Here is a 131,920-nt window from a genome sequence, read left to right as displayed (position 1 = left end):
GCCTGGAGGTAGCCAGAGAAGATTTTAGTCATCAGAAGGGACAGTGGGCTGAGTCCAGCTCAGCCTACTAGAAGCTAGGCTTATGGAAGAAAGATACTGGCTGAAGAGGAGAGCCTGTTGAAGCTAGACATAGCAAGTGACAAACTATTTAATGGGAGCTTCAAGGGGCTTTTGGAGGGAAAGGTGACCCGATGTGGGTTTTAAGGTGACTATAAGTCATGTCTCTTTATATGTAAAAATAAAAACAAGATAAACTGAGGCACAAAGATATAATTTTGCTTTTATTTGCACATGTCCAGAATGATGGTAGGATAGCAGAGATCTCCCCAAGAAAGGAAGTGGCCAGGCCCTAGAACCAGGCAGAAACCTAGGGCAGGTACCGGCCTGGGTATTACATCAGTGTGCAGCAAACACCAAGTGTGGGTCAGAAAGTAGACTGCCCGGCAGGAGTTGGAGCAAAGGCTCCCCATCCAGTGGCACAATCAGCTGAATCTGTTGAATGGGGAGAATTTCTTTATAAGGACTTATAAGTAGGCTGTCCTTAAGAACTAACAGGTGACAGGAAGTCTCCTGTGATGAAGTCCACTAAGCCTGAGAAGGCTTTGTAGGAAAAAAGTCTAGGCACTGGCTTGCAGTGGACCAGGAATACAAAGCAGATCTTTGATCCAAGGCTTTAAGACCGTGGAATTTAACTAGACATTGTATAAGAAATCATTGCCACTTGAACAGGTGAGGGACATGATGTCAGCGGACAACACAGAGCAGATTGGATGGGGGAGGGGGTGTCAGATAGCTGGGAGAGCCAGCTGAGTACCATAGGAAGGGGTTACAAGTGGCAGAAGTGGGTGAGGGGTCAAAGGAGAGCAGAGGAAATAGTTCCTCTGGACACCAGGCTATCTGAAGCTCCAAAGAGAGACTAAGGTCTCTTGGAGGTGTTTGATAGTCACCTAAGATCTTTATTTATCTAAGTGTAGACTGTGCATGAAGTTCAATGTAGAATCCAAGTTAAGAGCATTCTTTTCATAACCACAAAGTTACTGAAACATACAGCAAGTAGAAAGGAGGTTTAAGAGTCTTCCTTCTGAGGAAACTTAGTTTTGGGGGGTTTTGTTTGTTTTGTTTTGTTTTTAAGGAGTTCAACCAAATCCTGTCAAAGCCTAGGGCTTTTCACCTTAGTTAACATCCATTTCCTTATCTGTTAAATTAAGTCAAGGTCAAGTTACATCGTCCTGAGGCTTAAATAACAAAGAAAGAAAAATACCTAGTGCAGACTTTGTGGTCTTACTAAGAACTCAAAAGCTTACTGATTCGTTCATCTTAACTTAAGCAAAGGTGTTGTAACTTGGTAAAGCTGGGAGACGGAGGTTGGCTTGGTAAAGAGCAAAGGTCATCAGGCCTGTGCTGTCTCACACTGAGAAGGGAATTCTGTGTTTTGAAAGGAGAGTCATGGCAGTTTTAGAGAAGTCAGTTCCTGAGGCAAGAAGGCCTGTGGGGAAATCGCTTGCTGAGGCAGAACACTTTCACTTGTGAAGAGAGGACATTTAAGTCCAACCAAGCAGCTGCTTTGTGCTCCTGTTGTGACAGTAACAGTCAAAACTGGCCTCTCAGCCACATCTAGTTCCTGCGGGCTGAAGCCCACCTGTCTGAGTTTCCCAGAGCGAGCTTTTTCCATCCTGATTTCCTGGGATGCCCTTAATGTAATTAGCAAGACAGACTTTCAGATTTCTACGTTGCCTGGAGTTTTTGCCCCATGTGGATGGGTACCAGATAGAGAAACTCCCGCACTGTGACTTCAGGCTCTCAGGCTATGTTACATCCACTTGTTTTTTTTCCTTTATCTTTAGTGCAGGACTGTTTGCCTGCATGTATGTCTGTGTACCACATGAGAGTGTGAATCATCTGGGACTGGAGTACTGAAGGTTATAAGCCAGCATGTGGAAATCAAACAATGCTCATAACCACTGAGCTGTCTCTCCAGCCCACATCTACTGCAAATGAAGAATTTGAGGCGTAGAGAATTTTTGTAGCCCAGAGTCACAAGAAGGAAATGGGGAACCAGGATTCCAGGATTTTTTGGTTATTTTTCTGGTTTTAGTGTTTTGAAACAGGATCTTACTCTTAACCAGGCTTGTCACAAACTCATGACTCTGTGTGTGTGTGTGTGTGTGTGTGTGTGTGTGTGTGTGTGTGTGTGTGTGTGTGTGTGTATTTTCTTGGTTTGGTTTGGTTTTTGTTTGCCAGAGTGTCACTGTATAGCTCTGTCTGGTCTGGAACTTTGTGTGTAGGCCAGAGTGGCCTGGAACTGGTAGATATCCACCTGCCTCTGTCTTCCAGGTGCTGGGATTAAAGCCTGAACCACCCGTGCCTAGTTACAGTCCAGATGAACTCAAGTCTTAAGCCCCCAAACCCATGTTTGGTTGTGTTCTTTTCCTGGGATCCAGAGGTTGTTGGAAAGATAACTATCCCCGTTACCCCAGATATTTTTTAACTGAAAATGAAATTGAGGGAAAGGGAATCCATTAGGGGGATAGGCTGCATGTATCAGGATGCTGAGTGTCCTGCGGACGGATCCACCCAGAAAACTCTCGAGGCAAGACAGCACTTCCTAGCAAGAGACATCAAGTAAGCAACCAAGGGGGTGTTCTTTCAGTCATCTGAGAGGCTGTGTAGGGAGCAGGGGGAGCATTTACAGCAGGGCTTGGGTTTGGGGCCTTTAAGGCTCTTGGATATACAGCATCATATAACTTACTATGTTGTGGGCTCCATAGGGAAATGAAACCAACTTGGAATCTGGGAGCAGATTTTGGGCTTCATTTCTCTAAGCTGAACCTTTGAGATCCAGAGAAGCCTGGACCTTCAGGGAGAACTTTTTACCCAGGTATCGCTGTCAAAAAAAAAAAAAAAAAAAAAAAAAAAAAGTCGTATCTTCGATTTTTCTCTTTTCTTCCAGAGAGCAGGTTTCAACAGCCAGGTGCCCAGGGAAGACCTTTCTTGCTGTGCCCTGTGGCAGCTCTTCAGATTAAGGGATCAGGGACTGAAACACTGTAGGCCCTCCTGTTACCAGGGCAACGCTGAGTCAGTCCCAGGCCTCTGCATCAGCCTTCTGGGAAATGATTTGGCTGCAGAATCATCTTGCTCCTCATGATGGGAGCCTTTAAATTAAAATTTCTTCAAAATCAATCTTGAATTGATCACTTCTAGTTGGATTCCTTGAAATGTTGTAGTAAACACATACATTTTAACTCTTTCTAACAAAGGAGACAGTTGCAGGCTCACAGAATCAAAAAAGAAAAGGAAGGAAGGAAGGGAGAAAGAAAAAGAATTTAACCTAATATTACTGATAGTGACCTTACATAAAAACTTCTGGTCTGAAATTATCACTCAGTGTTTTATCAAGGATGATGATAATAATGAGTAATTCATTGACTCTTACTATTACCAGGTATTGTGCAAAGCAGGCTTCTGTTTTATCCCATGACAAGCTATGAATTTGATATCCCTGTCCCTTCTACCAGATGAAGTTAAGCCATCAAACTCACATGGCCAAAATTTAATCTAAGTGGACCCAAAAAATTTCCTGTCATGCCTCCCCATTTCAATTCAGATGGTATTTAATTAAAGAAGGCAAAACTGCAGCTCTGACCCTCTCATGGACACCTCAGGTAAACGTGGACATCGTCCACCCCGTCACAACACTGGGACAGTCAGTGTGTTTCTCCCTAACCAAGATCTAGTAGGTGCTGCCCACTCACTGAAACAGGACTCTGAGAAGAGTGCCAGTTTGCATGTTTGACAAAATAATGGCTGTGGTGACGTGAGCTACACTGTGCACTGAGGTGATCGAGAGGCCACCTCCTGAGGTTCTGTCTGAGGTTGTCATCTAAAAAGCCCTTTGTGCAGTGATCAGATCAGCAGTAGGGAAAAAGGGGAAAAGGCACCTTGCCTGCTGCAGGGTCACTCACCTTGCCTGCTGCAGGGTCACTCACCTTGCCTGCTGCAGGAGAGTGCTACCATCCCTCCCAACATGAATAAGAACAGATACTAAACTAACACAACCAAACTTTGAAATTATGTCATTCCTGACAGCCTCCAGAGTAACTAGGATTACAGATGCCACTAGACCTGGATCAGAATCATTTTAAGGCCAACATTCAACCTGTTATTTATTGACAAGATATATAACTACTAAAACTATGCTCTCAAAGAATTAAAATTGACTGGATTTAAGCTAACTTTAAAAAAAGCAAACGAATCAGGTGGGAATAGTTCTCAACAGGAAGACTGACAACCAAACTCGAAGTACAAAACAAACCCTGCTCTAGAGGGCTGTCCTCTGTCCTCCACCATGGTGTACACACACACACACACACACACACTCACACACAACTGAAACTATGACATTGTTCCATGAAAGGCAATTCAAAATTACAGACTTCCATGATTTGATTTCCTGCACATAAACTATGTTTATAAATTCTAAAATCTAAGGGCTGGGGTCAGACCCAGATCCTTAGGCTAAGAAAATGTTCTCATTTTGCCACTGTCCAAGGGTCTCTGATGTGCTCAATGTGTCTGTGTGTGACAGGACCAAGTGGGCGTTCCTTACTGAGGAAACTTTTAAATGAGCAAACGACTTGTTTTCTGCTAATTAATTTCATCCCTAATCATGAAGAAGTGTGCACTAGCTACCATCTAGCATGAGGACTTGTAGCCATTCCATACCTGTGATGTCAGCATGAACTGTGTCACTAGGAAAAGCCTGTTGCCCCTGTCCCTTTTAAAGACAGGATCTCACGGACACAGGTCGGTGAAGAACTATGCATGGAAGGATAACCATCTGCCTCGTCCTCCAAGTGCTGGAACAACCAGTTTCAAGACACAAAGCTTTATCAACTACATGAAGATTAGCAAATCTGCAGCTCAAATTTTCCACACTCTGTCAGTATCCCAGAACTTTTGTTTTCAGCTCTAACTCCCTTGTTCAAATAGATTCATTTCCATGGCATCCTTCCTGCTGGCCACTGCTGCCTGGGCTTCTGTGAGGGGACTACTAAGGGAGAAGCTTGCTTCAAACCGAAGGTTCTGACCAAGTACTCGTGCCTTTCCTTAACATTTCCCAGTTTCAAAACAAGCTCCGGATGTTTAATTTATTCAGTGACACTTGCTATGGTTACCTCACTCTTGGATAGAGCGAAGTTTCTTAACTTCAATTTCCTTTACGGTTTCGTACACTTGGCAGATATTCTTATCGGGAGATGGTAAGTCCCTATGAACTCACCAGGAAAATCTCAGAAGCCAAAACTTACCAGGAATTCCTGGAAGGCTTTGGAAATGACAGCACAGATGTCCCTAAAGGATACATTATAATTACAGATGTCCTTAACGGGTACATTATAATCACAGCACATGCTTCCACTTCCCTTTTCCAGGGAAGATTCAGGGACCTTGCGTCATAACTTGTAAGCCTCCTGGAAGGGTTGTGCTGTCCTGGGATTGCTGGTACTTCCTGGGGGCAGCACTTCATGGCCATCGTGTGTTTAATTTCCCCACAAATGGGGTAGTTTTTACTTGTTTTGCACTTGCTCTGGAGTCTGACACCCAGCCTTATCAATCTCATGGATATATACGCTACAGGTCAACAATGATAAAAACTTGACCTTGCAGGAATATATACTACACACACACACACACACACACACACACAGAGAGAGAGAGAGAGAGAGAGAGAGAGAGAGAGAGAGAGAGAGAGAGAGAGAGAGACTAGGTAGCCCTGACTGGTCTGGAACTTGCTATGTAGACTAGGCTAGTCTCAAACTTACAGAACCCTGCCTCTTCCTCCTAAGTACTCAAGATCACCATTCGATACAACCTTCCCAGTCAGAAATACTTCCTTAATTATAGACAATCACAATTCAGAGCCATGTGTGGTGGTACAGTGATGTCAGTGTTCAGGAGGCTGAGGCCGGCATGCACTGTATAGGTGATTGGAGGCCAGCCAGGGCTATAGCAAAATTTTGCCTCAGTAAACAAAAAACAAAAAAACAAAAAACAAAACAAAAAAAACCTAAAACTTTTAAATGGAACTATCTTTTAATATGTATTCACTCTAATATTGCCTCTCATATTTAGCCCACATACTAGGTAGAGTCTCCAGGCCCCTGCTAAACCCTCCAAATGGATATGCCTGGTGTGTGAGAGAAAGGTAATTAGAGTCTGACAAGGAATCCAAAGGTAGGCAGGCTGAAAGCAAGACCCAAGGAAGATGGTGTGCTGTGTCTCCATACCCCAAGGACCCCACTCCACCTTTTTAACTGGGCATAAACTGTTGGAATCCAAAATACGCCAGGTTCTGGGGCCCTTGTTTTAGAAACCTGATTTAGCTGTCTGACCATTGTGGCGCGAACAGAAGCTCTGACCCTGGGCGAGATCTTCCATCCCCCTCATCTAACCCCTTCCAGAGGGGGCAAGCCCTCCAGAGTCCCGGAGAACCCCACCCCCAGGAGGGCCCATCACTTCTACCCCAAGGTTTCTTTTATAGAAACCTCTCAAATCCCGAACACAAGTGTGGCAGAGAGACAATGAACCAAGACTCCAGAAAGCCATCCTATTTTCTAATCCCCAAACAGAATTTTTAGGGTTCTATATTTTCAATAAATATAAATCGACATTTGTTTATACGTTTAAACCAATTTTAATGGTGTAAATTCCAAACATCCTTCCTTCCAGCATCTCCCTGGCCTCTGTAGACCAGGCACACTACATAAGTTCCTGCAGGCCCCGCCACGTCGGGCCGCGCTGGCCGTTGTGCTGCCCCCTGGCGGCCAGCACCGAAAAGGCCTCGGAGGCCGGCGCCCACCTGGCTGCTGGTGGCCGCTCTAGGAATGGGAAGGGGGGGGCCTCTCGGTGGTGGTGGCGCAGACTGTTTCCGCGCGCCGAGTCCCCCGCGCCACGCCCAAGGGTGGCTGGCCCCTGAAAGGCCAGTCCCAGCCTCGCCTGCCACGGCGTGCCCTTCCATTGCAGCGATTCCTCACCGTTCGCGTTCTCTTTGCCCTGCACCCTCGGGGCAGCATGGCCTTGTTCCCTGGGGCTTGTGCTGCGGGTTCTTTCTCCTAATCTCCAAGCAAATTGTTGTGCAAACACCAAGGCTTGGCCTCAGGGATTTGCAGGTGATAATAGATAAGAGACTCCCAACCCACTGCTCAAAGCAATTGCAGAGAAGAAAACCAAAAGTGAGGAGAAAGGAATGAATGAGTTTACGGTCCTTTAAGGTTTATGGTTTTTGGGTTTTTTGTTTTTTAATGTGTATGTGCCTCTGAGCATGGGTGTGTGCACATAAGTGCAGCTCCCAAGGCCAGAGACACCCGCTCCATTGTTGGTTGGAAGCTGCCTGATGTGAGTGCTGGGACCTGAGCTGCAGTTTGGTTTTGAATTTTTATTTTATTTTATGTGTATGAGTGTTTTACATGTTCACCACAAAGGTCAAAACAAGGCATGGGGTCCCTTGGAGCTGGAGTTATGGACGCACCTTATGAGACATGGTGTGGGGACTGGGAACTGAATCCTGGTCCTCTTAACCAGTCAGCCATCCTCCAGACTCTGTCTTTTGAGAAGAAGGCCTTACTATATGGCCCTGGCTGGTCTACAACTTACTATGCAGATGACCTCACATTTTCAACATCCTCCTGCCTCAGTCTTCCCAGTGCTGGATCACCACACTCACTGATTCTCTCACAATCATGGAGGAAAGTTTAAGTTCACTGTGGGACAGATAGGTCCTTCCTGGATGTGTTAGCCTGAGTACTGCCTCTGTGCCCAATTGAGCTTCCACTGTGCCCCATTCTTATCTTTGAAGACAGGATGCTTGTAAGCCAGAAATCTCTCCTTAGGTGAGCCATCAGGACCTACTATTTAAGATGCTTGACAGAATGACCACTAGACACCCTGTGACTTCATCATCAATCCCGTTTGCATGTTGAAGAACACACCACTGTTGCCATAACGATTAACAGTTTCCACAGCTATATCTAGAAAGAACCACCGAGAAGGATGAGGTGGGAGAGAGAGAGGCGTCAGAATTCTCTGTAAATTTCCCATTCTCAAAAAGTCTGCTCCTGCTCTCTTATATGAGTCCACCTGTCCCCATTTCCTTTACTTCGTAACTTCCTAGACACCAAGAGTTGACTATGGATTTTCCTCCCACGCCTCCTATTCTTGGATAATAACAAACGTCTCACTACTCAGTCTTTATATTGGCTCCACAATTCCTAGAAGGGAAAAGGACCCAGTTTAGGTACAGAGACCTTGGCAATGAATCTGCTCTCTGCCTGTCTCTTAACTTCTGATGGTTACTTGGCTTGTAGACCCACCAGCTTCACCAGGAGACACTGCGGGCAGGGAAATTATCACAGTGATGGTAAAAATCAAACACAGTTTAGCCTGATTCAAGTAGGTCAAGACTTCTTGGAGTCTGACATCAGCTCCTTTAATGTTGCTCTAAAGCATAGCACAATTTTGGGGAAAGTTTTCAGATATCAACTCAGCCCGGTGAGTACCACAATGCTTAAGACATATTTCAAGGAAGCTCTTTACAAAGTAGTTGTGGCTTTGTCCTTAAGATCCGTTCTTGTGGAAGCGATAAAACCCAAAGTAAGGGTCTAGGGTGAATTCTCTAAGGAGAATGACTGAGATGAATACAACCCCCGTGGAAATCAGAATTTGGCCCTAAGAGAGCATAGAAGTCACTTTAAAGTACAAATGACATCTCTCACAAGGGTGAGTTTTATGGCCTAGAAGTAATATTCAAGGTTTCAGGGAAAAGGGGTCTGGGAGAAGTAAAACATAAACTCTGGGAGATACGCACATGCAGAACCCGACTCACCAGATGGCAAAGGATCAACAGGCTATAAACTACATCCATTCTCAGCATTCCAGGAGGAAGACAGGTTAAACATCTCTTTCCTATGAAGGGGGCTGAGAGTTTAACTTTCCTGGCTCCTGTGCTTGTCTGTGTAGATCAGCACTCTTTGCCCTCTGCACTACTGTAGGAGCCTGAAGAGTAAGATAGAGCTGAGATCATTGACTTATGTCAAGAGCTGGTCCCAGAGGTGAAACCGGTAATCCAAGCTCTTGGGATATGGAGGCACCAGAATCAGGGGTTCAAAGTCATCCTCATCTGCATAGGTAGATGAAGGCCAACTTGTGTTTCATGAGACCCTGTCTCAGAACCAAAGAATCTCAGAAGAGGAAAATAATCTCAGGACAAATCAGGGTGAAGTAAGATCAGAGTTCTTGAAGAACAGGGTTTAATGTAATTTGAACACAGATGTTAACAGTAGGAGAGAGAGAAACTGGAGTGTACCCCATGCTTGTAATTCCAGCACTTGGTGGATCAGGAATTCAGATTCATCCTCAGCTACACAGCTAATTTGAGGTGAATCTGGGCAACATGAGACCCTGTCTCCACAAGCACCGCATGAACCAGGGCTGGAAACACATCTGGTGCTCTTCCAGAGGAATGGGGAGGTCCCCCAGAACTGGAGTTAAAGACAGCTCCTGAGCCTCTGTGTACTGACTCCAGGCCTCTACAAGAGCTCTCCCACCCCAAGGAATTCTAAATCATACCCGGGTCACAAGGAAGTCAGGATATAAACACACCTCATAACTTTGTTTATAAAATGTTCTCTTTAACCAGGTGTGTAGCTCATTCCGTTAATCCTAGCACTGTGGAGACAGAGGTAGGAAGGAGAATCTCTGTGAGGTCCAGGCTGTGACACGGGGAGTTCCAGGACTACACAGTAAGACTCTGTCGTGTGTGTGTGTGTGTGTGTGTGTGTGTGTGTGTGTGTGTGTGTGTGTGTGTGTGTGTAATTAAAATGTTTTTTGTACCCAGGGTGGTAGGGGTAACCTTAAATGTGATGGTCCTGCTTCAGCCTTCTAAGTGCTAGAATTACAGCACCTGTGAGATTCTTGTCACACTCAGCCACAGGGCCGGCAGGGCCCCCTTCCCCTTCCCACGTTGCTTCATTTTTTTTTTCTATCTTTCTATTCTACATCAGGCTTGTCTCACCTCATGTGGCTATTTCCTGACTCCAGTTCTCTCTCATTAGAAGGACAAGAGCCATAGTGAATTGAAGGCTCCTCTTTTACAGTATGGCCTCAGACTGCAGCCCCTCACCTCATCTCTGGAGGAGTCCTATGGTGTCACCCCAGTCTTCACCATCTCCATCCTTCTAATCACAGACATCTTTTTTTTTTTTTCCTTTTCTTTTTTTTCGGAGCTGGGGACTGAACCCAGGGCCTTGCGCTTGCTAGGCAAGCACTCTACCACTGAGCTAAATCCCCAACCCCAATCACAGACATCTTAATCAACTTATCTCCTGGTTAATTCCCCCATCCCACAGCTGCCACATTTTAGAAATGTCACTACCTCAGGGAATTCTTGGAACCACTCATTTGAGAGTAATGTCTTGGCCTTGTTCTGGGCTCACAACACCTACCACAGTTATAACTAAGGTGACGTCGAATGACTATGGTGTATTTACCTGTGCTTTCCCCACTAGAAGCCTCTCCTCAAGGGTGGGAACCAGGAAGACTGCATGAGGTTTATTGAATCAGTAACTCAACATGGCTGAGATGCATGAGGGCTGACATGGGAAGCCTGTTTCAATAGGACAGGACAGAGGTAATGAGTTTAGATGTGAAGCCCACTGCAGACACTCATCAGGGAGGTCTCAGAGGTACTGGCCCTGTCATCAGGAGGTCCTAATCTGACTGTCACCATCCCCCAGGGGTGGGGGAGGCAGTGCATGTGAACTGGAGCTCTCACCCTGACCAAAATGGCCTCACATAATCCTCTTAAGTGCTGATTGTGCTTTGAGGTTTTCACCTTAGACAAAAGGTGAGCTTGATGTCCTGAATAGATGCCTGTAACCAGTCTTTTGCTACTTTGTGGGTCCTTCTTTCTTCTACCCTTCTATACCCCTTTTCTTCCACCCTTTCAAACCCCTAACATTAGATAGGAGAGAAAAAAGGATAGAAGGGGAAGGGGGTGATGTCATTGTTAAACTACTTCCTTCTGTTTAGGGGCGTTGAGTTCCTTGGGGCAAGTTTGAGTCAATAAACTTCATGCAGTCTTCCTGGTTCCCACCCTTGAGGAGAGGCTTCTAGTGAACACACCATAGTCATTCAACGTCACCTTAGTTATAACTGTGGTAGGTGCTGTGAGTCCAGAACAAGGCCAAGACATTACTCTCAAATGAGTGGTTCCAAGAATTCCCTGAGGTAGTGACATTTCTAAAACGTGGCAGCTGTGGGATGGGGGAATTAACCAGGAGATAAGTTGATTAAGATGTCTGTGATTAGAAGGACGGAGAAGGTGAAGCATATGGTGAAGGCTGGGGTGACACCATAGGACTCCTCCAGAGACGAGGTGAGGGGCTGCAGTCTATGGCCATCAGGATGTCTAATTTCTTGTTTCTTGGTGCACAACTACTTAACAAACTGTAACCAACAACAACCTAGCTATCAGGGTTCTAACATTTATATACCCTTTGACAAGTTCCCAGAATTCCAAACTTCACACACTAGCAGGAACTATCTGCAGCTAGCAAAATCATGCCTCTGCCAGAGTATGAGGCGAATCATAGTCAGCTGCTGTGGACAGTCTGAAGCAGCCCCATATCCCACACCCGGAATTTAAATGAAAACGCATTATTATTTCTGTGTCTTCAAGGAAACCAACATTCTCATTACTGATGCCAGTGCAACCAACCTGACAGTATAACTGTCCCTGCTGCCACTGTGACTCGTGCTCCCCATAGGAGAAGAGGGCTGTGCAGCTCCTGAAGCTGCAGCACTTGCTAGTGACTCTCAGGAGAATGGACTTGCAGCTGGAATGGACGTAGAGCAGAGAGAAGCAGAGGCAAACCCCACTCCTGGGGGTCTGAGGCTTAGACTCCAGAAAAGCCAAATCTCCCATCCTTGAATGTCGCCACTGCCCCCATGGTGCCAGGCAACCTGGAGCCTCTTTCAGACAGAGCTCAAAGGAATTGTCTCTTCAGAGTTTATGAATACTCTTTTTTTCTCTTTCTTCTATGTCTTATATTTCTCTGTGCCTCTCTCTCTCTCTCTCTCTCTCTCTCTCTCTCTCTCTTTCTCTCTGTCTCTCTCTCTGTGTGTGTGGGGGGGGCATGCCTGTAACCCTACTTCTTTTATATGTATGTAGGTATCTGCCTACATGTATGTGAACCACATGCCTGTGTCAGATTTCAAGGGACTAGAGTCACAGACAGTTGTGAGCCACCACATGGGTGCTGGGAATTAAACCTGGGTTCTCTTAACTTTTGTTTTCAGGGTTGTTTGTTTGTATGTTTGCTTGCTTGCTTTTTGTTTGTTTTGTTTGAGACAGGCTGTCACGTAATCCAGGCTGACCTCAAATTCACTGTGCAGTTAGGGATGACTTTAAACTCCAGATGCTTCTGTTGCCACATTTCAAGTGCTGGGACTACAGGCATACAAACTACTCCAGCAATCCATCAGTCCTGCAGCGTTGATGATTTCCATGCAAGCATGCTGGGGATTGCTTGACTGGCCGCTTTATAATCAAGAGCTACTTATAGATACTCGGTGCTTTAGAGTGTCTGCGTGCTCGGCTTCACTCCAGGGTACTTTAACACCTGTGATAGCAGAAGGACAAGAGCTGGCTATATTGTTAGAGGAGTACTGGGGTCAATGGGGTGGTCATACGCTTGGCAGCCTCATAAGTATCTCGAGCACAGCCTGTCAGATCTAGCATAAACAGTGTCACCGAATGGCTGTTAACTTGAGAGTCTAGAGAGATATGATTCTGGTTTAATTTTGAGACAGATTATTGCACTATAGCTGGCCTCAAGCTTATGGTGATCCTCCCTGCCTCAGTCTTCTGAAGGCTGGGATTATAGGTGCAAATTACCACTTTCAGTTTCATTCGTATTTATTTCTAAAATTATTTTGCCTTAACAATGTATGAAATTTCCCTGGTGGTCTAGTGGTTAGGATTCAGCACTCTCACTGCTACTGCCTGGGTTCAATTCCCTGTCAGGGAAGTTAAGTTTGGGGCTGGAGAAATGGCTCAACAGTTAAGAGCACTGACTGCTCTTCCAGAGGTCCTGAGTTCAGTTCCCAGCAACCACATGGCTCACAACCATCTGTAATGAGAACTGATGCCCTCTTCTGGTGTGTCTGAAGACAGCTATAGTGTATTCATATACATAAAATAAATAAATCTTATATGAAATTTGAGGCGTGGGCATTTATGTCTCAGTCTATGTAGCTATTTGTATACAAGCCTCAGGATAAACTAAACCCTGGGAGGCTAAGGAAGCACTTCCTGTTCAAGGCTTAGGCTGTATAAGAAATGGGTAACGTGGAGACTACGTGACAGATTGGAGTCTTAAATTGCTGTGTGCCATTTCGTGCCTTTTCCATTTTCATCTGTGTGATACCACAGTTCATACAAGGACAAATTAGCTCACATGCCCTCAAAAAATAATGAAATAAAATAAAATAAAGAGCTCAGTTTAGCCAGGTTTCGTGGTGTAGCCTGTAATCCTAGCTCTGAGGTATAAAGACCAGTTCAAGGCAGGCATGGCCACACAGTGTGCTCCAGGATGCCAGTGCTGTATAGACCCTGTTTCGAAACAGCAAAAACCAACCAAACAATAAATTTCACATTAAACATCCATTGTCTGTTGAGCCCTCTCAAGGTACTAGGCTAGGTGGCATCTCTGATCCTCAGGCAACCTCTTCACAGAGGGAGGCACTGGTCAAAAACGGACAAGAAGGAAGCGTTAGTTGGTTGTGAAGCAGCAACAGGAAGGACAGCTGACCTCAGGATAATGCCACAACTGTTCAATTCTGACCCACTCTGGTCTTCACAGACTCTCCACACACTACCACACCCAGTACATATAAACTCATGCAGGGATAAATAAATCTATAAAATATCTTTTGTTGGGGTTGGGGATTTAGCTCAGTGGTAGAGCGCTTGCCTAGCAAGCGCAAGGCCCTGGGTTCGGTCCCCAGCTCTGAAAAAAAAAAAAAAAGGTGTACACACATAGACACACACAAAGCAAGAAAAGTCATAGGCATAGTCCTGCGTGTATCTTAGACATAGCTATTAAAGTGAGATGTGCTCAGGCAGTGGCTTTTCAGGTGCAGTTTAGGAGTAGATCATCTGAGGGCAGACATAAAGATCTATGGTTCAAATGTAAGTGTAGCCACCCCCTTAGTTAGCATAGGTGTTTCTGTGCCCTACTGGGTTCTCCAGTGATGTCCTCTCCCAGCAAAGCTCCTGAAACCGGGAGAAATGATGACATCTTTCTCTTTTGATAACATCAAGGCATTGGGAATTACATCCCTTATCTGGGGAGTGGGTGGTTGCTCACATACAGTACTGTTGAGATAAAATTAAATAGGATATGCTGGATGGTGGCACACAACTTTAATCCCAGGACTCAGGAGGCAGAGGCAGTTGGATCTCCAAGTTTGAGGCCATCCTGGTCCACAGAGTGAGTTCCAGGAGAGCCAGGTCTACACTTGAAAAAAACCTAAATTAATAATAAATTAAATTAGAAAGTAAGGAAATGCAGTACAGTCTGTGCATGTGTGCGTGCATGTGTGTGTGTGTGTCTGTGTCTGTGTGTGTGTGTTCTGACATTCATGCTTATGGAAAAGGGGGGATTGTTTGATAATAACCCACCTTTGGAAGAACACAAAGGAAGTTAACTTGCTGTTCTAGCTTCATTCCTGGGCAAAAAGAACAAAAGGGTTTGAAATTTTTATTTAAGCTCATAATTCTAGGTTACAGTTAGTCCATCATGGTGAGGAGCTTAAGACACATATTGACTGTGGCTGGCCTTTGCTACTTTATGGGTTCTTCATTTTCCCACCCTGTACCCTCGCACCTCCAGTTTCACCCCATATCATTAGATAGGAGAGAATGATAGAGGGGAGAGAAAGAGAGATCTCTGAATCTAATTTCTTTATGCTTATTTCTTCTTTGAACCCGACTACCAACAAACCAGAAACAACCTCCCACCACCTCTGGGGCCCTAGCATTCATATATACCCCCTGAAAAGTTCCCAGAATTCCAAACCTTGCACAATTACAGAAACTATCTACAGCTGGTGAAATCACTCCTCTGCTAGAGCATGAGGCAAAGCATACTCAGCTGCTGCCAGGCAGCCCCATCTCCCCATACCAGGGGTTAAAATGAAAACATATTCTTACATATGGGTTTTTTAAAGAAACGAAAATTCCAGAAATCTTACTGCAACTGACATCATGTTCTCAGTCAAGAACAGAGAAATGAAAGCTTGCTCTGTCTCTTGTTTGTTTGTGGTCAGCTCTACTCTTACACAGATCAGAACCACTGCCTAGGAATTGGCGCCGCCTCCAGTGGGCTGGATCTTCTCACATCAGTTAACTTGTAAGACACCCCCATAGACCTATATGTCAATCCAGTGAACAGTCCCTCATTGAGACTCTTCCTTGTGATCCAAAGTCGTAGCAAGTTAACAGTTTAAACTAACCATCACATGTGGGCTCAGAAACCAGGTTTATGAACCAACCAGAGGAGAATCTTTAGTGCTTGATATGTTTCTTTGGAATGTGAACTTTGTGAATCCAGTGTTTATGTTTTAAAAATACAACTTAGCTGGGCGTGGTGGCACACACCTTTAATCCCAGCACTCAGGAGGTAGAAGCAGACAGATCTCTATGAGTCGAGGCCAACCTGATCTACAGAACGAGGAGTTCCAGGACAGCCAGAACAGCACAATGAGACCTGTCTCAAAAAAATAAATGTTTTAAAAGGCACAATTTAAAGTTGGTTATGGGGCCAACAGAATGTTTTAGTGGGTACAGTGCTTGCCGCAACAAGCATAATACTGAGTTTGGCCCAGGAACTTGCAGAAGAAGAATAGAGCTAATGCCACAGTTGACCTATAACCTACGTATGCATGATGTCGCACATCCCTCTTCATCACACACTCAGAAATGATAATACTAAAAAATGTTAAGTGTTTAAAGCTGGGCATGGTGGTTCAGGCTAATTACACTGTTCAAACCCTGATTAGGCAACTTAGTGAGACTATAACAAGCCAAACCTTAGCACAACTGACTCCATAATAGAAGTGCCATTTGAGCTGTAAAATCAGCATGTCGACAATGCCACCTGCCAAAACTAAAACTAAAGCCTAATCCATCAAAGTCCTTAGTTCTGGGAAGTCCCTAACTGTGCTAACCTTGCTTGTTGGCTCCTGTAGTTCTGCCAACTGTTCTTGTTAACTGAAGTGTGTCAACCCAGGACGTGGTTTTTATGCTCAAAAGCTCACCCTGAAAAAGTGCTACACTGGGATCTCCAACACACGGTGTTGTAGGTGCTCAGCTAATAAAAGACTATTTGCTTAAACCCCTGTCTGAGCAGACTTCTCTGGTGGATACCCCACAACAAGATCCTGTCCCAAAGAACAAAGAAATCTGGGGATTAAGCTCAGTAGTAGTGTGCTGACGCAGCCCCTGTGTTTAATCCCCATTGCCTCGAACAATTTTCAAAATTTACAAATGTGCCACACACCTATAATCCCAGCCTTGCGAGCCTAAGGCAAGTGCCTCATGAGTTCATCACCTGCCTGAGCTACAAGGCAGAAATGTTTCCCAATTCTCGTTTAGATTTTAAATGGCCGATGCTCTTGGGTGTTTGTTTGTTTGTTTTAGATTTATTTATTATGTGTATGTAAGTTGAGCCTGCATGAGTTTGTGTGCACCACATGTGTGCAGGTACCAACAGAAGTCAGAGGGCGTTGGATCCCCTGGAATTGGAGTTACAGGTGTTTGTGAGCCTCTTGACGTAGGTGCTGAGAACTGGACTCAGACCCTCTGTGAGGGCAGTAAGTGCTCTCTGGCAGTAACTGCTGAGCAGACTTGCCAGCCCCTGTGATTAATTTTAATCGTCAACCTGACACACTTGAGTATCACATGGGTAGATACTATGGGATACTCTAGTAGCACAGATATGAGAGTTTCTCATCCTGACAATGAGATATTGTCTAAATCAAGGTTGGCCTGGGGGGGGGGGTATATCTATGAGGGATTATCTCGATTATGTTCATTGGTGTGGGAAGACACAGTCTGAAAGTGGGTGGCGCCATTTCCTCAGTTTGGAGTCTAAATTGTAGAGGAGTAGAGAAGTAAGCTGACCTCCTCCAAATGATGGGCCACAGTGTGGAATGTTAAGCTAAGTGAACCCTTTCCTGTTAATGTTTTATCCAAGTATTTTGTCATGAGGAAAGAAATAAAACTAGGGCCTACTCTCAGAACCTAAGGTAATCCTTAGGCACTTAGAGATAATTGTCAGCCTGAGAAAGTGAGACAGCCAGTGTGCAGGGTGTGCAGAAATGACCCAGGTATGTGCATCTGTGAGCAACCAAGGTGTTTAATTCAAATGGAACTCAATCTGCTTAGAGAAAGAAAGAAGATTGATTGGCAGTTCTCCCTATCCCCACTGAGAAGAGCCTATATGGGGCTTTTGTTTTGATTTGTTTTTATTGTTGTCATTTATCCCAGACTAGTCATGAATTCACAGGATGGCTGAGGATCACCTTGAATCCTCCTGCCCCTACCTCCCAAGAGCTGGGATTCCAGGCGTTAAGTATTATCTGCCTACAAGACCACAGGGAGGGTCTCTTTATAACCAGAGGGGATTTGTGTAAGGATAATGTTTTGTACAAGGTGTAAAGTTTAGCCTTCAGTTATTCGAATGCTGATTTCTCTGCTCTCAAATCTTGTTTCAATCTGAACACAGAATTTATACCAAGAATCTCCTGGCTCAAGTTTGTTTAAATAGTTCTTACAATTTATTCTCTGCCTTATCAATAAATGCTGATCACCCAATGGCTGGGCAGAATAGAGAATAAGGTGGGATGTCCACCAGACAGGAAAGAGAGGAGAGGGTAAGAGAGGGACAGAGGGACACAAGGAGAGAGGGACACAGGGAGATTCGGATGAGCTTGATGTTTGGAGGAATTGGAGCCATAAAGAATGAGCTTGAAGAACCAGATCAATAATAATATGCAAGCATCGTTGGATGGGGCTGGGGGGTAGCCAGATTAGCATAGGAGGTAAAGGTAGACCATTTAACTGCTCAGCTATTACGGTGCAGTTTTAAATAAATCTTAATTTTTCTGTGCAGTTATTGGAGAATTGCATAAGGTAAAGGAATTCAGCTGCCTGATTAATTCACTGTTTACATTATATTATTACATTATATTAAAAATTATTCATTAAGAGATTTACACTCAGGAATTCTCTCCTCCCACCTCCGCTACTGTGTATCAAACCCAGGACCTTGTGCATGCTAGGTGAAAGGCCTACCATGAGCTAAGTTCTGAGCCCCAGACTGTATTTTAGAAAGACTTTTTACAGTACAATCACAGATTTTGGTCCTAGTGTGAGACTTGATCCCTCTCAGCTGTAAGTTAGGAGCACAGCCATTCTCATGATGTGAAGACTAAGGGAGGCAATCCAATGAAACAGGCACATCCCAGTCCTTAAACCCTCACAGAAGCTGTGTGTGGAAGAATGGAGAGCAACCGGGTATGAGGGACAACAGAGGAGCTGGGAAGCTCGATCCTGCACTCAGACAGGGAGGGTGAGGTCAGGACCTTTCTGGCCCCTGTTTTGCCCCTAGGAAAAGAGAAAAAGAAAAAGGTTACAGTATAGAATCAGAGGTGTTCGTACTCCACACTCCACATCCCCTGACAGTACTGACGATTGAACCCAGGAACTCAGGAATGCTGGTCAAAGACATGCTCAGTGGTTAAGAGCCCTTGCTGCACTTGCAAAGGACCCAGGTTTGAAGTAGAAAATTCTGGTTTCTTTGGGGACTCAGTTATGTCGTATGATGTTTTGCTGAAGCAGACTCACGAGAGCACGTGTAATGTTTAGAAAGAATATAAATGTAACCCCGTGGGCAGTGGGAGGAGGCTCTGCCATTGGTCCGCACTGCTCTGCCTCGCTAGCCTTCACCAGTGGCGCTCTTATATTAGCTTACCTTGTTGTGACTTCATAGAGAGTAACTTGCCAGAGAACTTCTTGTGATATTCCAGTGGCTTCTTGCTGCTTCCACAGACTAGGGCAGATTGGCAGAGCCTCTCAGTTTCCTCTGGATCTAATTGAACTGCCATTAATGATTTGTAAATGCTGTTTGCTGAGTGGGCTGGACTGCTGACAATGAAGATTGGAATCATCCCAAAGAACTATTTCTAAACAGTCCACAACCCCATTTCCTATTAATCTTTCTTTTCCACTACCTCTGGTGGGTGGTGGACTACAAGGGAGGTTGAAACATTTAAGAACCCTTATTTGGGGCTGGAGAGATGGCTCAGTGTTCTTAAGAGCACTGACTGCTCTTCCAGAGATCCTGAGTTCAAATCCCAGCAACCACATGGTGGCTTACAACCGTCTGTAATGAGATCTGATGCCCTCTTCTGGTATGTCTGAAGACAGCTACAGTGTACTTACATATAATAAATAAATAAATCTTTAAAAAGAAGAACCCTTATGAAAGTAGTCTTTGAAAAATCTAAGCCTACACAAGTTCTATTCCCACACTCACAACCATCTGTAACTGCAGTTGTAGTGGTCTGATGTCCTCAGACACATCCTGCACATAGTTACACGGAGGCAAACCATCTACAAAGAATGCTAGCTAAGTATTCTATCACTGCCTTGCTCTCTCTTCTTTTCACTTTCTCCTCCTTTCCCCCTTCTCTCTCTTTTTTTTGTTGTTGTGTTTTATTTGTATGTTTCGTCTTTTTATTTATTTGCTGTTTGTGTTGTTGTTGCTGCTGCTGCTGCTGCTGCTGCTGCTGCTGCTGCTGTTGTTGTTCTGAGAATCTAAATCCCCCAGGCAATCCACTCTAGCCCTTGTAGGTCTTTGAATTTGTTTTCCTCACACCTCAGTTTTTATTGCTGTCATAAACCTGTACCACCAGGCCCCACCTAGTGCTTCACTTTTAAATTTTAGCAAGCTGAGTGTACTGCCTGGTTTTGTGTCAATTTGACACAAGCAAGAGTCAGCAGAGAGGAAGGAACCTCAGTCAAGAAAAAGCCTCCATGAGATCCAGCTGTAAGGCATTCTCAATTAGTAACCAAGGAGGGAGTTGCCACTCCTGGGCTGGTGGTCCTAAGTCTTATAAGAAAGCAGGCTGATCTGGGTAGTTGTGGCTCACGCCTTTAATCCCAGCCCTCTGGAGGCAGAGGCAGGCAGAACTCTGTGAGTTCTACACCAGGTTGGTCTACAGCGAGAGTTCCAAGACAGCCAGGGCTACACAGAGAAACCCTGTAGAGATACTCTCTTGTGCAGTGTGTAAAAGCATCCACCTGTCAATAAATCGCTGATTGGCCAATGAACTGAGGCAGGATTAGAAAGTGGGATAAAGTGGAATAAGGATTCTTTGGAAAGTCAGTTGTGTTGGATGGTGTTTTGCGGGGGCAAACACGTGAAGGAATGTTTTCCTGAAGTGGACACAGGAGAGAGGATGTTCTGCTAAAGCAATGTGTGAAAGGATACCTGATGAAGGTGCCTTTGCTAACAACACACATGTATTGGTCTGCCTTACATTGCATATTTGAGCTGCATTTGTTAGGACTCCATAGAGAGAAACTGCACCAAAAATCTTCTGGTGGTGTGCTGCCATTTCTTGCTGCTGAGGCTGATTGGCAGAGTGATGTCAGCTGAGACAGATGCAACTGCTGAGGCCTGACCTGTGGAGGACATGTGATGTTTGGAGGGTATACATAGGACTTGACAGTGACAGAGGCTGTGCTTGGCTTGCTTATAGAGCCAGCTGTGCAATGCTTGTCGGTCTCACGTCTTTACTGAGAGGGGCACAGCAGAGAACTTCTGGTGTTCCTGTTGGTCCCTCCTGCTGACCTGAGCTGAGGGTGAGGCCTGGCTGTCTCTGCTAGATCTTATCACCACTGTTGCTATCCTGACTCTACCGAACTGGACTGCTGGTGTATCTGTGAAGTGTTTGTGAGTGGATCAAGCTGCTGCTGCTGACCTGTGAACTGAACTGCTGATTTCCAGACAACACAGACGGGAGTTGCTCCACAGAACCTTTCTAAACAGGTCCCTTCCCCCCACCCCTGAGTCCCTTCTTTCCTACTGCCTCTGGTGGCTGGTGAGCTAAAAAGGAGGTTAAAACATTTAAAAACCATCATTAATTAAAAATAGTATTTGAAAAACTTAAAAGTTATACTGGGACATTCAGTGAGGAGAAGGGAATTCTGGCATTGAGTCAAGCACATGGAGATTTACCCTGACACAGAGGAAGATGGTTGCATGAAACTGAAGACTAGGTAAGCAGCCACATGGCATGACTTAGACTACTTGAAATGGGATAATTGAATCATGAACTAATCAGGGAACAGGCCAAAGCTATTGGTCTTGGCATTTATTCACATATATAAAGTCTCAAGAGTTGTTATTTTGGGGAACTTATGCCTGTGTGGGAAACCTCACAGTTACAAAACCCTGTTTCAAAAAAACAGAAAGAAAGAAAGAAAGAAAGAAAGAAAGAAAGAAAGAAAGAAAAAAAGAAAGAAAGAAAGGAAGGAAGAAAGAAAGAAAGAAAGAAAAAACGGGGGGGCTGAGCAAGCCATGGGCAACAAACCAGTAAGAACCCCCCACCCATCCCATGGTTTCTGGATCATCTTCAGTCTCCAGGATCCTGGACTGTTTAATTTCCTTTCCTGACTCCTTTGGTGATTGTTAAAGCCTAAGTGAAATACTAAGGCCTAGATGGAATGTTAAGGTCTAGGTAAAATGTTAAGGCCTGGGTAACAGTTACTTGGCTGCCTTTTTAAGGAAACTTTCTCGGATGTTTCTGCTGTTAGTAGGGAACTTTCTAATTCCAGGATTGGTTACATATTCTGTTTTGTTCTGTGTCCTTGGAAACCAATTACAATAAAAATCGATACAACTGTTTTGTATGGTTACCCACAACAAGCTTGGACAGAACTAACCACCCAACAGCATTTCCTACTTTTATGGTATTAGTTGCCCCTGGGATGGACCAAAATAAGAGACACTTGTACCAATTTAAGAAGCTATTTGGAGGGGTTGGGGATTTAGCTCAGTGGTAGAGCGCTTGCCTAGGAAGCGCAAGGCCCTGGGTTCGGTCCCCAGCTCTGAAAAAAAGAACCAAAAAAAAAAAAAAAAAGAAAGAAAAAAGAAAAAAAAGAAGCTATTTGGAATAAGACTTCCATTTCGAGTAGTGGTCCAGTAAAGTTTAAGTTCCCAAAACCTCCCTGGAAACTGACTTCCTAGTTGGCAAGTTAAGACATGAATATTACACAAGTCCCATCCTGGTAGACTTGAACATTAGAAGTTAGGACATGAACATTAGACAAGGCAAGTCCCCTGCCACAGTTGAATACCCCAACCAGGGCAGGATAAGTGTACAACAAAGACATGTTCCTAAGGAAATCCCCATCCCTAAATCCTGATTGGTAAAATAACTTGGCACAAATGTTTGTGGATCTGGGGCTTAAAAACACTGTAGGATCTTAACACAGGGCCATTTTCTGAAACTGGATGATGGCCCTGGTCAATCAGTCCTGGGTTGTATGCTAAATAAACTCTCCTTGTCTGACTGTCAGTGTTTTGAGTACTTTGTGAGGCGATTCCTGGACCCCAACAGTGATGAACAGCAATGTGGACGGGTCAGCCAAACATTTTTCCCCCAACTTGATTTTTGATCATGTTCTTTGCAGTAATAGACAGAAACCCTAAGACACTGCATGCTGGGGGATTCAGGAAATTGATGTTGAAATGAGAACAGCCAGTAGCAGAAACAACTGCACACAGCTAGACATTTTCAAGAATATAACGAAAAGACACTGAAAAGAACCTAAACGCAGGCAGGAGGAGACCAGAGGCACTCGTGTCCCTATGAGATTGAGAGAAGCTGGGAGACCAGAGCCCCATCACTACCTCACCACTATCATGCACAGAATGCCACTTCAGAATTTACAGACGTGAGAGAAGCGTGGGGAAATTCAGAATGAAGTTGCTAAGTTTGGACCATTCAGTTTCTGGTAAACCCAAACTTTAGATTAAGTTGTTTTATTTTTTATTCTTTTATCTGAGACAGGGTCTGACTGACTAAGTAGCCCTGTCTATCTTGGAACTCACTATGTAAACCAAGGAGGCTTACTCACTGACAGCCTCCTGCCTCTGCTCCCTAGTGCTCATGTGTGCCATCAAGCCTAGCTTCCGGTTGTTTCTACTATGAAAGAATAAAGTTATCCTCTTTATCCTCTATCCCTCACCTTGTGCCAGAAGATTTAGACCTGCAGAGCAGGTCACAGAACTGGGAAAGCAGGGTTGATCAACTGGGGGTTAGAATTTGTGTATGGGAGAAGGCACTGTGGCCTCTAGAGAGGGGCCGGTATTTTGCAACATGAATGGTTCATATTAATTTTCCACAGCCTGAGAAAATAGTCTCAAGAGCATTCAGTTCCATTTGCTCTGATGGCAGCCTCACTAAGCAACCTTCTGTTGGCTAATTTGGTTTCCCAGGTAACCTGAAGGGCATTCTGGCTTATTATGTATCAGTCTTTGAGAATGTAATTAAGGAGGTCTTGAGAATACAGTCAAATCGGGTTCCTGAACAAGTCAAGGGATCTGGCTGCAAATCCAAGGTTCCAAATCCACTCCCAGATGGCTGTGCGGAAGGTCTGCTAGGTCAGGATTTCTGGGTTTTTTTTCTAAGCTAATTGTTAGCACTCTCATGAGGACAAAGGGCAGAATGAATTCGAGAACCAGAAGACAATGGTGAGGGAGAAAGAGAACTACCAGGAACTCTCAAGAGTTTATCCTGAGACTTACTTGTACGACACATTAGTACGAGCAGCCTTGAACCCTGAAATTCTCACATTAAGAAATAAATCCTGAGCCAGGTGGTGGTAGCACACACCTTTGATCCCAGCACTCTGGAGGCAGAAGCAGGTATATCTCTGAGTTGTAGGCTATCCTGGTCTACAGAGGCAATTTCAGAACAGCCCAAGCTACACAGGGAAACCCTGTCTCAAAAGAACAAGAAAGGGAAAAAAGTCAATCTTTGGGATATAGTCTGATATAGGGAAAGATGTATTCAAAGTCATTAAAGTGATGGTCATAATATTGGAAAAATAATTCACTCGATATCACTCTTTGTGTATGTGTGTATGCATGTGAGTGCAGGTGACCATGGGGTGTGGACACCGGACTCACTGGTTCCCTTAGAGATGGAGTTATAGATGGTCATGAGCCACATGACTGGGTTCCAGGAATCGAACTCAGGACCTCTGCAAGAGCAAGATGTGTTCTTAGCCTCTGAGCCCTCTGCAGCCCTATACTTACTCTCGTTTTAATTATGTACCTGTCTGTGTGGGTTTGTGCACATACGTGCAGTACCCATGGAGGCCAGAAGAAGGCTCAGATCCCCAGGAGCTGGAGTCCCTGGTGGTTGTGAGGTGCCCCATGTCAGTGCTAGGAACTGAAGTTGAAGTGACCTTGGGTCCTCTGGGAAAGCAGGAAGCACTGTTACCCACCAACTCTTTAATCCCCTGTCATGACTCTTTGCTCTTCATTCCTTGCCTCTCTCTTCCTACTTGCCCTTGTAAGGCAAAACTCAACCTAGGATAAATGCAACACCTCACTTACCTAGAAGAATGCTCAATCATGGATATCCCTGCTGCTACAGGGGAAAAAATGTGGTTCCGGCACATTAGTTTCCCACGACTGCTAAAAGAAGGGTCCTGTCTTAGGGTTTCTACTGCTGTAAAGAGATACCATGACCATAGCAGTCCTTATAAAGGAAGGCAATTCAGAGGGCTGGCCCATTATTGGCATGGAGGGAAAGGAACTGGAAACTGAGGGCTCTTTGGAAAGTCAGTTGGATGGCGTTTTGCTGGGGCAAACACGTGAAGGAATGTGTAGTTAAGTGAACACAGGTGTGAAATCTGATTCAAGAAGGAACATTTCACTGAAGCAGACACAGGAGAGAGGGTGTTCTGCTAAAGCAAGCATGTGAAAGGACATGTGGTAAAAGATTCTTGGCCAATGACATGCATGTATTGGTCCACCTTACACTGTGTAGTTGAGCTGAATTGTCAGGACTCCATAGAGAGAAATGCACCAAAAATGTCTGCTGGTGTGCTGCAGCTTAAGGACTCTGGCTGATTGGGTGCATGTGGTGAGGTAAGCCCCATGCTGAGGCAAGGCACATGGAGGACACGTGATGTTTGGAGGACCCCACGGAGTGACAGAGGCAGAGCTTGACTTGCTGGTACAGCTAGCTGTGCAACACTTGTTGGTATCGTGTCTTTGCTGACCTTCACTTCCCTGAGAGAGGCACAGCAGAAAACTTCTGATGTTCCTGTTGGTCCCTCCTGCTGACTCAAGCCAAGGCTGAGGCCTGGCTGTCTCTTTAAGGTTGTGTCACAGCAGTTGATTACCTGACTCTACTGAACTGGACTGCTGGTGTATCCGTGAGGTGTTTGTGAGTAGAGCAAGCTGCCGCTGCTACCTGTAAACCAAACTGCTGATTTCCAGAAAACACAGATGGGAGCTACTCCAAAGAACCTTTCTAAACCGGTCTACTCCCCCCACTCCCATCTTTCTTTTCTACTACCTCTGGTGGGTGGTGGGCTACAAGGGAGGTTAAAATGTTTAAGAACCATCATTAAAAATAGGATTTGAAAAAATTAAAGTTACAGGGAAACTTGACAGCATGTAGACAGACTCGGTGCTGGGGAGGTAGCCGAGTCTATATCTGGATCAGCAGGCAGCAGGAAGAATGTGACACTGGACCTGACTCCAGCTTCTGAAACTTCAAAGCCCACCCCTAGTGGCATACTCCCTCCAACAAAGCCACAACTACTCCAACAAAGCCACACCTCCAGGAGCACCACTCCCTCTGGGTCTATGGGGGCCATCTTCATTCAGACCACCATCATCCCCAAACTGGGTGGTTTGAACAAGGGAGATATATTTTCTTTGAATTCAAAAAGCCTGAGGTCAGAAAAGGTATTTCACTGTGGTAACTTCTAACCAAGACTCCTGAAATGTTGTCTATTAGCTCATTGAGAATGTCAGCTCTTGTTTTTATGTACTTGTTAAACGGGTTAGTATTTTATTGTAAGCTCCAGATCCCATCTCCCTTAAAAGCAAGCTTGGTATCAACAAATAAAGTCAGGATAGTAATTATTAGACACAAGGAACACTGACAATGCCTGGGACGGATCTTCTCAAGTCCTTCAAAAAAATTACTGTGGTCAAAGTGGTAAGGGTGGAGCATGAGAATTGTCACAATAATAGCTCATCCTGTTAATCTTTGATGCTGGTTGAAGAATTTCACAAGTCAGTGTACCAGACAAAAAGGACTACACGGAGGAAAAGAAAAACAGGCCTACTGGATTTGACCAGAGGTCTCCTGATCTGTAGTCAGACTCTACCCCGCCCCCCCCGCCTGCCCGCCCCCTAGCTGTGGAATATTGTCTAGTAACACTGTCTTCAGGATCACTGACCTCTTCAGCAGAGCTTTAGGTTCATTATCCTCTAGGGACTACCCAAGATGTTCACACCTGTTGTGAGAATTCTAGAATTTTGGTTTCTTTTTTTTTTTTTTTTTCCAGAGCTGGGGACCGAACCCAGGGCCTTGCACTTGCTAGGCAAGCGCTCTACCGCTGAGCTAAATCCCCAACCCGGATTTTTGGTTTCTTAAAACAAAAACTATTCTAAGACTGTTTTTTGTTTTAATCCCAGGTGTAGGGATGTGGGCTCCTTCAGCCTGTTGGCAGCAGCTGATGGTGATTTACTTCCTGCTCTAGCAGAGGCTGGTTTGGCCTGCTGCTGATAGTTTCTACAATTGTGTAGCGTTTGGAATTTTGGATACTTTTCAGAGAGTCTATCAAGGCTAGCCCCAATAGGCAGGGGGTGTTGGTTGCTCAGGGGGGTTAGTTTCGCGCTCAAAGAAGAAACAAGAAGAAAGAAATTCAGGGATCTCTCTCCCGCACTATCCTTTCTCTCCTATCTAGGGATAAGGGGTGGATGGGGCAGAGACCGAGGAAACTTTCTTTTGCAACAAAGTAGCACAGATCAGCGTCACACCTCTACCAAGGTCAGATCTGTTTCCTTTCCTGAGTATTCCCACCCGCTACACACCCCTGCCTGCTTCTCACTCCCCCATTATCACCACTCCTGGATACAAAAAGATCTTTACTACACTTTTTACTTCTTTTGCATCTTTCTCTACCTCCCATTTGTTTCCATTTCCTTTCACAGGAGGCTGGGCCATAGAAAAGGCTGTCCTGGATGACAGGAGAGGCATCTATGTGGTCCATTAAGTTGTGGCTTCGTAGTTGAGGGAAAGGAGGGTATGTAAGAGTGGAGTGAGATGTTAGCAGAACTGGAGAACCTAGGAAGGTCACGGGGACTGCTTACTCAGGGTCTTGAAGACCATCTACTTTCACAAATGTTCCACTATAAAGCTAGGTGTACGACACTCTCCTCTAATCCAGTACAGGTAGAAACAGGAGTTCAAGGTCATCTTTGGCTTCTTGGTTAGGTTTTTAGGTTTGTTTGTTTACTCTTTTTTTTTTTTTTTTTTGTCAACTTGACACAAATTAGAGTATCTGCAAAGAGGACTTGCAACTGAGAAATGCTTCCTTAAGGCTGGCCTGTAAGCAAATGTGTAGGAATTTTCTTGACTGATGATTAATATGGGCGGGCTCCTCCCAATGTGGGTGGTGCTATAAGCAAATGGTCCTGAGGTGTATAAGAAAGCAAACTGGGCAAGTCAGTAAGCAGCCTTTGTTTCTTCATGACGTCTCCTTCAGTTTTTGCTTTCAGGTTCCTGCCTTGAGTTCCCTCAACAGAGTATATACCTCAGGATATGTAAGCAAATCAACCATTTACTCCCAAAGTTGGCTTCCTTTAGTGTTTTATCACAGCAATGGAAACCTAACCAAACCTCTTGACTCCCTAGGAAGATGGAGGCCAGCCTGAAGTATGTGACAGACTGTCTTATAAAAGAACAAAGAGTGGGGGAGCTCTGACTCAGCGGGTAGGAGCACTTGCTCCACTTGCAGACGAGTTCAGTTCCCCGCACTCTCATTAGGCTATGCACAGCCACCTGTAACACCAGCTCCAGGGGCTTCCAAAACACATATGTGCATATAAACACATAACCCAAAAAATGATTTATTGAGGCAGCTCTCACTATATAGCTCTGACTGGCCTGGCACTCACTATGTATACCAGGCTGGCTTCACACACAGAGATCCAGCTGTCTATACCTCCCCCCAAATGCTGCTCTCATGCTTGGCTAATCTTTTTTTTTTTTTTTTTTAAAGAAAAATCCTAAAAGGTAGCATCAGAAGAAAGTGGAATTTCTGCTAAGTCAGGTGAGCGGCTAGATGGTACCTGAGAGGCTGTGAAGGATGAAGACCTTGATTAGATGTGTAATGAGCAGGTGTCAAGGGCATGTCCCACTAAACTGACAGCAGAGTTCTTTGCAAAGTTGATTTTACAATGGTATGCACAGATGGGCCTGTCTGGCATTTGGGGCCCTGGGAAAGCTAGGACTGATGGGGTTGGTTGGTTTGTTTGTTTGTTTGCCCTAAGATGAGTGGTGAAAAATCTCTGGTCAGATGTTTCCCGCAGCAGTTATCAACGTCCTGCTTCTTGATTTAAAACACACCACTCACTGCTCTGAGAAGTACAGAGGGAGTGTACCTCTCTAATCAGTTAACATAATGTTATGCTCTGTCATAGAGCACAGGGGCCCCAGAGGAGGAAGAATCTAAATTCCTGATGGCTGTGCACTTTCTATGGCAGTGGTACTGGTGCTCAAGGTCTGAACCAGTTGTTAAAGACAATAAAAGTTCATTCAAACTACCATGGAGCAAGGAAAGCTTACAGCAAATCAGAAGACCAGACTAGAAACACCCTGCTAAGACTGTCAGCGAGCCACATGAGGGAGAGTGACCATGATCACCATTATTATTTGGGGTTTCCTTGGATGGAGACCAAGAGGAGGAGGAGTTGGCTGTGGTGGCACATGCCTTTAATATCAGCACAATAGTGGCAGAGGCAGGAGGATCTCTGTGTGTTGGAGGCCAGCCTAACCTTCATGGGGAGTTCCAGGCCAGCGAGGGTTACAGAATGAGACCTTGTCGTACAAAAGAAAAAGGAGTTGGTTTGCTAGGGTTTAGTTTGGTGGTTCTCTGTTTTGACTAACCCAAGCCCTTGCTTACTGCATATGTCCCATCCCACAATGCATCTGATTTTAACCTTGTACATGCCCACCTATGAATAGGCATCAGATGATAACTAGGGGATTCTTCCTAGGAGTTTGCAGTGTTAAGAGTATACCTCGAGTTCCAAGAAGTGTTTGAGGGGCTGGGGATTTAGCTCAGTGGTAGAGCGCTTACCTAGGAAGCGCAAGGCCCTGGGTTCGGTCCCCAGCTCCGGAAAAAAAAAAAAAAAGAACCAAAAAAAAAAAAAAAAAAAAAGAGCACTGACTAGGGCTGGAGAGATGGCTCAGCGGTTAAGAGCACCAACTGCTCTTCCAGAGGTCCTGAGTTCAAATCCCAGCAACCATGTGGTGGCTCACAACCATCTGTAATGAGATCTGATGCCTTCTTCTGGTGTGTCATAAGAGAGCTACAATGTACTTACATATAATAGATAAATAAAATTTAAAAAAAAAAGGAAGTGTTTGAATAGAGTGGGGTATTATCAAAGGGTGGATAGACTTTTTTGGCTTGTTTTTGTTGGGGGAGAAGGAGGGTTGGTTGGTTTTTGTAAACTTGACACAAGCTAGGGTCATCTGAGAAGAGGAAACCAATTGAGAAATGTCTCCATCAAATGGACCTTTGGGCAAACTTGTGGGCATTTTCTTGATTGATGATTATAGCTCCACAATGGAAGGGACCATCCCAGCGCAGGCGGCTCTGCGCAAGCTAAGAATCAGGTGTGGTGGTGCAAACCTCTAATCAGCCAACCTGGTCTGCATAGGTCCAGCAGCCAGAGCTATATGGTTAGACGAGTTAAGGGAGGGAAAGGAGAGAGAGAGAGAGAGAGAGAGAGAGAGAGAGAGAGAGAGAGAGAGAGAGAGAGAGAGAGAGAGAAAGAGAGAGAGAGAGAGAGAGAGAGAGAGACCTGAGCGAGCTAAGAAGAGCAAGTTAGTGTTCTCCATACCTTCTGCTTCAGTCCTTGCCCCCAAGTTCCTGCCTTGAGCTCCTGCTCTGACCTCCCTTCATGATGGACTTTAAACTGTAAGGGGACAAAAGCCCTTTCCTCCCTAACTTGCTTTCGGTTCCAGTCTTTATCAAAGCCATAGAAAGCAAACAAAGGTTCCTAAGGATCGAGAGTAATGTAGAAAGCAGAGGATTATGCTTCTTCATAGTTGGACATTTCTAACGCAGGTATACTGCAGCTCTGCACAAATTGAGGTCAGAGGCTGCTAACAGATTACTAGGTGCTTTATTCCAAGAGGGATGTGTGCATAGTCCAAACGGAATGGAGTCCGGGTTGCTAAGCGATTCTTTATTTGCCTACCTCAGCAGGTGGCAGCTGCCACAGCTTCTGCCTTGTGCAGTACTTCCAGTCAGCAACACCTAGCATCACGCACCAGCTTGGGCACCTCCTCATGGGAGACTTCTGACTGTCCTCAGGTCACTTCCTGGTACAGTTGCTGCTTTTATGGCTACAGCTGGGCAAGACTGTTAGTGACAATTCAGTACACACACACACACACACACACACACACACACACACACACACTCCCGAAGTCTACATAGCACCTTCTTGATCTTTGAGGAAGCTGTTAGTTCAATTCTCCGGCTTGATTTTTTTTTTTCTGTGTCCTGTGACCAAAGTCTGTGGGGACTGAGGTGGCTCAGCAGATAAAAGTGTTACCTTGAAAAGTCTGGACCTGAGTGCCACCCTCAGAATTCACAGTAAGAAAGAATTGACTCCCTAGAGTTGCCTCTGCCCTCCGGACATGTGCTGTGACATAGACACATGAACACATAATAGTCACACACACGATAATAAGAAAGTAAACAGTAAACCATAGTCAGGCATGGTGGCATACCCCTTTAATCCCAGTACTTAGAAGGCAGAAGCAGGCAGATTTCAGAATTTAGGGCCAGCCTGGTCTACATAGCAAGCAAGTTCCAGGACATATTGGGATACTCATACACCAGGGATACTCAAGAGAAACCCTGTCTCAAAAAACTGAAACAAACAAAAAGAAATCATTTTTTAAAAAAAATGAAAGTAGAAATGGGACCAGTTAGAAAGAAAAGGGATGTCAGTGGGAACAGAGGGACTGAGGATGCTGGCGAGGGGTGAATATGATCAAACAATATTACTATATATCTATGTGAACATGTCATCATGAAACTATCATTCTGTAATTATATACAACTAATATATGCCAATAATTACTAAGGGACCCCTAGTTCAAATCCAGATGCTACCTTTGAATGGATCTTTCTGGAGCCATTTTAGCCCCTGGAGCTAACACATCAGGCTAGGAAGCTCAGCTCAAAGTCCATTTGGGAAAGATCAGTGAGATCCACCTTATACTCCTGTGACTTTGCACTAACTGTGGTGGCTTTAAAGTACACTTTGATATGTCCTTTTGAAGACTATGAAGCTCAATTAACCTCCTTTTGAATGTAAGCTGCCTTGGTAACACCATTCTAATGACTAGGATGTAACAGAAGTGAAACTGTCACTTCTGAACCTGGTCACTGAACACACTGGTGACAGCTTCCTTGGGTCTCTGAGAAGTCAAGTGAGGGCCTGGGGAACATCAAGCTGTTCTGTGAAGAGCCCCACTTAGCAAGAAGGGAGATCTCCTTCCAACAGACATACCAGAGGGAGCTTAGAAGGGCTCCTCCTGCAACAGCTGACTGTTTGTCTGCATCCTCATGAGAACCCAGAGCCACCAAGGTAAGCCTGCCCCCCTTCCGAGCCATTGGAATCTTAGACACAGAACATGCCCTGGGATGTCCAACTGGTAACCAAGGCTCAGAGCCTGCTTTGTCAGAATATACCACAGGAAAGCTAAAATAAAATATTTTAATTTATTATTAAAATTCTGAAATTCCAAGTGGAATCTGTGGTTCCCTGTTCTGCTTTGCTCTGGGGTGTGGGAACTCCACCAGGCAGATGACTCAAGAAAGCTAGATTGCATTTACCCTGTACCGCTATCACCCTGTGCTGCCATTGGATACCCTGTGCTGCCATGAGGTGCTGGGCTTGTGGGAAGCACCACTCAGTGGGTGGGAATATGTAGCCTAAGATGTGGATCTCAGCCTGGATGAGAAATGGCACAGGTTGAGGCCGAAGCTGGGGTTCCCTGAACTCACAGAGATCTACCTGCCTCTGCTCCTGAGTGCTGGAATATATATATAATATATCCAATAACAATATAAATATTATATATATAAAATATTTTTAAACGAACCTTAGAATTAAGTTTGATTTCCCTTACCCCAAGCAAAGTCTGTCGGTAATTCGGTTGGAATTCAAAGAATCTTTTAATTCTGTGAGATTTAAGGCATTTTATAAATGGAATACAGAGTGCTTTATTTCATCTATTCAATATCCCCCAAGGTTTTATACTTTCCCAGGTGGAGGAAATTCTGTCAGTATTTTGATTGAGTTACTTCTAATGCTTCATGTTTTATTCTATAATGAATGTAATTTTATACAATTTATGTTTTCTATTGTGCCTGAAATATAGATATACAGATGAGATCTTCCTCGATTGTCATTACTGTGGTAAAATTCTCAGAACATATAATTTACCATCCTTACCAAATGTAAGTGCACAGTTCAGGGATATTTTTAAAAACTTCACAATGTTGGCGCAGAGGTGAAATGGTCAGGAGCACTTCCTACGCTTGCAGAGGAACCAGGCTCAGTTCCCAGAACCCACATATGTGTGGCTCACAGGCACTAATAACTATGGTTCCACGACCTCCGAGGGCATCATGAACACACTTGTTACACATATGCATATACAAACATTCATACACATAGACTAAAAATACACTTTTAAAAATAAAAGTATAATGTGACCTGGAGCACACACATAAGTAAAAACAATAACAATTTTGAAAATCCAGAATGTTCTGTAGCTGTTAGCACCATCATCACATCTCCTTTCATAACTCATCCTGCAAAATTGAGACATTATTAACCAGCAACTCTCCAGCCTCCCTCTTCCCCTGCTCCTCAGAGCCAGCGTTATACTTTGTCTCATGATTTTGGTGACTTTAAGTACTTCATATAAATAGAACCATGCAGTTTGCGTGTGCACTGCATTGTACACCTTTTATTTTCTCACTTATTGGTGTGTGTGTGTGTGCGTGCGCAACAGTCACAGCATACACATGGAGACCAGAAGACAACTTAAATGGGAGTCAGTTCTTACCTAGCTTTTAATTTTGTTTGTATTTATTTATTTATATTTTTGAAACAGGGTTCTCTGTGTAGACTTGACTATCCTTCCTAGAACTTGTTCTGTAGACCAGGCTAGCCTTGAACTCACAGAGATCCGCCTGTCTCTGCCTCCTGAGGGCTGAGATTAAAGGTGTGTGCCCCACTACCACCTGGCCTTTTCTCCCTTAATGTGGTGCAGAGGTTTGAATTCAGTGCTTATAGCACTTTACCAACTGGGCAGTCTTCCTAGCACCCACACTAGTCATTGTGCCATTAAATTTTCTTCACTTAGCACAATGCCCTTTCTGGGGCATGTATTTGAATGTCCTCCTTTATATTGCTGTTTTGAACAGGGCCTCACTGTGTAGTCTTGGCTGGCCTAGAACTCCCCAGGTTGATCAGGCTGGCTTTGAACTCACAGAGATCTACCTGCCTCTGCTCCTGAGTGCTAAAATTAAAGGTGTGTATCACAAAGTGTCTTCACTAGGTTTCTATTGCTGTAATGAAACACTGTGATAACAAGCAATTTGAGGAAGAAGGGTTTATTTCACTCACACTTCCACATATGAGTTCATCATCAATAGCAGTAGAAAAGGAACTCAAACAGTGCTGGAACCTAGAGGCAAGAGCTGATGCAGAGGCCATCAAGGAGTGCTGCTTACTGATTTGCTTACAGTTTCAGAGGGTTAGAGTCCCTGATCATCATGGTGGGGAACATGGCAGCAGGCAGGCAGGCAGGCATAATGCTGGAGCTTACACACACACACACACACACACACACACACACACACACACACACACACACGGGGGGGGGGGGGCTCTTTGTAGCTCTGGCTGTCCTAGGACTCTATGCAGTCCAGGATGGCCTAGAACTCTGAACTTGCAGAAATTTGCCTGCTTCTACCACTGCTGGGATTAAAGGCCCACTAAGAGCTTACATATTTTTCAAAAGTTGAGGGTAGGGAAAGAGACTGGGTTTGGCATGAGCTTTTGAAACCTTGAAGCCTTCCCCTGCCCCCAGTGATACACCTCTTTCAACAAAGCCACACCTCCTACTTTTTCCCAAACTGTTCCACCAAACTGGGAACCAAGCATTCAAATATTTGAGCCAATAGGGGCCATTCGCATTCAAACCACCACCCTCAGTGCATTCTTTTTTAAACAACACTTGAATTAATATTTTGTCGCATATGTAGACTACATTTTGCTTGACCATTATTGTTGCAGCCCAGGTTGCTTCTGTATTTCTGCTATTGTGAATAAACAAACACCACAGTAAACCTAAGCTGGATTTCTTGGTTTTTACCTCAATTGTGCTCTTACCAAACCCCAGGCCAAGGGATCTTTGAGCTTAAGCAAGGTGTGTAGATCAACAAGGAGAAACTATTTCGGCTGCTGCTTTTGTCAGCTATTTGGGAAAAGAAAAATACTTGAACGGTAATGAGACGGAGCCCCGTGCAAGGGAAGTGAAGTGTCAAGGAGCCAGGTCATCTGTGTTTTGTTGATCATTGGTTTTGTTTTTCCAGTTCCAACCTGCTCTCTCACTCCCTCTGGTGGACACCTACTTACCGATTCTCTTTCTTCAGCTCTAAAGAAATACCTTAAATGTTCTTTTCCCACATCATTATTTTTCTCTCAAATATTACCTACTACATACTCAAAATAGAGTCGCCCTGGCTTTGGGGCTATGGGAAAGGAAGGGGGCACCCGGATTTGAACCGGGGACCTCTTGATCTGCAGTCAAATGCTCTACCACTGAGCTATACCCCCTGCTGGTAGGGTTGGGTTCTCTCTAAACCTATTTACTTTCAGTTTCCTGGCTGAAACTGAAACAGCCAGTATCACTTGGCTACAGGTGATACATTAAATTTCAATGGATTGAAAATAAAAGGAATTTACTAGGCCCATTAGTGGAAATATCAGAGAAACCAATGAATATGGAATTCAAGTATTCAAGTGCTGTTAAAACTCTGTTTCTCGGGCTTTGCTTCCCTACTTTTTTTTTTTTTTTTTTTCCAGAGCTATTGAGACAGAGTCCTATTAACTGTTTTCCTCCCGCTGCCTAAGTGCTGGGGTTATAGGTATATCTATGCCACTGAACCCAGCTTTGGGTCCGTAGTAAGTCAGCTTTAATGTCTCACAGGCGTCTCTCCACTCAGTAGAGATAACCTCCAGCATTTGTAAGCTCGCACTTCATACTTACGCCTCCAGAAATGAGGTTTATGCCTGACTTTGGTTGATCTGGTGTGGTTTCTGCTCCTATCCATGTTGCACAAATGCAAGCACAGGGACATAGGAGTGATGTGAAAGGCCTCGAGGTTCGATCACAGTGATAAAATACTATAACCAAGGCCCTGGGTTCAGTCCCCAGCTCCGAAAAAAAGAAAAGAAAAAACAAACAAACAAAAAAAATACTATAACCAAGAGAGAAGAAACCTTGGCTTCTATGTCCCAATCACAGCCCATCATTCTAGGGATGTCGGTGCATGACAGGGCAGGGACAGAAACATGGAGGCAGGAACTGGAGCAGAGAAAGGCGATGCTGCTTACTGCCTTGCTCGGTTTCCTTTATTTTACAGCCCAGTACTACCTCCCCACGACGGCCCCACCAGTTCCTTAACTGAGATTCATTCTTCCTGAGTACATTGTCAGTTGACAAAACCAACCTGGACACAGTTCCACTTACAGTATGAGTTCATGGAATGGACAGAAACAGTTAATCTCCAAAAGAAGTCAGGGGTAACCAAGATGAGACTAGAGCAGGCCATCCCTAAAACTCCTTTGAGATTATATACTATGTTAAAGAAGACTAAAAAAATAATCTGTTGTTCTGTTTCATGGAGCTGCCCAAAGCCCACTACCACATTCCTTGGTAGTCATCGTTCATTTACTCAACAAACACTCAGTGATGCCTACCGTGTGCCTAGCTGAACCATCCACACAGTTCCTGGTATCAGGAGCTAACAGCCGAGAGGAAAGTGCCTGATGGGACGCAAAGGCAGAGGTAGTTGTGAGTTAGGTGCTATGGAGAACACAGAAGAGGGGCTGCTCTTTAGCGGTGAGCATGGCTGGACACCAGGCTATTCACTCACACTTTGAAAAGATTACCTAACAGATAGTGAGGTGGGAGGGTTTAAGGGGAACAAGGGGAAACAATGCAGTATTTAAGAGGCTTGGAATAGCTGTGCACTTCTGAGAGGTAGGAGAGGAACCTAAAAAGGAGGGTGCCCAGGCATAGTGTGTGTGGTACAGTGAGGACTCTACCCCCTAAAAGATAGAATTAATAAGTATCTGAGTCTTCACTGAAATTCTGAGGAGAAAAAGGGCCTCCAGACCGGCCAGTGGTTTGGAGTTCTGAACTACATGTTCAGAAACTGGGACTAGAGTCCAGATATTCTGAAGTCCAGATGTTCTACTCCATCCTGGGTTTCCCACTTGAGTGTCCTTGTGCTTCAGTCACACTACAGCCTTCTGGACAACCAAGCAGTGTCTACACTTGTGTCCCCATGGGGCAAGATCGCTGTCAGGCTTTGAATTGTGCTGTTGTAAGACCCCATAGTGGCCTTACCTCAGGAGCACCACCCACAGAGCACAGATTGACAAAGTGACCGCTGCAATAGCATGAGGGTGTAAGGTTTTTAATCCACGTACGTGGGGTTGCTCATCCACGCAGGGAGAGGCAACCCCGAAGCCAAAAAGCACACAACTTTTATTTGTTACAGAGGGCAGACTTCAGCAACAGGGTTAGCTGGTTCATCCTCATCGGTGGTACACAGGACAAAGGATCTGGTCAGGTATTGGCTGGCCTGCTCAAGGGGCTGTTCTTGGCTCAGTTGATCACTTTCCTCATCCAGCTCTACACCTGGCCTTGGAGAATTACTGGGAAAGGGCTAAGTTGGCACGTCTCTTAGAAGGGGTGTGAACTGGGTCATGGGGCAGGGTCAGGATAACATCTTGCAGTTGTTCTCGGAATTTACCACAGGGAGGGGTAAGGGGTCTTTCTGAGAACAGTTGTTATTTTTTTGTCTTAATTAGCTTAGTCAGAATTACCTCAATATCTTGATCACCAAAACTTTATCATATCACTGGGCATCCTGACCACCAGATGTATTTCTCAAAACCTTGTTTTTATAACTTTGTTTCTCATATCTATGAAACTTTATTTCTTCAGTGTTACCTAAAAAGATTTGTCAAGGTCACATGGGGCATGCCCCTGTTCCTGGCCCTTAGGCGAATTGAGAGTTCAAGGCCCTCTGAGTTACCTGTGACTGTCTCCAAAAACAACAAAACATGTTGAAGTTTGAATCTCTGGTCTCTGACTGTGCCCTTCTTTGGACATAGCAATGCACAACTGTGCTTGATGGAGTCAATAGGCCAACCGGTGTCCTTGGGGGGGGGGGGGGCACAGACTCAGTCATAGAAGAGTAACACATGAAGATGAGAGTGCATATGGGATTGACACCTAGGTTCTAAGGCAAGAAATCCCAGGGCTGGGGATTTAGCTCAGTGGTAGAGCGCTTACCTAGGAAGCGCAAGGCCCTGGGTTCGGTCCCCAGCTCTGGGGGCAGGGGAAGAAATCCCAAGATACTGCTAGCCATCCCCAGGAACGAGGAAGAGGGGCCAAGGAAAGAAGCTGGGCCGCCTTCACCCGATGCCACACTTCTGCTGCCCTCAAGAAATGAGAGATTAAACTTTTACTGTTCAGGCCACCTAATTTGATACTTTGCTACAGCAACCTTAGGAAACTTGGCCCCAGGTGGGGGTTCTCTGGCCAGAGCCTTGACCTGTACCAAGAACAGTGAGGCCGACTTGGTGTCTTCTGAATGCTAAGTACCAGCTTCTCCAGCTTCACTGAGCTACTCAGATGTGAGAGACTCTTGGTGGCCCTACATGACCACAAAAGAGCTTTCCCTGGAGCCTTACTCCCCAAACAGGTGGAAGCTGAGTAAGTGGCACCAGAGAAAAAAAATTAACTCCGAGGAAAACACATGGCATTAACAACATGTGATGCTAAGTGTTCACATGCTGTGCAACCCATCCTCATATCCGAAGGCAGGAGTGTGGACCAGGAAGCTTCAGGCCTTCTTCCTGCCAACCTACCCCAGAATGAGAGCAGCAAGCTATAGTACTCTGTGGTGGTGGTGGAAGGTGGTGGTGAGCAGGTGAGTGGTCTTAGTCTCTCATGTAGCTGGGCTCACTAGCCTGTGCTACCATCCCCAACATGAGATTTCTCCCAAGACAGGGTTTCTCTTTGTAACCCAGGTTGTACCAGAGCTCACTCTGTAGACCAGGCTAGTCTCACAGATCCACCTGCTTCTGCCTTCTGCCTCCTGACTGCTGGGATTAAAAATGTGTACCACCAATCCTGACCTATTTTGGGGGATGGGGGTTTACATGTATGAATATTTTTCCCATATGTATGTTTTTATACCACACACATGCAGTGCCTGTAGAGGTCAGAAGAGGGTAGTGGATTCCCCTTGGGAATGGAGTTACAGATGGTAACCATCATATGGGTGCTGGGAATTAAACTCAGAACCTCTCAGGGAACAGTCAAGGCTCCTAACCTCTGAGACATCCCTCTCTCTCCAATCCTCAGAGAGAATGTTTTAATAATGGAGATAAGTGCTCCATAAATATTAAATGTCAGTTTTTAAAAATACTCCATGTCAGAAGAACGTAGTGGCACATAACTTTAATCCTGGCAGAGAGGCAGAGGCAAGAGGATCTCTGTGAGTTCAAGTCCAACCTGGTCGACATAGTGAGTTCCAGGACAGCCAGAATTATATAATAAGACTCTGTCTTGAAAAAAAAAAAAAAAAACAAAATCAAACCAAAAGAACCCCAAAACTTCCATGTCACATAAAAGCAAAAAATAAAATCAAAAAAACCCAAAATTCAAAGTCCCTGAGCTGTTTCCCTGGAACCCAAGCAATGCCTCTTTATGATCTATGAGGACAGAGCTTAGTGGTTGCACTGAGATGAGAAAACCAGAAGTCTGGATCTTCTGGTGCTGAGAGATACAGCTCAGTGGCAGAGTGCTTCCCTTGCATGCACAGGTTGCTGGGTTTGATCCTCAATGCTGCAAAACCAAAAACATTATATTGCAATGAAAAGTGAGACAAAAGAAAACAAGAAAGCTCTAGGACAGTGCAAGTCCCTCACAGTGTGCAACTGACAATCAGGGAAAAGAGTGACTTATATGTGTGGAAAAAGTCTGGAAAGACATAAGGGCCTGGCAAGGCTGGCCCTTACAGGGGGTAAGTCAGCGCTAGAAGGGCTCTCTTTGCGTACTGCTTATTGGTTTGTAGAGGTAAGGTCTCCTACAAAGTCCTGGCTCTCCTGGAACTCACTATATAGCCCAGGCTGGCCTCAAACTCAGAGATCCTCTGCCTCCTCAGTACTGGGATTAAAGGGTAGGCCTACCACACCTGGCTCCCCTGTATAGTCTTATATCATTTGAATGTATGTATGTATGTCTGTATGCATGTATGTGTGTATGTGTATACACATATATCTTATAATTTTTAAAGTCTATTATTTTCACATGGGAGGCAAAGACAGATGAATCTCTTGAGTTCAAGGTCAGCATAGTCTACAGAGTGAGTTCCTGGTCAGCCAAGGTTACACAGAGAAAGTCTATCTCAAAAAAAAAAAAAAGTAATTTTTTTAAGTTCAAAATGTTTTATCTGGGTTGGAGAGATGGCTCAGTGGTTAAGAGCACTGAATGCTCTTCCAGAAGTCCTGAGTTCAATTCCCAGCACACGTGGTAGCTCACAACCATCCGTAATGGGATGCGACACCCTCTTCTGGTGTGTCTGAAGATAATTACAGTGTACTCATATAAATAAAAATAAATAAATCTTTAAAAATGTTTTATGTGCATGACATTTTGCATGGATGTATGTGCACCATGCATGTGCACATGTAAACCACTGCATGTAGAAGCTAGAAGAGGACACTGGATATTCTGGAATGGGAGTTACATATGGTTGTGAGCTGCCGTGTAGGTGCTGGGAATCAAGCCTAAGTCCTCTGGAAGAGCAGCCAGTGCTCTTAATCACCTTAAAGACTTAGACATCTTTTTTTTTTTTTTTTTGGTTCTTTTTTTTGGAGCTGGGGACCGAACCCAGGGCCTTGCGCTTCCTAAGCAAGCGCTCTACCACTGAGCTAAATCCCCAACCCCAAGACTTAGACATCTTAAAGATTGTCTTTCCAGATCCTGATTACCCATCTTAAAGGGAAAAAGGTGTAAAAAGAGTAAAAGCTCCAACATAGCCCAGGAATCGCTTTTTGTGCGCTACAGCAATAAACACCTTGTCCCTTTCTCCTCTGTTCTTTCCCCACTGGCCATTTGTGTTCCCACATAAACATGTAGATTCTCTTAACATATAAATAACTGGGTGTGTTTCAGTGGGTAGAGTGATTGCCTAGTATGAAGCTCTAGGTGATACATGCCTATAATCCCAGCACTGGGTAGACAATGGCAGGAGACCAAGAATTCAAGGTCATCTTCAGTTACATCGTGAATTCAGGGCCAGCCTCAGCTACATTGGACCCTGCCTCAAAACAGACAACAAAATACAGAGCCAGGCACAGTGGCCAAGACAGGAGGCTCACATTAAAACAGGGACTGGGGAGATGGTTCAGTGGTAAGAGCACAAACCCAAGGACCTAAGTTCATAATCCCTAGCACTTTGGTTGTGAGCCTAGCCTTTAACGGCTAAGCCATCTCTCCAGCCCAGTCCCTAGCACTTTGAATCCCCAGAAACCAAAGCGAGGAATCACTGCATGTACCTATAACCCAGCCTTGAGGGGTGGAGAAGGGGAGATCTCAAGAACCTAGTGGAAACAGCAAGTTTCTGGTTTAATGAACAACTCTGCATCAAGGCAAGGCAGAAAGGCTAGAAGAAGACACCATATATCCTGGTCAGGCCACTACATTCGGCACATTTACCCATACACTTAAATGCACGCAACACATGTGTGCTCACACACACACACACACACACACACACACACACACACACACACACACACGTGTATGTGCGAGCGTGATGGGAGGCCCTGCATGCTATGGCACATGTGCAGAGGTCAGAGAACAACTCTGGAATCAGTTCTCACCACGTGGAGTCGTTCTCACCACCTGGAGTCAGTTCTCACCACCTGGAGTCAGTTCTCACCATCCACCTTTATGGTGGATTCCAGGGATCCAACTCAAATCATCAGGCTTGTGTTGCAAGGTGGCAACTGCCATTACTCATTGAACTATTACATGGCAAAAACACTTATGTTTAAAGGTAATATGACTAATAAAGTTTCCAAACCCAGTTACTTATGAGTTATTATAAAATACAGGTAAAGGGGGATCAGGAGTCATGGATGTAGCTCAGTAGTAAGTGCTTGCCAAGTATACCTAAGGTCCTAGGTTTGATCCTCAGCGGTGAAAAATGTCTGTTTGTGCTGGTGGTGCAGCTCAGTGGTAGTCAGCCTGCCTTACATGTGTGAGACCTAGGCTTTAATCCTGAACACTGAGAGAGAAAAAAAGGGGATTCATACTAGAAATATTCAGGCACAGTGAGTTAAATTTGCAGACATACAGTTTCTAGTCTAGTGTGGTCTATCGTTATTTACAGAATGTCCCACCAGGCCAGTCAAAGTAGAACATTGTACATCTGCTTCCATCATTCCCCGTCTTCCTTCTAGGACTACTGCCATGTCCCAGTTACCTGTGTTGCTCCACTACCAAGCACAGCCTGGCTCGCCACTCAAGATCAGCAATATTTCTAAAGTAACAAGGGAGGACAATGCAGAATCCTGATAGAAAGCTAAGCTGTCCTTGTCAGCATCTGCAGCGTTCAGCAAATTCCTGGGAATGTCCACAGGGACACTGAGTACAGCTGGGGACAGTGCAGCTGGCCAGCCTACGGAGTTCACTCCGCCCATTCACCCTCACAGCCAGCAGCAGCTTCCTTACTCACAGGCTCACAAACCGTCCTCGGGTGTTTGCATAAGCAAAGTACAGAAAACAAAACAGCAGTTGGTCGTAAGTGGATGGTCACCGATATACATTTCTGAGCGGAGGTCACTGAATCAAGGCTACTGGGCACTTATCTTCAGGGACTGAGGATATAGAAGCGGCTACCAAGAGGGATGCCTAACATATATGGAGGGTTTTTTTAAGCCACCATACACTCAAAACCACTTTAGGTTGGACAGACCCACGTATTCTTCCTACCCACATAGGCTGGGAAAACATTTGATTGCTGTTAGGTGTGCAGAGGCATACTAATGTTAGGGAGGGGTTTAGCCTGATGTGGGCAGGTGCCTGAGGAATTCTGAAGTTGCTGGATGCATTGTTCAGAAGGGTGTGTGTGTGGTGTGTGTGTGTGTGTGTGTGTGTGTGTGTGTGTGTGTGTGTGTGTGTGTTAATACCTTCAGATGCAGGAGCTAAACTGCAGTGTGCATTGTTATAAGGGAGAGAGTGTATATAGACAAAACCAAACAGATGGCAAGCCGCTGAAGGATTCCTATGGTGCTGTGCCTCTATTCCATTGGCACTTATGTAGAAGGACCTTTTGGACAAACCGCAGTTGTTCTTGTCCTTAATGTACAAACACGAGACCCTGTCCCCTGGCTCCTTAATGCTAGGATTAATGCTAGGTGTCTATCATCACCATGTCCAGCTAAGTTTTCCTGCTTTTTTTGAAATAAGGCTCATATAGTCAAGCTGATGACGTGATCTCTAGCTCACTCTATAGCTGAAGTTGGCCTTGAACTCCTGATCTTCTTGCCTTTGGGATTACAGGTATGTCACAAGCATGGTAAAGTCTTCCTTTTTGATCAAGATTTTTTTCACCCAAAGTATCACTAATCCTGTTACTTTTAGTTAAGTGGGCTTTTGTTATTGTTTTATTTATAATCCAGCTGTTGCCCCCATCCCTCCTTCCACAGTTCCTCATCCTATCCTCCCCCCCATCTCTGAGAGGATGCTCTCCCCCCAAATCAGGTCTCCCCCCTCCCTGGAGCCTCAAGTCTCTCTAGGATTAGGGACGTCTTCTCCCACTGAGGCCAGACCAGCCAGGCAGTCATCGGCTACACATGTACTGGGGGCCTCAGAGCAGCTTGTATATACTTCCTGGTCGGTGGCTCAGTGACTGGGAGGTCCCAGGAGTCTGGGTTAGTTGAGACCGCTGGTCTTCCTATAGGACTGCCCTCAGCTTCATCTTCTCCCATATTCCCCCTAATTCAACCATAGGAATCAGAGGGTTGAGTATCTGTGTCTGTCTCAGTCAGCTGCTGGTTGTGGTTTTTGTTTTGTTTTTCTTTTCTTTTTTTCCTGAGCCATTTCCGTAATGCTTTTTACAGGGCATTATGTGTAGTCCTGGATCCACACATAATGTAGACAGGGCCTCACCATGTAGTCCTGATTGTTCTGGAACTCACTGTATAGACCAGGCTGGCCTTGAACTGACAGAGATCCACCTGCTTCTGCTTCCTGAGAACTGGGATTAAAGAAGTGTGCCACCAGACCCTACAGGTAATTGTTTTGATTGTACCTCAGTGGAATTGCATGTTGGGAGAACGAACAGTAATTACTGTTGGGGTTCAGGAATCAACACACAAAATATATAATCACTGATCTCAGTTAAGCAAAAATAGTTTATTGAATGGTCAGAATAGCTCAGAGCTATATGAGCAACAGTATTTTTTTTAAAAGATTTATTTATTATACAGCAGTCTTCTGCATATACTCCTGAAGCCCAGAAGAGGGCACCAGACATACTGTAGCATGATCCCGTTACAGATGGGTTGTGAGTCACTATGTGGTTGCTGGGAATTGAATTCAGGAAGAGCAGCCCGTGCTCTTAACTGCTGAGTACTCTGTCATCACACCAGAAGAGGGCATCAGATCCCATTACAAATGGTTGTGAGCCACCATGTAGTTACTGGGACTTGAACTCAAGACCTCTGGAAGAGCAGTCAGTACTCTTAACCACTGAACCAGTCCCATCAGTTGACAACAGTATCTTTTTTTTTCCTTTCTGTCAGCTTATAAAAGAAAAGAAAAACCCACAAAACCCACGATGAGTTCTTATACAGGTACAGAAAGTGCTTGGTCAGCTCTGACTCAAAATATTTAAGACACAGCAGTTTATTTTGACCTTTGATTTGATGGGTCCTGCATAAAGCTTTGTGGAATTAAGATTAGCAAACCTCATACAGAACATTTAGAACACACAGAACAGGGAGATGGCTCAGTGGTTAAGAGCACTGACTGCTCTTTCAGAGGCGTAAGATCAATTCCTAGCAACCACATGGTGGCTCACACCATCTGTACTGGGATCTGTTGTGTGTGAAGAGAGCTACAGTATACTCCTATACATAAAATAAATACATCTTTATACATATATGAAACAAAACAGGATATGTGGTCGAGATGTCTTCACTCTGAGTCAAGTCGCTTCTCTGTGTCAGTGACTGGCAGGCATGTTACAGCAACAATATGAGCTAGATGGCAGGCATGGACAATGGCTATCCTGGGATCCCAGTGGGAGTGGGATCAGATCATAACAATTGTATATCAATTGTCAAGACCCTTTTGTTTTGTTTTGTTTTGTTGCCACAGGGTTCATCTGTGTAGCCCTGGCTGTCCTGGAACTCAGTCTACAGACTAGGCTGGCCTTGCACTCAGGGACACGCCTGTCTCTGCCTTCTGAGTGCTGGGATTAAAGGTGTGCAGCGTCAGCTTCAAGACCCCTTTGAAAAGACTGTGTTCACGGGTGTGGATGTTTTGTCTGCACTCATGCCTGTGCACCACTAGTGTGCCTGGTGCCTAGAGAGGAAGCAATAGCATCAGATCCCCTGGAACTGGAGACTGGAGTCATAGAGAAGAGCAGCCATGTGGGTGCGAGAATCGAACCCAGGTATATCTGGAGAGCTTTTAATAACTGAGTCATCTCTCCAGTCCCTGTCATGGCTTTTAGCCATTTTTGAGCAACAGAGTTTAGAAGAAACAAGTCTATCTGTGCCTACCGAAAGCTTACTAAGTCCAGTTTCACTTTTCCATAGGTGCTGCCATCATTCAAAGCACTAGAACACCATTATTCTGTTAATTGTATTTTTGTAGAAATTTGACAGGTACACAATTTAAAAAGGAATAGTACAGGGACAAAGAAACAGCATATAGACAATCCTGGTTTGTATAATGGTCTTCAATTGTGAACACAAGCCTAAAGTTAACCAACTAATCAACCAGATGACCACAGAGGGTGAGACTTATAACAGATATCAGACAAAACTAGGTGAGTTAAAGTAACTGGAGAGAGCTGCATGGCAGTGGTACACACCTTTAGTCCCTGCAGAGGCAGGTATCTCTGTGAGTTGAAGGCCAGCATGGCCCTCAGAGCTAGTTCCAGGACAGCGAAAGCTACACAAAGAAACCCTGTATTGGAAAAACAAAACAAAAGTAATAACTTGAGAATGATGAAGATCTATAACTGATTCTTTTGAAATCATCCCAAATCTTAGCTATGGCAGCTTTCACACTTACTTTTTTCCCTTAAGAATTATTTATTTTATGTATGTGAGTACACTGTAGCTGTCTTCTGACACACCAGAAGAGGGTGTCACATCCCCTTACAGATGGTTGTGAGCCACTATGTGGTCGTTGGGAATTGAACTCAGGACCTCGGGAAGAGCAGTCAGTGCTCTTAACCGCTGAGCCATCTCTCCAGCCACGCTCTCACACTTTTTTGAGGCAGGGTCTTATTGTGTAGGTCTGGTTAACCTGGAATTGCAGAGCAGGCTAATCTCAAACTCCAGAGATCTACCTGCCTCAGCTCTGGAGTGCTGGGATTAAAGGTGAGCACCGCCATGCTCAGTGCTTTTTTACTTCAATGCAAACTAAATTATCTAGTCATTCATTGAAACACTTGGTAACCATCTAAGAGATGCCAGAAAGTCTTGTTCAGAAACAAAAAGTCCTAGCCTTGTAGATTTTGTCATGGACAAAGAACTAATCAAACGATTGTGAGACAGATGAATGGCTATGAGGAAACAAAAGAAAGGATAAGGGAAATGGGAAGGGCTAGAGTTGATGAAGCCAAGCATAGTCCTCAGACCTAATCCGACCACTCAAGGCTGAGACAGGAGCTTCAGGCCAGAGTATCTAAGTAACAAAAGAGAGAAGGGGACTACAGTGGCGATCTTTGTAATCCTCTGTCAGAATATCTACAGGAGCAGTCTAATGGAGGGGTTTTAGACTTCATGGGGAGGAAAGCATGGCATCTGGGATGGCATGTATCTGGGGCAGTGAGAGCTAGCAACACAGGACTTCATTTCTGAGCAGATGGAGAAGTAGAGAGAAGGAAAGGATTTTCATCACCAGCTGCATGACTTTAGACACAAGACCTGTTTGGTCTCTTCATAGATGATCCCCAGAGCTCAACATCTTGACTTACTTTACCCTCAAACTCCAGGACCCTCTGCACAAAACTGGATTTTCCTTTCTGCTCCCTGCCCTCAGGCACTTCCACTTCTGGTTTCCAAATATTCAGTTCTTGTTACTTTTTTTTAAAAGATAGTTTATGTGGCCCAGGCTGGCTTCAGAACTTTAAGGTTTCATGTAACCCAGGCTGACCTTGAATTCCCTATGCAGCCAAGGATGACCTAGAACTGCTCATCCCGCCTCAACGTGCCAAGTGCTGGGATTATGGATGCATACTGGTTTCTATGGTTTTAAGGATCAAACCCACAACTTCATGCAAGCTAGACAAATGTTCTACCAGGCTCTACTCCCAGCTCTGTTTTATCCCAAGACATTTGCTCATTGAGATTATGCAACCAAATGCAGGCTCTTTGTGAGTCCCTGAGTAGTAGCACAGGCTAGACCCATGATGTCCTTACCCTGATGGTGTTTAAGAACAATGTTTCCATGATGCTTGAAGCACTGCACAAAAGGTCTTGTTTCAAAGTCCTGTCTCTTTAGCTGTGAAACAGAGCCACTGGGGGCCTGCTGAGTCTATGCTCGGAGTGTGTAGGGTATGTGTGTTATGGAAAGGGCTTGTCTGGTACAGAGTAATGGTGAGGGAGAAGAATACAAAATGTCACCAGTACCTGGAGAGGGGAAGACATTTTCTGGTCAGGACCTACCTAGGACAGCCTGACACTTGTGCTCAACTTGGAAACATGGCTACAGCACTTAACATCCTGCATTGGTTGCATGAGGACAGGGCTACAACTTTTCCTCGCCTATAGAAGTAGAAAATAAATGTATGCCTTATAGTCAATGGACCTTAGGATTTATGAAAATTAATGTATAAACACTGCACATAAGTGGTGAACTGTGGTGCTACCTTATGGGAACATACTTATCACCCTCCACTGAGTGCTGAAGATCTTTTATTTATGTGCACGTGTCAATGTGCATATGCCATGTGTTATGTGTCCATCATGACCAAAAGAGGGCTAGAGCAGAAGAGGGCTGGGCTTTGTTTGGCCCAGTGTCATCCATGCAAAACCAGCTGGCCCTGCCCCAAGCCCATCTCCTTGGTGCTTCCCAACAATCCTTTTCTTTCAGCACTTCAATAGGGACACACAGTTGAAAGTGACTAATCATCGCCATTACCAAAATCTGAGCAAAATAAGATTACTGCATCACAAACAATAACCAACTTTGGTAGGGTCATCAAGGCAAGGAGAAGACGTCACAGTTCTTCATAAACACGTTTATTTTTACAGGTTTTTAAAGTGAATATGGAGCCAGGTGGTAGTGGTACACACCTTTAATCCCAACACTCAGGAGGCAGAGACAGGTAGATTTCTGTGAATTCAAGGGCAGCCTACAGAGCAAGTTCCAGGTCAGCTGACACTACACAGAGAAACCCTGTCTCAAAAGAACAACAAATTAAGGGTAATCAGACCTTCAGTAAAACCCAGCCCCAGATGCAAGCAGCAGCACAGGCCTGTTTTCCCACATTCCTCCCAAGTGTGGACAATGACACTAACAGTCCCAGCCCCTCCAGTGGGAGTCCTTGGAAACACACATGCTGTGTTATATATGTGGCCACTGATGAGATGCTTATCTGACAACTCGGACTTTGAACTCCTAAGGATATTTTTTTGAAACAGGGTTTTCACGTAGCCAAACACAACCTTGAACTTCCATTCCTCCTGCCTCTACAAAAATACAAGAACTACAGGCAAATACCGTCATGGCCAGATAATTTGACGCTGGGGATCTAGCCGTGGCTCCGTCCATGCATGCTCAATGAACACTACTGAGTCACAGCCTCAGCTCTGTCCTAGTGAAATCCTGGAAACTAGCTTGAGTTGTTCAGCTTCTGGCCGAGCAACTCTCAAAACTGTGACTTTCCTAACACGTCTTTTGTTGCTGCATAAATTGCTAAGATGGTGGTGGGAGCCACCAAGGTCTCAGGGGACTGTCGAGCTGCTTGTTTCTGCAACATTTGCTGTGTGCATGAAGCTTCCCTGTAGGAAGAATCCCAGGGGCACTTAGCACCTGCAGTCCAAGCCCTGGGAAGTCAAGAAGATGGCAGGCACCATACATCTGACCCAGGAGAAACTTGGAATCACAGGGAAGAATCCCTGTGTCCTAGTGGCCTCGTTACAGAGCTCTCTGGGTGCTACCCCGCATTCTCCATCTTTACAGACAGACAACTATGCAGAGACCCCACTAGACTTTCCTGATCATGGTCGCTGAGCTGCTGACCTCCGCCATATGCCTTGTGGTCCTGACTGACTCTAGTGTCCTTGGATCTGGGCGAGACAGAAGGGTCACTGGAGAACTTTCCCCTGGCTGAACCTTTAAAGAGACCTGTAGGTGGCACATAACTTGGTGAGCTCCTCTCACAAGCCACATAAGCAGAGGATGCTGAGTGCGCATGACTGCTCTGATGGCGTACCAGCCAGGAGCGGCAGGTGAAGCTCTTGCCACACTGGCCACAGGTAAAGCGTTTCTCTTGAGAGTGGCTACGCAGATGTCGCAGGAAACTGGGCTTGTGCGTGAAGCATGAGCCACACTGGGTACACTGGAAAGCATGCTCACCTGAGTGCACACTCTGGTGCACGGTCAAGTTGGCCAGGCGTGTGAAACGTTTGTCACACTGGGTACATGGAAATGGCTTCTCACCCGTGTGTGTGCGCCTATGTTCCACCAGAGTGGACAGGCGCCCAAAACGACGGCCACACTGTGCGCAGGGGAAGGGCCGCTCTCCAGTGTGGGTACGCTGATGCTCCAGCAGTGTAGACAGGCGGCCAAACCGCTTCTCACACTCAGCACATTTGTAAGGCTTTTCCCCAGTGTGTGTGCGGTAGTGTGTGGTAAGTGTTGACTGGTGGACGAAGCTCTTGCCACACTGGACACAGGTGTAGGCACGCTGGGCTGCGGGTGCACGACGATTCCTAGTGAGAGTGACCTGCTGTGCAGCACTTTGGGGACACTGGAGACTGGCAAAGGGCTGCGATCCATGGTGTGAGTACTCGAGCTGCGTGCTGAGCTCCTGCACATTAAAGTTCTGGCCATTCTCAGTGCCCTCAGCAGCGGACACTGACTGACTCTGAGAGCCTCGAGGGAGGGAAGAGGCCTCTCTCTCTCTGCAAACAGGGAGCAGATCACCACAGGTACCCTGCTCGCTGAAATCCTCCTTGCCAGGTCCCCCTTCAGTCACCCAGGATGGCTCTGGTGCCAGGGACATCCCCTCCAGGGTCCTTTTCTTGTTAGCCAGCCATGTTTCTGGTGGGATGAGACACAAACATGAGTCATCTCTGTCACAAGCTCTGGATCTAAGACACAGGACTCTGTTCTTTGGTATCAAAGGCCTGAGGCTCACAAGAGCCTGTTACTGAAGGCTCTCACTCTGGAACTAACCTTTCTCCCATTTGTCTTCTGCCAGAGGCCCACTCTGAGTCATCTACATGACACCCAGATGCCCTTTAAGCTAAGCCAGGGGCCTCTGCTTAAGGCTTCTTCTCATCTATACCTTCAGATGCTGCTGTCTGACAACCACTCATCTGTGCCATCAAGACCATGAGTGACATGGGCTGCCTATAACACCCTGATTACAGAGGTGTAAACACACTGACTGTATGTGTCTTCTGCGGATACTGTCCGAAATTTTTACCATTCTGAAAGGGCTCTCTGGCACAGACATGGTTTCTTATTCTTATGTTGCACTGTTAATTTCTGGTAATCTTTCTTCTAACTGAAAAGTCCTTCTGGGAATGGGGAATTGTGCCCCAGGCAGTTAGTCCTTGCAGGGCACACCTAGTAACATGCCAGCTGTAGTTCATAAAGCAAAGCCAGGAGACCGGGGGCAAAATGACAGTTTCATGCAACTCTGTGGAAGGACGTTCACAGCAAATATGGCCCAGAGACCACAGGACACCTCGGGATATCTGTTCGATGCCACTTCCAGACACTCATACAGAAGGCCCCATATGGTTCAGAGGCCCAGAAATGCAGCCTACCCTGGGCCTCACCTGAGCATAGGGATGCACTGGTTGTCTCTTGCAGGCTCTTCTCACACACCTCTTCCTCTTGCTTGATCCAGGGAAGAACACTCGGGGCAGATTCCAGCTGGCCTGTTTCTGCGGAAAAGAGAAGAAGCTCTGAGGGGATCAAATGTCATGGTCTTTCCTGTCACCATCTCTGTCCAGGACCAGTGACCACCATGCACTCTCAAAAGAACCAGAGGCTATCAAAGACAGAACAAATACTGGGATTTCTGGTAAGGCTAACATGAGGTGTGGTAGGGAGTCAGGAGAGCAGGGATACATGGCTTCTGAACAGCCAGCAGTAGTCTATGCACAAGGGCCCATAGCCTTCCATCACTACCACCCCTTAGGCTAGGCCACAGTCGCTCCAGAATACAGACCATGTTTCTAAAATACTCCTTCAAGCAGATAACCAAGAGATGTAAGGGCTCAGACTTTTCCAGCTATAATTTCCCTAGCCTCTCTATGTCTTAGTTTCTTCATTTACAAATAGGAAAAGACAAAAACCTACAAGGGATATAAATGAATTAATATTTATAGTGCATAAGTACTAACTTGGCTTGTTAAATTGGAAATAAATGTAGCATCCTAAGAGAAAGGGCAATTCTTCTTTCCCTCCTAGAACCTTTCAGTTTTGTTTTTCAAGACAGAGTTTCTCTAAGTGGCCCTGGCTATCCTGGAACTTGCCACACCCAGCTCCTACTAGTTTTGTTTGGTTCTTTTTGGAGACAGGATCTCACTATGTAGACCAGGCTGGCCTCACAAAGTTCCACCTGCTTCTGTTTCCTTAGTACTGGGGTGAAAGGTGTTTGCTACCATGCCCAGCTTCACTAAGCTTCCTAACGGTCACCTAGAGCTTCAGTAGCAAGGCTACTCCATAGAAAGGTAAAGCAACAAGGTAAAGGTCCCTGGGTCTCGGACACCTTGAGCTTCAGACAAGTCCATTAGGAGTAAGAAAAACCATCTTGTCTAAGCTGATGTGCATTACCCAGGATGCCTCTGTAATTTTAACCAAGCAGCTGAGGTCGCCAGCAATCTCTCTCTGGCAGCCTATGTAGCACAGCACCCTAGGGTAAGTGTCCTTCAAGGGACAAGTGACTTCACTAATTGTGCCAATCTAAGCTCTACATCCACACCACAGCAATCATGCATCCCCACTGCAGGGGGAACCAGCAACCAGTGCATAAATTTATGTTATATAAATAAATTTATTTATTTTATGTGAAAATAAGTGTTAAAAGTTTTAAAAGTGAAGAACATTTCAATTTCAAGCCACAACTACAGAGCTACTAACCATGTGGTTCAACATTGTGCTAGGTTTTGACCCAGAAATACAGGGTCAGCTTCCCACTGTTCCAAAGGCACCTGAGATCCAGTCACACAGAGAAGACGCTGCCCAGCCACGTGTGCCTGCCTCCCCAAACAGGCTGCTTCTGTGATTTTAACCAAGCAGTTGGGAAACCAAGTTTTTTGCAAGTAGCACTTCAAGCTCTGGAGAAAGAAGTCAATAGTAACATATTACCCGGGTAAAGTGCTTGCCACAAAGTCTGATGACCTGAGTTAGATTCCTGGAACCCACAAGATAGGAGGAGAAAAGTGATTCCTACAAGCTGTCCTCTGACTTCCAGAGTACTTTGTGAGGTCTCTGTATACAGACTGTAATAAGATTATCGGCTACATGGAGAGGCTTGAGATGGGGGAGGTCCCAGTAAAGAGAGGCTTTAAAAAAAATTAGGCTGTGTATATGTATCTGCACATGAGTGCAGTATGCTCAGAAGACACAGGAGTCAGATCCCCTAGAGCTGGAGCAACCAGCAGCTAACAGCTGCCTGATACGGGTGTCCAATATAGGTGCTGGGAATCAAATTTAGGACCTCTGGATAGTAGCGTGTGCTCTGAGCTTCAGAGCCATCTCTCCAGCCCACGAGAAGCCTTTTAAACGGGGCACAGCTGTAATCCCAGCACTCAGAAGGCAGAGGCAGAATGATGGCTCCAAATTTAAGGCCCACCTGGTCTCTATAGTACGTTCTAGGCCAACCAGGGCTACAAAGAAAACCCTATCCAGAGAGAGAAATGCTTGACCTCTGCACTGCTGAGCAAAAACACGTTTATGTAAGAATGTACTTATATAATCAAAGGTTAGAGGCTCAGCTGTCCCTGTCCAAGGGGGTCCCTATAACCAACGTCTCAGACTCTGAGGTACCCAAGCCACTTGTACATGCTGAAACTGTAATGCTCATGCTTACTGATGGAAGATTCCCAATTATGCTTTCCTTGGAAATTTGGCAGGAAGAGCTGCCTTTGGAAACTTCTAGGAAACTAAGCAAGTTTATATCAAATGACAGTGAGAAGCCAACCGAGGGTGGGTAACAGCCAGGACTATCAAAGGATAGGCAGTCCTGAGCTCTGAGGTCACCACAATTCCACAGCATGCCAAGCTCCACAGGAGACTTGTGGGTCCCTCCAGGGACATAGCAGCCTCTCCTGCATCTGCTTCTTGACCATGCCTAACACAGGGTCCTAGGCCTTTCTGTACAACAGGAAGGGTTGCCATCTGGCTCTTGTAGAAGCGTCCTCAGTGAGCCAACAAGTGCTACCACCCACCAAGCACGTCCTCATGATCCTTTGTATCTTCCAAGCACTTCCCACTGACTTCTGTATGCTGGCACTCTGGTCTCTCTGTTGTCCCTACCCCTGCAGGGACCCCAAAAAGTTTTTAATCTTAGTGCAACTTGCCAACCACTCAGTGAATTCTTCCTTAATTTACCCACCCAGAGACCCCTTTAAATGAGGGCTTTTCTTCTCAAATACAGTAAAAATCTAAAAGCAAGGAAAGGGGCTTGAGAGATTGCTCTTGCAGAGGACCTAGGTTCAGTTCCCAGCACCCACATGGAGATGCTCACCACCGACTAACTTCATTACTAGGGGATCTAACATCAGTGTGCAGTACCTCAACAGGCACAGACAGACAAGAAGGTATGATTTTGTGTGTGTGTGCAATGTGTAAAGGTTAGTGCCTCATATCTTGTTTTAATATGGATATGGCTTTGTTATGTTTATTCTTAGAAGCAACTGTTTCAAGTTTGAATAAACATTGCTCCTCATTCATTTTCTGCCTTGCCAAAAAAAGCCACAGGCCAATACAGAGTTTTAAAGAAAATAAGGTGGGACTTTTTTTCCAATACTAAAAAGGGATGGAGAAAGGGACAGAAATGAAGGAGGAAGCCAGGAGGAGAAGTGGAGAAAAAAACATCAGAAGAGAGCTGGATGAAGGAAGGATGAAAAAATGCAAGGAAGATGGGAATCTTGTCTGGAGGAAGTCAGACCAGCATGGAGGTTTAGAAGGGAGGAATAACTGCTCAGTAATTGGCTCAAGCGATTTTTAAAAATCTTAGAATAACTGTCAGACTAATCTTGTGAATCTATAGTAATAACTTTACACACATACATGGAGGGAATGGTACCTTTGTGTTCTGAGTAAACAGGAATCTATTCTCTTTCAATAAGAATGATCCCTTCTGGGGGCTGGGGATTTAGCTCAGTGGTAGAGCGCTTACCTAGGAAGCGCAAGGCCCTGGGTTCGGTCCCCAGCTCCGGAAAAAAAAAAAAAAAGAATGATCCCTTCTGGGGGCTGAAGAAATGGTTCAGTAGTTGGAGAGCATTGACTGCTCTTCCAGAGGTCCTGAGTTCAAATCCCAGCAACCACATGGTGTCTCACAACCATCTGCAATGAAATCTGATGCCCTCTTCTGGTGTGTCTGAAGACAGCTACAGTGTACTTATATAGAATAAATAAATAAACTATATAATAATAATAATAATAATAATAATAATAATAATAATAAAAAAAGAGCAATCCCTTCTATTGTTTCTGTCATTTGAACTAAGGGTTTCTTCACCTTTAAAAAGTTTCAAAAAGCAATATAATATAATCCTAGGGGTTGGGGATTTAGCTCAGCGGAAGAGCGCTTGCCTAGCGAGCGCAAGGCCCTGGGTTCGGTCCCCAGCTCCGGAAAAAAGAAAAAAAAGAAAAAAGAAAAAAAAATATAGTCCTATAATCCCAATACTCCAAAGGCTGAGGTAGAAGGCACAAATTTACTAGCCTGAGCAACCCAGTAACTTCCCAGCTAGCCTGAGTTATAGCAAGGTCCTGTCTGAGAGAGAGAAACAAAAGACTAGAGCTATAACTCAATGGGAGGGGCTTCCCTTAGAATTTGCAAGGTTTGATCTCTTATTAATGCAAATGGCTTTACAATCTGCATTCCAACTTGGTGCTATTAACTAACAGAGAATGAAAACTAAGCTCTCAGCTCCCATACTGACCCAGTACTCATTCATTGTTATCATCCTAGAGTGCGCCAGGCACAGGGGAAGAGAAACATCACACTAAGACTTAGTTCCTTCTCTGAAGAGAGCACACCATGGTGGAAGCAGGGTAAAGAGCTGGGCCATGGGCATAAACAGAGTATCAGAAGTCTAATAGAGATGGTAAACTATCTGCCTCACTACAGACCCAGAGGGACAAACATAAGTAGAGGAAGCCAGCCTCTATTCTATAGAAGTGAACTGGGAAGAACTGGAGAGTGGGGAGCAGACTCTAACCTGTGGGTCTGGATAAGCCACTTAACCTCTCTGCAAGCTCCAGGACAATTCAAGAGCTGGGGACATAGCTACAAAATTTAATCAAGTCTCACACAAACTCAGTCCTGCAGACTTGGCCAGAGGATCTAATGCTGGTCCTCACTTCTCAGACCTGAGTCGCTTTACAAATCATGCCCATGGGGCTAGACAGATGGCTCAGTGGTTAAGAACATGGACTGCTGGGATCCAGGTTCTATTCTGAGTACATTCACGGCAGCTAATAACCTGTAACTGGATCTAGGGAATCCAGTGCCCTCTTCTGGCCGCTGCAGGAACCAGGCAAACATCGGATGGAAGCACAGAATACACACAGGCAAAACAACTCACACTCACAAAGTAGAAGCATGCCTACACTTAACTCTAAATTAGACCTCCCAGGTCTAATTACTGAGGAAAAGAGTGAAAAGACATTTGGAAGCCCGGGGAATGTCTCTTACCTAGAGAGCCCAGCACCTCACGCCTTTCCTTTGCCACATGCTTACAGAGCTCCTTTTGCCAGTCTTCCGGGCTGCCTTCCTGTTGCTCTGGGAAACACCCAGTCACCTCTTCAGTAATCACAGAAACCTGGAAGAACACAAGTCCCCCCCACATCCCTTCAGAAACCGGCTTTCAAAATTGTGGGCACCGTGGACTAAATGCTAGCTTCTGCCCACATTTTTTATAGAAAGGAAGACGGGTGCACATGGTCCTTCTAGCGCCTGTGCACACTTGTATCTTTTCTGAATGGAGATGCTTTCTGTTGATTTCCTCTACTTAAACCAGTTCTCACTCTCAAAAAGTCTTTCTGGGGCCTTCCCTTTTAGCCCTCCTCCATTCCTGTAGGTCAGCTGCCCATCCTCAGAAACACTCTCTATGGGGGCCCCCAGTGGCCACACCAGGCTGAGATTCAGATCTGCCTGGCTCAGCCATCAAGAGTGGCTTCTTCCTGTAGTATGTGGGAACTAACACAGAGACCCACAATAGACAATGTGTGGAGAGTGAGAGACTTTGGGGCACTTAGTCTTGAATGGAATGTCTTCATCACAGAAGGCTCAGGGATCTTTGTGGAAAAAGGAGGAAGAAAGGGAGACGGAGTCCCAGTACTGAGAAAGGAAAGTAGTTAAGGGCTCCTATCTCTAACTAAAAAGCTATCTGCAGTCAATAACATGCTCCCCATATCGAGGAGTAGTTGGCCAACATAAAGCAGGCTCAATGATATTTTTGTAGACTTTGTCTTGTTTTGCCTGCATGTACATCTGTGTGAGGTGTCAGATCTTAGAGTCACAGACAGTTGTGAACTGACATTAGATGCTGGGAATTGAACCCCGGTCCTCTAGAAGACCAGTCAGTGCTCTTAACCACTGAGCAATCTCTCCCGCACCTCTTTTTCTCTTTTCTATTTATTGATTTATTTATTTATTGAGACAGGGTCTCCCTTATAGTCCTGGCTATCCTGGAGCTCTCTATGTAGACTAGGCTGACCACCAACTCACAGAGATCCGCCTACCTCTGAAGGCATGAACCACCATGCTTGGTGAAAACATTTTTTGGCTAATCAAGACAGATTTCTCTGTGTAGCCCTGACTGCCCTGGAACTCACTCTATAGACCAGGTTGGCCTCAAACCCAGAGATCAGACTACATCTACCTCCCAAGTACTGGGATTAAAGGTTACCACCACCTAGCAAAATTCTTTTCAATAAGAAAAAAAAGGGTCATTTTAGAATAATACAACTGTTGCTGCCTAAACATATCCCTCCCAACAACCCACTCTGTTACCTTTCCAATGTCACACCGTACTTCTGACATTTTTTAAAGCTCCTTAAAGTCCATAGTGACTAGTGTTAAGCACTAGAACTCAGATTTGGAGGCCTCTCCTCACTCTATGAATACCTTGGGGGCTTCATCCTTGCTGCTGGGAGGAAGCCTCAGGACCCAGGGGTTCCGGTTTTGCATCTGGTTCTCCAGGTTCTCCAGCCGTCGCTGCAGCAGCCCATACTCCTGCAGCAGGGTCCCCAGCACGGCCCACTTGCCCTCCAGCTGGCTGCTGAGCTCCACAGCTGTCTTCTCAAAGTCAGTCAGCTTCTTCTCGGCTGATCCTGTCCGCACTTCCAAATTTTGAAGGTGGATACCCTGGGACTCTGTTTTCTTCTCCACTGCCTGAATAGCAGCTAGGAGAGCTAAAAGGGAGGTCTCTGTGCACTGGATCTGGGCCTGTTGTTGGAGGTCAGGCCCCATATGCCAGTCCTGGAAACAGAGGCAAGGAGATTTGTTGGCTTCCAGAAGAAGGCCCAGAACTGTTCTCAAATATAGGAAGAACAGTATCTTCTGGAATGGGTTCAGATTCCTCACTGATCAGATCCCAGTCAAGACCAAAGACACAGGCACAAAGACCCTTCAGAACCTTCATGGAAATAATATTGAACCTAGATCCATTGCAATGGAAAATAAAATAGCGTTCAAAGTGTGCAATTTAATCTCGCCCTTCTACTTACGTTAGTTCCATCAGTTATTTGACCACATTTTCTTCCTCTGGGGACATAGCCCAACAGCAAGGCCACAAACCTGTCTATCCAATGGCAAACTCAATTCTCAACCCCTGCCAGGATCTCTGTGTGTAGCCCTGGAACACTATCTTACTGTAGACTGGGGTGGCATCAAACTCAGAGATCCACCAGCCTCTGAGCACTAGGATTAAAGGCCACCACCTGCACCTTCACCATCTCCTAGAGCAGCTTCCCTAAAAGTGAGAGCCTGTTCTTTCCTTGGTGATCTCTAAGGTCTGTGACTCAAATAACACTGTGCAAATTCCTAACCTGCTACTAGGTACCTTAGCGTTTCTATTGCTTTGATGAATCACTATGACCCAAAACAACTTGGAGAGGAAAGGGTTTATTCTGCTTACACTTTACATATCATTATGTATCACTGAAGGAAGTCAGAGCAGGAACTTAACAGGGCAGAAACCTGGAGGCAGGAGCTGATGCAGAGGCCATGGAGGAGTGCTGCTTACTGGCTTGCTCCTCATGGTTTTCTCAGTCTGCTCTCTTACAGAACCTGGGGACCACCAGCCCAAGTGTGGGCCACAATGAACTGGGCTCTCTCACACCAAATACTAATTAAGAGAACGCCCTACAGGCTTGCCACACAGCTAGATCTTACGGAAGTGTTTTCTCAATTGAGGTTCCTTCTTCTCAGGTAACTTCAGCTTATTTCAAGTTGGACACTAGGTCTCTGTGACTTATGCGCCTCAACAAACAGTCCCTGAACAGTCACTACGCTGCCCTGAACAGTCACTTTACTGGAAGTTAGATCTTAGATGCCAGTAAGCAGAGCCAGAGAAAGCTGAAAGCCAGCATCTTAGTCAAAAGAAGGGGGACAATGTCACCAGGCATAATTGTAAATAAAATGAGGAGCTGTGGGGACAGCAGATAAACCCTGGAACTTTTCTCTATCTCTAAGGTGGTGAAGCTACAGGCATGAAAAAGCACTCAGGGTGTATGACATTATTATATACTGTATTACCAATACACATGAAGGTCCCTGACCATTGGTTATAAGTTATAAACCAAAGACTGTAACTAATACAATTCTGTGACATGACACTTCTCGTCTTCCATAAAAAGACACAACAAAGTGGTCCACACAGTGATATACTTGTCACCAGACACCTATCTTCCCCCCACTCCTTTTTCAGCATCATCCATAAACAAAATGTGACTGGGAGGAGGCAGTTTTCACACATAAAGGTCAAATATCTTCGTCTCTCTGTGATCCCTTGCCACATCAAGAGATGTCTTTGAAGTCACTGCAAAGCTATTGCTAGCAGGATGCCTCCTACCTTCAGGGTCAGTATATCTCAAACCTGAGCCTAAAACACGCCTACCCAATGTCTTTAATAATACCGATTCCCTAACTACTGCAGTCGGGAAGGCTTCCTGGTGGTTATCAGAAAACAGCAGGCGAGGAAGTATGTAAACACCCTGAATGGAATTGAATTCAGGCCTGAAAGGCCTGAAAACCCTCCTAGGCAGGAACAAGATTCTAGGTCCCTGGACCAAGAGAGCTACCTGGAGGAGCCTTAGCTCGGGATTGGTTCGGAGATGGCCAATACGTGCTAGGTGAAGCAGAGAGGTCCTGGAAAAAAGGAGTCATGTGGGGTAAAAACGTCCACATCTGGTGCACCGGGCCCAGATATTTCCTGGTTAAGCTCAACGGTCGTTTATTACGAATGAGCAAAACCGTGGCAAAATAGACAAGGACTTTATCATATGGCAGCAGGCCTTCTAGTCCTCCCTGACTCCCTGGCTGAGCTCTACCCAATTTAAGGAGGTGGTAAGATCCTCCCGGGGAAGTCAGGAACCGCTTCACAACCCCCGCAGGGGGTGAGGGCCACCCTTACCGGTGCAGCGGCTGCCTCAGTCATGGCTGCGCGCGATTCTGCCTCGTCTCGTTGTAGCCGCTGTGTTCCCTACTGGCGGCCCTTCCTGGCCCCACGGTACGGAATCCGGATGGTCGTCCTGGACGCGGTTGGCAGTTTTGAGACCGCTGCGTCCTTGCTGCTCTTCCACTGCTCCCGCGGCTGAAATGCAGGCCCCACCCTCCACAAGACGGCTCCCCATTGGCTAGGCCTGGAGGTTCCGCCCCTGGCGGTAGAGAAACCAAGCTCTATTGGCTAGTTGGGAGCACAAGCCGCACAGCGTTCGCAGGCTTGGCGTCCCAGCCCGCAGGTGTGTGCTCCAGGTGTTCAGCAGCTTTCACCTATGAACTGCGGAGACAAACCAACAACTAGTGTCACCTGCTGAGACTTCCCAAAACAAACAAGGCCAAAAACATGCAGTTGCTTATTCCAGTGTGTTTATAAAGCATAGATTAGGCTAAAATTTCCACCTCCATATTTTGTAGGGCCTTGTGGCCCAACTATATCTTTGTTTTACAAAATGAGTCAGAAGAATATGGGACCCACCGTCGTTGAGCTCCTGCAATCAAGCGGTCTTTGTTTATTAATTTAAAATACTCTTTAACCTGCCCTATTGAATTCCAGGATAAATGCAGTAAGCCCAGTTGGGCACAATGGCACAGGCAAGTAAATTCTAGTACTCTGGAGATAGAGGTAGGAAGAAAAAAATCACTTCAAGCCCAAGGCCAGCCAGGATTATCCAGCACCTCTTTGCCCACCCCTAGCACTTAAATTTGTGCTTCAAACATAGAATACTTGCTTCCAGAGAACATCTAAAGAATTAGAAGAGAGGCCTCAGAACCTCCAGAACAGTAGCTTGTGTGCTTGCAGTTGAGGATTAAGTTTGGGACAGCTATACTGTCCATGCCCTGTCTGGGCGCTTACTGACAACTGCTAAACAACCGTTGGGTGAGCAGGCAAGCAGAGTCCAGCACCATGGCTGCATGCCACAGACTTGCTTACTTACCCCCACCCTGGGAATGATGGCAGTGTTACCCTCTGCCTCATCTATGTAGGACTTTCGAATGGCTATAGTCTGAAGGACGTTAGGAAATAGCACAGCGAGGAGTGAAGGCACCTGGGAGCATGCCTGAGGTGCTCTGGTGTCTGAGTGCCAAACAAGAGAACAAACCATCAGAGTTGGAATCCATTACCCCAGCTCTGGAAGCACCCACCAGGCTGTCTAGGCAGCACCCAAGGTGTGTGACAGAGGCACGCAAAGCACCTGCTCTCATGACTTTGAGCAGGACACTATCAGCTCAAATCCCTGGTCTCAAGCTTGTGCTTTTGAAGGGCCCCTAAAGTACCAGCTCAGCTGGAAAGCAAAGGAACATCTACCACTTGGCAGGAAGAACAGGTCTTCCTGTCTGGGAATGAAGGACACAGGGTCAAGAACAGCGTCCCAGACTTACTAGGAAGAACAAAACCATGCATATTTGTCTAGTGCCTCTTTTGACACAACTCAAGGTGACATCCTGGAGCTATTCTCCTTGTCACACAAGGAACGTGAGCACCAAGAGAGCTAATAGACAGGTGGGCTTGCTCTAACATTCTCTTTCAGGCACTTTTGAAGGCCTGTCACAATAGATCAATCACATAGTGACAATAGTGGAGTTTTAGTTTCCTTGAAAAGCACAGGAATATTATAGGTGTGGGATATAGGCCTGCTTCAGATTGTCCACAGTAGCTATGGTTTGTTTTGTGCTCTAGCAGGAGTGTGATTTCCAAAGCTGCAAATAGTTTCTGCAAGTGTGCACTATTTGGAATTCTGGGAACTATTCAAGAGGGTAAATGTTAAAGCCCCAAGAGTTGGTTGTTGTTGCTGTTGGTTGGGGTTTGTTATGTAGTTGTACACAAAGAACAAATTGGATATCCTGACATCAAAGATCAAACTTGCCCCAAGAAACTCAACACCACTTATCAGCAGGAAGTAGACTAATGATAGTGTCACCCCCTTTCCCCTGTATCTTTTCCTCTCTCCTATCTATTGTTATTTGAAAGGGAAGAAAATGGGTGAAGGATAGAAGAAAGAAGAACCCACAAAGTAGCTAAAGTCCAGCCACACAACTTCACTGCCACTGACTTGCGAGGAGTAATCCATTCTTCGCTTCCATTTCCCTCACAAGTAGCAGTAATGGATGTGCCTGCCATGTAAGGGAGAAACCTCACATGGATCACAAGACTGTGAGCCAGTCTAGGCATTCAGACCCCCAGCACTTTGCTTTCAGGGCATCCCCACTGAAGCAGGTCTACACTAAGCTGGTCCTCCCACCCTGTCAACCCCACATGGAGGAGGCACCAGAAAGTTCCTAACCCACAAGCAGCTTCTGGTCTCCAAGAAAAACCTCAAAGTAACAAAGTAAACAAACCAATGCAAATTTCCCCTGCTTCCCTGAGCCATCTGTCAATTCCTGCTTTCTTTTCTCAGGCTTTTTCTCCATTCAAACCCTTTCCCCCAGACCTCTCTTGTCCACCTGGAAGAGACACAATTTCTGTTCCTACTGCCTGCAGTACTGAGAAAGAAGCCCTGACCTTAAATCTTAAGAATCTTTTTCGGGAATGTCCAAAAGGAGGAATTAGGAGATAGAGACACTCTCTCTCTCTCTCTCTCTCTCTCTCTCTCTCTCTCTCTCTCTCTCTCACACACACACACACACACACACACACACACACACACACACACACTCACCAAAAGAGCTGCTTCTTCTCATTTGAAAGGAAAACAAAGACAGACTCTCCAAAGCCATCCCAGATTGAGGAACCCATTTCAGGTCAGGCACAAGGGGAAAGGCCCCAAGATAGTGCAGGTCCTGCCAGGTGAGCCAGAGGGTATCATGGCAGGCTCTTGGTCAGTCTTCTTGTTTAGGGTTGGGCCCTTGCAGGGCTGGACTCCCCTGGAGGACAGAAGGCAAGAGGAAATGCAGGATTGTCTGGTCTCAGGAATGAGTCTGCATGTGGGAAGTCGGGTGGTGGTTCCTGTTAAAGGTCTTGCCACACTGAGGGCACTGATAGGGACGCTCAGCAGTATGGATGCGCTGGTGACAAGAGGTCTGAGGACTGGTGGAAGGTCTTGCCACAGTAGGGACAGGCAGATCAGCCCTGCCTCTTGCCTGTGTGCTGATGCTGGTGCAGTACCAGGCTCTTCCATTGCTGAAAGGAGTGCAGGCATTTGCTACAGTAGTAAACCTTAGTTGCTGGCCTTTGTCCCAGAAAGGCATGACTTGTTAGGGACTGGTGGCTGGTGGACTCCTCAGGTAGCCAGCTGATGACAGGGCCCAGCACCACCACTTCTCTAGTTCCAGTGTGGAGTGGCTTTTCCCTAACCTAATAGGCAAGCGACTCCAAGCATCCCTGTGTTCCTTTTCTACATGGGTCCACTGAAGGATTGTCAGACTGATCTTCAAGTGGAAGCTCTGCCCACATTCAGGGCATGGGAATGCCTGCTTCCATGGTAGAGGAAGGATACAGGGTAGCTCTCCCATTGCCTCTGCTGCTGGGGTTCCCCAATCCACACCCTAGGCACTCCCTGGATGTGATGCTGTCTCTGGCCTCTAGTCCTAATCCTGAGTCTTTTGTGGACTCTAAATATGGACTGGCTTGAGGACTCCAGAAGGTGCTTCTCAGGTTTGTCCTCAGCTGGGGCTTCTGTCTTAATGGTCAGAGTACCACCCTCAGCAATGGCATCATTACTGGTTCCAAGAGGACCACAGGGCTTCCCTCGCCATTTGATCCAGGTCTTGCTCCAGGTTCAAGGCTCTCCTTCCCTCCCCAGTTTCTGTGAGTGCCATCAGAACAGGCCACGGGTCCTATTCAAAAACACCATGGGGCAGGCAGTGTCTCATGTATTATTCAACTGTTTGCTGTCTTAGCCTCATTCCTGGAAGCTGAGCTAAGATTGTCAGAGGAAGGAAGCTGCAGAAGCCAGCAGCCAGGCACCCTGCAGAGTCAGTCCATAATTTGATTCTAAGACGATGGCTGAGACTGTGGGGGAAGACACTCCAGCCATGGCAGTGATGCTACCAAGACCCTAAATGTTAAGATGAGAATAGTGACAATCTAAAAAGGATCAGGAGCCCATGGGCCCCACCTGCTTCCAGACCAGGTGGCCTAGGTCACATGTAGCTGTGATCCTAGCACTCAGGAAGTGAGATGGGAGAATTGCCACAAATTCAAGACAAGCCTTAGTTACACAGTGATTTTAAAGCCAGCCAGCTACATAGACCCCATCTCAAAACAGGGTTGGGGTTGTGGCCTAGATGAGGGGAGTGACTTGCCTGTATGTCACCCATCCCAAACAAATCCACCAAGGTGTGTGCTGCCCTGTCAGCCTGTGATTCCTGTGGGGTCTCAGGGAAGGTCTCACCTGATGCAAAAGTGTAAGTGAGATAGTGTAACTGCAGGGACTGAGCCATGAAAAGCACAGGCTGAGGTGAGGATAGTGGTCCCCAGGTACAGAAAATAAAAGGTCTTGGCATTGAGCCCTAGCAAAAAATATATGGAATTCAGGTAAAGGCCCTACACTGAAATTCTAGGTCAACACGAAAAGTTCAAGATACCACAGGCTGTGAATCTAGGTGGGCCACCTCACAGGGTTCCTGTGGGACTGGAGCAGACCATATGAATAGCCTATCTATCACTAGCAGATAGCTGCAGCATGTCTTCAAGCACTAACTTTCCATTAAGGCCAGTTAGCCACAGGCTGACTGTTACTGCCAAACAGCCCTCTGAGCTTCTGTGAGGCTCTGTCACAATCACAAGTGTCTTCTCTTGTCACTCACCTGGCCCAGGTAGACTCAGACAGGCTATCTGTGGGAGGGGAGGGTGGCAACTCTCCTCCCTCTGCAGATTCTCCCTCCTGTTTAATTGACTAAGTGCTGGAACATGCTGGAATACCTGAGAGAAGGGAAAATCCGATGAGGGCCATTCTTTTTTTTTTTTTTCTTCTTCTTTTTTTTTTTATTATTATTTTTTTTTATTATTAACTTGAGTATTTCTTATATACATTTCGAGTGTTATTCCCTTTCCTATTTTCCGGGCAAACATCCCCCTCCCCCCTCCCCTTCCTTATCAGTGTTCCCCTGCCCAACCTCCCCCCATTGTCCCCCTCCCCCCAACAGTCTAGTTCACTGGGGGTTCAGTCTTAGCAGGACCCAGGGCTTCCCCTTCCACTGGTGCTCTTACTAGGATATTCATTGCTACCTATGAGGTCAGAGTCCAGGGTCAGTCCATGTATAGTCTTTGGGTAGTGGCTTAGTCCCTGGAAGCTCTGGTTGCTTGGCATTGTTGTACATATGGGGTCTCGAGCCCCTTCAAGCTCTTCCAGTTCTTTCTCTGATTCCTTCAACGGGGGTCCTATTGATGAGGGCCATTCTTGACACAAGTATCAGAGAACATAATGGCCATTTCCTCAGCAGGCCCTAGACACGCACGCTTAAGAGTCTGGCAGGAAGAAGAGATCCTCAGGCTCCATCTGTAGGGCTTCTGAGATGAGAATAGAGCTAGCTATAAAGGCCACCTCTCCAATCTCATATACGCCCAGGCTGACAACCTGCCCATCCACATCTGTCACCTTCATCAGCCTCAAAATAATAAAGGTTTGGGAAGAGTCCCAGCTTTGCAATGGGTGGGGACACTACCCTCCTACCCCAGCTCCCATCTCACAAACTGCATGCATACAGCGTGAGCTTATACTGGCTGGGTTTCCAGTGAGTTTGCCAGTGAGGGAAAAGCCATGTGCTGTGGGGGAATGCAGAGAAATCACCAGAAGGAAAGCAACTAGGATTAGGAGTGAGGCCATCAGCAAGAGAAGAATAAGGGAATGCAGTAAGCCCAGTTCTGTGCATAGCATGGCGTTCATGTCCTCTGAGTTGGTCTCAGAAAAGGGCCTGCAGAAACCACCTGGAAACAGAAGCAGACACAGAATCCTGGATGAAAGACAAACGTCGGCGTTCTCAACAAGCTTTCAGACAGAATACTGAGAAACTGCAGCGTGCCAACCTAGCGCCACACTGGGAGGTGAGACAGAGACCACCCTGTCAACATGGCCACTGTAAAAAGCTGCAGCGAGCCCCATCCACACTCTTCCCATTACTCCAGGCAGATGGGTATGTGCAGGCCCCCTCAGTGTTATCTATTCAGACATCTGAGAACTGAAAAGGCTAAACCTACCTCTTCAAGGTCCAGCTCCCAAGAGCCTACCAGCATAGTTCAACATTTGGCTTGCCTCTTATGCTGAGAATGCCGGCGCTGCTGTCCAGCTTTCTCACTCACCAGTGCCTGGCTCAGGTGGCGTCATGCCTGTCTCCTCTTGCTGCTGCTCAGGTGTCTGCCTTGGATTTGGTTCCTCCTGGGCAAGGCCAGCTGGACTTGGGGCCTGCTCTGGACTCAGAGAAATGCCTAGAAACACAAACCAATGTCATTGAGCACAATACTAAGGTCTCTCAGATAGGAGGCCAGTGACTCTGGGGCCACACTATCTCTGGGATATCAAACCAAAGACAGAATGTAAAGACACAGTGGCCAGGCCAACTGCCTGTAGCTCAATTCTTGTCTAAAGCCTATTTGTGTGTGTCTCTCACATGTCCGTTTTCCCTGCTAAGCCATCTCACTAGCCCTAATTTCACTTTTGATGCAAGGTCTCACTAGGTTGCCGAGGCCGGCCTTGAACTCATTCTGAAGACTAAGCAGGCTCTGACCCATGAGTCTCCTGTGCCCCAGAATAGCTTGGATTACAAGCCTATTCTATAGAGCCCATTTAAATGTGTACTCTTGGTTCTTTCCTATTTGTTTTTTGTTTGTTTGATTGTTTTAGATTATAATCCTTCCACCACAGACATTGAGGAGTTAGGGTTATATTTTAATAGGTGGATTCCAGGGTATATAAATTGCACAAAACTGTTGAAAATGTGGGCAGACTTGGATGGAGTTTTTATAGATTTAAAAGACATAAACCAAGTGCAGTATGGGACTTCAGGTTATTAAAATTAAGATCCAAGTTACTAGAGAATAAGGACCAGGTGTTCGATGATTTTCTGTGGGTGGGTGATGATATTGTGGTTATCTAGGAAGACAGATGGGTGGCAAATTTCTATTACTGATTTTTTTTTCTTTCTTCTCTTTTTGACACAAGGTCTCACCTTATACCTTAGGCTTGCCAAAAACTCACTGCTGTGATAATGATTTGGTGGTTACTGTCTTGTTCTACTTTGGGTTATGTTTAATTTTTTTTAAAGATATATTTATTTTATTGACAAACACGGTGGCTCCAGTCTCTAATTCTAGCACTTGGGAGAAAGAAACAGGCAGATCTCCATGAGTTCAAGGCCAGCCTGGTCTACATAGTGAATCCCAGGACAGCCAGAGCTACCTAATAGTGAGACCCTAAATTAAATATCAAAAAAATAAAAGAGGTAAATAGACATGTATGTGTGTGAGTGTGTATGAGTGTTTTGCTTGCATGTATGTATATACACTGCATGTATGACTCCTGCCCACAGAGGCCAAAAGAGGGCACCAGGCTGCCTAAACTGGAATTACAGACAGCTCTAAGTTGCCACGTGGGTGCTGGGAACTGAACACGAGTCCTCTGCCAGTGCAATGAGTGCTCCAAACCACTGAGCCGTCCCAGCCCCCAGAGGAGTCAATAACAGTCCCTTTGGAGCCATTGTCAAACACTGGCTATGGAGCAGTCCCAGCCTTGTCCCCAAGGACCCATCCTAGAAAAAAGCAGAAAGGCATCAGTAGTCTCCTGCTGCTGCCAGCTGAACAACAGTGATGGCAGATGGAATAGACACCACTGCAGGTGGCACATCATAGGTGCTTTACCATAACTGACCACCAGCCTACTCCGAAGATGCCTCTTAGATCCTTGATCTCCGTTTGCCACCTCTGACCTCACAAGCATCCCTCCCTTTTGTACTGGTGCCTCCTACACAGAGGCAGAATCCTTCCAGTTCTAAGGAAAAGTCTTCTCTCCCTTTTCCAGCTTCAAAATGGTCCAGTCTACCCAGGAAGGCATTTTGCCCTAGCAGTCTCGGGATGTACCAATACTTACCGATGTCTGGTTTCCTTAAGCATTCTGTCTTCTCCTCACTCCCCTTCTCCTGGCCCCAGGGGCCTGCAGGACAAGGCTTTTCTCCCCTCTCTATCTGGGTAAGTATGTCTGGTTTGGAGATGATGTAATCTGCATTCAGATTGGGGAAGGCCCATATGGAGAAAGATCCTTTGCAGCCCTACCCAGGGAAATGAGCATCTCATAGTTGCCCCTCATCACATACTTATAGAGCTCCTTCTGCTAGTCTTCCAGCTTGCCCCACTCCTGATCAGAGAAACACACAGCCACGTCATCAAAGGTCAGGGCCGCCTGAAACCACAGCGTCACACTTGTTCACCTATATGCTTACAGACACAGGTCCTCAGGTTCCCCACCCCTGGGCTCCCAAGGGGATGTCGCCCTTGCTGCCAGGGGGAAGCTGCTGGATCCACAAGTTCCTGTTGCACAAGAGGTTCTCCATGTTCTCCAGTCACTGCTGCAGAAGCCCATACTCCTGCAGCAGGGTCCCCAGCACGGCCCACTTGCTCTCCATGTGGTTACCAAACTCCACAGCTGTCTTCTCACAGTCAGCCAGCTTCTTCTCGGCTGTGCCTGTGCGTCCCTCCAGAGTCAGCAAGCGGGCCAGGCAAGAATCCACTTTCTTCTCCAAGGCCTGAACAGCAGCCACCACGGTCCACGGTGTGATTTCTGTGGAGTAGAGGTATGCGCTCTTCTCTGCATTTGGCTGAAAGGAAAAAGAAGGGGTAGGAGGCCTCTTATTACACATCTGACTGTCCCTCTCAGAAAGCTGCTCAAGAGACAAGAGACTCTATGATCAAAATATCCACATTGTAAACCAGGCATGGTTCACATAGCTATAATCTCAACATTCACCAACTGAGGCAGGGAGATTGCCTCAAATTCAAGGGCAGCTTGAACTAAACAGTGAGTTCCAGGCTAGCCTAGACTGAGGTCAGCCAGACATGGTGGCATGTGTCTTTAATCCCGGTGTTCAGGAGCTAAAGGCAGGTAGATCTCTGTGAGCTCAAGGCCAACCAGATCCCATTTAAATGGCAAGTTCCAGAGTAGCCAGGGCTACATAGCATAACACTGGTTTGTGGGGTTTTTTGTTATTTGTTGTTGTTGTTTTTTGTTGTTGTTTTGTTTGTTTGTTTCGGTCCCTGGTGTTTAATGCAGACAGGCTGGGCCAGCTGACTGTTGGGGTGGCTTTGAGGGGCAATCAAAGCCAGCTCTCCAGAGGCATCATGGGGATCCCAGACTCTGGAAGCTTGGGGAACACCTCCATGACCTGGCGGGCAGCACCAGGAAAATTTTAAGCCAGTAACCAGTGCACTGCTGCCCCTGGTGCTGACTTCAGCCCCTGGACCTGCCTCCATTTCCCTGTGTGTGACAGACAAGTATGCCTACTCCAGTGCCTTCACTAGGGCTTCATTGGCCTCAATACTGACTTGAATCTCAGCCCCTGCTGCCTCATCTGCTGCACTTGACAGTTCTGACTGCACCTTCTCCAGGTTGGCCCGGGCTGCCTCCAGGTTGTCCAGTGTCACAGCTTCTTCAGCTAGTAATTGCACAGAGGAGTCCGAGTTCACAGTGATGGAGCCGATGCTCACAAAATACTTAGTTGTGGTGCTGTCTTCCACGTGAACCACTACCAGCCCAGGCCGTAGGACCTGTAGTGTGGGGACATGAGATGCCAAGATGCCAAAGGCTCCAGTCAGAGTAGACACGTCCACTTGCCGGACACTGGCACCATCAAAGAACACCTGCATCCGGGAGGTGAAGGTGAAGGACATCTGTCCAGGTCCGGCGGTGGGGGCAGATGCAGCGGCAGCCTTGGCATATGTTGGTGCCTGGAGCACCAGGTGGCGCAGACCTGGGTGACGAAACAGTGCGGCAGACAGCATGGTGGTGGAAGTGTCAGTGGACTCTAGCTTAGCAGACAGCAGACACACTGGGCTAGCGAGGCGGTCTTCAGGGACGGCGAGGAGGATGACCATTGTTATTTAAAAGGCACTTTGCCCCATGTACCTGCAGGTCTACAATCAAAAATTCACCTGAGTGGGAGCCTGGTGGGTTTTGGGGGGGGGCACATGTCTTTAATCGCAGCGCCACCATCAGCCTCCACCTTCTCCTCCTCCACAAGGATCCAAGACACCCTTCCAAAAAAAACAAAAACAAAAAAAAAAAAAAACAAAAACAAAAAAACAAAACAAAACAAAAAAAAAAACAAAAAACAACCCTACTGCTAGGGCTAGGGAGATAGCTCAGTGGCTAAGAGCTCTGACTGCTCTTCCAGAGGTCCTGAGTTCAATTCCCAGCAACTACATGGTGGCTGACAACCATTGCCATCTGTAATGGGATCAAATGCCCTCCTTCTGGTATGTCTGAAGACAGATACAGTGTACTCACGTAAATAAAAATAAATAAATAAAAACCCTGCTAAACTTTCAGTGGTTCTCAACCTTCCATAGCTGGTGGCCCTCATGTTGTGGTGATCCCTGTTAGTTGCAACAAAACACCATGACCAAATAAAGAAAGGGTTTATTTGTCTTACACTTCCACATTTCTGTTTATCACTGTAGAAAGTCAGGACAGGAACTCAAAAAGGTCGGGTTTCTAGAGGCAGGACCTGATGCAGAGGCCATAGACCGGTGCTATTACTGGCTTGCTTCCCATGGCTTGCTCAGCCAGCTTATAGAACCTGGGACTACAAACTCAGGGATGGCACCACCCACAATCCGCTATCTCCTTCCCCCTCCTCCTTCCCTCCCCCTCATTGATCACTACTTGAGAAGTGCCTTACACACCTGGATGGAGGCATTTCCTCAACTGAGATTACTTTCTCTCTGAGGACTATCGCTTGTGTCAAGTCACACACAAAACCAGCCAGTACAATCCCTAACTATAAAATTGTTTTGTTGGTACTTCACAACTGTAATTTTGCTATCGTTATGAATTGTAATGTAAATATCTGATACGTGACTCCGAGGGGGTCTCGACCCACGGGTTGAGAACAGCTAGATATTGGAAAACCAGTCACGAAATTCAGAAACCTGTTGCTGACTGGATTCAGTATTGTTTCCTACGAAAAAGTAGAGTCACTAGGTATTTTAATGGTGGGCTTATCCTAAGGTGTTGGCCTGAGGACCCTTCGCAGCCTCAACCTTGCGGATGCGGCAGGTAGGGGACACTGGCTCGGCCGCAGATCTCAGAAGAAACAATGGGCAGGGTCTCTGGACTGTGTTATCTGTCTGGTCCTTCCAGGCTTTCTGAAGAAATGTGAGCGCCTGGCCTAGAGGGGCTATGGAGGCCATGTCGCGGTCACCGGTCTTAGGGCCCAGCCCACCGGGCCTGTGTTTAGGTCTCCGGCCGCCAGGTGTAGGCTGATGGCTTCGGTGGCCTTCGTGGCCTCCAGGCTGGTGGCTCCTTGACATCAGCAGGCTGGGCTGGGACCAGAGAAGGGGGCGCTCCGGGCCGGGTGGCCCGAGACCCTCGCACGCGGCGGCCGTGGGCCGGGGTGCTTACCCCGGCAGGCGCCGCTTCAGCTATGGCTACCACGTCGTCGCAGGGCTGCGGTCCTCCGTCGACAGATATAGCCAGGCGCGGGCTGCTCGTCGGTGAGAAGTCGAAGCCGCCCAACTTCGGAGCTGCTGTCTAGCGGCCGCAAACTCCACACGGTCCCAAGCCACGCGCCCAGCAAGCAGGTCCTTTAACAGAGCTGCTGCTGAGGCCGCTGTCGGGCGCGCAGAGCGCCCCCTGAAGTCAGACGGACCGCACGCCGTGGCCGCTAGCCTGCGGCACCAAGCCTGCCACTGGGCCAGCAAGCCCACCCTCCCGTGAATTTGAGAGACGCCCGTGGGGGAAGCCCTCGGGCAATTCCTAGATTCCATGCTGAGGCGGAACGCCCTCAACCCAAGGGTGTTCAGATTCCCTTTTCTAGGGTCGCTAAGAGGGGAATCGGGGCGGGAGGGCACATAAATAAAGGTTTCTGAACTCCATTTTTGGCTTTTCAGAACAAGTAGGAAGCGCTAAGGGAAATGGTGCGTTTAAAACAAAATGCAAGCCCAGGACTGGTGTGTTCCTCAGTGGTAGAGCGCTTGCTTGGCTTGGGACAGAACCTGAGGGAGGTACTTCCGGGGTATTCTCCCCTCTTGTACTCACCTTCCAGGCTCTTAGCCTTCATGCAAACGGGGCAGAGCCCCTTCTTCCAGCCTCTCTGCCATACCTAGTCTGCACCTACTACTTGTGGCATCAGCAGGACATCCTATTAGCGCTGGCTCCAGGAGGGGAGCTGGGGTTGGCCATCCTGCTCTCCCTGCTAGTGGGCTTCCAAAGAGACAATGGACAGAACCACAGCTACCGGGTTCCATTTAAGACCCATTTCCTTCTGAAACTAGAAATCTTTACGCAGGAAAGCCGGAATTAACCATGGAATATAAAAATAAAACCTTTTTCTTCGTTTCCTGAATTTTCCAGTCATTCTATGGTCACTATCCAACAAGTCAATAAACTTCCAGCTGACAACGGTGTTATGAATCTCTGGGTTTGTTTTGGGGTGTGTGTGTGTGTGTGTGTGTGTGTGTGTATTGGGGATTATCTCTAAACAAAACATGGGCAAGCTGACATAGTAAGGATACAAAGAAACTAGATACTCTCTCTAAAGTACATCACTGCATCCTTGGCATTTAGGGCAAGGCCAGAAAGTGCTACTTTGAGTTATGTCAAAACAAGAGTTAAATCACATTTAACTATAACAAGATCCAAGTCAACATTTAGCACTATTCCTTTTGATTTATTATTAAATAGAGTCTTGTAGCACAGGCTGGCCTCATGGTCCCTCTGGCTCAGTCTCTCCAGTGCTAGGATTACAGGCTTGTGTCACCATAACCAGCTCCTCATTTTGAAAATTCTTAAGGAACCCCACCTAAAAGACAAAACTGCAAGTATATGCTCATAAAACAGGAGCTTCAGTAGGAGCTCATTAAAGGTCAGTCTAAGATATTTAAGGTTATAAAACACTAATAAAGTGTGTCCTTTAAAATAATAGTTAAGGCATGGTGGCACACACCTCTAATCCTAGTAACTCTAGAGGCTGGGGCAGAATTGATGTTTGTGAATTGCAGGCCAGCCTCCTAGATTTCAGACTACCTGTCTTAGGGTTTCATTGCTGAGTTGTAAGTTTTATATCTTGATCCAAGGTAGGCAGAGGAGTTCTCTCTCCGCACTGGGCAGAGATTGAGCATTAGGAGACCTCAAAGCCCATCCCCACAGTGACACAAGTCCTCTAATAAGGCTATACCTCCTCCAATAAGGCCACACCTTCTAATAGTGGGCCAAGGATATTCAAACCACCACACTACCTTATATGAGTATAGTCATGTGAGACTGAGATCTTGCCTCCAGAAAATAATAATAATCATTGTTAATGTTACAGCCAGACGAATCTGAAAACAGATTACAAAATAGAAAACATTGAGCTTTGCTAAGGAAGGGGGAGGTATTGTTTTGTTGTTTTCTTCTTGAGATGAAATCTCCATATGCCCGGTGAACTTCTATACGGCCTGAACTCATCTTGAACTCAAGGCAGTCAATCCTCTTGAGTTGGCCTCCTTAGAATTGAGTTACAAATCGTTAGCCATCACAATAGGATAAGTATGATCTTTTTTTGTAGTATATATATATATATATATATATATATATATATATATATTTGTGTGTGTGTGTGTGTGTGTGTGTGTGTGTGTGTGTATACCATGGCATTCAGGTTGCTTGAAGAGGCCAAAAGAGAGTGAGTGTCAGATGTCCTGAAGCTAGAGTTACAGGTAATTGTAAGCCACATAACATGGACATGGACGCTGGGAGCTGAACTTGGGCTCAACTGGAAGAGTAGCAAGAGGTCTTAACCCATGAGCCATCATCATTTCTCCAGCACTCTAAGTACTAACTTTTTGACAACTAGAATTAATATTTTAGAAGCTGCCTCTAAAGCCAGGCATGTTGGTATAGGCCTGTAATCCCAGCATTCAGGAAGCTAAGGCAGAAAGATTATCCTGAGTTCGAGGTCAGCCCAGGACATATAGTACCAGCCCAGCTGGAGCCACATAGCAAGACATTTTCTGAAATAACAAAACTAAAAGAAAATGAAGACAAAAGTTCTTTGAACGGCACTAACTCAGATGTCATTGTACATCTAGTCTACCTTAGGGGTCTACTGAGAGAGACTGCATTGAGTGTTGAGACAGGCATTGCTAACTGGTTCCCAGGAACTACTGGTTTACAGAGTCAATGGTTACAGTTCTGTGTATCAATTACTGAATTTACTACCATTCAATGCAAAATAAATATATTTTTAAAATACTCTACACTAAAAGCCATTAGCCACCTAACATAACTCAAGGAGTGGGGTCAGGATATTCATTCAAGTATTGTTGCGCCCACTAAGAGGCAGGGACAGCTCAGAGCATTGCCATGACCCACCTCATCCTACAATCCAAGCCTGTTACAGTAATATGAGATGTAGATGTTCAAACTAGGGATGTAGCCCAATTGGGAGACTGCATACACTAAGCCCTGAGTTCAATCCCTGGGATTCACTCCCAGTGACACATGGGTGCTCAAAGGACACAAAACAGAGACTCTATGTATAACCAGGCCTCTTTCCCCCAACAATTCTGACAACATTGTCTTTCTGTTCTGAGGACACCCATTATACATGCTCATTAATGAACATTGGTAAGCACCTCATGTAGGACTCAGTTAACAACTCTCCCTGTATTTTATTGCATTGACTCAATCTTAATGATCCTGTCCTTCGCCCTTCCTCGTACAGCTGCAAACAGATCTTCACAGGCTCCTGCCTGTCTGACTCAAAAACCTAACATGACAATAGATCCTATTCTTCACACCAGTCCCCAATCCCAACCCAAATCAGTTAGAATCGAGGCCAGTCTTTGCAAAGCTTACTCCTTAGCCCATTACCAAAAGTCTGGCCCCAGCCCTGTCTCCACTCTTTCACTCCTCACATACTCCCCACTTTCCAGCCAGGTTATAACTGTTTGACTGCTGTCTGCCCCTTAACTGCTTTGGCCACACCACCACCATTATTTACGACATCTTCTTTCCATCTGACCGTACTACTAATATTTAGGAGGTGAAAGCAAGAGAGCCAGGAGTTCAGGCACAACCTGGGCTACAACCAAATGTCTCAAAAACATCAGTCAGGGATGCAACTCAGTTGACAGAATGCCTGTCTAGCATGCACAAATGCCTAGGTCCAATCCCTAGCATTTCATAAACCAGGCATGGTGGCTCACTCTTATAATCCTAGCAGTCAAATAATGGAGGTTCGAAGGATTATAAATTCAAGGTCATTTTCAGCTATATAAAATAGTCGAGACCATCCTGGGCTAAGTAAAAGCTTTTCAAGGAGAGGTGGACACAGGATAGAGAAGCTGGGTAAGAATCAGTCTTGGGTGGGAGTAGGGGTGTGGTTGGTGGAGAAGCTGGAGAATGGCTCAGTGGTTTAAGTGCACTTGTTCTTGCAGAAGATCAGGATTTGATTCACAGCATCCACAGTTCCAGGGGGGTTCAAACCCCTCTTCTGACTTCCTTGTACATTAGGTACTCATGTGGCACACAGATATATATTTGAGCAAAACACTCAGACACATAAAATAGATCTGAAACACTTTTTTTTTTCGGAGCTGGGGACCGAACCCAGGGCCTTGCGCTTGCTAGGCAAGCGCTCTACCACTGAGCTAAATCCCCAACCCCTCTGAAACATTTTTTAAAACAATTAGTTCAGAGGCTGGCAAGATGGCTCAGTGTGTATGTAAAGGCACTTGCTGCCCAAGATGATGCAAACCTGATGATCTGAGTTCAATTCCCAGGTCCCATGTAAAAGAGAAGACTGATTTCACAAAGTTTTCTTCTGACCTACACACACACACACACACAAGTAAAACTTAAAATTTAGTTGTATTTTGGGGATGGTGGTACTTTTGGGAGGCAGTGGCAGGTTGATCTCTGAGTTGGAGGCCAGCCTGGCCTATACAGAGTTCCAGGACAGCCAGGGCTCCAGAGAATTCCTGCCTCAAAAAGCCAAAACAAGCCAACAACTTCATGACCATCTATCTGGGTATGTGCACTTTCCTGTAATCTCAGCACTTGAGGAGCTGGAGCAGGGAAACTGGAAAGGTCCGTGTCTGCTTGGGTTACACAGTAAAAGCCTGTCTCAAAAACTTTTTTTTTTTCACATGAAAACTATCAGTCATTTGGGAATGCAGATTATAGTATGGTGTTAGTCCGAGGAAGTCTGTATAAAGATCGAGAAGAAAAAACTAGAACATAATGAGAATTCACACATTTCAGTTCCTTTCAAAAAAATACATAAGTATTTTAGGAATGTGCTTTCGTTTTAATCCTAGGTGTGGAGACACGGGGCTACTTTGGACTGTCTGAAGCAGCTCATCATAATCTGCCTCCTGCTCTAGCAGAAGTGTGGTTTTGCCAGCTACGAATAACCTCTACGATTGTGTGACATTTGGGATTCTGGGAACTCTTCAGAGGATGCATAAATGTGAGGGGGACTGAGAGACAAGGTCAGTGGTTGTTTAGGGAGGTTGCTAATAGCTGTGGTCAAAGGAGAAACATAAATTAGATTCAGCAATTTTCCTAATTTCTCTCTCCCCTCTAGCCTGTTTCTCACCTATCTAGTTGTTAGGGGTGAAATGGGGTCAGGGGGATAAAGGGTGGGAAAAGCCTCATGAAGTAGCAAAGACCAGCTACACTAGATTTTAATACAAACTACAGCCAACACGCTCTGTTCAGTATATCCCAAGTGTTAACACTGAACACGTAACAGGCACTTACCATTATTTGTCACTAAAAAATGGGATGGTAAAAGTAAGTAGCTTAGTGAGTAAAGGTGCTTGCCACCAAGCCTGACACCTGGAGTCTGATCACTGTTCCCACATGGTGGAAAAAGTTGCCTTCTGATCTTGAGAGGCATACGGGGGCATCTATGTGCTCATACACAATAAATGCAAAAGAGGTGGTGTGATGGTTTGTATAAGCTTGGCCCAGGGAGTGGCACTATTAGAAGGTGTGGCCTTGTTGGAATAGGTGTCACACTATGGGAAGTGGGCTTTTAGAGCCTCCTAGCTGTCTTGGAAGTATTCTGCTAGCAGACCAGATGAAGATGTAGAACTCTCAGTTCCTCCTGCACCATGCCTGCCTGGATGCTGCCATGCTCCTGCCTTGATGATAATGGAATGAACCTCTGAACCAGCCCCAATTAAATGTTGCCTTGGTCATGGTGTCTGTTCACAGCAGTAAAACCCTACAGACAAGAGAGAAGCTCTCAAAAGGTGTTTAGACACCAAAAAAAAAAAAAACAAAACAAAACAAAACAAAACAAAACAAAACAAAACAAAGATGACTTGTTCTGGACAGGAAGAAGAAGAATGGGACAGCAACAACTGGAGAGGCATGGTGAGGTAAGCTGTAGAAGCCTCCAAGGCTATGCGCAGGAGTTTGCTTTTGATCGTAGGAAGGAATTGCAGGCTGTCTTTTGACTACTTTGTGGGTTCTTTCCCACCCTTCCGCAGCCTTTTCCACCCTTTCAACCCCCTAACACTAGATAGGAGAGAAAAAAGGGAAGAGGGGAAAGAGGAAGACCTCAGACTTCTTGCTGGTTAGGGTCATCAAGTTCTTTGGGGCAGTGTGATCTTTGCTGTCAAGATATCAAATTTCTTGTTTCTTCTTTGCTCATTACAATTTAACAAACTGCAACCAACCAACAGCCACAACCCCCGTCTAGGGACCCTAGTATTTATATTCCATCTGAAAAGTCCCCAGAATTCCAGACATCACACACTTGCAGAAACTGTCTGCAGCTGGCAAAATCACACCCCTGATGGAGCACAAAGCAAATCAGTCAGCTGCTGTGGACAATCTGAAACAGTTCCATATCTCACACCTGGGATTAAAATGAGAATACATTCCATAAAATTTATGTGTTTTTCAAAGAAACCAAAGCTCTCACTACAGCAAATGATATGGCAAGTCTCTCCAACTGCTCCACAATACTATATGGTGATGGGACCAGCTAGGGCCAGGTGAGTGACCATTAAAACCTTAACTGGCCAAGCCATTTAAGGTTTTCTACATTAATCTACATGCAGGAGGTAGAGGCAGGCAGATCTCAGAGTTTGAGGCTAGCTTGGTCTACAAAGCAAGTTCCAGGATAGCAGGAGCTACACAGAGAAACCCCGTCTCAAAACACAAAACAGAACAACAAAAAAATCAACCCCAAAACCCAAAACCCAACCAAACAAAATCAAAATGTGTAATACATTAAATTGTTATATGCACATGAACCCGTGAGGATGGGCCCAGGATGAGTTTTCCCCAATGCCCCACTCTGGGGATTCTTGGTATAGATACCTACCTATGTTTCACCACTCATTTTTGATTCAGACACCTCCATGTCCTCTTCCTGTTCTTGTGTGTTGACATAAAACTATATTATATGCCATAAATCCCAGTTACTCATTTTGCTGAGTGAAAATAAGAGTTTCAGTCTTTTGGATATAGGTTCCCAATGAAGTCTACTGTACAGAATTAACAGCACAAGTGACAAGTTAACTCTCAAGTAGGAGTTGCTTTTTGGGGTGGGGATGCAGGAATTTTGTTCTTTGAATGAACTTCTTATATATTAAAATAATCTTGCAGATGCCCTGCAAAGCCATGGCAGATTTGAGGTCATTCTGTTACATCCAAAACCCTACCAAAGCTCAAGTAGGGAGGAAGGAAGCCTTTGCCTCTGGCAGCCCTTCCCACCTTCTGAAACTGTCTACCCTTTAAAACAGACCCCTTCAAGCTAAGTAGTAGTGGTGCACACTTTTAATCTTAGCACTCAGAGGGCAGAGGCAGGAGGATAGGCCACCTGGTCTACAGAGTGAGTTCCAGGACAGCCAGGACTACACAGAGAAGCCCTGCCTTGGAAAAACAAAAACAAAAAAATATTCCAACTAGAGGTCTAGGATGGAGCCCGAGCCTGTACTCCCTTCAAGCTCCTAGCAGGTGCTGAGAACAAACTCCTGGAGACAGGGACTCAGGATCTTAATTGACATTAAGGTATAAAACCATAGAAGTAATAGAACCCCTGGTTCAGTGTGTGAGCTCTGAGGCAAGACGGTCACAGGACCGATCAGGCTAGGCTTCCTGATGAAGTACCTCTCCCCGCCGACTCTTGGTGAGAATTCTTGACAAACAGAAAACACCTGGGGTTGGGGATTTAGCTCAGCGGTAGAGCGCCTGCCTAGCAAGCGGAAGGCCCTGGGTTCGGTCCCCAGCTCCGGAGAAGAAAAGAAAAAAAACAAAACAAAAAAAAAAACCCTATGAGAACACTTTGTTTTTTTGAAATACAAGTAACAAGATTTATTCCAGACAAGAGTACATTCACATATGACCAAAGAACCCACTCTCACCTCCCTCCCCAAATGACAGTGGGGCAGGTACTTAACACTCCTGAGATAAGCATCTGTGCTTTTTCCTCCTTCGTCCCTGGTACAGCCATTGGAAAGTCTAATCTGAACAACCTCAAGTGATGCCTGGCTTAAGAGAATCAAGCTCAGTGTTTCACATACACCCTATCCCACACCCAGGGCTGCAGAAAACATTGGGGAGGGGAAAGTATGTTGAGACACCAACAGCTCCCAGAATGAACTCTTAGCTACTTCAAACCAGTCTTTACTCAGCAGGGGTTTCAGGGGCTTCCTCTTACTCCACCTGAGAAAATTAGCCCCACCTGCGTGGACTCAGCAACACAGTGAGGGAACCCAGCAATGTGTCTTCGCTCTCTGGCCTATGTTAAGCGTGGGTGGGCTAAAAGAGCCCCATAAACTACTCCCTCCTGGAGGGTAGGCTCAGTTCCCATGTTAGGAACAACTTCTACAACTCTTGAAATTTAGAAAACAAGTTTTGAGCTATTTAAGAAAAAAAAACAAAAAAAACAAAAAAAAAACAAAAAACCAAGAATCTAACTCCAAAAAGGGGTTTTTTAGAACAAGCTAAACAGTCATTTAAATTATTTATACTAGTTATTAACAAGGAGGCTACAAAAGGAAGAGAAATTGAGGGTAATACCTCCTGGAACTTTCTACATATCTCTATGACCCCATACTACTGTGGGAAGACATGTATGAAATGCTAGGGTGGGCCCTGGAACGGGCCATCAGTCCCTGTGGTGTGACAGTGCACCAGAAAAGAGAAAACCAGAGACCTGCAGGGGCTACGGAAACAATAAACCCAGCAACAAGACCAAGACGGCAAAGGCTGGGGCCACAGATCCTTCTCTCCTGTCCCTCAGATTAGACTTTGTGCTTAGCCAAGGAGGGCAAAGCAGAAGCAATTCTCAGAAAGAAGTCAGCCAGACTTTATAGTGTACCTTCGGGGGACTGATGCCACCCCCCTCCGCCCCCGGACGACGGTGAGGGGCTGGCAACCTTAAAGCAGACCATTAGGTCTTGCAGACTCTGAAGCCAGCCCACCCCGTTCCCGCTGGTGGATTTTCTGGTGCTGCAGGAGGTGCTGCTTCTGGACAAAGCTCTTCTCACATTCGGGGCAACTGTAGGGCCTCTCACCCGTGTGGATGCGCTGGTGCCGAACCAAGTCTGATGGGTGGCTGAAACTTTTGCCACAGTACCCACAGATGAGAGAGCTTCGACTTTTCCTCCAAGGGATGTGGCCAGGCAAAGCAACTAAGCTGTTTGGGGAGAATCTCTCCTGGATTTGTGGGCTGGTGCTGGGGCCTTCCTGCTGATGGCACCGCTGGTGGGTCACAAGACTGACCTTGCAGCTGAAGCTCCTGTGGCACACATCACACTGATGCAGCTTCGACCTTTTGGCCTGTGGTTTCAGCCGGGGTCTGGGTCTAAGGCTCTCCTCTGGCTCTGTGGCAGAGTAAGATTCTCTGCTTGTGTGGCTCTGCAAATGTGCAGTCAACTGCTGCTTGTAGCGAAAGCTGATCTGGCATTCGGAACATTTGTACGGGCTGGTGTCCCTTTTCACCTTCGGACCCTGTCCACACTCTTGACCCAGTTGCACCTGTCTGTGAGACTTCTGTTTTCGAGGGCAGTCCAGATTTCTACCAGGGGCAGGGTCTCTACTGCTCTCAACAGACTCAGGGTTTGAGTCCCCAGGGCCTGATTCCAAGAGGGCAGAATCTCCTGGACTATTCCAGAACACAGCCTGTTCTGAGCCAAAGCAAGCCTGAGGTTCAGCAGCACTGGAAAACATGCTGGGAAGACCTGCGGGGCCCTCCTGCTTGTACAGCATCTCCTGTTTAACCATGGCCCTGTCTGCTGCAAGGGAAAAAACCAACAAAGATCACATTCCAGCATTTTTGGTATCTCCAGAGAAAACACTGGGGACTTTAGAAGGCTCAAATCAAAACTCCTTAGGAACAGCTGAATCAGAACAATCTGGAGGAGGATCAGAATATCTTACTCATAGAGAACAACATTATTGTAATTTCTCCATACCTGCCTATAAACCGGTACTTAATCTCTATGTGGAAAAATGACAAAATACACTAATGACTGATTAATTAAAAAATGTTGGGGGTGGGGATTTAGCTCAGTGGTAGAGCGCTTACCTAGGAAGCGCAAAGCCCTGGGTTCGGTCCCCAGCTCAAAAAAAAAAAAGTTAAAATAACAAATTGGAAGCTGAACCTGGTGATGCAGGCCTGTACGCTCATCTACTCAGAAAGATAAGGCAAGAGGATCACAATAGATTGCCTAGGCTATAGAGCATGTTCAAGACCACTGTGGGCAACTCAGATACTATCTCAAAAATTTAAAAAGTCTTTTATAAAAGAGGCTGCAAATAAAGCCCAGTTGCAGATGCATGCCCAGCAAAGGCCCTACATTTAACCCACTGAACTAACGGTTTAAAAATCACATCTGGGGCAGGAGAGATGACTCAGCAGTTAGGAGTCCCAGCTGTTCTTGCAGAGGACCAGGTTCAATAGCCAGCACCTATGTGGGGGGTCACAACCATCAGTAACTCCAGCTTCAAGGGACCTGATACCCTCGACGTAAGCATGTAGTACTCATACAGGTAAAACACACAAACACAGAAAATAATAAATAAACTGATCGAATATCCAGTTCTTTTCTCCCTGGATATTCTGCTCAAATGCCTTTCCTGGCGTCTCTTTCTCTTGGCCCTGTGACTCACTGCCCATCCTCCATCTCCCACTCTGAGCACAGCTTGTTATGTCTACTACTTGTAGAGCATGGAAAAGCATGCTACACAATCTACACCATTCCAAAGGCTAGCAGGAGTTAAGAAACACCTCTGACAGTTATAAAGCAGTGGTTCTCAACCTTCTTAATGCTGTGACCCTTTCAGTTCCTCAGGTGGTGATCACCAACTATAAAAATATCTTCATTGTTACTTCATAACTATAATTTTGGTACTGTTATGAATCATAATGTATGTCTGTGTTTTCCAGTGGTCTTAGATGACTCCTGTGAAAGAGTTGTTTAATCCCCAGAGGGGTTACAACCCACAGGTGAGAACTGCTATTATAGTCACCTAAAAAGGTTGTAGTGGTTCTTAACTATAATCCCACTCCGGAGGTAAAATCAAGAGCATCGTGAGTTCGAAGTCAGCCTGAGCTCCCTAGTGAGTCTAGGCTATTGTGGACTACACATAGGACTTGTCTTGAAAACAAGCAGAGGCTGGAGAGATGGCCCACAGAACAAGAGCACCTGTTTCCAACACCCACACCAGGTGGCTCACAATTACCTGTAACTCCAGCTCTGGGGGATCCAATCCCCTCTTCTGTCCTCTGTGGATACCCCCCGGCACGCACACACACCATACAGTCATATAGACATCCATGCATACCTATAAAAATAAACTTTTAAAACCCAAAGTCCACCCCCTGCACACCAGATGCGGTTACTGACAGCATTTGGCAGCTCAGCTGTGGGAAAGTTCCCTGTTAGTTGTGGGAACCTGCAGAGGGATGGAGAAACAACACAGAAGAACATTCTAGAACTACTCACCCAGGTGGGTACCTTCTTCCACCAAGTCACCCACCATCTCTGCGCCCAACTCCACTTCTTCCTCTGGCTGGCCAAGGACCTCTGGGTTAGAAAAAGACAGAGTGTAAACGCAGAATACAAACTTACTGCATGCTGGTCAGAAGCCGATGAACAAACAATGTCAGCAAATCGATACTAACAGCTAAAAGATATAAAAGCTAATGTTACTGTCACTTTCCCAATGTCAGTGGATTGCCAAGCTGCTGCTCTGCGGCTCCTTCACTAGGCCAACTAGGCTCAGGTGCCACTGCCTACCTAGCACACCACCTCTGCCCACACAACTCAAGTTTTGCCAAGGATTCCTTCCACAGTGCCTAATTCTATTCTTGCTGAGGCACTGCCAGGTGAGGGAGGCCCTGCGACACAAGGCAACAGTCTCAAAGAGAGCATGGAACCCATCTGAGGTAACATGGCCACCCCTCTGACCCACCCTGACTTCCCTTGCCCTCACTGTGGTCTAGCCAGTGGCCTCCTTGGTATTTCTGCAAGGACCCACATTTGAAAAGAATTTATCTTAGAAGAAAAATATACATTTGTTATATAGTATGCATTAGTAAGTTTTTTGTTTTTTTGGTTTTTTTTTTTCGGAGCTGGGGACCGAACCCAGGGCCTCAGGCGCTCTACCACTGAGCTAAATCCCCAACCCTGCATTAGTAAGTTTTATAGAAAACACTTCCACACACAGTGCTACTATTCTAGTAACAATGTGCAGACCACAGTGGCTGGTGATGACTCTGGCTAATTCCCAAGAAAAAGGTTTTCTCAGCTTGTGCTGCATGTTTCATCTCAAGATTCAAATTCCTTTACATTTTCATTTTATTTTATTATTTCTATGTGTAAGTATATGCTACATAAGAGTCTGGGTACACCTGTACCAGTGCACATGTGGAGGCACAGAGCAACTTAAGGAGTCAGTTGTCCCCTCCCCTCATGGGTTCCAAGGATTGAATGCAGGTTATCAGGCTTGTATAGAAAGCACTTCTATCCACTGAGCCACCTTAACAGTTCCTAAGTTTTCTTATCAAACAATCTTACATATTAAAAACAGCACATTAGCTGGACGTAGTGGTGTGGTATATACCATTGGTACCAGCACTCAAGAGACTGAGACATGAGGATCTCTAAGAGTTCAAAGCCAGCCTATTTATATAGCATTTTCTAGGGCAGCCAAGGATACATAGAAATTCTGTCTCAAAATACAAAGGTACATTATACATGTGGTGGTTTGAAGGAGAATGGCCCCCATAGGCTCATATGTTTGAAAACTTGGTCCCCAGTTGGTAGAACTGTTTGGAAATAGGAGGTGTGGCCTTATTAGAGGTGGCTTCTCAATGAGGGCAGGCTTTAAGATTTCAAAAGTCTCAAGGCTAATTTGAGTTAGTCCTCTGTGCATCCTGCTCAAGGTTCAAGATATGAACTCAGGGTTGTTCTAGCCACTGGCCACCTGCTATCTCTGCTTGGCCATCAAGGACGCTAACCCTTGAAACCATAAACCCCAAATAAATCTTTTCTTCTCTAAGTTGCCTTGGTCATAGTTTCTTATACAGCAATACAAAAGTAACTAATAAAATACTTCCTAGAGATGTTATTAAAAACCTATATTATACTTTAACAATAATATCCAAATAATCTTAAGAAGTCATTGTGTTACCAGAAAAGAACTACAAAAGACTGGTCCCTGGGACAGTTTCATGTCTCTGCAGGTGAGAGAACCTGCAATGTCAGTCCTCAGCTCAGCAGAGGATTCAGAGGATGAGAGCCAGGCAGTCACATGTGGAGTCAGGAGGGCTCTGAGAGAATTCTAGGGAGAAAACTTTCACTCACTTAGAGAGACCAGCGTCTCATAGTTGCTTTCCATAACATTTCTGTAGAGCTCCTTCTGCCAGTCCTCCAGGTTCTCCCACTCCTGTTCTGAGAAACAGACCCCATCATTCTCAAGGGGCCCGGACACCTGCAATTGTAAGCCACAAGAAATGAGCACTCTGACTCCTAGGAGTACCATCCAGATACCAACATCTTGATTAGTCAAGGCTGGGTTCCCCTTCTTGCCTAACTTTTAAATGTAGAGGTTCTACCTTTGGGGTCTCCCCCTTGCTGCCTGGGGGCAGTCGAAGGACCCAGAAGTTCTTGTTTCGAAGCAGGTTCTCCACATTCTCCAGCCGTCGCTGCAGCAGGCCGTACTCCTGCAGTAGGGTCCCCAGCACGGCCCACTTGCCCTCCAGCTGGTTGCTGAACTCCACAGCTGTCTTCTCGAAGTCAGCCAGCTTCTTCTCCGCTGACCCTGCGCGTCCCTCCAGGCTCTGCAGTCGGGCAGCCTGGGATTCCATCTTCTTCTCCACAGCTTGAATAGCAGCCACCACTGTCCAAAGTGAGATTTCTGTGGTCTGGAAGTACTGGCTTTTCTCTGTTGTCTGTGAAGGTGGTGTGGCTGGAGCTAACGGTGTGGAGCGCCTTTTCCTCCTGTGCTGTAGGATTGAGGATACAAGGCCAGTGAGACATGGTCATTTCCAAATATCAAATAAAGAAAACAAGTCCAAGTCAAAGACTCAGAATTACCTAGCTTTCTTAAAACAAACAAAAACATACAACATACCCAAATGTACTTATTCTGACAGTGTGCTGGTTAGTTTTATGCCAACTTGAAACAAGCTAGAGCTACTGGAAAGGAGGGAGCCTCAATTAAGAAAATGCCTCCATAAGACTGGGTTATAGGCAAGCCTGTAGGACATTTCCTTAATAGTGATTGATGGGGGAGGGCTTAGCTCATTGTGGGTGATGCCATTCCTAGGCTAGTGGTTCTGGGTTCTTAAAAAAAAAAAAAAAAAAAAATCAGGCTGAGCAAGCCAGTATACGACGGGAACAAGCCACCCCTCCACAGCCTCTTTACCAGCTCCTGTCTCCAGGTTTCTCCCCTGTTTGATTCTACCCTGACTTCATTCAATGATGAACAGTGACATGGAAGTGTAAGCCAAATAAACCCTTTTCTCTCCAACTTGCGTTTGGTCATGGACAGCAATAGAAACCCTAACTAAGACGGAAAATGTCATGTGTGGCTGGGTATGCAACTCTGTTGGTATCATACTCACCTAGCACGGACAAAGCCCTGACTTCTATCTAAAGCACCCCATGAACCATGGTGCATGCTTATAATCCCAGCACTCAAAATGGAGGCAGCTGGATCAAAAGTTCAAGGCCACGCGTGGGCTACAAGAAACCCTGTCTCAAAAGAAAAAGGGGGATGGGGACTTCTGGGAAGGAAGACATGTATATTTTATAGTAATTTTGAAAGTATTAGAAAAATAGACAAAATACCACCATACAGAGTTAAGTAAGCTTTTTCCTCAATTTGTTGACCTCCAAATGTATGTGTACATACATATCCATGCACATATACACACAAAGTAAGTAAAGAAATGTAAAAAACAGCTTTAAGTCATTTTAAGTTGGTGAGATTGCTCATCAGCTAATGGCCAAACCTGAGGACCTAAGATCCCTGAAGCCCACATGGTGGAAGCAGAGAACTGGCTCCTACCACCTGCCATCTGACCACACGAGTATGATGGCAGGCTCACACCTACATACACATATTACCACAAAATAAATAAAGCAGGGTCAGGCATGTTGGCACATTCCTTTAATCACAACACAGGTGGATCTCTGAGTTTATGCCCATCCTGGTCTATATTGTGCGTCCCAGGCCAGCCAGAGCTACATAGAGTAAGACCTTGTCTCAGAAAGTGCAATAATAATAAATAAAAATAAGTAGTTGGGGTTGGGGATTTAGCTCAGTGGTAGAGTGCTTGCCTAGCAAGTGCAAGGCCCTGGTTTCGGTCCCCAGCTCCAAAAAAAGAAAAGAAATTAAAAAAAAAAAAGAAATTAAAAAAAAAAAAGAAATAAAAAAAAAAGTAGTCAACAGTTACCCACTAATCCGTAATATCATTCTCTACCATAAGCCAAATTTTGCTGTCAGCCTGTTTCCATCATTTTTTTTCTTTTTGTTAATTGTTCTGTCACTTTACCAATATAATCTTAGCTGTACAGTAGTTACTGATGATCTCTTTATTTTATAGTAGTACCTTGACTTTTGACCCACAGACATCCTACAAACATGAGTTTCACAAAAATATCTCCAGAGACGTTTGGAAATGTGTCAAATTCCACAGATAAATTTGAGAAATAACATTTTTAGGATAAAATGTTTTGACCCATACACAAAGCACGTTCAACATTTTAACATAGTGTGCCTAGTACCAATGCAGACCAGAAGAGGGCATCAGATCCCAAAGCTGGAGTTACAGATGGTTTTTAAGTCACCACATCGCAGCTGGGAATCAACCTGGGTCCCCTGCAAGAGCAAGAAGGGCCTAAACCACTGAGCCATCTTTCCAGCCCCTTTCCTTAGTTCTTTCTCTTTTAATCTATATTTTATCAATATACATAGATATATGCTACTAGAAAATGGATATGGTATTAATAACATTGAGCATATGCTTTTCTTCAGCTCACTACCCTATTCCTATTTTTGGGAAGATTTTTCCCTTCTCTTTTTTGAGGCAAAGTCTTGCTATACATCTCTGGCTATGCTGGAACACACAATATAGAACAGACAGGCTTTGGGGGCTAGACAGCTCTTCCAGTAGAGATCCTGAGTTCAAATCCCACCAACCACATGGTTGCTCACAACCATCTGTAATGAGATCTGATGCCCTCTTCTGGTGTGTCTGAAGACAGTTACAGTGTACTTACATATAATAAATAAATCTTAAAAAAAAAAAGACAGGCCTTGAACTCAGAGATTCATCTGTTCTGCCTTCCAAATACTGGGACTAAAGGCAGAGTCATCATGATTAGCTCATCTAATTAAAACTCATTTTATTGTTCATACTAGCTACATCTTAAGACTTGACAGTCCTTGTATCTAGGGACAACAGCAGCAAATGGGGCAGAAAATCTCTGTCCTCTCCACAGGTTCTAATGGGTGAGCAATAATACTCATGACTTTTTTCTACTAAATAAAATACATTAAATTTGAATATTCTATAATGAGCTTTGACTGTCATTTTTTAAATCTACCCAAAGCTAAGTAATTAGCCTCAAATTAGTTTAAAGATGTCATTTCAAGATGGAGAACTGAATCTTTTTCCAAGAAATGCATTCAATCTCTGGCAACAATATATTTTTTAGCCTAGTTACTTTTAATTAGTATTGTTGACAAATTGTTCTCATGTCCTTTTATAGTTAACCATATGTATAGACATCTTCTAGCTGTATTTGCTATAAGCCAGAAGGTCGGATTTTTCTGTACTGGCAGTCTTTATCTTTTACTTCAATTATATTTATTGTAACTGACTCTTTAGTCTTTAGCAATTATCCTAGAAATTATAAAAAGTATATTTAAAAGGCCACAAGACTTCTGAATTCTGATCTCTTCTTCCTAGCTTCTACATCAATGCTGACAAATAGTTTAATTACCTGTCATTACTTCAACAAATTACTATTCTATTCAGCCAGGCATTTAATCTTAGCACTTGGGAGGCAAAGCCAGGACAATCTCTGTGAGTTCAAAGCCAGCCTGGTCTACATATTGAATTCCTGGACAGCCAGAGTTATGTAGTAAAGCTCTGACTCAAAAAAACAGTCACTTGATTTCATAAACATTAAATGTGATTGTTCGACAAATGCTCTCAAAGTTGGCTTCCCAACTCTGTTCGTATCTTAGGAGTTCCCACTTTCTGTCTTTGAGTCATAAGTATTACTTTTACTTATTTTGGATTGTTGCACAAAATAATGGGCTTATGATTTACTATAAATTTCAAATATTATTTACATGGTTTTTCTCAATATTTTTTATTTTTAATTGTTATGATCAGGACATGTATCTGGCCTAGCAGTACAGAATCCTCACCTGAAGAGATGTGTGAGAATACAAATATATTCAAAGTATGTTCAAGAACAGTTTAAATAAATCTTACAATGTCAAGACTGTAAGTTCCAGTTTACTTTTAGATTTTGGTTGACCTTTATTGCTGCTTCTTAGTGAGGTCGGCTGGTGAGAACTCAGAGTGGAATACCCAGGAATGGAGTGTGTTGGTCCTCTCACCTCACTTTTGTGCTAAAACTAATCTACCTAGAGAAAACACTTTATAGACTGCATCTGGGTCTCAAGGGAGTCAGATGCAGAACACCATAATCACAAGTGTCCTGTTTTCTGTTAAGTGGTAACTCCTTGAAAATAAACACCGATAAATCTTTCAGTCCATTCATTCTAATTAGTTCTAACCCACTTCCTAGAAAAAACATAGTGAATTTCAATCAATGCAAAACTTTCAACATTAATTTTATTAGATCTCTTTTCCACAAAAAGACCTCAGGGTTCCCAAAGTGTTTCTGGACCCAAAAAGCCAAAGTGCATAACATTGGTGTACTGGTACAGTCTAGGAGTCTGGAAATGAGCCACTCTAGGGGTCTGGATAGTGTGCGTTTTCTCTGCCAGCTAAAAATTAAAAGGCAGGAAAAACCTAAGCCCCACAGGTAGCATCAAAGAGATCTCAAACACTACTGACAGGATCCACAGTTGAAGAAAAGTGTTTATTGGTAGTGTGGAAACACATATGCAGCAGACACAGAGAAAAGGATGCTCTTCAAAGCAGAGGGCAACTCGGGGAGTTACTAGATTTGGGGGGCTGTGGCTTTACAGCTTCTGAAGACTCTTCATCCTCTAATTTAGGGCTGTTCAGTTTGAAGATGGCTGACTGGCCCAGAACTGTTTTGCAATAGGCTGTGAACTGGTTGGGCCAGTCCATCAGCAGGGGACCTGCTGGTGGGTGACAAAGCCTTTGCTGCCAGTCTTTACTCAAGTCAAGAGCATCAGGAAGAGATGTCCATCTTTGAAATCTGCCTACCTACCCGTGGCCCCTCCCCTATCTGCTTACCCTGGGGAAAGTATGTCTAACTCCTGGTCTCTCATTAGCACTGTGATGCAGAAGCAGGATTGCTCCAAGTTCAGAGCCAGCCTGGTCTACAAAACTGGTCCCAGGTAGCCAGGACTATACAACAAGACCTTATTTTGAAAGATTAATAATAATAATAATAATAATAATAATAATAATAATAATAGACAGTCTAGAGAGATGTCTCAGTGGGTTAGAACACTGACTGCTCTTCCAGAGGTCCTGAGTTCAAATCCTAGCAATCACATGGTGGTTCATAACCATCTGTAATGAGATCTGATGCCCTCTTCTGGTGTCTGAAGACAGCGACAGTGTACTCATATAATAAATAAATGAATCTTTAAAAAAAATAGACAAAAAAAATTGCCTGTAATCTCTGCAAGTTGGGAGTCAGAGGTAGGAGTTTAAGGTCATTCTCAGATAGGCTAGGCTGGGGCACTTAAGAATCTGCCCCAAGGGGCCGAAGAGATGGCTCAGCGGTTAAGAGCACTGACTGCTCTTCCAGAGGTCCTGAGTTCAAGTCTCAGCAACCACATGGTATCTTACAGTCATCTGTAATGAGATCTAATGCCCTCTTCTGGTGTGTTTGAAGACAGCTACGGTGTACTTTTATTTATTATATATCTTTTAAAAAAAACAACAAACAAACAAAATAACCCACCAAACAAAACCCTGCATAACGACTCATGCCTGTAAATGCAGCATTGGGGAGGCTGAGTCGGGAAGATTGCCACCAGCTTGAGGCCAGCCTCTGCTACAGAGTGAGGCTGTCTCAATGACAAAAAGCCAGTTCAGGGCCATCCACCCTACTCTTTTCCTATGTTAATTTCGACTGTGACACAGTATGAGGAGACTGGAGCCAGAAAAAAAAGTAGAAATGCTCTAACAAGGAACTCAACATTCTCAATTCAAGTTAAGGAGACAAAGGCCTAGAGAGCTGAGCACAGGAGCTTCCTTCCGAAGACAATGTACTGAATAGATGAACACTGAGTTATAGAAGATACTCCTCAAAGCAATTTTCAGTGTCTTCACATTCCCTGAATAGAGACAGCTGGAAGAGAAGGGAAGGGTAATAGTGTGCACCTACAGTTATTTTTTAAAAAGCAAGCAAACAAAAACAGCAAACACACCTGTCCCCAAGGAGAGAAGGCCCCACCTGGCTTCAACCTGTGGCTGCAAACTCAGTACAGATAGCTATGGCAGAACATGGCACCCGGATCAGAACCCCACTGGTCCGAGAGAAGCCATAACTCCTGGGGTCTTAAGCAGCTGAGCCCAAAGGCAACAACCGGAATCTAGGGTTTTATCCCGCGCCATCATTCCAACTCAGAAAACGAGTCCCTAGTTGGCACGAAGCAGGAAAATATGAGGGCACAGTCACAAACAACTTAAAAAGCCTCGCAGAAGTTTCTACGGAAAGACGCAGAGTACCCAGCCTCTGAGCCTGATGCAGAAGGACCCAGAGAGCGAGCGGACGGAGGGCGAGCGTAGCCGGGAGGAAAGTCGGCATCCGCCGGCGCCAACGGCCGCGGAGGAAACCGAGCCCGCGACCGAGCGCCTCAGGCCCCGCCCCGGGCAGGGCGCTGTCTTCCTAAGGCCCTCCCGGGCCAGCCGGAGCCCCTTACCCGAGCAGGCGTCGACTCCGCCATGGTCACAGTCGCCCCACAACACCGACTGGCGGGAGAGTGCTCGGACTGTGTTGCTCCACCAGTCGCCCGGACCCTCCTGGAAGCCGCCACAGCCGCCGTGTTGATACAAGGTGCATTATGGGAGCGCCCCCGCCCCCACCAAGAAGAGCGGCAGCGGCTCCTCCTACCGCGCGGTATATCTGTTGCGCCACTGTGCTCCTGGAAGGGGAACAGCAGCCTGGAAATTCAGTCATTGAATGTGGGGTGTAAGCGCAAGGAAAAGATTCTCAAAATCAAGAGCATTTTCTGAATTTAAGCCCTGCACTCCGCGAAATGCTTTAAGAGATTCAAATATGCGTAAGTTTAAAAAAAAGGGCGCGGAAAGGAGAGAGAGGGAAAAAAGGCGCGGGAAAGAGAGAGTGGGACTAGTGCAAAGGGAGGCTAATGGGGGTGGATGTGATCACCGTACATTCTGTACTTGCAGGCAGTTGTCAAAAATAAAAATAGCTTTTTAAAATGTGTACACTTACACTTTACTGTGAGAGATGAACACAGCTAAAGCTGATGAAAAAGTGAGTCTCATAAGCAAGTGATTTTGTTCCAAATGCTCACCTGTTACGTGGCTTTTTCAGGTTAATCCACTGTAGAATGTTAAATACAGTAATCACTTGCATTGCAGAATTCAAGGTAGCCTTAACCGCAAATAATTAACGTAGTCCTCATGCAGGGATGAGTGTTAGAGGCAGTGTGTTCTGCCTTCTGTCTTGTAAACATCTGGCCACATCACCAGTAGCACCTTTAACTCCAGTGCTTAGGAGTTTGAGACTAGCCTCAGCTATATAGTGAGTTTCTGGCTAACTAGAAATATCTAAAGAGACCTGGACTCCAAATAACACCCCCCAAACCAGTACTCGTAATACCCATTTTTGCCTCATTTCCATTACATTGTCGTGGAGATGCTGAGTGAGAATGACAGGACAGGAGTCATGAATAGTTTCCTCTGAGAATTCAACTACTCCCACTAGACTGGTTCCTTCTTGTGTTAGGGCTGGGGTAAGATTCTACAAGGGATCCCAGTCTACACTGACTACAACTAACAACTTTCTCCAGGACCCAAGCTGATGACCTGCTGAAAGAAATTTCTCAGCATCCGCTTAACAGGCTCTTAAAAACCTACATTTGTATTATTTTTTTTTAAAGAGCACTGACTCATTTAAGCCCCCAGGGCAAGTCTGGGTTTGCCTATGCCTTCATTTTATCTTTGTTGCCTTTGTTTGGATCAAATTCCTGCTTGCCTCCATAATTGTATTAATCATTCAAGGAGTGGGTCTACTTGACCCATCTCATCCCCTTTTGAGCTGAAGGCACAGACTTAAGTCATTGTCCTGAACCAGCAGTCACCTTGAATCCCAGGAAGAGCAGAACTGTAAGGGATAGATCACCTCTCAGATAAGGGCAGGTATCCTTGTGTGTGAAGTTGTAACTGGAGCAGACTTAACCGTCCTGCCGGAGCCAGAGGATCCTTCTAAGCAATCCCGCGGCAGCAATAAGGACTTCTGACCCCTTCACAGAATAAGAACTGGGACACTGCTTCGTTATGTCCCAAGGACCAGCCTCAGCTTGGAGAAGGCTTCTGAGAGAAGTGGTGTCTGGGAGCAGCGAAACAAATGACTCAAAGTCAAATTGTGGGTCCAAACTGATGCTTATGCTCTGCTGTGGTTGGCTTTCCAGACTGCTCTCTCTCTGTGTGCTTGGAACAGCCTCTCAGATCCCTGTGTTCTGCTCTGCTCGAAACAGCTTTCTCATGCTGTTCTAAAAACTCTCTGGATAGTTCACCTCTTGCAGATCAAAAGCCCAGTTTTTTATTTACATTTCAGCATTCCATGATCCCAGCCCCTCAATTCTTCTTAGAAAGAGACAGCAAGCACAGGCACAGGCAATAAGATATCTGGGTGGGACCCAGGACCCTGCCTTGAAATTACCCTTCCTAATGAAAGGCCAAATCTTTTAAGTTTAGACTCCATTTTAGAGAACCTGACCTAAGTTTAAATTCTGGTAAACTAACAGGTTGGTACCTAGCATTAGTTTCCAAGTTGCCCCCAAACAAAACCCAAACCTAGCTCCAGTCTCTAGACTAATCCCCAACAAAAACCAGCATCTCCAGGTTATACCCTCAACAAGACCAGTGTCTCAGGTTATTTCCCCCAACAAACCTGTACCCCCAGGTCAAGCCCATTCTCTGTCTAATGAGCAATGTGGAGAGGGCAGAAATTAAGGTTATGATATGACTCCCAGCAGCAGCCAATTATGTCAAAGGCCACAATAGCTTTCCAATTAGATGCTTGCACATGTACTCCCTGCTTGCTGCTTACTATAAAACCTTGCCCTGTAGATATTGGGGGCTCCCCCACCACCAAAACCATCCTGTGTGACAGCAGTGTGCTGGGAGGCCCGAGCTAGCTCAAATAAAGACCCTGCTGTGAGTTACATCAGATTGGCTCCTGTCTGTTTTGCAGGGGAACACTAATATTTCTCTGGCACTACACTACCACTCCTGAGCCTGGACCTAAACTCTCTCCGCCCCAGGCTGACCTTGAACTCAGGAATCTGCCTATCTTTGTATCTGCCTGTCTTTGTATCATTCTGACAGACTGGCTCATAGTGGAGATGCCTCTGTTCCTTTAGATCTGTGAAGATCCTTATATAATTCATTTTGCATCCTTATATTTTGCATAGCTGGGAAATTATTTAATTTTGTATTCATGTTTTCAGCTTTCTTTCCCACAGTCTTAAGGACTGTCTTAAAGGGCACAGCATTCTACCATTTTGCTGAGACATAGACACACCCTCACCTCCCGGAGGTGATTATCATGGAGTCATTAATCTTGGCAGAGAGGACAGTCCTTGAAGGAGGAACATGAAAGTGTGTGCACTGTTATACAAACAAGCCTAATGCCCACAGCAACCATTAACACTCATGGAGGCCCATGCCCTGCTGGCTCTGTTCCAGGGGCAGGAAACAACATCATAGTGTCTCGTACATGGCCATGCCGGGCTCAGCAATTATGCATGCTTTCTTTCCCTTTGTTCTAATCTTATATAAGCCAAAAAATTCTGTGAGTACCCCCAAAGACTGATTTAATTCACTGGACCCCTTAATTTCTTCTTCCCAGTTTGGTTTTGGCCATATTAATTACTTCTCTTTGCTTTTCTTCTTTAAAATTCTCTCTCTCTCTCTCTCTCTCTCTCTCTCTCTCTCTCTCTCGTGTGTGTGTGTGTGTGTGTGTGTGTGTGTGTGTGTGTGTGTGTTGCATGCCTTTGATTTTAACACTTGGGAGGCAGAGGCGGGTAGATCTCTGAGTTCCAGACCAGCCATAGCTATATAGTGAAACCCAGTCTCAAAAGAGTAAATTATTTTTTAAAAAAGCACAAAGGCGGGGTTGGGGATTTAGCTCAGTGGTAGAGCGCTTGCCTAGCAAGCGCAAAGCCCTGGGTTCAGTTCCCAGCTCCAAAAAAAAAGAAAAAAGAAAAAGAAAGAAAAAGAAAAAAGAAAATTACTGAGCCAACAATTCATTTCTGTGAAGTTAGAAGTAGCTAATCAAGAGTGATCCTCTAGGGTTGGGGATTTAGCTCAGTGGTAGAGCGCTAGCCCTTGCCTAGCAAGTGCAAGGCCCTGGGTTCGGTCCCCAGCTCCGGGGGAAAAAAAAAAAAAGAGAGAAAAAAAAAAAAAAAAAAAAAAAAGAAAGAGTGATCCTCTGCAAAAACAATCAGGTTTGCCAGCCCTGTGTTACAGTAAGTAGTTGGGTAATCTTGACCTATAACATTAAAGGCAGTTAGTATTTAGCTATAGGGAAATGCAATTACAGTGGCATCTGCTGAACTATTATATTCTAAAACACGAACACAGAATGTGAGTATGAAGAAAAAGAACACCGTAGATAGGCTCAGACAGCTTCTAAGCAGCTAGCTTTGAAGGTATGTCCAAAAAGGGAGGGGTGGGGTGGAGAGATGGCTCAGTGGTTAAGACCACTGACTGACTGCTCTCCAGAGGTCCTGAGTTCAATTGCCAGCAACCACATGGTGGCTCACAACCGTCTGTAATGAAGTCTGATGCCCTCTTCTGGTGTGTCTGAAGACAGCTACAGTGTACTTAAATAAATAAGAATAAACAAATTTTTTTTTTTTTTTAAAGAAGTGGGGGCAGGCCTGGTGACCTTTAATCCCAATTCTGTGGGGGCAGAGGCTTTCTGATTTCTAGGAGTTCAGGGCCAGCCTGGTCCATGTAGCAAGTTTAAGACTAATCAGAGTTATGTTTTAAGACCTTGTCTAAAAACAAACAAGCAAAAATCCAAGAAACAAATAAACAAAACTTGGGGCTGGGGAGATGGCTCTCGACCATTTACTGCTCTTGCAAAGGACCTGAATTCAGTTTATGACACCCATGTTAGATGGTTCACAAGACATAACTCCAGCCAAAGGGGAACCAGTGTCATCTCCTGACCCTTTGCAGGTACCTGCACTCACATGCCACATAACATATAATTTAAAAATAAAAGTGAAGAGTTAAGAGAGGTGGGTTAAGGGGGTTGGGGATTTAGCTCAGTGGTAGAGCGCTTGCCTAGGAAGCGCAAGGCCCTGGGTTCGGTCCCCAGCTCCGGAAAAAAAAGAACCAAAAAAAAAAAAAAAAAAAAAAAGCACAAAGGCTGGAGAGATACACCAGCACCCACATGGTGGCTCATAACTACCTGGTACTCCAGTTCCAGGGGATCTGACCACCCTCTTCTGGCTTCTAAGGGTTCCTACACATATATGGTGCATATAAACTCAAGCCGGCACACATAAAGACAAACATTTAGACAGTTTGGCTAATGCTCTCTAGTTTCGATCCTTATCTTCTCATTGAGAGTGTGAAGCAATTCATGTGAGGTGTTTTGTAGAAGCTGTGTGGCTGACATGGAGCAAACACCCAATAACAAAATACCTGGCTTCTGGTTTGCTTTTATATTTGGAAAAGCAAAGCCTTGTACTGCAAGGAACTCACCAAGAAAAATGTCTCTCAGAAGCTCCATTTGCTCTTTTCTACTGACACTAGATGTTTACACATGCTCAGGAAAAACACTTTAAAGATTTTATTTATTATAAATAAAATATATGAATACATTGTAGCTGTCTTCAGACACACCAGAAGAGGGCATCCTGTTACAGATGGTTGTGAGCCACCATATGGTTGTTGGGAATTGGACTCATGACCTCTGGAAGAACAGTAAGTGCTCTTAACCACTGAGCCATCTGCCCAGCACTAAATACAAACTTTAAAAGAGGCTTCCAGTCACTACAAATGGTGGCATTATTAGAGAAGTGAGAAACATGCAACTGTTGGGATTTGTATCTTCTCATCTCTGTGTCTGTAGAGTGTGAACGTAGAGAGAGGCTTGGAAATTACAATAGAGAAATCTGTGCAGCACAAACAAAAGTTGATTTTTGGAAGAGTAGTTGTTGACTACGCTGCAAGATGGCAGCCACCTGGGGAGTAACTATGATAACCTGCAGCCACAAATACCTCTTTGTTGTGTTGGTGGCTGTGGTGTCCTTGAATTCCTAATCCCCTTGCCTCTGTCTCTTGAGGGCTGGGATTGCATGCATGTACCACTACATAATCTTAAGTTTAAAATAATGTTTTAAGTAACTCTGTCCTTTCATTTGCGATTTTGTGCCTGGGTTGTAGCATTGGCATATGTACGCAGCTATACCTCTGCCTAGACTTCTTTTTGCTTTTTTTTAATTTTTTTTTTTTTTTTTTTTTTTTGGTTCTTCTTTTTGGAGCTGGGGACCGAACAGAGGGCCTTGCGCTTCCTAGGCAAGCGCTCTACCACTGAGCTAAATCCCCAACCCCTTTTTTTTAATTTTTGAAGCAGGGTCTGTCTACATAGCCCTGGCTATTCCAGAACTCACTCAGTAGACCAGGTTGGCTTTAAACTTGCAGAGATCTTCTTGCTTCTGCCTCCTTATTGCTAGGGTTAAAAGTGGTTGCCACCATAGCCAGCAGAGACAGTTTTTAAAATTCAAGAAACTTTATAGACAATGGCCTTAGTTTTACTCCTTTGAGACCTTTCCTGTTCAGTCACCCCTGCTCAGGTCTATAAGATGAGGACCACCCCACTATGAGCTATATCCTCAGCTCCCCCAACCCCTCCACCTCTCCACCCCCCACCCCCACCCCCACCCCCACCCACACCCACACCCACACCACACCCACACCCAATGCTTTTTTTTTTTTTTCTTTTTTCTTTTTTTCGGAGCTGGGGACCGAACACAGGGCCTTGCGCTTGCTAGGCAAGTGCTCTACCACTGAGCTAAATCTCCAACCCCCCCACCCAATGCTTTTGTTTGTTGAGACATAGTATCACTTTATTATCCAGGCTGGTCTTGAACTCAACTGGCTTAGGATGGCCTTGAATTTAGGATTTTCCTCTGTCAACCTCCTAAATAGCCAGATTATAGTTGTTTGCCAGGAGAGCAAGTCATTATTGCCATCTTCTTAGGTGGCATCCCCAGCCTGGGCAGTGACTAAAGGGCAAGCAACTGACCTAGCTGGACCCCATTATAGCATCCTAACCTACAGACACAGTCACTGAGTCAGAGTGGGCCTGTAACATGAACTGCACCAAGTACAGTACAGGCTGAACCAAATAAAGCTCTTCTTACCAGAAACAAACTATAGGGGGTGTTCTCTCTCTCTCCCTCTCTCTCTCCCTCTCCCTCTCCTTGCCCTCCTCTTCCTCAACCCCTCTCTTCCCCCTCCCCCTCTATCTCTCCTCCACCAACCCCTAGTCTCTCAGAGTCAACTGATTTGGAAGAGAAACCTAACACAGAGAATCAGAGGTGATTTTCTGTGTATCCTGAGTTAATTCAACTACACCTCTGAGTCTGTGAATGATTCCAGGTTCTTTCCAGAAAATTTCTCATTCTCTGCTGATCAGCCATCTTCTGAGATTACAAGTAGAAAGAAGTACTTGAACTGATAAAAGTATTATGGTAGAGATGGTTCAGCAATTAAGAGCACTGACTCTTCTTCCAGAGGATGGGACATCCACATGGTTGCCCATAACAGTCATTTGAGTTCCAGGGGATCTACTCTATTTTGGCTTCTGTGGGTTCCAGGCACATATATACAGAGATGTATATGGAGGTGAAAAACCTATACACATATTTTTTTTTCTTTTTCTTTTTTCCGGAGCTGGGGACCGAACTCAGGGCCTTGCGCTTGCTAGGCAAGCGCTCTACCACTGAGCTAAATCCCCAACCCCTATATACATATTTTTTTAATTAAGGATTATAGGAAGCTCGAGGAACTCTCCCTGAGCTGAAGTAAACAAACATCTGCCTACTCTTTAGAGAGCACAAACAGCAAACCAAAGTAGGATTCCAGTGTGGGGAAGCAATGCATTTACTGAGCATATTTACAGAGCTTGGGTGAAAGGTTATTTACAGGAGTGAACCTCAAACAGCTGCACCACTGGAAAGTCGCACTCCAGCACAGACAGCCACTTCATTACAGCTGCATAGATGGAGTCCCTGCTTCAGTCGACCTTCTACACTCTGTGTGCTCCAGCCCTCCCTGAGAACTGAAGCCATATGCTGTTAGAGGAGAATTGCATTCAGATGACTGGGAGGTGCAGGAGGGAGCTGCTGGGATCTCAGGTTCTCTCTATTCTGAGGGAATGTCAGTAGTCAACATGCCAGATCTGGTCTCTCTCTCTCTCTCTCTCTTTCTCTCTCTCTCTCTCTCTCTCTCTCTCTCTCTCTCTCTCTCTCTCTCTCTCTCTGAATTTAACTGCTGGGCATGGTGTAATGCTGTAATCCCAGCAGAGATCTAAGAAGGGAATGTTGAGGCAAGATTTTTCTTCTCTATTTTGAGACACCATCTTGCTATATAGCCTAGGACAACTCAAACTCAGTCATCCTTCTGCCTCATCCCCACTCAGTACTAAGATTATATACCCATATCACCATGCTTGTCTTAAAGCAAGGTACTAAGTTTGATGTTGAGTGGGCTACACACACCACCTTTAAAAAACACATTACAGCTTTGTGTGATCAAACCAAATGTAAGGACTCAGATGGCCCCCTGACCTGTCCTTGTACTTTTCTCAGACACAGTTTTTAGTTCCTGGAGATATTTTGAAAAATTCTGCTCACAATAAGGAAAGGCTGTAAGGTAGAGTGCAGGACAGGCTTTAGTGAGGAGGTGAGGGCAGAGCTGGAGTTTGAGAGAACAGGACTTAAGCACAACTTCCCAGGCCAGGGCCTCAGGAGAGCATGGATGAACATAAATGGGGTCTGGTCTGGTCACACTGAAGATCCAGGCTGGCTCAGCACAGAGGGAAGCTGGGACAGTAAAGGACAGACAGTGAGAGACTGCCAGAGGGTGAAACGTGTGTATCGTGTGTATCGTTTTCACAGGTGCACTGTGGAGCAATTCACACTGCTCTAAAAACAGACCTGGTGCAGCCCCTCAGGTGGCTAAGCCGGCGAAGGCACTCACCTCACAAGCCTGGTAATGAGTTCCTTCCTTGGAACCAAGGTAAAGGTGGAAAGAGAGAACTGACTTTACGATTGTCCCTGACCTCCACAGTGTACAATGGAACATGCCCCTCCATAATAATAATAAATTAAAAACCAAGTAGGCCTGGTGACACACACCTATGTGATCCCAGTTCTTGGTAGGTTGAAGCAAGTCAGGAGATCGATCTCTCCTTCCCCCCCCCCCCCCGCCCCCTCTGCCTCTTATCTCCTTTCCCCTCTCCTCACCTCACCTCACCCCCTGTCTCTCAGAGTGAGCTGATTTGGAAGAGAAACCTAACTGAGGACTTGGTAGGTAGAAGCAGGCGGTCTCAGTTACATAATGAGTTTGCAGCCAGCCTAGGCTGCATAAGGCCTTGTGTCCAAAGCAAGCAAACAAACGAAAAGCACCCCCAATAAAAACCACAAGGTAATCAATATGGATCTAGTAAATAAATTGAGTCCACCCATTCCACGGACAATATGCAACTGCTCAGCAGGGCACAGTAGCAGCCTGACTTTTTCACTGGGAGGCAGAGAGATGAGTTCAAGGCCAGTCTGTTCTACATATTGAGTTCCAGGCCAACTGGGGCTACATGATTGGATCCTGATTTAAAAAACAAAAACAAAACAAAACAACCCCCCCCCAAAAGGAGAAAAGGAAAGACATTACCTATGTACCCATCACAATGACTTCTCAAAAGCTTCATGAAAGACAGAAAATGGCATAGAGAGCACAGTATCATCCCTACGAAAGTAACACTTTAGAGAGTATTTCCTAGAACCCATAACGTGAATGTTTCCTCGAAGGAGAACCAGATATGTGTGTAACAAGATTATTTTATTTTATTTTTTTGTCTTGTCTTCTAGAGTAGCTGGGACTACAGTTGTGGCCACCCCCATGCCCTGCTAGATCCCCCCATGTGTATCTCCTTTTTATACTTTTTATTTTGAATATATTAAGATGAAACCTTCAAAATTCTATTCATTGACTGTTAGTTTGGAAAAAATGATACATACTTCCTCTTAAAGAACAACTAATATTTTGTTTCACCAACTTTTTATTAGCCATTTGAGTTGTGGAAAGAGAGGCCACGGGAAATGGCTCAGGAGACAGAAGGTGAGCAAAGATGGAACCAAGTTGTACCGCAGAGCCCCAGTACATCCGGAGAGAGGGCTGAGGAGGCCTCAGGACAGAAGAAAGCGGGCCCTAGTGAGACAAGGGAAATGCAAGATGGAGAAAGATCCAGGTGGTGGTTCTGGTGCTGAGAATGGTCAAAGTCTTCTAAGAACAGAGACAGAGGCCAGAGGCTAGACTTAGTGGCACATGCCTTTAATACCAGTGCTTAGGAGGTAGAGGCAGGTGGATTTCTCTGAGTTCAAGCCTGGTCTACGTAGCAAGGTCCAGGATAGCCAGGGCTATATAATGAAACCAGCAACAAATGAACAGAGATGACTCACGGGCTAGGGGTAATTTGAGGCATTTGCTGTGCTAGGCTGAAAGGAGGCTCTTTCTCTGACTCAAAAAGTATAAAAGTCTGCTAAAGTGTCTCATGGGAGATATCAATGCAGAGCCAGAGGAGAGACTAGCCCTGGGCCCACAGTTTGCCCTGTAGGGTGCTTTTATAACACTAAAGGCCAAATGATCCGCCACTGTAAAGTTATAGGCCCAGGCTGATTAGTCAGGGCTGATGTGAATTTTTTGCTATTTTTCCCTTACTTCCCAACAATGTCCAATACCCAGGGACCAGGTCTCAGAAAGACAATTATGACAGTAGAATCCTTGATGATAAGATAGCATAGTTTGGAGCTGTCAATGTAGTTCAGTGGATAGTGTTTGCCTAGCACACATGAAGCAGTGTATGAAGCATGGGAGGTGGTACATGCCTGCATGCCTGTGATTCAGTACTCAGCAGATGAAGGGAGAAGGGTCAGAAATCAAAGCTTGTCTTTGCCTACATAGGAAGCTGCAGGCTACTCTGAACTACATGAGACAATCTCAGAAAGAAAAAGAAGGAAGGAAGGAAGGAAGGAAGGAAGGAAGGAAGGAAAGAAGGAAGGAAAGGCTGGAAGACAGTACAGTGGAAGAGTGTTTTCCTAACATCTAGGAAGCCTTGAGTCCAAAATTCAGCATCACCTTCCCCGCAACCACCACCCTCAAAAAAGGGGAGAGGGGGAAGGCTAGGGATAGTTTAGTGGGCACGAGCACTTACAGTGCAGGCATGAGGACCAGAGTTCAAATCCTCAGCACCCACATAAAAAGCCAAGTGTACCTGTAAGCCCAGTGTGCCCTGGACAGCAAGGGAGAGGGCAACACCCCTGGGGCTTGCTGGCTCCCAGCTTAGCCCCAGTCTAGTAAGAGACCCTCTCTTGTAGGAATAGGCAGAGAATGGGAAAAAAAAAAAAAAAACAACAAACAAACCAGGACCCAGCAATCTCTGCTCATGTGCATGAGTGCACCCGCACACAAAATTTATTTGCTCAGAAATGGGAAAGTCCATTTAAATAAAAAAGGTTTACCTGTGTCTCTGTGTCATTTTCAATGGTCTCTGGTTTATCCTGACGTCTTCAGGACTTCATCGAATCCTTCCTGACCTCCTTTGGTAGCTATGCCTGCTCTGCTTTTAAGTTCTACAGGGCTGCACTACAGTGGATCCCAGCCTGCTGATGGTCTGTTATAGGACACTTTGAGTGTTCAGGGTCTTCCATGGCCTGCACTATATGCCTCACCATCTAACTGTATAACCAGAGATTCATAACTCTCTGGCCACACCCATCTCCTCCTTGCCTTACAATCCCTGTCTCCGTGCTTCCTTTCCTTCTGCCCTGTGCAGCTCCTGCTTCAAGCCTGACTTCAATATGAAGTTGCAACCTGCCGCTTCATGCAGCATGAACTTGGCACTTTTGACATAGACCAGCATTCCTACCTTGGATGGCCCATTTATTCTTCATGTGGATCAATCTCCTATCTCCTAACTCTAGTCACATGTAAACCATCCCCCAACATATCTTAACTGGCATGGGCTAAACATCAAAATGGGTAATATAGTGAATTATATGCAAAGTTCAACATACCAAGAGTCACTGCCTTTGGTTAGTTCTGAGAGTAGAGCTTACTGTCTCAGAGACTGGGGCCTCTCACGGTGTAGCTGAACACACCAATATAGTGAGACCCACTGGAATATGGTTCAGGAACCCATAGGTAGGCACTGTGGGAGTTGGTGCTCACTGGCTGTGTATGGCTTCTCTACACCATTGTTCTCCAGCCTTCTGTATCATGTCACTGTGGCAAGCCCTAGGGAAGATCAAGCATGTGTTCCCCACTCTATTTTCATGGTTTACAGTCACATGGTTTCATTCTCACAAATGTCTTCTCTTTCCCATTACATTTCAAGCTTGACAAGGATTGGGTCTTATACATGGTCACTAACTGTTGAATAATGATCCAAGGCCTATCTACCTTCAATCTTTTTCCCTAAACACTTTTTCTATATAATGACACAAATCACCAAAAGTTAAGGAACCAGGTTTGGCATGGTGGTTCATGCCTTTAATTCCAGCACTCAAGAGACAGAGGCAGGCAGATCTCTCTGAGTTCAAAGTCAGCCTGATCTACACAGCAAGTTTCAGGCCAGCCAAGGCTGCATAGTAAGACATTGACTAAAATGGGGGGTAGGGGTTGGACCATGGAGGCTCAGGCCCTGGGCTGAGCAGTGTCACATAGCATTTCTCAGGAAGATAGACATAACCATCACTATCATGAGGCAGAGCTGCTGTGGTAGCCTTCAGGAGACTTTGGTCACAGCCACAATAAAATAATACAGCCAATAGCTGAGTCTGTGGTAATGACGGCGAGGCTGTTACCTGTGGAAGGAGGGTGAAGGGTCACAACTGACCTCACAAGGGAATCCATCAGCCCTCCTACCTGCCCCAGTTGTATATAATCGTAGACATGCCAGTGTGTGTGTATAAGAGGTAGAAACTGACTGGTGGCAGAACACATCAGTGGTGTTTTGCCTGTGTTGCCCATGCTTCTGTAATTAACCTTACTTAGCGAGCGAGCTCACCAAGCTGCACTGGGTGGAATCCATCTTTGGTTTGTTGGAGAAAATAGACTCTACCATTATGGCTCCCTAGCACCCCTTGTCTCTCTGTACTTTTGAGTAGTGTGGCCTTTGCTCTGTACCCAGGAGTATGTGGTAGCAGTGCAGAGAAATGCTGCATTCTAAGAAGTCAAATCAGCTGCCTGGGACTGAGCACAGATCTGGAAGGGCCTAGAAGCAGCTCTGAGCACTAGATGTTTTAGTCTCTTGGGTCTTTTTCCCCCCACTATTTGAGACCTTATATTTAAACAAGCACACACATACACCCCAAGACCAGACAGACACAAACTTGGGGCTGGAGAGATGCATTCTTGATGCTCGTTCAGAAGACCTGGATTTGGTTCCTAGCACCCACATTAAGAAGGGGCCCATTCATTCAGAGTGTAGTGGAGGGCAGTACAACCCACCAGACTGGACTCCGAGAACTGGAGTATTGGCTGTTAGTAGCTCCATCACAATACCTCTTTGGGAATAAGCTTCTTGGGGGTAAAATAAAGGAATTAAACTCAAGCTATGTGTTAAATGTTTTAAACTTATATCTCAGTAGCTATCCCCCTCCCACTTATAGCAGCCAAAAATATTTGGATCTTACTTTCCATGATTTAGATTATGAATTATTTTCTTTGTATGCTTTTGAGAAGTAGTATATTGTTCCCTCCCAAACAATACCTGAACTGGAGGATCCCCTCCTGCTCTAGCAGAACTCCACTGAAGCCTCTCTTACATTTATCTCATGAGAAATTGTTTTCCTAAGATTAGTCTCCTTCAAAATGCCGAGTGAAGGGGAGAAGAAAGAAACCCCAGCTTACTGGGTTGCAGTTCATGGAGGTCTGCTGTCGGATGCCACGCTAGAGAACCCTCCATCTTTGGGAACATGCAATCTGCAATCTGGATACCTTTTATTTAATTTCAAGAATTCCCTTTGCACGGCAAAAAAGGGTCTGAGGAAAGCAGAGCAGCGCAGATGAGCGGGACAGAAGCAGAGTGCTCACAAAAGTGGTACCATGAAATGCTGGCTACCCACCACACTCCCTAGCTGGGAGAGAAACAGGATCCACAAAAGGAGCAGGAAAGCCATTTTTGACACAAACAAGGGTCCTGGGGCATGCCACCCCACCCCAGTGCCTGGCCATGCAAGATGCTGAAATGGAGACTGGCCCACCAGGCTGCAGTGCTGGGAGCCGTGGAGTGATGCACCAAAATGAAAGGGAGTCCTTTGGGCGCTTCCCAAGGCGCCTGCAGGGTCAGAGCATAGTAGGTCTGTGTCCATGTCCATGAGCACAATCAGTTAACAGATAGCACCAACTGGGATGCCCAGGGCAGGAGAGCTCAGGCTCTAGCACCCACTTGCCCAGCCCTCCTGGGCAGAGTCTCATTCCTTGGTGGCTACTCTGGCAGCCAGTCTTCCCTCACCCTGTGCCCTGGGAAACCGGAGTAAATCATCAGGGTGAGGTCTGCCGCAGGGCACCAGCTGCCTCTGGAGGGCCTGGCCTTAGTTGTGCAGTGAAAAGCTGCTGCTGCACCTGACTGAATGATCAGAATTGAGAAATACAGGCTAGGGGAACAGGATGCTAGGGCCCAGGCTCATGTCAAGGAAGAGCCTTCCGAAGAACAAGCCTAGACATTTTACAGCCTATCAAGTCCCCATTCCCAGTTACCCCAGGAGTTGGCCCCTGTTGCGTCTGAGAAGATTTGGGGGATCGAGGGGAGTGGAAGAGGAGAGAGACCAGAAAGGCCAGGTGAGATCGGTCTGAGACCGACAGAGGTAGGCAGTGTGTGCGGTGGGGACACTGCACTGGGCTGGAGCCCTGGTGCGGCTTGGCCACACTGTTCTCATGTGGTCTTGTTAAACATCTCACCTGTGTCTCACTTTTCTCAGTTACCACATCAGGAAAACCCTACTCCACCTATCTCGAAGGGATAAGCTAAGGGTGTAAATAGATAACGGATAGAAAACACTTTTTAAAAAAGTATAAGGCGCTATTAGAGCGCGAGGCAGTGTTGTCATGAGGATGTTACCCTTAGCGCTTCCCTCAGCTTCCCCATTGCATCCTTGCTTTCCTTTTCAGGACGTCTCCTCACCTTAGGATGGATCATATTTCCTTATTTCAGAAGGGATTTGAGACTCCCTGGTCGCTTTCCCTGATCAGAATCTGTAACCCCGGTGGCCAGTGGACACACTAGGAAGTCCAACGTGTGTCCAAACGATTCCTGCTGCCTTGCTGTCCCTCTGGAACCTTCCCTGGCCACTGGGTCCACCCTATGAGATGAGCTGGACTGTCCACTAGGGTTGGACAGTACTGGGGTACCCAGGTCCACCCCTTGGAATACCCTGTCTGGAGTGCAATTCCTGTGCCGATTTCCAGCAGGAGGTGAGGAGAGGGCGGGGAGGTGCGCTGAGAACGGTGGGGCAGGAGGGTTGGTACTCAAGAACCCTAGCCCGCCCCAACTCCAGTCCAGTCCTCCCCGCCCCCCAGCCCAACCCTAGTCTCGCTCTGGCGGCACCTGGAGCGGCCGCGGGGCCCCTAGACCCGGGCCATTGTGCACACGCAGGTGGTCCTTGAGTGACTCCTTGTAGCGGAAGCTCTTGCCGCACTCGCCACACGTGTAGGGCCGCTCGCCCGTGTGGATCCGCTGGTGCTTTAGCAGGTTCTGCTTGCGGATGAAACTCTTGCCACAGAGCGCGCACTGGAAGGGCCGCTCGCCCGTGTGTAGCCGCTGGTGGTTCTGCAGATGCTCCTTGCGGCTGTAGGTCTTCTCGCACTCCGAGCATTTGTAGGGCCGCTCACCGCGGTGCGTCATCTGGTGGCGGATGAGGCCAGAGTGGCAGTTGAAGCTCTTCTCGCATTCCGCGCACTCGTAGGGCCGTTCCTTGGTGTGGCTGCGGTGGTGAATGATGAGGCTCTTTCGCACTCCGAAGGTCTTGCCGCATTCCAGGCAAGAGTAGGGCTTGCTGCGCGCGCCGTGTGCCAGGAGGCTCCGCCGGAGGCCGCCCGGGCAGCAGCTGCCGCAGCCACTGCCTGCACCCGCACCGGCACTTGTGCTACTACTCGCACCAGTGCCGCCGCCACCGCCGCTGCCGCCACCACCGCCACCGCCTGCACTGCCTTCTCCACCGGGCTGAGGCTCGCCTCCGGTACTGCGCTCGCCTGGAAGCGCAGGGAAGCCGTCCTCCAGGAGGCTACGGCTCCCGGGTCCTCCAGGGTTCTCCGGCACGGCCAAGGCGGGCAGGCTCTGCTGGTGAGGTTGGGTTTGGGGCTGCGCAGAAGCTGGAGGTGGGTTCTTTACAAGCAGTAGGCTGTCACCTGGGGGCGGGGAGAAGACAGAAGTGACAAACTGATAGCGCTCATCTTCAGGATCCCGGGATCTTCAGTGTCCCGGAGGGGAGCTAGATCCTCCCGGCCTCATTTTCTTTAATAATAAGATGGGCTTAATGGCTCATCAATGCCCTGTGATTTGGGATCAGGAATAGAAAGCCCTCCAGGTTGCTTCTGCTACCCCAGAAGTCACCTTCAAAGGTAGATGCTCAGGGGTCAAGAGCACTAGCTCTTTCTGGGTTGGATTTCCAGCAACCACAATGCAGCTCACAGCAGTCTAACTCCAGTTCTAGGGTATCTGATATTCTCTTCTTCACCAGGCATGTGCATGGAGCACAGATATACATGCAGGCAAAACACCAATAAACATATACATTTTTTAAAAATTTGTAAAGGTAGACTGAACTGGGTGTGGTGGTGTACGCCATTACTCCCAGCACTCAGGAGGCAGAAGCAGGCTGATCTCTGTGAATTCTAGGTTATAGTGAGTCCTTGTCTCAAAAATAAAAAAAATTAAGTGTCAATTGCCCTGAAGTAGTAAAACTTAGTTGTAGTCAGAGGGATAATGTTAATTTTTCTTTGGAGATTCTATAGGAGGGAGAGAATTTGCACGATGTGAAAACCCATTTAGAGATTTACCAGAACGGAACACTCAGAGCTTGGGTCCAAACCTTAGAGGGATGTGCAGTTAGGGCACCAGGCCAAAAGAGGTTGGGTAACTGGGATGTTGCCCAAAGGGCTCTGGCCTCTAACAAACCTATGATGTCATTTTACAACATGCTCTCCAGGGAACTGCTTCTTCTCAGGCTAAAGTGCCTTTCCCTTGCACTCTAGCATCTCTAGGTCATAAGTCCCAAACCTTACCACTGCTTTGGGTACCAGTGTGTGCATGGAGGGATATATATATGTGTGTGCAGTGGGCTGAGTCCAGGCTCTTTGTGTCAGAACAATGACCTCAAGTCCCTTCTTCTTATGCCTCCTCCTCCTCTGTTATTGTACCACTTTCTGGTCCTCCCTTCCCCAAGAGGAGCCTAACCCCTACTCAGAGGCAGCCTGTGGAAGATGGTGAAGAAGGTAAACTTTATCCACTCCTTTCTCTCCTCAGTACTCCCATTTGGGAGCAAATGGGAGCTACTTCTTATAGACAGAATCTCTTATATGGCCAATGAGCTGAGGCAGGAGATAGGAGGTGGGACACTGGCAGGAAGAGAGAGGATTCTGGGAAATAGAGAATTAAAAAGGGAGTGATTCGAGCAAGCTGCTGGGGGAGATGCCAAGGAAGATGTGAAGGAAGAAGCAGTTGGGAATGAAGGAGCGGAAACTAACCATGTGGAAGGCACAGAACAGTTTGAATGGGTTAAATCAGTTACAAGCGAGTCGGGGAATGAGCCAAAGCTTGTGGCCTAGGCTATTTATTAATAAATAATTAGCCTCAGAGGGAGGCAGAGGCCAGGAAAAAAGAGAAACCATTTTTTTTTTCAACTTTGGGTCTCAACTGTCATGTTTCTACCCCACTCTTTAAGTTATAAAGTCAGTTCTTAAATACTACCGTATGCAGACCAGGCTCTGCCCTCCCTTCTGGCCTAGTTAACCTCACTACTATTTCTAGAGGAGCGGCCAAGAGCAAACGCCATCTTCATTCTCACCTCGACTCCAGGTGCTCGAATGCACCCATACTGGCTCCAAGGCACCTGTGGCCCCTGTACCAACTAGAATGTGGATTTTTGCTGCTGCTCCACCAAGGCCTGTGACTTCACTCCTTTCCACAAGCTCATTAGTTTCTGTGGATGCTTCCCAGGAAACCCACCTACAATCCTATTCTGGTAATTCTTGAATTTCAGCATGACCAGCAGTCCACTTTCTCCATATTCCATCATGCTTTGATCCCCACCGCTGGCTTGTTTTGTTTTTGTTTTTGTTTTTGTTTTGGCCTGGCCCAATTCAGCACTCGAGGTCTAGCAGAACGATTACTCCATGGCAACACACCCTGGTGCTCCACAGTTCAGGTGCCTAGAGAATCCCATTCTTTGCATACTGCTTTAGAAAACTACCCTTCTGTCCTAGGTGCCCTTCCTCACAGACTGGGGCCCTGGCTCTTGTCTTTAGTGACTTTTGGTTTCCACTCTGCAATTATTGCATTGCTCCTCCTCTTCCTCCTCTTCCTCCTCTTCTGAGTCTCCTCTTGCATGGGCATGAGAGGTTTTGCCTTCTGGCTACCGCTGCTAACTGACTCAGAAATGAGCAAGTGATCTGGTAATTTGGTGTGAGTAGTTGGCTAGATTTCTGGAAGGTTCCTTAGCCCTGAGAGCAGAGGTTCTTAACCTTTCTAATGCTGTGACCCTTTAATATAGTTCCTCCTCTTGTGGTGACCCCCCAACCATAAAATTATTTTCATTGCTATGTCATAACTGTAATTTTTCTACTGGTATGACTTTTAAATATCTGTGTTTTCCAATGTGCAGTGTGTTAAGATTTGGTTTGTTGCCATGTACTGTAATGCTCATTACTGGCCCTGGTTGCCTCAGGGGAGAGAACCATCACGTACACCAAGTAATGCTGTGACCTTGCGCCTTAATTTAAAATGATTGGTTGAATAAAGATGCCTATAATCTATAGCTGGGCAGAAGAGAGGCATTTTGGTTCCCAGGCTTGGGGTCTGGGGCAGGACCACAGGGGAGAGAAGAGAGAAGGTGGAGAGAGGAGAAAACGCCGTGGGGTAGGTGACTCATGAAAACATGGCCATGAGGGCTGGCCAGTTGGAGTTAAGAGTGGCCCAGATGGAGCACGGCAAGTTATAACTCAGGGTTATTGATGGGGAAGTGGATTTTAATAGCTTAGAGGGTAGATACTGCTACCTTGCACTAAAAACTTACAATACATATGAAGGTTTTGTGTCTTTTATCTGGGAACAGAATGATCAAAGGTAGACGAGAAACTCCCGATTGAGATTAAATAATTACAACAGTAGTGAGCATTCTGGAATTTTGGTTTTTTTTTTGTTTGTTTGTTTGTTTTTTTTAAAAAACCACAGAAATATTATGAGAATGTTTTGGTTTCAGTCCCAGATGTAGGATGACTGTGATTTGCCCGATGCTCTAGCAGATGTTTTACGAGCTGCAATTGTGTGACATTTGAAGTTCTAGGAACTTTTCAGAGGCGATATAAATGCTAGGACCCCAAGAGGCAGGTTGGTGGTTTGTGGCTGTTCACAGGGATGGGTGTAGTTTCTTAGTCATGTTCAAAGAAGAAACAGAAGGAAAGAATTTAAATTCAGAGATCTTTCTCTTTTATTGATGGGGTGAAACAGGAGTAGGGAGTGAAGGGTTGGAAAAGAACTCACAAAAGAGTTTAGTCAAATTACAAGTAGTGGATGGAAAGTTAAGGATACAAATAGGAAATCTGATTTGAAATGCCAGAGAGGAAATGGCAGGGGATGAAGGAATGGGTTTTTATTTTTCAAGAGGCCAGCAAAAAGTTTACTGTGGCTGCTACTACTAAGATAGCCCTCAGCCCACCCCCACCCACCCACTTTGCTCCCAGAGGGGATTTTATGGTTTTACTTTTTCTTCTTCGAATATTTTGATTCAAAAAAGTTTGGAAGACTGGCTGAGAAGTTGGGAAAATTGCCAGTGGTCATGGAGAGGCCTAAGAAACAAACAAAACAAAACAAAACAAAACAAAAAAAGACTGAAATAGGAAAACAAAAAGGGTTACCTTAGACTATCTTTTCTGAAAAGGTTACAGATTTGACTCTGTAATTAGAAAGGATATGGGTGGAGATAGAAGCTTTTGGGAGTTACGGAACACCAGAAAAGAGAGGACAAACATCATAGTGACTAAGCAAGAGCGGTGTAGAGAATATCTTATGCATTGTATGGATGCATCACCTGTCAATTAACAAGCCTATGGCCTATGGCATAGGCAGGAAATAGAAGGTGGGACATCTGGGAGACAGAAAAAAATTCTGGGATAGAGTCAGGCAAAGGATTTATCTGCAAAGATGTGAAGAGATGGACGCATGGCACCTGAGCCCAGGAAACCAGCCATGTGGCAGATTGTAGGTTAAAATAATTGGGTTATTTTAGTTATAATCTAGTTAGAGTAGAGCCAACTCTATGGCCAAAGTATTTGTAAATACTTTGAATACACATGTTTTGAATCTGAGTCTTAATTCTGAGAACATGGGGCTGGGAGGAAGAACTAAGACCTAACTTTACAGAGTGGGAATTTCCCACAGTAGTGAAGAGGGGAAGAAACTATGCTGTAGGGCATCTGGGCCAGAGAAAAACTGAGAGAAAAACAAAATAAAACAAAACAAAAAAAAAACCCTAGGACAATCTAAAGAAACAGCCATTTCAAAAGAAAGGGTTAATCAACAACTGAACTGCCAGAGTTAGAGGAGGGGCAGCCTGGAGTCATGAGACCACCATCAGCTTTCCCAGTACTTGCACAGCATGTGCCTGCTAATGGTGTGGGACAAGATTATGACAAGATGGCATCCTAAGAAAATTATAAGTGTTTTTGAAGAGGCCATGATTTTATATAGGATACACTCACCTTATGTGAAACGAATTCTAAATAACTGAGCTACTCAAAATAGAATTATTTCTCAAGACTGGAAGGGATTGTTAACAGCTGTACCAGAGCCTGGTCCACAATTGAAATGGTTAACATGGTGGAGGGAAGAAGCCATGAATACTAAACAGTGGAATAGAGTGAGCGGAATGAATACAGTAAATATAGTAATAACGATCAGTTGTTAGTTGAAGGGCAGTACTCTAATATACAAGAACAGATTTAATTTGATGATATTACTATAGTATTATAGATAATACGATAGTCATTAATGGCTTTAAGAGGTTGGGACAAAGTTGAGGAGCCTGGGGAAAGGTCCACTTCATTTACAAAGATTATAAAGGCTCTGAAGAAGCCTTCATTGATTTTTTTCTTTTTACAAAGATTAATCTCAGCTATGAACAAAACCAAATCAGACTCTGACACTAGGCAAGGCAGGTGTTGATAGAAACCTTGGCATTGAAAATTCAAATACCGAATGTAAAAAAGTTATTTGATCATTAAAGGCATGGGCAGCATCTATGGACAAGGGCAAGGGATATGACCGATATTGGTTCTAACAAGTACCATGCTAATATAATAGGTCAAGCTATAGCTAGAGATCTCTAATATCAAAATGCCCAGTGCTTCAATTGCAGGAAATATGGTCATTTGCAAAGAGGCTGTAACCAAACCAAAAGCCTCAGAACTCAAACACCCAGTGCATTAACTATGAGAAATACAGTACTCTGTGCAGGAAAAGTGAACAAGTCATTTCTAGAGACAATGGTTTTCCTAAATTTCAAACAGAAAGAATGCCTAAGCATCCTGGGGAGTGTATATGATACAGCACAGACCACTACTGGATTTAGGAATGCAGATCCAAAAGGAGATATTCAAGGTAATTTTTGTCCTCGGGAAATGGCCTTGGGAACCTGACTCGAGGCCACTCAGTAAAAAGTATGAGCTGTTTGCCTCTTGTCAGCCAGGAAATAACAAGCAGGAAGAAAACCTCAAGTAAGTATTTCAGACCAATGCATGCCACCAGTGCTGTGCTAGACATGGCCACAGATAAATATCTTCCTCTATCCCCAAAATTCAGTGTTATAGAATAACCACTGGAGTTTATGGTCTTTTGCCCTTAGGGACAGCAGGGATGATCTTGGGAAGGAGAGGATCCAGGAATTATAGATGACAGTTTCAAAGAAGAAATTAAAATTATGGCCTGTGTGAAAAGAGATGCAATTCAACACAGGTGACAGGATTGCTGCTACTCTTTCCCCACAACAAAGGCAAACCTGCTCCAGTAGGAAGAACATGGGGGTTATAGAAAAAAGCTGTGGCATTAACCTATATACAGTAAGGATATGTGAACATTAGAATGGGAGCCAACGAGTTTTGTGCTGAGGGCTGGGATTTGCTTACTTCTCCACAGGAAGTGGAAAGTCATGGATACATCAAAACTGACACAGATTAGAATCGAGCAGGAGAGGTCTCGGGAAAACATTGGCCATTAACTCAAAAAGCAGTTATTTCATTGCAAATGTTTCTGTTTCTAGTTTCCCTTGGTATATAGCACAATTAATGGCTTAAAACAGAAGGGGAAAATGTAGTGACATTTCTAGAATTTTGGTTTTGTTTTTTTATAAGAAAGTGTTTTCATTTTAATCCCAGGTGTGGGGATATGGGGCTGTTTCAGACTGACTGCAGGAGCTGTGATTTTCCTTGTGCCCTAGCAGGGGCATGGTGCTGCCAGCTGCAGCCACTGTGTGACACTTGGGATTCTGAGAACTTTCTGAAGGGTATGTAAATGCTAGAGCCCTGATAGGTGGGGTTGGTTGTTGTTGGTCATTCAGGGAGGTTGGTTGTGATTTGTTGGTAGTCATATTCAAAGAAGAAACAAAAGGAAAGAAATTAGATTCTAGGAGATATTCTCTCTCTCTCTCTCTCTCTCTCTCTCTCTCTCTCTCTCTCTCTCTCTCTCTCTCTCTCCTTCCTAGCTAGTGATAGAGAATGAAATTGGAGGGATAAAAGATGGGAAAAATAGACCAGCATAGACCAGCTACACTGTGTTCCATGAATTTTTGCCCCCTCCCCAAAAACCCCTAAAATTCAAAATTAAAGTAAATTTAAAATGACAAATGGAGAAGTGGTGGCCAGGGGTTATGGAGGCGGCTGCTATTATCATTGCTTCCAAGGCCAGTAGTCAATCTTCTGGCTTTCCTGAACATTATCCTGGTTTGCCAACAGGTTAGAAAGCAGACTGCTCTAAATTCCACTCCAAACAAGGACTCACACCTCTCCCATTGAGTGAAAACAACTGGGATCCAGCAGAGGTACATATTACTCACTGGGCCCAGAGTCTAGTCCAAGCTCTCCTTCCATTGAGTCACGTGGGCCCCATGGGTACGGCTGCTCTTCCTGCTTGATCCAGGACAAAATGTCATGTGCTGAGATGAGAGATTCTGTTGTTAGGGGGAAAAGGCAATCTTAAGACTTCATTCATTTCCACTGAGCATCCACCATACACCGAACTCCAAGAGAGACCGTAGGGCCAGCCATGCTAAGGGAAAACTCAGCCTTGAAATGTAGGGCCACAGCTAGCTGGTCTGACCTACTGTGTAGAGGCAGAGCCACTGACAAGCCCATGGCAAGACCTCAGCACTCAGTGAGGGGACTGCCCATCTTCCCAATCCCCTCATCCAGCTCCTACAGTCAGTTTCTTATCCTCTCTCCTTTATGCCAAGGGTAGGATGAGATGATGATGTCAGAACTTCTAGAAGGAACGCCACTGGACCTCTCAGGTGTACAAACTCATACACAAACCCATCTCCAGTCCCTGAGTGAGCTTCCCTACACAGTTGGAACCTCCCCAGAATTTTCATGGGAGCTACCATACAAACACAACTCCAGAAGGGGGAATGAAGGACCGCCCTAAGTATTCTAAAAAGAAAAAAAAGAAATTCCAGAAAATATGAATTCCTTGCTCTTTGACACAACGCACTGTGCAGGCTTCTGGTTTTGAATCTTCAACAAGCAATGTTAAGGTAATTTTTTATCCATTCTATTGACACAGTAAATGCTAAGCTTAATAATTCACTCTGACATCTCACCTGAATTAGGGTCTGTGGGAATATCTCTCTCTGCCAAATCCTGCTGATCCCATACACACTGCTGCTCCTCCTGCTTAATCCGGGACAAAAGGTCCTGGGCAGAGATGGGGGAGTCTATTCATGGGAAGAAAAACAGCAAACATGTTAGAGAAGGGGAAATCCCACCAGTCTCTGTATTTAGTGAACCAGATTTCATGCAATCATTTGTTTTCCCTAAAGTCAAGGATAAGAATAAAGTATCCCAATTAACTAACAGTTCCAGCCCATCTGGCCACAATGAGTGGAGCTGTGGCTGAAGGTTGGTGTGTGTCACAGGGCAGTGAATAGGAGACAAAATATCTCCAGAGATTTAACCAACCAGGATGAGGTCTCTGCTCTAGGGCAAAAGAGAAGAGATTCCTCCACAGAAGAAGGGATTCTCAGGAGGGTATTTCCCATGCAAACAGCCCTTTCAGGGAAGCCTTTTATCTGAATGGAACTTCTCAAAGACAAAACATCCTTTTTATCAGAGGCTACTAAATCTGTAACCGCACACTTGGGAGGTAGAGGCAAGAGGATCAGAAGTTCAGGGTCACCCTTGACTACGTAGAAAAGTCGAGGCTAGTCCATTAGACTCTATATCAATTCTCTTTTCTTTTTAACCAAACCCAACCTATCCTTCATCTATTGCCTTCCTATCTAGTCAAGGCTTCTAGAGGCAGCAGGAATGATGTATTTAAGGGACCCTTTGGTAACCAGAGAAGGCCTGGCTCCTGCCCTTTGGCTATTATCACTTGCCTGTGTTTCTCAGGCTTTCCTGGGGGAGGGATGAGGTAGGAGCACTTACTAGTATGGTAACTTGGCAACTTGGTAACAATATCCAGATATTTGATCAAACATAATTCTGGATGTTATTATGAAGGGATTTTTTTATAGGTGAGATTAATATTTAAGTCAGTAGACTAAATCAAACAGATGGCCCACTATAATGTGGATAGGTCTCATCTAACCCTATAAGGGTTGAGTTAAAAAAGATGGCCAACCCCAGGAAAGAAGAGATTCTGTCAGAAGACCACCTTGTGGATAGAGCTGCAACACCAATCCTTTCCCATTCCCACCCCACTAGCTGACTTGCTAGCAAATTTTGGATCTGTCACACCACTATAATCACATTCACGAGTTCGTTAAAACAAATCCCTGTACATATATGCATTCACATGATCACATGGTATACACGCAAACCATTGGTTCTGTCTCTCTGGAGAACTGGGCCTCATGTACACACCTGCCATAGTAGCTTCTCATCTAAACACAACCCAGCTGAAAGAGCCTCTGGGAGCAGCTCCCCGTGAGCATGCATACAAGTCAGGGGAGCCCAGCTTGGAAGTGTCAGCTCAGAAGTACTTGTGCAATTTAACTTTGTGGTCTGGGAGCCGGTTTACCAGTTTTAATATTCTAGCACCCATAGAGTCTAATAAAGTACTTAGATTAACTAAGCTTCTTTTTATAGAAGACAGAGGGACAACTTACTGGACAAAGGAGAGGGAAAGAAACCAGAACAAGGTATGTTGAATGTAGCTATAAGCCCTGAATGCTAAACACCACATTTGCACCTGGGTGGGAGCCTCTCTTAGTCCATTTCTGCATCCACCACTCTTCTTTTGATGGCAGAGCCCTCTAGCCTGACACCCTCCAGGGATTTACAGACTATACCTCACCCCTCTTTGGTTAAGTAGTTATTTGACTCACTTACCAGTGATGGATTCTGTGGGGATGGCTCTTTCTTCCAGGCTCCGCTGGCTCCGAACACACATGGCTTCTTCTCGCTTCACCTGGGAGGACATGTCCTGTGCAGGCACCAGAGGCTCTGTTCCTGGGGAGAGAGAACCACACTTCCTAGAATGTTTTTTCAGTGTGTTGGTCACCAGGATGTTTTGAGGACAGAACCGTGGTTGCCAGCACTTCCAGGGGATAGTACAAGAATCTTAGGTTCCTACTGGAGCCATGTGTCACCCTGTGAAGCAGAAAGTCCCAGTAGCAGAGAAGTGACCAATATTCAAGAAAAAGGGATAACAAAAAGGATACGATTGGTTCGTGCCTGCAGTCTCAGCAGTCAAGAGCTGAGACAGGAGGATTGTCATGAGTTGGAGGTCAGTTTGACCTGCATAGTGAGTTCTGAGCCAGGTTGGGCTCAGAGTGAGACCTGATCTGGAAAAAGAGACTAGGCCAACAGCAATATGAAGTCTGAGAAGCCACACCTTCTCTGTTAGTCTCCCTGAGACTGGGACTGGGGCCATTAGCTGTTCCCAAGCCTAAGGCCTCATGTACCCCATGGAATCTGGGACGTGTCCCAGCCTAAGCCCTTCCTTACTTCTTTATTTTTTGAGATAGGCTTTCACTGTGTCACCCTGGCTGGCCTGGAATTCTCTATATAGACCAGGCTGGCCACATACTCATGGAAATACATTTGTCTCATATTCCTCTTGAACACTGGATTAAAGATGTGTACCACCGCCAGCCTCTTCCCTAGCTCCCCTGTAAATTCAGAGCTACCAAAAGCCAATGCCTATGGTATGATTTTAGGCCCTGAGGGCATGTCCTGTAAGTGACCACACAGCAGCTGTGGCATAAGTGGTTCTTGGGTGCATTAAGACCTATTCTCTCCAGACCTACACGGTAACGACTCCTTGTGTGTGTGTAGGGTGCTCATCCCTCCTCTCCTGCCCCTCTCTGACCCATGCCTAGCTCACCAGCTATTACCTGTGTCTGCAGTCCCTGGGATCTCTCTCTCTTCAGGGTGATGCTGCTCCCACACACAAGGCTCTTCCCTGGGTTCTGCCTGCACTGGAGCATCTGGCTTGGACACTGGGCCATCCGTGTCTGTGAATGAGATAGAGAGAAGGAGGGGAAAGGGGTTGTATGAGGTTGACATGTAAATTCAGATCAAGGTGATGGAGCAGGGCTCTCAGTTACCAAGTACCCACAGCACAGCAGCCATTATGTACAGAAAGACTCTTGAGGGCTGGAGAGATGGCTCAGTGGTTAAGAGCACTGATTGCTCTTCCAGAGGTTCTGAGTTCAAATCCCAGCAACCACATGGTGGCTCACAACCATCTGTAATATACATTAGATAAATAAAATTAAAAAAAAAAAAAGACTCTTGAAAGCAAGGTAACAGAAACCCAGGCTCTTTGTGAGAGTCAAGAGCACAGTCCATGGTTGACCCCGATCTGTGAGGATACAGCGCACGGAGGTATAAACTTGATGCTTTACAGTATTCTAGAATAATGGTGGTAGTGCTGTCTAGACTGCCACAGCGATGCCACCCTTTGACAGTCATCCTATTGTCAGTTCCATGTTACTCCCCATCAGGTCCCTTTGCATCCTGAAGCTCTCGGCAGAGAGCCCTCGCCAATGGAGGGGAGTACCCTTACCCAGGGACATCAGGGTTTTGTAGTTCTCCTTCACCAGATTGCTGTAGAGCTCCTTCTGCCATTCGTCCAAGTTCTTCCATTCGTCCTCAGAGAAGTAAACAGCAATGTCGACGAAGGTCACTGGGACCTGAACCGACAAGGGTTTTAGTCAGCAGGCTGCTACTGTTCCTCACCCCTCTCCTGGGGGCCACAGTGCCAGCCTAGCTCAGAGCTTGGCCTCTTTTCCCAGTACCCCGATTTCTACATCCTAGGTCGCATCCCTTCATTTCTGTGGACTGGCCTTCCTAAGTGTCCAATAGCAGTGGGTCAATACTGTCCACTTGCTTTTTGTTGTTTTCTTCTGAAAACATTTTGTTAGTTGTGTACTGTGTGTCTATGTGTAGAGGCATTCATGCAATGACACCCATGTGGAGGTCAGAGGACAAGCTGCAGACACTCATTCTCAAGTTCTACCAGGATCCAGGTCGTCAGTGGCAAGGGCCCTTCCCTACTGAGCCCTCGATTCTCTCTTTTGTCCTTTGCTATTCAGAACACTGAGGGAGAAGCCATAGTCAGTGTGCTTCTTTGGGGGCTCAGGGTAACAGGAATATGAGTGACACCAAGTGTGGGAAGCAGAGAGCCCAAGTACAGTGCAATTGTGTGTGACAACACCGTACTTCAGGTCACCCGTGTGTGCACAGTTAAATATTTTTCAAGGTTTAATTATATTTATTTTATGCACATGAATGCTTTATCTGTTTTATGTTTGTGTACCATGAGCTTGCAGTGTTGACAAAGGCCTGAAGAGCGGCAAGGATCCTCTGGAAATGGTGTTGCAGTGGATGTGAGCCTCAATTTCCATATTGGGAATGAAACTAGGGCCCTGTGGAAGAACAGACAGTGCTCTTAACCACTGAGCCATTTCTCCAGCCCCAAAAGTTAAATTTTGTCACTAAAATACGCTCAATCCATATTGAACATGTGGAGCATGTGCCTCAGCTCCAGAAGCCTGCCCTATCTTTATGAGGAAGTCCTGCTGTAGTTGTGGCTCCCCTCAGTCACCGCTACTGAAGGTATTCTGAGCTGCTGTTTGGTTCTGACCAGGAGCCTTGTCCATACTCATTTCGGCCTCCGCCAGCACCAGTTGGACCAAGCTGTTTCACTTCCATTAATTAATCACTGAACTTCCCTCTCTGACCACACAGACTTCCTTCCTCTCTCCCTCTCACATCCCTATTGAATCAGTGGCTCACTCTTACTCTGAAATCCAGTGTCTCAAACCTCAACCAAGCCCTATTCTCCATGGCCTATTCAGGGCTAAAGCTGGCCTGTGTGGTGCGTTTGTGTGAAGGATAAAAAGCCAGGACTGTCAGTCCACAAGCCAGGTGCATGGCACTGCAAGGGGACCCTGTGCAGGTGTGACATGCGCAGTGTGTGCAGTGCCCACTGACTGGCAGCTCCAGTCCATCACTAGAACTAGAACTGGAATTCCTCCGAGGCATGGACAAACCCTCAGTCTGAGAAAACATTCAATCCCCTTTCTTCATTTTATTTCCCTGTTGCTAGATGAAATCACAAAACTCTCCAGTAACACCTGCCACAAATTCATACCAGCTGTCCACGGCTGCTTTGGAAGCCTTTTGTTGACCTCTTTTTCACACCTTGCCATGCTCCCCAGGAAGCTTATTGCAGACTTCACTCCCCAAGCCCTGTCTGGCCTCCCTCCATCTTCTCCTGCTCCTCTCTGACCTCAGGCGGGTGTGACAGCAGAGCTCCTCCTTTACCCCTTTCTTCCTGCTAAGCCAAACCTGCCACCTTCGTTCTATTGCTTTCCTCCACCTCCCGTCTGCTAAACTCATTCCAAACGACTCAGTTTCTCCCTCTCACTGGCTGTTTCTCCTGAGGGTCATTTCTATGGAGTGAAGACCTTTGTTCACTCAGACTGGAAAGACTGCTCAATGGGTAAGGGCATTTACCACCAAGCACGATGACTTGAGTTCAAGTTCCCGAAGCCACATGGTAGAAGAAGAGAACTGTTACCTCTCCACTTGTGCTATGACACACTGACACGTACACACACACACACACACACACACACACACACACCCCAAATGTTTAACAAAACCCTTCACCCAACTCTACCTCAGTTCACTTGGCACATCCAGAGAAGCCTGTTTTTTCCTTTTTCAAAATCCATATACATTTTAGTTCCCTGACATCTAGCTGGTGGCTGTTCATGGTGCACACCTTTAATCTCAACACTTGAGAGGCAGAGGCAGGCTGCTCTCTGAGTTTGAGGCCAGCCTGGTCTACAGAACTCGAGCCAAACCATTTCCTGGAAATTCACCAATGCCTTGCTGCCAAAATCTTTCTGGTAGGCAGACCACCTTTCCAGAATTTTCTGGTTTGGCTCCTGTGACTATATTGTCTGTTACACAGCTGGCTTGCACGGAAATTACTAAGCTGGTCACTGCCCTTACCCTTTGCCATTTCTTCACCCAAGTCTGGCAATTTCGTTGTTTTTACTGCAATTGTTACCTCTTTGGGGATGACTTAAACTTTCTTTGCTCCCTTCAAAGTTCCACGTCCTTCTAAGCCATTCCTTTCAATCAGCTATAAGTGGCTAAAACTAAGTATATCCCAGATGTGTTCACCATCTTCTGCAGTATGGTGGCTTCTTCATCTTATCCAACCATTTCTTTTAAGAGTCAGTTCTTCCTCTTCCTCTTCTTTTTTTCTCTATGCAGCTTTGGCTGTACTGGAACTTATGCTGTAAGCCAGGCTGGCCTCGAACTCAGACATCCACTTGCCTCTGCTTCTCAATGCTGGGATTATAAGCATTCGCTGCTACCACCTGGCTGAGAATAATTTCTATACAGTTGGAAACAGACTTCACTTTTTAAAAGTGTCATGGTGACAGAATACAGAAATCTAAGACATGGTCTGAGATAGACAAAAGCCTGCACACTTGCTGCAGAAAGGAAAGACTACCCATGAATTAGTTAGGAATCCATTAGTAGACACAATAGATTTAAAGGATCAGAGAGAATATCCTTCCTAGGCCTAATAAAAAAAGAGAATGCTCTTCATCTTGAACACCCAGGAACATACAATGAGCCATTAACTGTGGTGAACCCCATTTAAGAACATTCTCCTGGCACTTAGAGTTGTGATTATAAAACACACCCATGAGTTTCTTTTGTGCATATATGTGTTCATGTCTGTGCAGTTTCACATATGTGTGTGGGTATGCATGTACTTGTGTACACATGTCCTTTGAGACAGACTCAGTGGCTTGGATCTCATCAGTGAGGATAAACTGGGTGGCTGGCCATGGAGCCCAAGGGAATCCTTTGGTTTCTACATCCCTGGCATGTGGTTACAAGCACACAATGACATACCTGGCTATTTTCATACGTTCTGGGAATCAAACTCAGGTTCTGATGCTTGCATAGCAAGCATCTTACAGACCAGGCCATCTCCCTAGCCTGTAAATACTTTTGCAGTTCCTACAAGTAGAAGAGTCCAATTCTCTGCCTCTTGAATGTAGGCAGGATTTGGTAACTCACATCTAGCAAGTGAACTGATATTGTATGGCACAGAATATACAGGCCCCATCCCATTTTCTTTCTCTGAATCCCTCAAGTTGGAAACCTAGAGGTAGCTTCCATGTTATAAGTAGGTTCAAGCAGCCTTGGGGAGGACTAATGACCAGGTAAGGGAACTATAGTCAATGTTCAAATAACAGCATCACTAATCAAAAGCCACACTGGAACCTCACAGGACTGACTGAACAGTACCACCCTAGCTGTTTCTGATTCCTCACTCACAGAAACTATCAGCTGATATATTTACTAGGCTATCATTTTGGGGTCATTTACTGCCCAGCAACAAATAACTAACAATGACTACATAGTATTTTCCCATAGACAAAATCAGTGACTTCTCATGACTCCACAAGGCAATTACAATGTCATCTTCATGTTATAAATGACCAGCTAGAATTTCGCTAAACTACTTATACTTTAAGGAGACACTGATGAGGCTTGGAGACAACAAAAAATATACTTGCCCAATAGTAGGAAAGCCAGAAGGTGGCACAGTCAAGATAGAAACCCAAGTCTTGGGGCTAGAGAGGTGGCTCAGCAGTTAAGAGAACTAACTGGTCTTTCAGAGGACCTGGGTTCAATTCCCAGTACTCACAGGACAGCTTACAACTATGACAATTTCAGATATACATGAAGGCAAATGCACATAAAAAAAAAAGTTAAAAAACAAAACAAAACAAAAAACAAATAAAGCAAACCTGCTGATCCTAGGTCCCATAACATTTCTGTTATCATGCAATGGCACGTGGCGACTTGAGACTCCTACCACTTTAGTCAACATATAGAACATAAGGCAGAGCTAGGTAAGGATACTGAGTTAAGGGACCTAGCGTAGACAAGAGCAAAGGGAAGCAGGAGAATCAAGGGACATGCTGAACATGCTGTTACAGTAACACACCCCAAATCACAGTTAAGGCAGGATCCACTTTGGGGATATTACAACTCAATGTCTTACAGCCTAGATACACAGACGTCTGGTAGCTCTCCTGGTACTGTCAATAGACATTCTGGTTAGGGAAAGCCAACCAAAAGAAACCAAAAAGCAAATATTCAAGATTCAGGAGGAACTTGGTACTGTTCCTTGTTTGCTCATTTGGCTAGGGTATTGCTATGTAACCCAGGCTGGATTTGAACTCAGGATATAACCCATGCTGGCTGCAAACACAAAATTTTCCTGCTTTCCAAGTGTTGGTATTACAGGAGTGCGCTACCACACAAAGCTTGGGGCTCGATTCCTCAGTATAAGGGGACCATGGGAGGGCACACTGATTAAGTAACAGCTAAGCAACCCCCCCACCCCCATGGAAGTGGGGGATTGATGAGAGAAGCAGGCAGATAACCAGAGAAGGGGCTTCCTGGGGAAGTGTCCCTGTGGTGGGAGGTTCTGGAGATGCTGGAGAATAGCAGCAGGCCAGACAGCTGGCAGGTACTGGGCAAAAGGGAGCATGATAGGGATGAGGTCAAGAAGGTGGCAAGCTTGGACATTTATTTGGGACAAGATGGGAAGTCGGGGTCTGATGGGATGGTTCAGTATGTAGTAGAGTCACCTGCCACCAGCACTGACAGCCTGAGTTCCATCCCTGGGACCCACATGGTAGAAGGTCAGAATCAATTCCCACAGGTTGTCCTCTGACCTCCACAGACATGCTGTGGCACATATCCCTCATCCCTCTAGATAAAACCTAATTTTAAAACTTTAACAAAAGATTACATGTAAATAAGAAAAAGATGGGGCTGGGGATTTAGCTCAGTGGTAGAGCGCTTACCTAGGAAGCGCAAGGCCCTGGGTTCGGTCCCCAGCTCCGAAAAAAAGAACCAAAAAAAGAAAGAAAAAGATGAGAAGCCATTTGGGAGATTTAGATAGCATAGTGTGACACTTTCTTTTTTCTAAAGACAGGGTGGCATCTACCTCTGGTGTCACCTTGAATTTGCTATGTAGCCTAGGATAACCTTCAAATTCAGATTCCCCACCTCCCCTTCCAAGTGCTGTGATTACAGGCATGTGCTACCACACCCAATTTTATGAGGTGCTAGGGAGCAGTTTGTACAAGTTAGGCAAGCATTCTACCAACTGAGCCACATCCTAAGGCCATAAATGAGGTGTCTGAGACGGGTCACTGTGGCTATGATTTTAAGAATATATTGAAGTGTGGGGCCTACCCGAGGATGGAGAACAGCTAAGAGGCTGGAACAACAATCAGGTAAGATGAGAACGGCTGGAAGCGAGATGGAGCTGGTCAGACCATGGAGGTGCATCAGAGGTGGGATGTGAGAAAGGCAGTGGCTGGGGAGGGTCCCAGGAGTTGGGTCTGAGTGGCTGAAAGGATGGAGCTGTCATCAGCAGAACAAGCTTCTGACAGAAGACCCAGAGTTGGGACAAATCTGGAGTTTTGGTTTCTTTAAAAAACACAAAAAATATTTATATAAGAATATATCTTCATTTTAATCCCGGGTGCAGGGAGATGGGACTGCTTCACAGCAGCTGACTGTGACTTGTCTCGTGCTCTAGCAGAGGCATGGTTTTTGCCAGCTGCAGATGGTTTCTGTGATTGTGTTTGGAATTCTGAGGACTTTTCAAAGGGGATCTGAATGCAAGGGCCCTGAGAGGCAGTGGGCTGTTGATTGATTGTTGTTGTTTGCAGTTTGTTAAGTAGTCATGCACAAACAAGAAGAAATTAGATATCCTGACAGCAAAGATCAAACTTGGGCCAAGGAACTTGATGACTCTAATTAGCAGGACATAGTCTAACGATAACATCATCACCCCCTTTCCATCCCTTGACTTTATTGACTTTATTCAGGGATCTCTTTCCTTTCTTCTCTATCCTTTTTTCTCTCTTATCTAGTGTTGGGGGGTTGAAAGAGTGGAAGAAAGGGGTGAAAGGAAGAAGAACCCACCAAGTAGCAAAAGACAAGCTACAAGCCAGTGTTCAGGCTGGTCAAGTTAAAGTTGGGACGCCGAGTTGGCAGGAAGAATTGTGAATCTGACATCCAAGAAGAAAATCTGGGTGAGACATAGGCTAGGGTGCATTGGGGAACTACAGACTGCATGGGTCTGGATGGAGTCAGGAGCGAAGGGGTGCAAATGAGCACAGAGGCCGAGACTGAGCCAGGACAACTCTGCAAACACTTAGAGAATAAAGCAGACCGAGCAAAGAATCAAGATCGAGGCACCTGGAAGCCACATGAAAGGTGTTCCAAGGAAGAAGCGGCCACCTGCTACTGATGATGGAACTTTAAGGATGAAGGCAGACTAATGGCTGTACACTGTGGACAGAATGAGGACCTAACAGGACCAACAGGAGAGAAAGATGGGGAGAAAGAGTCTGACTGGAGTTGGCTCCAGAGAGAATTATCTAGTCACCAATTTACTGGAATACTAAGAATAGATGAGCCTGTTCAATGGGAACAGAGGATCCAGACAGCCCAGTTCCTCCACCACATAAAGTACACGGAAGAATAAGAAATGCAGGAAGAGCCTACAGATTTCAACAAGTCCCAGGCTGGCAAATAGTTTAGCAGGTAAAAATGTATGCCTCACAAGCCTGATGACCTAAGTTTAACCCCAGAACCTACAGTACAAGAAGAGACCCAAGTCCTGAAAACTGTCATCCAACAGTGTATGACTTTTAAATTTTTGATTCAAACAAACAAAAGAGAAAAGGAATAGATTTAAAATCTGAGCAACATGGTGGAGGAGACAGAGACAGGGTAATGTGGTGCTTCTCATACTCTAAAACGGTCCTTACATTTTTACAGTGAAAACGGAAATATTTACGAGTAAGATGCTGTGATGATGGGGAGGACGATGACGACGACAACGACAATGATGATGGGGATGATAAGGTCTCACTTGGTAGCTGTGGCTGACCAGAACTCACTATGTAGACCAGAATGATCTCAAACTTAGAGATTTGCCTGCCTCTGTATCCCACAATGGCTGGGATAAATTGCATCCACCACCACAGCCAGTATGAATAAAACTACTGATGCCTAGGATTCAAAATAAAAGCAAGAATTGGGAAATGAGTAGAAAAAACAGGGTCAGGGAAGCATTTGGTTGAAGCTCATGATGGGTACTCAGGGGTATTACAATATCCTATCTACTTTGTTATGTATTTGAAGAGTCGATATTGAAAAGGTAGGGAGGAACTGCATGTAACAAATATAGACAACTCAAGGCATTTTTTTCCTGTTATGATGGTGAGAATGAGAGTAAGGTGGGGGAAGGTGTTAGGTCCAGATAGGAGTATAGTGTTCACACGATGGTGAGCATTATCTAGGGTGGAGGAGACAGCTAAGGAAGAGGAAGGGCAAGGATGGATGGACATAATCATGGAGCCCAAGACACAGCCCAAGACATACAATCTGTGTGCACCCAAGACAGCAGACCAAGGAATAAGCTTGTATACTTCTATTTATGGAAGAAGTATTTTTTGTTTGCTACTTTTATTTGTGTACATGTGCATATAAGAGGACAACTTGTGGGACTCAGTTCTGGATGCTGGGAATCAAACCCAGGTCCTCTGGAAGAGAGAGACTAGTGCTCCTAACCATTAAGCCATTTCTCCAGTCTGGTTGTTGTTCTATTGAAACAAGGTCTCATTCTATAGACCTGGGCTGGTCTTGAATTCACTGTGGAGCGCAAACTGCCCTTGAACACTACTGCCTCAGTTCCTTCAGAGCTTAGATTCCAGGTGTGAGCCACCATACCCAGCTCCCAAAGCCTCCATACTCTCAAGAGAAATAGACACAGGGCCATCAAACTTAAAAATGCAGCATTGATGGGGTTGGGGATTTAGCTCAGTGGTAGGGCACTTGCCTAGCAAGCGCAAGGCCCTGGGTTCGGTCCCCAGCTCTGGAAAAATAAAAAAAAAAATAAAAAAAAAAATGCAGCATTGATGAACCAGGAAAAGGGTGGAAACAGGAATAGATCAAAATTCTAAATCCTAGAAGTGCTGAACTGAAATCAGTGACCGTAACTCGAAAATGATTCTAGGCAGCTTGGTTTGGAGCCTTTCTCCAGGTATGGTTCAGACAAGCACGTGCATTGTCAAGTGAATAAAACCAAGCATTAAAAACCAGTTGTACAGACAGACAGATAGGCAGACAGACAACTCAGGGAAGCTGGAGGACAGCAAGATCAAAGACTCCAAGACAAGCACATAGGGTTTTTGTGGGGCCAGCTCTGCTGGATACAATAGGCAGGACCAAGTTAAGGGTCTAAGACAGGCTTTACAAAGCCACTGAGACAACATGGAACTAGTGAAGTCTTCAGTGCTTGACAAGATGAAATCAAGGACTTGTTCACCTGTGTCAGTCCTCCCCTACCTCTGCACCGTCTCACCACATACCTTGGGGGCCTCCCCCTTGCTGCCAGGGGGCAGCCGCAGGACCCAGAAGTTCCTGTTTCGAAGCAGGTTCTCCAGGTTCTCCAGCCGACGTTGGAGCAGCCCGTACTCCTGCAGCAGGGTCCCCAGCACGGCCCACTTGCTCTCCATGTGGTTACCAAACTCCACAGCTGTCTTCTCACAGTCAGCCAGCTTCTTCTCGGCTGTGCCTGTGCGTCCCTCCAAGTTCAGCAGCTGGCTAGCCTGGGCATCCACCTTCCTCTCTACAGCCTGAATGGCAGCCACTACGGTCCAGAGCGAGATCTCTGCTGTGGGCAACTGGGGCTCACGCATCATGCGGTCTGGAAAGACAGGGGCCCTATCTGGAAAGGGCGGGAACTGAAAAGGCATTGGTCTCCTGGCATCCATGTCCCATTCTTGAGCCTGTGTGCGAGGGAAGACAGTGACAGCTCAGGATAAGAACATGTGTGAGAGAGAAGGTGGCCTAAAAATGGGATAACCAGCCAAGCACTATGCAGTACCATTCTTCTACCAAGCCTCTGCCTCTGGCTGGGCTCATTAATGATCTCAGTAATAGCTAGAGCAGTCACCCACCCATCCGACTAACCACTCTTCCACTTCCCTTAGGAGAGCCAGGCTGGTTACTAGTTCACCTGCCTTGGCCTCTAGCAAGTGTAGGTCATGCCCCCTGTCTAACATATCACAGACCCTTTCTCTGAACAGAGCAGCTGCTTTCTCTGGGGACTACACTGAATGGCAAGCTTCCCGTTTGGCTCTCACTCTTTGTTTCAAGGTAGGAATTTCCGTGTACGTTGACTGAAGTTAATCTTCTGAGCAATCTCTCTTGCAGGTTGGGGCAAGAATGATTATCTCTGCTTTAAAGATGATGAAATTGAGGAACAAAGAAGCAGCTGGTCATTCTTCAGCGCTGCCCTGCCCTGCCAACTGGCAGGGTTCTAAGTGCCACAGGTAACACAAACACTTTGCAAACATGCAATCACTGCCATTTCTACTAGGCCTACCAGACAGAAGATGCTGGGACAGCACGCCAGGAATTGTTAAATTCCACACACAGCTACTTTTTCATAACTATGCAAACTGAAAAATAGGTTTACTAGACAATACCAATTATTAGACAGGAAGAGGGGACATTCTTCACCCCTGGGAGGGCTACAAGAAAAAACTCATGGCTCCCTTCCCTGCTTCCTGATGAGGGGGCTCCCCAAGGCCCAGAGCCTCCCTCTTTATCTTCCATTAGGTATAGGCTGGGTGCTGAGTTCTACAACAGAGAAAGAAAAGTGGAGGGTGGTCAGGGTGTGTTGGATGACAACACAGGCTGATAACTGATGTTTTGTCCCAAACAGAACAGGAAGACATGCTCTCTCTGCTTCTGCTGAAGGGGCCCTCCGGTTGGGAAAAGTGGAATCCTATTCCTTTGAAGTGAGCCGGACTGGCCTTGGACAATCATACAAATTATTTTCTCAAACTCTGAGAAGTTGTGATAGCCAGAAGACTACTCCACCATGTCTAAGAATTCCTCTCGGACATGGGAGTGAGAACAGGGCCCTAGGAATGCCAGCCCCTGCTGGGTCCTGGTGGCTGGATGACTATTAGTGCCATCCATTGAGCTTTCGGAGGCTTCACTGGGGCCTTGTCTAAAGAAGGGGATAAGACTGACAATGGAAGTTTAGGAAGTCTGAGGCTGGTTGCATTTCAGCAGGTTTGAAGACCTTCAGTTGGTCATTTTGCTCAAAAACAACCCCAAGCGAATTCATATTGACTTGTCAAGTCTTAAGTCCTGATTGAGAATCAGGTGGGAACACGGGGGTGTGGGGGTGTCCTTCTTCAGAGTCCAGTCCCCGGGCAACTCAAGTCTCCCTTCTGAAACAGTGATGTTAAACCACTCTGATCCTTCCCCTTGTGTTTTATACCCAGGGCCGTGCCAGCTAAGCCCTAGGCATCCTGAGATCACGTATAGTGCCTAAAGAAACAACTGGAGCCTTCTCTCTCACCCCCAGGATCCAAAGACAACGTTCAGGGATGCGGTTTGGGCGTAGTCAGTTGTCTTAGGCTGCTCTGGCGATTCCAATATGCAAGCAAGTTTGCCAACCCAAGATGACAAAGTCCCCTCCCAGACCCTTGCCTGGCTCATCCGTTCTAGAGAGGAAAAGTGGGCTGCTCTTTATGGTCGGAGAAAGACAGCAATAAAACAGCTTTAAACCCTTTTATTAATCTGGCTACAGTGTAAACATGGTTGAACTGTTCCCTCTGTGGGCCGGGGAAAGGCCTGCCGCAAACCCAGGCGAGTCGGACGCCAAGAGGAACCCGAGTCCCCGCTCAGTGAAGCGGCCACCGCCACGCAAGGTCCTGGGCAACACAGCCTTGCTTCCGCATCCTGCGGGCCCTGGGTTTCGGCAGTACCGGCCGGGACAGCTGCACCGTGGCAGCGCGGCATGGCCTGGCGCTCGGGGCCTGCACCAGGCCCGCTCCGCGGTTCACCCGGGGCCCCGGCAGCCGCGAGGCTCCCTGAGGCCCGGCCCCGCCCCGCCCCCACGGCAGCGGCGCGGCCATGGCGCCCGCGGGCGCTGCACCCACCTGCATGGGCGGCATTCCCTCGGCCATTTCCGCGCGCAGCGCTGGCTCCTGATGGCAGACCTCCTCCGGGGGCAGAGCCTGGGCCCAGCTCCAGCTCCCGCTGTCCAGCCCCAGACCCTGGATGCCCAGCTGCTGAGGCTGCGGCCGTGTTGACACAAACTGCATCCTGGGAGTGCTGTTCCCCGCTCGGGCCGGCCAGGGAGAAGAAGAACGTTTTCCAGGCGCCTTCCCCCTTGCCGGGGCCGGACAGCTCCATCTACAGCCCGTAGGAGCAAACAGTACCCTTCGGTGGCGCTCCCCGCCCTTCTCAGCCGGCGCGCCAGCCAATGGCCTCGGAGCTCCTGCCCGCCTGCAAGGCTGGCCGGGGCCACTCCAGGCTGGGGGCCACCGCCTCCCCCAGAGATGTGACAGCGACCCCCGGCCTCTAGGTCGGGCTGAGGTGGTCAATCTTCAGGTCCCAAGCCATGCTACAGCCTGGACTGTGGGCTTGCTTTCTGTTACTTTTATGAATGTATTGGACATCCCAGGAGAAAATGGTGCCTCACCCTTGTAACAATTTTTACTGAAATATTTACTGAACACCTACTATGTGTCAGATTCTACTTAGGTAGGTTTTGTTTTTGTTTTTTGTGGTTGCATACTCTTGGGTTTAAATTGCAACATCGCCACTGGCTGTGATTTTTTTTTTTAACATTTACTGTCTCTGAACCTCATTTGTTCTATATAAATGGGGGTGCGGATGGGGGTGTTATGTTTGGCAGTTTTATTTTATTGCTGAAAAATTAGGAACTAATCCCTGGAACATAGTAGGCTCTCAGCTACTACTAACCCTTTTGCCAGATTTGGTGGTGCACACTTTTTATTCCTAACACTTGAGAGATAGAAGCAGGTAGAATTGAGCGCCAGCCTGGCCTCCATAGTTAGTTCCAGGCCAGTCTTAAAAACAAACAAACAAACAAACAAACAAACAAACAACAAAAAAAGGGCAATTAACCACCAGAGATAAATCCCTGTAGTTATCTGTAGCATATTGTCCACTTTGTCTTCCTAAATGATCAGTCCTTATCTTGTCTAGAACAGAGCTCTCCAAGGCTTATCACCTTGTGGAAAGTCAGACCTGGTGGAAGCCATGAATTCTACTACTCTTGAAACTGAGAACAGTATGGGGCTATGGGGAGGGGTGGGATGCCAGAAGAGCTATCTTCAGAAGGACAGTTTTGTTAGGTATGCTTCCAGGATATATAAATGAGTATTTCATAGACTCATATTATCCTCTAGAAGCTTAGAGGCTAATGAAGGTTATGCTCCAGAGGTCAGTGATTTCTTTCCCTGTTTCCTGGATCCAGGTTGTGCATGCATGCCAGTGCATATATCTCATTGCAAATATCATGTCCACTATTAGTAGAGGAACTGAGTAAGTCCAGCC

General features: G+C 45.8%; 3 protein-coding genes, 1 long non-coding RNA gene, 1 other non-coding gene and 1 pseudogene across 8 annotated transcripts; all 6 read right to left on the bottom strand.

Moving 5' to 3' along the window:
• Positions 1-35,252: 35,252 nt before the first annotated feature.
• Trnac-gca1 (transfer RNA cysteine (anticodon GCA) 1) lies at positions 35,253-35,324 on the bottom strand. Its single transcript has one exon. It is a non-coding gene; the product is annotated as a tRNA-Cys (tRNA).
• Positions 35,325-48,268: 12,944 nt separating this feature from the next.
• On the bottom strand, positions 48,269-60,250 carry Zfp956 (zinc finger protein 956). Of its 3 annotated transcripts, NM_001014056.2 has the most exon segments (6): positions 48,269-48,441; positions 49,624-50,310; positions 51,057-51,164; positions 56,150-56,276; positions 57,584-57,937; positions 60,093-60,250. In NM_001014056.2, coding segments are annotated over 6 exon segments (1,344 nt in total). In that variant the 5' UTR covers positions 60,117-60,250; the 3' UTR covers positions 48,269-48,397.
• Positions 60,251-60,540: 290 nt separating this feature from the next.
• Positions 60,541-71,900, bottom strand: Znf783 (zinc finger protein 783). The gene is given in 6 exon segments (NR_203079.1): positions 60,541-61,256; positions 62,839-63,043; positions 64,928-65,042; positions 66,420-66,545; positions 68,203-68,926; positions 71,728-71,900. It is a non-coding gene; the product is annotated as a zinc finger protein 783 (long non-coding RNA).
• Positions 69,355-70,196, bottom strand: LOC103692140 (ATP synthase subunit delta, mitochondrial pseudogene; annotated as a pseudogene).
• Positions 71,901-79,614: 7,714 nt separating the features above from the next.
• On the bottom strand, positions 79,615-92,039 carry Zfp212 (Zinc finger protein 212). Of its 2 annotated transcripts, none has more exons than XM_087656572.1 (5): positions 91,897-92,039; positions 85,397-85,786; positions 85,146-85,272; positions 83,283-83,363; positions 79,615-81,566 (listed from the first exon to the last, which is right to left on the bottom strand). In XM_087656572.1, exons 1-5 carry the CDS (start codon positions 91,918-91,920, stop codon positions 80,713-80,715), a joined length of 1,476 nt encoding a protein of 491 aa, XP_087512698.1. In that variant the 5' UTR covers positions 91,921-92,039; the 3' UTR covers positions 79,615-80,712.
• A 13,407-nt stretch (positions 92,040-105,446) lies between these two features.
• Zfp282 (zinc finger protein 282) lies at positions 105,447-130,703 on the bottom strand. Its single transcript, NM_001106592.2, is given in 8 exon segments — positions 105,447-107,869; positions 114,787-114,900; positions 115,549-115,662; positions 117,281-117,400; positions 118,288-118,407; positions 118,962-119,088; positions 127,903-128,322; positions 130,495-130,703. Coding segments are annotated over 8 exon segments (2,001 nt in total). The 5' UTR covers positions 130,660-130,703; the 3' UTR covers positions 105,447-107,048.
• Between the last annotated feature and the right edge of the window lie 1,217 nt (positions 130,704-131,920).

This window comes from Rattus norvegicus, chromosome 4, assembly GCF_021556685.1.
Source record: "Rattus norvegicus strain SHRSP/BbbUtx chromosome 4, alternate assembly SHRSP_T2T, whole genome shotgun sequence".
NCBI lineage: Eukaryota > Metazoa > Chordata > Mammalia > Rodentia > Muridae > Rattus > Rattus norvegicus.
This window is presented reverse-complemented; position numbering and strand designations above follow the sequence as displayed.

Bases quoted from the DNA above. Each gene is read 5' to 3' on its own strand.
- Zfp956 (XM_087657354.1), bottom strand. From the start codon at position 50,272: ATGTCCCTGGCACCAGAGCCATCCTGGGTGACTGAAGGGGGACCTGGC. The intron at 48,442-49,623 runs GTGAGCATGCTT...CTTTTGAGACAG, and splicing joins GCACCAGAGTGTGCACTCAG to GGTTTCTCTGTGTAGTGTCA.
- Zfp212 (XM_087656572.1), bottom strand. From the start codon at position 91,920: ATGGCGGAGTCGACGCCTGCTCGG. The intron at 85,787-91,896 runs GTAAGGGGCTCC...TCAATCCTACAG, and splicing joins CGGAGTCGACGCCTGCTCGG to CACAGGAGGAAAAGGCGCTC. The intron at 85,273-85,396 runs GTAGAACCTCTA...TTACAATTGCAG, and splicing joins GCAAGGGGGAGACCCCAAAG to GTGTCCGGGCCCCTTGAGAA.